Source organism: Bacillus rossius, chromosome 1 (assembly GCF_032445375.1).
Source record: "Bacillus rossius redtenbacheri isolate Brsri chromosome 1, Brsri_v3, whole genome shotgun sequence".
Classification (NCBI taxonomy): Eukaryota; Metazoa; Arthropoda; class Insecta; order Phasmatodea; family Bacillidae; genus Bacillus; species Bacillus rossius.
This window is the reverse complement of record NC_086330.1, coordinates 309,427,334-309,571,512: the sequence shown is the minus strand read 5'-3', so window position 1 is coordinate 309,571,512 and position 144,179 is coordinate 309,427,334. Positions and strand designations below refer to the sequence as shown.

The window sequence follows — 144,179 nt, the reverse complement described above, 5'->3', positions numbered from 1 at the left end:
CAAGAACTCCATGTGCTGACCAGAAAGCCAACACAAATTAAAAAATTATCATCATACCATAAAATACCTGATGTTGCCATGCAAAGCATTAATTGTAACACTAAGGGAAAAGAAATGCTCATTAAATGTTAGGACTCAAACCTGCAAACATTAATACCTACAAACTGTGCATAAAGGTTAAATTACAAGTGTATAGACACAAGAAACCTACATGGAATTGCAAATAGTCCAGTGTTGCGAATGACAAATGTCTAAAACTAATTTTGTCAAGAAGATATATGTTTTTACTTAGGCTAAAGATACATATTAATAAAACCCACTCTGAAACATGCATTAAATTATTACGAACCAAATATAAATATAGTTGGGAAAATATCTGAAAAAAAAATTTACTGGAACAAACATATTGTTTACAATCTAACCTTTGCATTATGCAAAAGTATTTATTATAAATTTCTGTATAAGAGCAGCTAAACAGAAATAAAAACAACACATTTAAATAGTATTTCTTAAAATAATAAGTTTGTTACATACCAATTTCAAGATTATAACGATCAAGACGATAGTACTGTTTCGGGAGAGGGGGGAGAATGTGTTTTAGGATAATATTAATTCATTTACATAAAAGCGAATGATAACCGGGATATATTGGACAAAAAAGTAATACGGATTAAACTTTAGGGATCATCAAGTAGTATCAGGGTGTCTACCAGTCCCAAAAGCAAAAATCAGTGACTTTTTGGGACCTTTCAAAAAATTTTTATGACCAAAAATATTAATATATATGTATTATGCATTAGACTCTTTTGAAACAGAGTACACAACATTTTTTCAAAGTTATGCACTATCATCTACTTAACCTAAATATTCTATATTCTCCTATTTACCGACACTAAAAACAGTTTATACACTTTTCTGGAGTTTTTTCAATTCATTCTCTGTTTCTAATAATTCTCCTTTTTTCTTCTCAAGCAATTTTTTCCTTTTTCATTTCGAGTAATTTGATTTCATGTGCAGCTCTTTTTCTTGCATTTAACACCTCATCCTGTTCGTTATGTTTCCTTCTTACCAGAAATAGATATTTAATTGATGTCAGTTATAAACAAATATGTAAATCATATATGAGTTTTAAAAATGTAAGTGTAAGTTTTTTAATAGATTACCCTTGTATGAAGAACAGTATCTTTTGATAAGTATAAACAAATCTTAGAACAATAGCTCATATACAATCCTTTATACTCACTAGACGAATGGAACAATTTAAATTTTAATGACCTTAAGTTTGTGTAAAGTTATATTATTGTTAAGATGTTTTTCTTTAAACTTAAAAATGTGTATATATTATTATTATTATTATTATTATTATTATTATGTATTTTGCACCCTGTGTCTAATGACAATAAATATCAATTATCAATTAGGTCTTCCTCCCGTCTTGCTGAGGCGTGCGTGCTATAGGTGTGCGTGCTATAGGTGTGCTGAATACGTCTAACACAGATTTTTGAACTATTTAAACTTCACATGCAAACACCCATTGCTAATAAAAAAAAACAATATAAAACCGTTGAAAACACAGTTTTTGTAAACACGCATCCAGAAAATACTTCTAAATCTTACAAAAACACTTGATACTCTTTATCGGTAATCTTTTACGCAGAAAACTTCAATTAACCAATACATTATATCGTATATCCTTTTACTGCAAGCATTAAAAAGTTACCGATTAACTGCATATAAAAAAAATTGTCAAAATTAATCTCAACTTCCTGACAACAAAGCCAGCAATGTACCCCACTACATCATCTACATATTCACTCAGTCTGGTAGAACTCGCTAGTGTATTGTAGCTGTGGTCATGTTCAACACTTTCCACAGCAACAGGAACACTACAGTTTATGTTGAGGAAGGGATCACTAATATTCCTTTTCCCACTGCTTGCATTCAAAATAGTGGTAAAATCAATAGCTTGGCAGTTGGAAGATGTGGTGGTGCCTATTTGTATGTGTACTAGCAGGCGCTTGAAACTGTTTCGCAGTGGTATTGTTGTTATGGCCCCCATGACCCCTTACTGCACTGAAAAATAACTCCAGATGGTCCTGGCTTACTTTGTATGTCAACAGAAATTTCATCAAGTTTTATTTTTACCACATAATCATACAAACGCAATAAACTTTCAATACATACAAGGAATCCAATGAAACCTGTCTTTCTGTTGCTCAAATGCATTGGTTTCCCACCTGATGATTCACATAATGTCAATATATAATTCTTTGCGACACCAAGAATTCCTTCACTTTGTCAATGTTTTGTTCAGATAGAGGTGCTTTGTAACACTTTGCTAGCAAGTTTCGACTGTTCAAAATATATAATAAATTATTGAAAACTTCTATAAATCTGAAGGTAGACTCAGATCCTTCAAATTCAACCAACTGTAAATCTTGGCTACAAAATTTTAAAGCATCAGCAACACTGGCTGAATGTTTGTGCAGCTAACTTCACTTTCATCTTTTCGCTAGACCAATTTATGTGGCGTTTTCCCAATTTTGTTGCCGCATGTAAACCTTGAGACCTTTGAAAGTTTTTCTAAGTCCTCAATAAACCTCCACAGAATAATTCCATTCTCATCCACTAAACTACCCTTGCTGGCCAAACAGTTCCTGACAAGTTTATAGGCTTACCTGTATGAGAATCTGTGATCCAAGTTTTCATATCAGGTACTGAAAACTTGGCTCCAAAATGTTCAGCCATAGATAAGTTTGATGCAGCACCATCAAATGTCATTGATGCTACAATTATGCCACAATCAAAAAGAATCTTCAAGCATTGTCTTGCCATTGTCATACCATTTTATTTTATATTTTTATTTTTTATTTCATATCCTTTGACCCCATTTCTGGGGTATGATAAATGTCCAGTACATATAGAAAATAATATATATATATATATATATATATATAAAGTTTCACAAAAACAAAACACAAAATATACAATATCACAAAAAACAAAAACATAAAATATACAATTTCACAAAAAAAAATACAATTACATTTTACTTATAAGTTATTAATTACAGCATATGAAACTACTGAAAGTATAATTAAAAGTGAAACAGAACATTAAACACATAATTAGTATGCAATAAAGATAGTAATAGCATAAATTACAAGTGGGTTTGAAATTACCCTATAAAATATTTACTATTATTTTTTATTTTTATAAAGTCTTCAATATCTTTGAAGGAATTTAAAAACAGTTCTTCTGCTATTTTTTTAAACTCTATTGCAAATTATTTTTTATTATTGATATTTTTAACATGCTGAGGTAGACTATTATACAAGCAGACCAGCAATCAAGAAATACCCTACTGGGATCTTCCAGCTACCATTTAGAGCAACAGCCATGAACACCAATGCTTCCCTTGCTTCAGGTAGGGAATCATCATCCAACCCTGTACCGAAGTCAGTATATCCAATGAAACTCTGACCATTAAATTCTATATGTTTACGTATGGCCATTTCATCTAACATCAAAGAACATAATGTAGGTTTACCACAAGTAACATTTTCTGCTGTCTTCAGTTTCAATGCTGTACAAGCCTCAGTACTGAAGCCTGGCTTTCCATCAACAGTTGAATACCACTTCTGCAGTGTAACAGGATGTGGCAAACACTTCATGAACATTTTCCTAACATAATTGTACGCCTTAGGAGAGTAGAAGGTAAATATGTAGTTGAGCGGTATTTGCGAAAAAAATGTAAAAAAATCCGAAAATATTTTTATTATATGCTCTTCAACTTCCTCTTTTCATTAAAAGCGGCGGAGATAAGAAATTCCAAATACTTTAGGAGATATCGAATTTTTAAATTTCATCACAATACCAGTGCATTCATGTGGCATTCAACATTGTTTCTTGTTTACGAGTATCTATTTTTTTATTGGATAATGATGTCACGTGATTTTTCGTGATAGGCCAGAATTCAATTGAACCAATATGTTATTACTTAGTTCATTTATTGTTTAAAACAGTGTTTAATTACCGCCTCCAACTTAGGGTGAGTTTTTAACGTTTCTAATTTTAAAGTCTTATTTGTTATTTGGATATTGTTGCGCAAGTAATAAGTAACAAAAAATTTTTACTTGAGTTGTTTCTGTTCATCCTTTGTCCCGGTTTGTTAGGTCAGGTCAGTTACATTATAAATACTTTAAAACTAAAAAAACCATTGAAATTAATTCATATTATTTTTTATGTACGCTTAATTTCAAAGTACTATTTATAATGTAACTGACCTGACCTAATCGACCATTTTCATTAATTAGGCATTCACAAACACATGGCAATAAAAAAACTGTGACGGTCGAATGATTACACAGGTCTTGTATAGCAAAATAAGAACGGCGATATCTCCTAAAGTATTTGGAATTTCTTATCTCCGCCGCTTTTAATGAAAAGAGGAAGTTGAAGAGCATACAATAAAAGTATTTTCAGATTTTTAACATTTTTTTTTCGCAAATACAGCTGAACTACATATTTACCGAGTAGAAATTCAGTGTCAGAGCAAACGTCTTCTGCTCTGGAGGATAGGCTTCTCTGGTTGGCCCCTTCTTCCATCGCTGGATGAGATCCGCAACAGCAGGTGGCAAATATTTCTGAAACCAATGATCTTAATTGTGTTATAGTGCAACAGATTTTACCTTTAGAAATTTAGTAAAAAGAAACTGTGTCACCACCCACCACCTCCGGCTAGCTCAAATTTGGTGATGAGTGGAACATACAGGTTAGAAGCAGGTCAAGAAGAAATTACTGCTCAATGTTTGATGGATTGCCTGTTTCTTTTATTCATGATAAAAATCGCACCATACTCCGTATAACAGAGCACACAAAAAAAATTTAAACTGTACCTCCAGAAAGGAGAAAAAACACGTAGATTCTTACTACGACTACATTATATTGCCCAGATCAGTTCCAGGCAGTGACGGCTGGACAAAACACTTTGTTGCCTCGCTGTGAGCTTTGCCTACGACTACGGTCAAAAATTTCTAATTTATTTAAATGTCCAAAGAGAAAAAAAAAGGAGGTTGTTAGGCGTCGCTCGCACCATAGCCGTTAAGTTTTACTTCAATATAACATTGCTAAATGATACGAGCCATCGCCCGACCACGACCTCTCGGCACGGTGCTCAGACAATGACTGATTTTCAATTTTCCTATCCTTCGTGCGGGCAGTGTCATGGGCTCGCTGACGTAATTTTCAGCCAATCACTGCGCATAGCAACAGAAGCTCCCACGAAATGCTTACTTCTGTTCCCACGACGCAGCAATTTTATATCTTTCTCACACTCCCGTGACCGTGACACACATGCCTAGCGTGTGAAACAAAGCCTCGGTCGTGGAAATAACGAAGGAAATTCACGTCAGCACGCCTTCCCACACAAAGAAGCCAGCAAAAAAATTACTTCAAAAATAAACTTATGCATTATAAAAACTAAAAACAATAAACCCAGAGAATTACGTTTACATAAATTTTTAAAAGGAAAAACTTTACATCATTTGAAAACCTAACCTGAAATTTGACAAAAAAAATTTATAACAAAAGATAATTACTAGATTGCATGAGGAAGGCTGTAATCTGGGTTGTTACAGCTGGTTTAAGTTATTGCTGTTTCAGCATCTGCAATTAATATACTAACTTGCATAATGTATAACAGCTTAAATGTCTACTAGGAATTTTCTGTCAAATCTGGTCTTTCAATAAAGGACGCAACTAGCAGACGCATTACAAATTGTCATTTCTCCTAACAAAAATGTATTGTTTGAAATTTTGCATAATGTACTTGATAATTTTCTTAACTCAGACCACTAAATTTATAAACGTGTGAATAATCATATACAGTTCTGACCATAAGTATAGTTTGGATCCCGGTCATTCAAACCCTTACATATCTCTTTAACCAAGTTTCAGAGAGAACTTATTGTGTTATAATTACTTAAAATTGAATTATTATATATTTTAGACAAAGGGAAAGCTGAGGGAATAAATCTAATAGTTAGTGACAATGTGTTCAGGTGTCCAGGTGCTAATAGGTATTACAAACAATGAATGTGTTAATGAGCTGAGCTATTTGAAGTGGCATTACATGTAGTGTATCTGCAGCAACATCACCCATCAGTTTCTTGTCCTGCAGATGCGAGATAACTGCCTGAAGGCTCACTATTTTTGCAGTGGCTCGTTTACACCGCTGACGAAGGAGTTTCAGTTTTTTTACGGTATTTTAATCTTATTTCCTTTGCAGCACCAAGGCACTTCTTACTTCTGCTGGGAAGTCAGGTTCTTCTCATTGAAGTCACCTAGATATGCCAATCTTAACTTTTTTCCAACTGTATGAATATCCCTGTAAAAAAAATTATGTTTGTAATTATTATTTTGCTAACCTATGAACATATTATGTAGGTACCAGGCTAGTAGAGATTATGTGCACATGCAATTTGAAAAAGAGTGTTTGATTATACGTGCTAAACAGCACAATCAAAAAATACAATAGATTTCATCAAGGGCGTCGCCAGCCGATGGCCGGCCGATGACCTGGAGGGGGGCAAGTTGTGGGAAAAGTATGTATTTTTTGCATTTTGCTACACTTTGTTGAATCTCTAGGGCTCTAGGGGGAGGGGGGGCAACTGCCCCCCTTCCCCCACCCCTGGCGACACCCTTGGATTTCATCATTACAAACATCTTTTTCCTTAAAGTAGAAAATGTTGTATTAGGATGCTCAGATCACTTGGCTCATATAATTGACTTGCCAGTGAAATGTATAGACTCGAAACAAAAAACATGAAAATATATAACTAGAAAATTTACTGAATTTCAAATCAATACCTTCATTGTCATGCAATAACTGGGGGAACTTGATTGAAGGTGAGGATGTAAATATAAAATGTAACACAGTTCTTGATATTTTCCTAAAGAACTTTGAAAATTCATTCCAAGTTAAAATACAAAGTACCTAGTTCAGGAGCAACCTAACCTAACCCAATCCCTACTTTTTGGCCAAAAGCTGTAATGATTGTATATTTAAGTTTACGGCTAATAGTTAAATGTCTTTAAACATAGTCTTAAACCTTAAAATTTAAATAAATTTAAAAATATATATAAAATTTAAAAAATATTTCTGAATCACATACTTGGTAGTGGATTGCTGCGAGGTGGTGGCGTTTTCATGCGGCTGAGACATAATTTGACTTCTCTCGGTAGGTGCTTTCCTCTTGGCACTTTTAGGCTGTAAATGTGCCGGAAATTCAAAAACAGTTGGAACAAGCTTCCTTGTCAAAACAATCTTGGGAGAAGTGTTTAGAACAAATTCTGAAATGCTTGGATGGCACAAAACTTTCCCGCCTCAGATAGAGTCCACTTCTTCCTCAATTCATCTCCAGGAAAACTAAACACACAAATATAACACACAATTCCGATAAAAACATGTAACCAATAGTTATACCATACATATACCCCACATTTAACGTAAATATAAATTAATTTTTAAGTCAAACTATCATGCAACCAAAACGTAAAAGTAGTATAATTATTTCAGAACAATTTTGACATAAAATCCCAAAATACACCATAAATTTGATAAATACACTTACCTGTGAAACGACACCGATGCTCCTTTGACAGATTTTTCATTAAAACCATAGGCAACACATTTCTGAACCAATTTCACAGGCAGCTGCACATAGCTTCAATGTATCCTAATAGCAAAACAACAGAAAACGGCCCACAATCAGCTGTTCGCGGCAGGAGGACATGTTGGCCTCAACTTTCAGAAGGCATGCTGGGTCTATGATATATATACGTCGTTGTTCAGAACAATATTGACGAGTTCCATAGCATGTAAGTTATTTTAGAACAATAATTTGAAATGAACTAAACCAATTTTCCCTGCCGAACTTAAGTACAAAAACACAGTCTGTTTTAAAAATTATTATAAAAATATTATGCTCAATCGTTTGTGTGCAGTTTAAAATAAAGAGAAAGCAGATTAACTATTTACAGGAAGAATAAACCCTTCAATACCCATGAACCCTACTCAGGTTTATGAATTTTTAAAACATTTTTTTATTCAACTACATCACTACCTACTTCCTAAAGGTTTAAAAATTCGGATAGTTTAATATCTATTATCATTGATAACAGATTTTTAATTTCATAAAAAAAAACTTCTTTTTAACTGATATTTTAGTGCATCAGTTCATGATTTGCAAATATACAACTAAAACAGCCTTAAATGTATATTTGCACATGACATATTTTCTGTGCGAAAACATCAATTAATTCTAACAAACATCCACAACAAAAAAAACCTATAACAGTGCATTACTATTAAATTGGTGAGTATTCTCATTTAATAATGAACAAAGGGTCATCCCAACATCTTTCTACGTATCTAAGCACCACAGACCTGATCCAGGAGATTGCAGATGATAGACAATCCCTCTATTGAGTTCTTTATACATTAGTAACTTTTCTACGAAAAAAAAAAAACATAATAAACCTATACGTATAGCTTACTTGCCACTATTTTGACAGCCCTGAAGGTATTAGGCAACTGTGGAAACAGTCAACTAATCATGACGCCAACCGCCGGTGCTCCCTCTGGTCCGCAAAGGTCGTTATGCCACAACAACACTGGCTCCGAAGTGCGACGAACACGCCCGAGCGTGATCTTCACAAAGTGTAAGAAAGTGCACCGCAACGAACGCCGCGACGACGACAGCGCCCGGCCGGGTGTGGCAATGCGCCTAATTAAACTCTTGATTATTTTGTTAATTAGAACAACCAAATTAATAACAATTTAAAAGAAGGGTTCATGTAAGGGTAATTATGTCTAATTGTCTTATAAGCATATGTTGTGTAATTTGTTTCTAAGTCCAAAACTGGTCGGGTCGGTTTTCCCGCGTTCCACGCGTTTAGGCGCGAGGCCGCCGGGCGGTCTCGCGCTCAGTCTGGATCGGGGGCTCACAGGGGTCGGACGCTTCGCGAACGTCGGGCCAGCACTTCTAGTTTCTCATCAACATTTCAGCAATAGTGTAAGTTTCTACAAACCTTTCAATTAGCTCGGTGCCGACCCCACTTAAGTCGCACGATACTTCGTGCGACACTTAACTTAATATTTAATTCCCTTTAGGGATTTTTAACGTAATACGTAAGGCCATGTCCAGTTTAAGGACCGCGTAATATTGGCACGCAGTTTTCGGCTCCAGTAGCCAATTAATTGTTATCGTCGAGAATCTTGTGAAAGACTGAATAACTTTCATATTGTAACTTTCATCATGTTTTAGTGTAATTGGTAACATGTGTTTTAAGTGACCATCTTGCCACGCATTGAGACTTTACGCGTACGTCGCTCACTGACGTGATTGCATAACTTTTCGAGTCTGTAATTTTGTCGCAAGCTAGACTGCAAACCACCCTAATCACGGGGACTCCGCTATTAGTTAACTTTCCTGTATAATTTGTCGCGTCCACAACTCCGTGACTGTATGCTAAATCTTACTCAGAGACACGTAGCCACAGCTTCAACCCGTCGATCCACTTTGCAATCTATCCTGGTCGCGCGTATTATTCGCCGGCGTTTACGTGTGTCACAGCGGTACGACAACGGACGCGGCCAGTAAAAGGACCATCCAGTGTATCGACGTTGAATAAAGTGCAGTGTTCTGATAATCTGTTTATTAATTATTTTCAAGGCGTCCTGGGTGGCCTAAACAGCCCAGGTAATTTCTGAACGTAATTTTCAAACTCCGAGACGCACTCCTGCCTGCAGCCACGAGGCCGAACCCCCGTTAAAACCCTGAGATCTTTTACAATACTAATAATTAATTAAAAAGCTAAAACCAGGCAGCGGGAGTGGCGTCATTTGGCGCGCAACTAATGTGGCTTTCGAAAAACGAACTTTTGAATGTTTTTCAAACTTTGTAAAGATCATCAAAATTAATTCAGCACAAGTGAGTTTAAGGCCAGCAAGTGGCATTCAGTTTTCGTGACATTTTATCATTCCGGGACTATTCAATAAGGAACATTTATATTTAAAGCATTTTAAATTTATTTTCATTTCCCCGACGCGACGGTCTCACGCCAGGGCGACAGCGGAAGCCGGCGCGCCAGGACACAGGAGACGACGCCGCGAGATAGCGACGGGAGGCTGCGCGGCGAGATAGTAACGGGAGACAAGGAGATCGGTTTCGCCGCGACGCGATAACGCCAACACCGCGGGATACGGCCGGGATCGGTTGCACGGCGTCTCACCGCGATCGGTTACGTCTCGGAACCGCGGGAACAGCGCGCCACGACCGCGGGACACCTGCGCGGCGCAGAGTGACGTCACAGAGACACAGCCGCGCACAGCCGCGCACGCATCACCGGGCTTCCGCGGGACAGGAGGCGTGCGAGCACGGGACACCGACTCGGGGGTGAGGGGAGCCGGTCCTCCCTACCTGCTCGCGCCCTGTCATCGGCGTCCTGATCCGTCGACCGGACAGTCAGCCGCGAACGCGTAACAGGTCACAAGCCAATATGAACGGCGACGACCCGTGGGAGATGTGCTTACGGGCGGGAAAGCACGCCGCGGAGACGGGCACCGCAAGACGTCCCGGGGACGAGAGGGACCAAGCCGCGAAACAGGAACCACAGAAACTGGAGTCGCGAGTAGGCGAGTGCGAGTCCGCGCAGTGCCGCGGACGGGACGACGAGCTAGCCACGTGTTACCAGTGCGGCACGCTGCGTCACCGGACATGTACAGTCGCGCGGGAGTTTCTGACGTTTCGGGACGGACTATTCATGTGCCAAGCGTGCGAGAGCAGGGCGATCGCGCCGGCGCCAGTAGCAGTCATGCCCGGCCCAGTCCGCGCAGGCGCCGGAATAAGACTCCCCGAATTCGCCGGGCAAGCACATGAAGACCCGGGGGCATTCGGCCGCACCTGCCGAGACCGTTTGGCCCGTTACAGCGTCCCGCTCGATGAATGGACAGAGCGGGTGAGTGAACAGCTGAGGGGAGCCGCATGGGACTGGTGGACCATGGTCGGAGCAGGAGAGATGCCCTGGGACGATTTCATGTCCCGACTGGAAAGTCGTTTCGACGACGCGCGGGCACGCGCGCAGTGTCGACGTTCCCTGTTTTGCACCCCACAAGGCGACGGAGAGGACGTGGAGGCGTTCATTCGGGCCAAGGTACGACTTCATCGCCGCCTAGCCATGAGCGGTTATCTAAGTGAGGCACTAGGGATAGTGGTCGAGCTGATGCGGCGGGAGCTGCGCCCTCACCTGAGGGGGGCCACTGGTCGGGACCTGGAGGACTTCGTACAGCTGGCCAGGGAGATCGAGCGGGACGTACAAGCATTGCCGCGGCAGGTGGCGCCGGAGGATCGACTGGCGGTAGTGCCCTACAGGGCTCCTGCGCCTTCAGACGCTACACCGACGGGCGAAAGACGGGACCGCACTCCTCCGACGGCCGCACGCCGTCCCGACCAGGCAGCCCAGCAGACCCGACGAACAGGCGAGCAACATACACGGCCACCTAAGTGCCGGTACTGCCAAGGGGTGGTGTATCACTGGCACGAAGTCTGCCCCACCCTCGCCGCGCTGCAGCAGGTTCAGCGCTCAGGAACGTCGCCGGCGGGAAATGCCAAGTAGGGGGCAGCGTACCAGCGGGCTACTGCCCCCAGCTCACGGCCTTGTCACCAGAGACCAGGCCCGCCCGCACCGACTCGCCAACCGCCACGTCAGGCGGTGGTGCCTCGCACTACGTGTCGCCGCCCCGCCCCGGGTCGCCGCCGCGCCACACCGACTCGTCGGCGCACCAGGCGACTCCGGCACCACCTGCGGGGCGCGACCACGCACCAACGCCACCTGTCATGTCAGGCGGTGGTGCCTCGCACCACGTGTCGCCGCCCCGCCCCGGGTCGCAGCCGCGCCACGCCGACTCGTCGGCGCACCAGGCGACTCCGGCACCACCTGCGGGGCGCGACCACGCACCACCGCCACCTGTCACGTCAGGCGGTGGTGCCTCGCACCACGTGTCGCCGCCCCGCCCCGGGTCGCCGCCGCGCCACGCCGACTCGTCGGCGCACCAGGCGACTCCGGCACCACCTGCGGGGCGCGACCACGCACCACCGCCACCTGTCACGTCAGGCGGTGGTGCCTCGCACCACGTGTCGCCGCCCCGCCCCGGGTCGCCGCCGCGCCACGCCGACTCGTCGGCGCACCCGGCGACTCAGGTAGCGCAGATGGCAACACCAAACCGACTGGGGCGTGCAGGGGGTAACGCGGAGGCGCTGATCCGTGTGCCGGTCCTGGTCAATGGGCGACCTGTCCACGCACTGGTGGACACCGCGGCGAGCCATTCCTACATCGCCGCCCACCTGGTACCTGAGGCAGAGCTGGAGCCGGGGGAGGAGGACGTCCTCCTGGCCACTCGCGGGACCCGCGCGCTCACGTCTGGGCGCGCCCAGGTAACGATCACCATCAGAGATATGACTAGTCAGACCACTGCCCTGGTGTTGCGGGAGTTGAGGGACGACTGTCATCCTGGGCCTCCCGTGGCTCGTCCAGGAGGACGCATCCATCGACGTAAGTGACGGTAAGGTACACGTGGGACGTACGAGCCGCAGGACGATGTACAGCGTCGGCGGGGACAGGCCCCTCGTGACCGCACCAGCCATTACCATAGGGGAGTTGCGTAATGAGGTACCGAAGGAACACGTAGGTCGGTTCAATGAGGTCCTAGCGCAGCAACCGCAGGTGTTCGCGGCCGCGGACATGCTTCGCCGCACCACGGTAACGCAGCACACGATCCCGACCCGTCCTAACTAACCTAAATTCGTAAAACCTTATAGTTTCGGACCTAAAGAACGTGAGGCCATACAGGTGCAGATAGCAGAGATGCTGCGAGACGGGGTGATTGAGCCAAGCGAGTCACCTTACAACTGTCTAGTAGTGATGGCGAAGAAAAAAGATGGCTCACTCAGATTTTGCGTTAACTTTAAGCCCATCAATTCCGTCACCATACCAGCACCTCCACCTCTCATCAACATAACCGACGATCTGGCGGGGCTGGGGAACGCCCGCGTCTTTACCTCATTAGACCTGAAGTCAGGGTATTGGCAAGTCCCAGTGTGCCCGGAGGACAGACCCAAGACAGCCTTCACTGGCCCCGATGGCCGCAGGTTCCAGTTCTGTGCCATGCCGTTCGGGCTGATGGACGCCCCCGCGACGTTCCAGACCATGATGGTCCGCGTCCTGGATGGGTTCGTGGGCAAGTTTGCCGCGGCCTACCTGGACGACGTGATCATCTGGTCACGTACGTGGGAGGAGCATGCACAGCATCTTGCCATGGTCCTCGAGCGGCTGGCCAGACATGGGCTGACCTGCGCGCCGCACAAATGCCACGTAGGCGCCACGGAACTTGAGTACCTAGGTCACATCGTGAGCGCGGACGGATGCCGACCCCTGCCAGCGCAACTTGACCTAATTGAGTCCAAGACCGCACCACATACCCGCAAACAATTGCAGCAACTCATAGGCCTACTCAATTGGCTGAGGGGCTTCATTCCCCACTTCGCCACTGTCACGGCGCCGATGACAGCTCTTCTCTCTCCCAAGAACAGGTTCAGGTGGACAGACGAGGCGGACCGCGCGCTGGCTGACGTGAAGCGTTTGTTCCGGGAGTGCCACACCCTCGCCCGCCTCCGCCCCGAGGAGCACGTGTTCCTGCAAACGGACGCTAGTCAGGAAGGGATGGGGGCGGTGCTGTACCAAGTAGGTCCGGAGGGGGAACGGCGCGTAGTGGAATACGCGAGCGCCAAGTTCAGCCCAGCGGCGCGCCGCTACCACGTCAACGAGCAAGAGTGCCTCGCGGTCGTGTGGGCAGTGGGGCGCTACCGACATCACCTGGAGGGTAGGCCATTTACCCTACGTACTGATAGTCAGTGTCTCAAATGGCTCGACTCGGCACAGGGCCGGAAGTCGAAGTTCACGCGGTGGGCCCTGACACTCCAGAACTTCGACTTCCACGTCGAGCACGTTCCAGGGCGCGAAAACCAATTGGCGGACGAACTTTCACGACATCCCGACCCTAACACGGAGTATCACGACGAGGGCAGCTGGGAGGAGCTGCTACCGCCCGTAGAACACCCCGCGCACACCCCAGGGACAGGCGAACCCGCAGTTCTGTACGCCACCAACTCCAACCCAGATCCAGACACGTCTTCCCCGGACACGCTCACGGTTCTACATCGTGTCGTGCTGGAGGCTCAGCACGACGACGAGTCAAAAAGGGGGTGGGTGGCCAGGTGCGGGGAGCAGGTGCAGCCGCACCACAGATGCGTGGACGGGACGCTGCTGACCCGGGTACCAGGGGACAGGGGGGCCTGGAGAACATACGTGCCTGTAGCGGCCCGTGCAGCTGTCATCAACTTCTACCACGATCATGACCTGGCCGGCCACCCGGGCGCGGAGCAGACACGAGAGGCGCTAAGTCGGGAGTTTCACTAGTCTGGTGTCACCGGGGATGTCCGCGACTACGTGCGGAGGTGCCAGCTGTGTCAGCAGCGCAAGTCGCGGCGAGCCGACGGAGTAGAGCAGCAGCAGCCCCGCAGACCAACGGAACCCTTTCACACACTAGCCTTAGACATCATGGGACCATACCCCCGCACGTCACGCGGGAAAAGGTTCTTGGTCATCATTACCGATCTTTTCACCCGCTGGGTGGAAGCCTTCCCGGTCTCCAACGTCAGGTCAGGCACCATCCTGTCCCTCCTTGAAACGGAAATTTACCCACGATTCGGCTTCCCGAAAGTACTTCTGACAGACAATGGGTGCCAGTTCACTGGGGGGCGCTGGCGAGCCGGATGCCGCCAGTGGGGAATTCTTCACCATACCACTCCTACGTACCACCCTCAGGCGAATCCCACCGAGCGGAGGAACCAGGAGATAAAGGTTCAGCTCCGCCTCCGCCTCGGGGAGGATCATTCAAAGTGGGACATACACCTACCAAAACTTCTGTATTGTCTGCGCCGACGTACCAATGTGGTCACGGGCCACTCTCCAGCCGAACTCCTCCTGGGGCAGAACCTGGCCCTACCTGGGGAGTGTCGGGTAGCTGCGGCGGCCACTGAAGATCTATGGGGGGAGGAGATCGCAGCCATGAGGGAGCAGGCACGCGTAAAACAAACACAGTTCCTGGCCCAAAAGACACCGCAGTCCACCCGCCCTCCGACTCAGCTTGAGCCCGGTCAGTGGGTGTACGTGCGGCAACACCATTTGTCTTCCGGAAAAAATAACTTCTGCGCGGGGCTGGCCCCCAAGTGGTCAGAACCCCGTCAAATTCTGTGGCGAACCGGGCCGTCAACATACACCGTGCGCACCCCCAGCGGACGACCGGCTAAAGTGCACCGAGACGACCTGCGTCTCGCAGCACTCCACCCGGCCCCAACAGGGGCGGGAACCCCGGATGATAGGCCACCAGGCACACCTCCGGGCCCGATTCCGGGCTCGCCCGAACCGGACGTAACTAACCCACACCGACACCACGACGGCCATACAACCTCCACTGCACCCAACCTCCTTCCTCTTGCAGGAAGTTCCGTACCAAGGATTCCAGCCGAGTCCATCAACATCATGGACTCCACGGTTCCCAACGGCCTCCCACCCAGCCTCCTTCCTCTTGCGACAGACAATACCAACCTAAACCCGATCTCTCTGGAGGGGGAGGAGACGACTCCCCTGGTCTGGCAGCCGGACGATGGGGACGCGCCCGAGGTGGAGGGCGAGGTCGACGAATCCTGGTGGCCACTGGACGTCAGCTTGAGCGAGTCCGCGTTTAATATGTCCATTGAGGAGCCTACGTCAGAGGGGGAGGGTGAGACTGTGCAGAGACGGTATCCGCAGAGGCGGCGGCGTTTGATGACCCGCACGTGCTGCTCACAACCACAACCGACAGTTGAAGGCGTGACAAGCTCCGAGAAAGAGCGTACGGCTGAGAACAATAGGGTCGGTGGTGAAGGGGAGGAGCAGGCACTTGTAGATGTTAGTGTTAGCGAAAATACCATACCTCGCCCCCCGGTGCATTCACAGGGCTACGTCACCGGAAATACACAGAAACAGGTAACGACAAGCGTCCCGGAGGTGACTAGCGCACAACAGGGAGGGCGACGGGAACAGACGACACCAATATTGATTCCTACCAGAGTATCTCGCCGTGTTCCACGGGTACCCACTCGCTTAGGAGACTACTTTCTGGGGCAGATCATGGTAGAGGAACCCCGAGGGATGATAGGACGGTCTCCCACCTCAGCGAGGGAGGACCCATGCGCAATTTTCGACCCACTAGTAGACTCGCAATCACTATTCTCACCCCTCAGACGGGCCACGCCAGATCATCCCATGATTCTGTTATAAACGGTTCCACTAGGTATGCCACACTCAGGTCCCCACCTTGCCTACCCCGCAGTGCATCGATCGGCGTACCCCTTCCATGCGTGTGAGGAGCAGTGTTGTTGAGCATAACGGCCTCGTTGAGGGGGGGCATTTGACGCCAATCGCCGGTGCTCCCTCTGGTCCGCAAAGGTCGTTATGCCACAACAACACTGGCTCCGAAGTGCGACGAACACGCCCGAGCGTGATCTTCACAAAGTGTAAGAAAGTGCACCGCAACGAACGCCGCGACGACGACAGCGCCCGGCCGGGTGTGGCAATGCGCCTAATTAAACTCTTGATTATATTGTTAATTAGAACAACCAAATTAATAACAATTTAAAAGAAGGGTTCATGTAAGGGTAATTATGTCTAATTGTCTTATAAGCATATGTTGTGTAATTTGTTTCTAAGTCCAAAACTGGTCGGGTCGGTTTTCCCGCGTTCCACGCGTTTAGGCGCGAGGCCGCCGGGCGGTCTCGCGCTCAGTCTGGATCGGGGGCTCACAGGGGTCGGATGCTTCGCGAATGTCGGGCCAGCACTTCTAGTTTCTCATCAACATTTCAGCAATAGTGTAAGTTTCTACAAACCTTTCAATTAGCTCGGCGCCGACCCCACTTAAGTCGCACGATACTTCGTGCGACACTTAACTTAATATTTAATTCCCTTTAGGGATTTTTAACGTAATACGTAAGGCCATGTCCAGTTTAAGGACCGCGTAATATTGGCATGCAGTTTTCGGCTCCAGTAGCCAATTAATTGTTATCATCGAGAATCTTGTGAAAGACTGAATAACTTTCATATTGTAACTTTCATCATGTTTTAGTGTAATTGGTAACATGTGTTTTAAGTGACCATCTTGCCACGCATTGAGACTTTACGCGTACGTCGCTCACTGACGTGATTGCATAACTTTTCGAGTCTGTAATTTTGTCGCAAGCTAGACTGCAAACCACCCTAATCACGGGGACTCCGCTATTAGTTAACTTTCCTGTATAATTTGTCGCGTCCACAACTCCGTGACTGTATGCTAAATCTTACTCAGAGACACGTAGCCACAGCTTCAACCCGTCGATCCACTTTGCAATCTATCCTGGTCGCGCGTATTATTCGCCGGCGTTTACGTGTGTCACAGCGGTACGACAACGGACGCGGCCAGTAAAAGGACCATCCAGTGTATCGACGTTGAATAAAGTGCAGTGTTCTGATAATCTGTTTATTAATTATTTTCAAGGCGTCCTGGGTGGCCTAAACAGCCCAGGTAATTTCTGAACGTAATTTTCAAACTCCGAGACGCACTCCTGCCTGCAGCCACGAGGCCGAACCCCCGTTAAAACCCTGAGATCTTTTACAATACTAATAATTAATTAAAAAGCTAAAACCAGGCAGCGGGAGTGGCGTCAATCACTAAATAACTGTTAGTACTTTGGTTGCAAATAGTAATAGGGTTATTTGAGCTACTATGTTATTTTGAATAAAAAGTAAAGTTTAGCTAGTGTACTGATTATCAATTTTTAAAGTGTTCATTTTTATGATAATCATGAGACAACATTTTCATGTACATTTTTCAAGTTGTTTGATAAATATACCAAACAAAATATTGCGAAGGAAAAACTGAACTAATAGATAAAATAACTCGTTTACAGAAACTATAGACAAATAAACTCACTAGAATTTAATTTTCATAACCCTACATGGTAAATATGTATAGATATATAAACATATTGCATGTACACAAATCAGCAAGAAATAATTACAAAATACTTATGTAGCAATGCAGCTTCAATGAAATGTTTCTCGCCTACGAAATTACTACTTTTTAATATAAAGTCCTTCCTCGGAATTGCTGCCTGCCACAACAATCGGCGTTGTTCATGTTTGGGTGCACTGAACACGACACTTGTCAAATGAACGGTCGCAATTTGTTTTACAACCTGGAGCAAAAACGCGATTTGGCATTGTACTGCACGATGAATTATTTGAACTTGGTTAAAAAAATTAGAAGGTTCACATTACTTCAAAAACTGCCTCCAATAACCTCTCCACCATCCCGCCCCAAACAGAAAAATCAACATTACTCAAAACTTGCACACTTCAATGTTCAGTTTGGTGCGCATACATAACTTTTTTAATATAAATAATAAACATCAAAAATATAAAACAACTACCTACCCTTCTTGACAAACGAGTATTTCTGATTTATATAAAACAATTCCTATTGTCAACACGCTCAAACCGGACCACTGTCTTGTGGCGCCAGCGGCCGTTTCATGAACTAAATCAGTCAATAAGGGGGTCAAGTTGAATGCATGGCAAGATAGACAAGTGTCCAGACCTGTAGTTCTAAGGCCGTGCTCGTAAGGCATTTGACGCAACACCCAACTGTGAAGAAAGAAAATGAGACGCAGCAAGAACTGTTACGGCCACTGCCTGTAAATACTGATGCTTCACCACCAGGGACATCAAAATAAAGACGTACTGAAGATACCTATCATTGGTCTTCTCATCATCCAAAGGCAAAACTCATGACAATAAATATTGCTCTGAATATGGCTGATTCTATGCTGCCGTACAGTGAGTAGAAAATAAACATTTCCAGAAACTCCTGCAGTCAGCACAGCCGTTTTACACAGTACAATCCAGAACCACATTCTCCAGGAATGAAATTCCAAACCTATATGCTTCTGTGAAAACGATAATCTCAAAGGAACTTTCTCAAGCCATTGCAAATGTTCAGTCGATGTTATTTTCTTGAAACTTGTGGACATCACGCAGTAAGGATGCTTTCTTGGCATTAACTTCTCTTTTCATCAACAAATTCGCTCTTATAAAGTACTGTCTCGGCTGTGTTAGTTTTTCAGAAAGCCACACAGCATCAGCAATAGGCGACACAATTACTGAAATTTTGAATGAATGGAACATCATAAATAACATCAGTATTCGTATTCCACTGTTTGTTATTGCTGACAATGCGAGAAACACCTAGCTGGGGTCTAGTCTTTGCAAAGCACCTCTGATACACTTGCAGTGTTTTGCTCATAACTTTCAGCTTGCTCTTAGTGATGCTAAAAAATCTTACGAAGGAATGGGTGGTATGATTTTAAAAAAAGGCTCGTTGCATTGTAGGTCATTACAAGCACAGCGCATCGGCAACTTCTGTATTTCAAAAATTCAAAAAGAAATGCGACTAGACAGTTTAGAATTAATTCAAGACTGTGTGACTAAATGGTAAAAGGAGTACCTCATGCTTGACAGGCTACTTAAAAACAAACTTCTTCTCATGAGACATATGGAAGGGATAGATGTTGACAATGAAGCCACAGAAGAACATTCTGGAGAAACGATACCTACAGCTGGAATGGTTATTCCAGTACTGCACGCACGGAGCTGACAACGAACCTCATTAACAGTCACCGCGGCCACTGGGCTTAATTAAAGTGCCCATGACAATGATCAAATCAGATTAGGAGAAATCCCACTAATACATTCCACAGGGAGACAATATGTTAATAAATTTAGAGTCGCCAACTTGATGCCACAATTCAAATAATTAAATACTCTAAAACAATTGTTAAGCCTTAAGCATCCAATTACCATGTGCTAACTTTTAATTAGGCACCTGGAACATTTTGTCGTACTAGGAACTTAAGGGAACGTAACGAATGGAATGTCGTAGTGGGCACCACCACTTGATATGGGCACGTGGACCCGGCGGAAACTCCCTTAAGAGCGTGACGTGACCCGTGTAGGGCTAGGACCGGTTCCCTTAGCAAACGATATCGCGCCAGTGGGCTCTTAAGGCATCCCACATGCATCGTGGTTCAAGAGCAGGAACACATGGTCACTCGACTAAATACTTACAGGCTCGTCGCTCTCCTTTTATTGCGGTAACGTTACAAACAAGTCTCCAGTTGCGCTATGTCTACATTACCATATTAAAACTGTTACCTAATAACGCCAACGGTGGGAAAGAACCGGTTTACAGGCTGACCAGGTCACCTCGTGGTGGATCGTGTTTAAACGTTCGAAATGAACTGAAATATTTATTGAAACGAGTCAGCCATCCGGAGTAGGCCTCGCAGATAGAAAAAAGGTTTTAGAAATTATAAAAAGTCCGGTGGATGCTAAGAGATTAGTTGAATGTAAAAAGCGAAGTAGCGAGGTGCTTACCAAGCGTACTACTTCGGATGACGAACGGAAGCGACTGAAGAGGCCAGGGCAGCATGGCGGCCGGAAAGCGCTGGATTTACCGTTAGTCTCTCCTGTTATTCATTATTACATATTTAACTAAAAAAAAACTTTTAAATGTTTATAATAAAATTATATCAAGGCTTCCTTTAATTATTATCTTAAGTATTAATTATTTTAATTAGGATTATGGTTCAAACTGGGTAGGATGAAGTTCCATTGCCTGCTGTGTGGGGTGCTGTGCTGTCCTCACCAACTAGCACTGCAAACATAATCATTGGGGAATATTATTTAAAGAAAATACATGTAGCAATTACGTAAACCTTAAGATTAAATAAGAAAACAAAAGGGGTCATGGCACAGACTCTACTCACGCCTCTTGTCGGCAGCCTCACGCGCTCACACACACACCTGCACATGGGGCAGGAGGTTTGAGACGGCATGAGGCACATCGGGCTTAGGGAGGGCGTAGCCCTGGTCGACGTCAATTGAACCCCCCCCCCCCCCTTGAAGGAGCACCATGTGATGATTCTATGAAGTCCAGCACGTCGCAGTTTTGGGCGGCGCCGCGACCCGCCGCTGTCGTAGGAAGTAGCATGGTGCAGGTGTGAGGGCCTCCGCCTCCCACGCACACTCTCCAACCCCGTCTCGATCGTGTCGAGCTCCACTGACTTTTCTATGGTGACGCGGAAGCTGGCCTCGGCCAGTGACAGGTGTAGACGCCACCTGGGTGTGTATTGTCGGGTGTCTCCGGGCGGGATGGGGTGTCATCCGGTTCCCACACAACTGGGTCCCATCTCGGTGACCGAGTGGTTGCTCCTTCCCTATGGTTTTTCCCTGGTTCATGGGGGTCCATCGGCTTGCGCCCCTTTCCAGTGAACAACCGCAGTTGCACGATGCCATGCCTGATCGCTGTCGGCTGTCGTGGCTCGGGGCATTCACGGAAGTCTCCTCCTGACTCACTCATCGGTGTCATGGTAAATCCCCGGAATCCCCCTTCGGCCCCAATCGCTGGGGTTGACGTGGTTGGGGCGCTTTCCTCCTCTAACCCTTTGTATGCAGAATTCTCCGATTTGATGTCTTCTTCATCTGGCCCCTCGTCTGCTACCCTTATGGCGTCTCGATGATATGTCGTCGCTCGTCCCGACAGGAGCCTCACTACAACAGTGGTGGTGCCATTGGTTTTAATAACTGGTATGGGTCCAACCCATTTAGGTGCCAAGCCAGCGCAGTAGTTGCGATTCCATGCTGAGAGCGGGCGAAGACGTCCGTAGACCAGCTGACCGGGGTTCAATGGGGGGACGGTCTTGTAACCGTGGTGATTTTCGCCTGGTATAAGGTTTGGTACCCCCGGGCGCCTTCGTGCATCTTCGCCATTTCCCGCGCCCTGCCCTCGGGGCTCTCCTCCGCGGCTTCCGGACTTCTGTCGTCAATTCGATACTGCCCGGGTAATGGAAGGTTATGCCCCTGTACCAGTTTAGCAGGTGTTTCGCCCGTGGCTGCATTGACCTGTCGGCACACACAGAACTTAATATCGGGTATGTGCGTGTTCCACTGGGAGTGATCCTCGGCTAACCGGATGTGGAGTTGGGGTTTAATTTCTTGATTCCGACGCTCGGTCGGATTGGCCCTTGGGTTGTACACCGGCGTCGTGTGCGCGATCACGATGTCCAGTGATTGTAACAACATTGCCCACTGTGTTAACTTGGAGCAGCGGCCCTGCATCGTCGCTAACCACTTAAGACACTGGCTATCAGTGCATAACAAGAAATGCTGTCCCTCTGTCGGTGCGGCCGGTAGCGCCGTAGCACCCATACTACTCCGAGGCATTCCCGCTCGTTCACACTGTAACGCCGCTCCATGTCGCCGAACTTTGCGCTGGCGTATTCTATGATCCACGGCTCGCCATCGTCGCCAATCTGTAGCAAGATGGCACCGATGCCCTCCTGACTCGCATCGGTTTGTACGATGATCTGTCTGTTCGGGTCTAGTCGGGCCAGCAGATGACACTGGCTGAACCTGTACTTAAGCTCGTCAAAAGGACTTGTGCGGAATCTGTCCACATAAAGGGGCATTTAGGTGACAACAGGTCTGAGAGAGGTGCGGCTACCAGTGAAAAACCCAGTACAAATGCTTTGAGCGAGTTGGCCAGCCCTAGGAAACACTGTAAATGTTTGCGCGAGCGAGGTGGCGTTTTTTTCGCAATCACTTCCAGCTGATTCTCTGTAGGTCGGTTACCCTTATCATTCACGACCAGCCCCAGGAAGTCGAGTTTGGTAGTGCCCAGGTGACATTTCGCGGTGTTGCATTTCAGATTATGTGTGGCGAGCCGTTCCATCACAAGTGCCAGATGGTGGGCGTGTTCCTCCCATGTTTGCGACCAGACGATGATGTCATCTAAATATGCAGCGGCGAATTTACCGGCATAATCATCGAGCACGCGCGTCATCAACGTTTGGAATGTGGCGGGGGCATCCTGTAAACCAAATGGCATGGCGCAAAATTGAAAACGCCTTCAGTCCGGGTTAGTAAAGGCTATTTTTGGATGGTCCACGAATCTGGTTGGCACTTGCCAGTAACCTGACTTTAAGTCCAGTGATGAAAAAATCTTGGCATCCCCCAACCCAGCTATAGTGTCGGCAATGTTCAGCAGAGGGGGCGGGGCAATGATGGTTACCTTATTCAATGGCTTGAAATTTACACAGAAACGTAAAGTACCGTCCTTTTTTTCTGTTAGAACTATCTGTGAATTATATGGACTCTCGCTGGGCTCTATTGTACCATCGCTCAACATCTCCTGTACCTGGGTAAGGATAGTCTGTCTCCCCACATGTCCGTAACTCCCCGGGGGAATGAATATTGGCTCGTGCGGTACAGTCGGTATGGCGTGTTCTGCCATAGTCGTGCGTCTGAGTGAGTCGGCTGTCGCGAACACATTGCTCTGGTGGTCGAGCACACTCTGTATTCTCGCCCAATTAAAGGGGGGTACACTATGCTGCAAATCGTCGGGACTGATCTTGTGATCCGGGGGCGGCAACGGACGCCCGATGTCGTGGACGGTCCACCGTCCCTGAACGCCGACGTTTAGTTGTCTAGCCCGTACCTCGATGTTGGCATCATGCTCGCACAGGCACGACAGCACCAGGATGACATCGTCCCGGAGGCCATCGACCACCAGGGCCGTCGTGGTAGAGTGCTGGTCTCTGATGCTGATGTGGAGCATCGCGATGCCTTGTGTCTGGCAGGCGTTGTCGATGTGGCCAGCTGGAGCCGACCTGGCCGAGGTTCGAACTGTGCGTTTCCTACATGCTTAGCCGCGATGCAATTGTGACTCGTAGCTGTGTCGATAAGGGCGTCGGTCGCATGGCCATTTACCAGGATTGGAATGCGGAGTAGTTTGCCGTTGTCTGTGCCCATGTGGTCCAGACTGGGCCCCTCCATGGGTGTCCCTCGGGTCTCGTCCTTCCATGTCTGTGCGAGGGGAGGGGCTTGTTTACTCTGCTGCCGCATGCTGCTTGTCCCGGATCTGCCCCGCCCAAGGTGCATTCCACACCGGGCAGTCGAAGTGCCAGTGATGTATGCCGATCGGGCAGGTCTAGCTTTGAGGTGGTGGTCCCTCACCGAGGGCGCATCCCCTCCAGGTGGCCGGCTGTAGATCGTGATACCAGCTATAGTCCCACCGTACAGTGTAAGGCACCACGGCCATGGTGTCCGCGGAGTGGGTTGTACGTTGTCTCTCTGTGAATTCCGGCCGTGCCATCCTCACCGCCTTTAGGTCTTGTTCAACAGCTCGTGCGCATTGGATGAAGTCCTCTGCCACCCTTTGCGTTGCGTGGCATAGGTTAGGGCGTAGTTCGGGGCGCGTCAGCTCCACCGCCGTCTCAATCACTTCGTCCAAGTTTGCCGTCGGAAACAGTCTTTTGAAGTGGCGGATTTTCTTGATTATGAAGGTCTCTGCCATCTCCGTCGGGCCCTGCTCCGCACAGTATAGCTCTGAGCGCACCTTCATCTCGGCCCGCGCGTCGGCGAAACGCGCCTCGAAGCGACAAGTGAACTCCTCCCATGGCACGTCGTACTATTCCACTATTGTCTACCAGGTCCTGGCGTCTCCCTTCAGCAGTTGTCCGGCGCGGTTTGCCCACTCTGCATCCAGTTAACCGTAGCGGCTTAGTCTGTCACGGCTACTCTTTATTAATTTCCTTGGGTCATGGCTGGTCCTCCCGGTGAACTCGGGTAGCTCCACATGTCCCACAGGGGTCGTTCGGGCATGTGACATCACGGCTACTGTCGTGGCTGTGGTGTCGGCGGACTACAGTCGCGTGCCTTTGGTCTGACGTCAATGCATCTGGTACAAATGTAGCCATGTCGCGCACGCTACAACCACAGTGATTCTTTGTAACAATTGGTTACGGCTCATATATCAGAGCCACAGAGTATAGTGACCGTTGGCCAGGGGAAAAGAAACTCAATAAACAAAAAACACCCATATAATTCTCCACTCGCCCTCGGCGATATCTCTTTTTATTTTAATTAACACACAAAAGCTCACACATTCTACAAGGACTCTCAGATGGGCTAACATGAGGTGATTAAATTATGTTGCATTGCAAAACATCATCAATGTTATCACAAGGAATGAGCATAATAAAACAATATGAATTACACAACTAATGAAGGCCTATAATATGAAATGACTAGGATACAAATATGCCAGTTACATGCGTATACAATATACTATATATATATATATATATATATATATATATATATATGTGTGTGTGTGTGTGTGTGTGTGTATATATATATACTGTGCTGTTACATGACTGTCCCACACACAGAAAGTGTTTTGTTTTTATTATAAATAACATTTTTTAATTATTATTATCATTTGTTGACATTTTATGTTTTGTTCTATTGTTGTGTATTTGGACGTATCTACGACTACAATACTCTATGGCGTAGCCAAAGTGATTTTGAAGCTCAATTAGCAAGACCCCTCTAGGGAGCTATTGACTTAACCGCAAATTGAACTTTTTATACATAATTTGCATAACAAAACTTTCATTGTTGATAAATCCAGTTTTAAATTTAAGACATTTTAGCATATTAATTTGTATTATTAAGTGTCTGTATTTTGTTTTTATGTGATAATTAAGTCAACAATCGGTGTGTCTCGGCCAATGACAGGCCATGTTACTTAAGAAAAGCATCATTACTGAATTAACGAAAAAGTCTTGGAATAACGACGGCGTTGGCTAGAGGTGGGTTGTTACAGCAAATTTCGGTATCTGTTCCAACCTGAAACTAATACAGTAATGTACCTAGTTACAAGTATCTGATACTTTTGTATCAGAGCAGTAGCGGTCCCAGGAAGCGACAAGGTATCAGCATTCTCGTTACAGGGTACACATCCTCCGTGCCGTCATCACCAGCGTAAAAAGGTATCGGTGTCTCTGATACATTATTTATCACGCCCGGTAATTCTCTACCTCTGTTACTCTTATGCCCGCCTGATACAGCCAGTATCAATCAGTTCAACATTCACTGCAGTTCGTCCTGGCCGTGTATTAATTACCATGTACATTGTTGCGGGCTGTCATGCTTTGTAGTTAGTATCTTTATAGTGAAATAAGGAATGGATAAGTGCAGGAAAAAGACTTCATTTGTGTGGAATTTTTTTACGGAAAATAATGAGTTTGCTAATTGTAATCTGTGTAAACAAAAACTGAGTTATAAATCATCATCGACTAATCTTGTCGCGGCCTCGTCTCTGGTGAAGATGTGGAGACGGGGTGGACGTCGCTCGGTCGTTCAGTTGTTGTGTTGTTTGCCCGGCGCCAGCTCTTGGGTAGAGCAGCCTCACACTCTGAGGCGGGAGTGGACCGTTCGGCCCAGTGCAGCTGACCGAGGACGTGCTGACAAGGAGTAGCTAGCAGGAAGATTGGGTGTAGAAGAGAGGATGCCCGCGGTCTCACGAAGAGTCGCTAGCGGAAAGGATGGAAGTTGGAGAGAGGGATGCCCGCGGTCTCACTAAGAGTCGCTAGCAGAGGATTGCCCGCGGTCTCACGAAGAGTCGCTAGCAGATGGGTGGGCAGAGAGAGGTAGAATGAGAGAGAGAGAAGGAAGCCCGCGGTCTCACTAAGAGTCGCTAGCAGAGGATTGCCCGCGGTCTCACAAGGAGTCGCTAGCAGATAGGTGCGAGAGAGAGAGAGAGAGAGAAGGAAAGCCCGCGGTCTCACGAAGAGTCGCTAGCTGAGGAAAGGAAGATGAGGAATTCTAGCCAATGATACCACTTTTGACTGAGGTAATATTTATTCTCCCAGATTGGCTGGGAGAGAGGAAAAGCTCACAATGATAATTATTCTCCCAGATTGGCTGGGAGAGAGGAAAAGCTCACAATGCTAACTATTCTCCCAGATTGGCTGGGAGATAAGAGTTGTCTAGGCTTGTTAGCCCGCACAATTTATACACGTTTCGTCTACAATAATTTGTGTTAAAGTTTTACATATTTCTATCTCTTTTGATCTTTTGCATTTAACAATATTATTTACACGTCTACAGAACATACTTACAATATACACTTAATAATCTACATAAATATTTACAATAATAACATATATAACATAACTATAATACATTGTCTCTTTATATTAACAACTGCCATCTGGTGACGAGTGGTGGCACTACCAGGGCCGTGGCTGGAGTGTTGCACCGCGAACAGGACTGTGACCCGGGTTTTTGTTTAATAAAGAGGAGGTACGACGTCAGACGCCCCCCCTGGAAAATCCTGGGTCTAGGCCGTCCGCGCGCCCTCCAGCAGGCACATGATGCCTTCTCTCCTCGTAGTTGCGAGCGTCAGGGCGGGCCTGCCGGTTCCGCACTGCCTGGGTCGCCATTCCTCAGTGTGTCCAGTTCGTGGCCGGTGACGTAATCTGCCAGGTACAGTGGGGGCCGGCGTCGTCGTCGGCGGTGTCTCTGGTTGTCCTCAGCTGGTTCCTCCACCTTGACCCGGAATTCGGCATCGGCGAGGGAGGCTCCATGCCCCCATCCGCCTCGGGTAGGGGAAGGTGGTTCTGTTGTCTCAATGTCATCTGATTCTGTCACCATGGGCTGCTCCTTCGTGGTGCCTATGCCCGCCTCTGGTGTCCCAGTGACTTCAAGGATCTGCATTCGTGCTGGGTGACTCTGGTGCTGTCGCCTCGGGGTCGTGGCAGGGGCCTCTGTAGGCCTCTCCATACTTGTCTTTGGGCTCGGTGTTCCCTGGAACAGATGCTGCATTCCTTGGGGTGTGACAGATTGGTGGTTGTCCGGCATTGTTCCTGCCACATCTGGCGTAGGATCCTCCACGGTATTGCCCCCTTCTGGGAGTGCTGTTTTCCGGATGTGGTCCCGGTGTACTTTTCGCCTTTGCCTACCCCGGCGCACCAAATACGTACTTTGACTTAGCTGCTTCAGGATGCGATGTGGTCCCGACCACCTGGGGCTCAGTCCAGCACAGTAGTTCCTAATTGCATTGGACAGGGGATGTATGCGGATATACACGTGGTCACCAGGCTGTAGCTCCGGTGGTTGTTGTGTGGTCTGCAGGGTTATCTGCTGAGTGTAGGCCCTCTGGTGTTCTCGCGCTGTTGTCAGATCAATCGCTTGCCGCCGACAGCGATCCTCGGGGTCTTCCTCTTCATCTATCACTTCGTGGGCCGTCCATTCGCCGGGCATGGTCCATATCTCATCCAGTCCTTCTGCTTGCTTTGCTCGTCGACGCTCAGCATCTGAGGAGGTGCGTTGGGCGTCGAGAACTCGTTGTTTGGGTTCGATCAGGTCCGCTGGAGGTGGGTCATCATCTCTCACAGTGAGCAGGTGACAGGTCATGTCTCTTGGCCTGTGGTCGTGTGACCTGTGGGAAGGTGGTATGCTTCCTAGTGTATATACTGCCAGGCGCTCACGTTTACCTAAATTTACCAGGCCTGATGCTGGAGAAATAAAGGCATCCTGCTCTACCAACCATGGCTGTCCGAGTACCAAATCTTCTCTGAGTCCTTCTACCACGACTGCTGAAGTTTGGGTCACCATCTCCCGTATACCCACAGTGATGATGGCATCTCCAATGGCTGTCCCAGTTCCAGTGTTCGTAGCAAGGCGCAGGGCACAGCGTCTGGGTGTGATATCTGCGGGTGGTACACAGTGCTGGGCGACGAATACATGGCTCGTCCCTGTGTCTATAAGTGCGGCAGTCTGTCTCCCGTTCAGGGTGATGGGGATCCGCATCAGTCGGTTTTCTATCGTGGTGAGCTGCCCCAGTTGTTCAATGTTGTTCTCTGTGGCTTGCGGCAGGGGATTGGCTGGCACGGGGGTTAAGTCTGTAGGTCCTACACCCCCTACTGCCCGTTTTCCCGCCGGTTGTTGTTGCTGTTGGTGTCTCTGGCAGTCCTGATGCCAGTGATACATGCCCTGTGGGCATCCAAGACGGCACTGTGGTGGTCGGCCTCCATCGCGCCGATTGCCTGCATTCCGCCATCCTGGAGATGTGTTTTGGTCTGTCCCACCAGGTGGGCCCTCGATCGCCTGTGTTGCTGTCTGCCATGGACGTTCCTGCAGTATGGCCCTGCTTGTCCCTGCAGGTGCTTCAACCTGATGTCTGGGTCCTCGTTCGGGGATAGTTGTCCTGGTCTGACGTACCAGGAGGTGTCGTAGGTTGCCTTCTGTAGCAGTTGCCTGTCGTACATAGTCCTCTACTGTCCCATTGCAGTATGGCCTGAGGAATGGTTGCAATTCTTGTCGCATTAATGCAGTAACTTCTGGCAAAGCTTGCTCGGGGTCTTTTCCTGGGGCTATGCGCCGGTACAGCTTCAGCTTGTTTGCGACGAACTGCTCTACTGACTCTGAGTCCTTTTGGGACTCGCCGTAGAAGCGAGCCTTACAGCTCATGACTGCCATGCGGTCGTCAAAGCGCCGTGTTAAGCGGGTAGCGAACTCCTGCCACTTCATGTCGTAGCGTCCCCACAGGTTCCACCACTCACGAGCTTGCCCACGTAATTGCTCACTCGTGCGTTGTGTCCATTCTTCAATCTGCACCCCGCATTGTGTAAACCGACCCTGACACCACTGCACAAACTCGCATGGGTCCTCATGCGCTAGCCCACTGAACTCTGGTAGCACTATGCGTCCTGTTGCGGTAGCTGTCCGCCCCATATGCACGGTTGGTTGCACTGCTGGGCTTGCAAGTACCTCCCAGTCTATGAGGTTTGCCCCTGCCTTCTGTGTTGGTGCCTGTGTGGGCCTTGGTGTTGCTATTGTATCCCAAACCAATGTACCCATTGCTAAATCTGCTCTCACTGGTTTGCACTCAGATGTGTTGTGCCACTGTTCCTCTCCTGTCATTAGGTCCAAGTCCCTTGGTGGTTGACCTGTTTCGCCTGTGGTTGTCAGTCTGTGTGGTAGCATTGTGTCACGAATTTCTACGAGTTCTGTCCTGCACACATTCTTCTACACTTGTTTAGTGAAGATACACACTTCGGGTCGCCGAATCCTGCTGACTGTTAATGAACTCTGGTAGTCTCGATGATGGAGTGCCACACGTTCGGGCGCCAAATGTCGCGGCCTCGTCTCTGGTGAAGATGTGGAGACGGGGTGGACGTCGCTCGGTCGTTCAGTTGTTGTGTTGTTTGCCCGGCGCCAGCTCTTGGGTAGAGCAGCCTCACACTCTGAGGCGGGAGTGGACCGTTCGGCCCAGTGCAGCTGACCGAGGACGTGCTGACAAGGAGTAGCTAGCAGGAAGATTGGGTGTAGAAGAGAGGATGCCCGCGGTCTCACGAAGAGTCGCTAGCGGAAAGGATGGAAGTTGGAGAGAGGGATGCCCGCGGTCTCACTAAGAGTCGCTAGCAGAGGATTGCCCGCGGTCTCACGAAGAGTCGCTAGCAGATGGGTGGGCAGAGGGAGGTAGAATGAGAGAGAGAGAAGGAAGCCCGCGGTCTCACTAAGAGTCGCTAGCAGAGGATTGCCCGCGGTCTCACAAGGAGTCGCTAGCGGATAGGTGCGAAAGAATGAGAGAGAGAAGGAAAGCCCGCGGTCTCACGAAGAGTTGCTAGCTGAGGAAAGGAAGATGAGGAATTCAAGCCAATGATACCACTTTTGACTGAGGTAATATTTATTCTCCCAGATTGGCTGGGAGAGAGGAAAAGCTCACAATGATTACTATTCTCGTTCAAAATCAAACAAAAGGCAAACCTTCCAGACAGGGAACTCCTAGAAGTTATTTTCCCTTTTACACAACCACCCTTGAGCGAGCGAGTGACGCTCGCCATTGAGCAAAATTATTCTTTTGACCAATTTCATGAGGACGTTCTAAATTATTTTATTCCAGCCCGTTTGATGACCAACATCAGACTGGAGTGGTACAATAGGCTACAGCAAAGGAATGAGGCCCTACCTAACTTCATAGCAGACATCAAACTAGCTGCGCAAATTCTTCGGTTGCGGGTATCTGAGAGTGAGATAGTCTCAAACATCCTTGATGGAATTAATCCGCAGGAACGATCGAGGGCAGTTTTCCAGTCTCGACCGCAAAACTTTGCCGAGCTAGACCGCCTGTGTATCTCGAACACGAACGTTGAATATGCTGACCACCAGCGAAATCGAGAATCAAATTCCTACACCCACAACAACGCACGGGCGGAAACAGAAAACAAACAACAATTTCCCAATAAACATTTTTCACAACAAAAGCACAAATCAGAACACATCGCTAGGCCCCAGTACAAAGATGAGAGCATACCGGTTTGTAGGTACTGCAAAAAGTCTGGGCACTACATTGAGCAGTGTCGTGCAAGAAACTATCGGCCAAATTCTAACTATTCTCAGAATCCAAAAAACATGTAAACCGCTGGCCAGAAAGAATTTTTTCTGAGCCAGCCACCCAAACAACCATTAGGAATTTTTCCCTTCACCAAGGCCCTAATAAAAATTACGAACAAAAACTTCAACAAAACACCGCTTCCCCACACAGAGGAAAAAACAAAAGAAGAAAACAGAAACAAAGGCGAGCTAAGAAAAACAAAGCTCGCCAAGACAAGCAAACGGAAAACTGTAACACGTTTAGGCCTATGTGCAGACGATGTAATTGTCCGCGAACCACGGACAAAAGAACATGTCATAATATTCTAGCTAATATACCCACAGTTTTGCCCTACGCCAACACAATAATTGGAAAACAAGAAGTTCCAGGCCTAATAGATACTGGATCCGTGCGATCATTCGTGTCAGGCCAGCTATTCAGGAAATTACAACAAGACCGTTTGACTCAAAAGGTAGAGCCAATAAAAATAAAGTGTTTTACAGCTGCTGAACAGCCTTTGAAGGTAAATCGTGTTGTTTTTGTTAAAGTAAAAATCGATTTGTTTTCTTGGTCTTTCCCATTCTTAGTAGCAGATGATTTGGCCACAGATTTAATTTTTGGTTCCGATTTTATTGCAAAAACAGGCACGATAATTGATTTGAAAGCACGAAGAGTTCACTTTAAATTTAACAACCAAGTTTTTGTTTCTTTTGTGTCACCTGACGCAAAATGTCAGAGCAAAGTAAATGCCATTCACACAGAGGCTAAAGGTGATAATAACATTTCACTAACCCATCTTAACTTTGAACAGAAACAAGAAATAGAGAAGTTATGCAGTAACTTTCCCGACGTTTTGAGTGAAAAATTAGGGCACACCCATCTCACCCAATATGAAATTAAGCTTTTGGACAAAACCCCAGTTAGGTGTCCCCCTTACCAATTATTAGGACCTAAAATGCAGATAATGTGGGATCACATACAAAATTTATTGGACAAAGATGTTATCGAACCTTCCACTTCCAGTTTCGCCTCCCCGGCATTTTTAGTACCCAAGGACCAAGGCCAAGGTCACCGCATGGTGGTCGATTTCCGCCGCGTAAATCGGCAAATTGAAGTAGAGATGACGCCATTACCAGACCTAAATTCGGCATGTCACTGGTTTAGTAAAGCCAAATTTTTCAGTGTGTTTGACCTAAATTCGGCCTATCATCAAATACCACTAACACCAGAGTCAAAACACGTCACAAGTTTCTGCGTTCCGTGGAATCTGTATCAATACAAGGTAGTACCCTTTGGCCTAGCCACAGGCGCCCAAGTGTTAACACGCCTTCTAGACCAAATTTTCGGCGACCTGAAATTCAAATTTGTTTTTAATTATCTTGATGATGTCGTTGTTTATTCAGAATCTTTTGAAGAGCATATGGCTCATTTGCAAGAAGTCCTTAAGCGACTACGTAAATCCGGCCTCACTGTTAATACAAAGAAGGTGAAATTTGCAGTGCAGGAAATTTCTTTCCTCGGACACCTGATTTCAAGTCGAGGAGTAACCATTGACCCTAATCGCACACAAGCGATAAAGGATTTCCAACCCCCTAAAGATGCTAAGGGCATTTCCAGGTTTATTGGCATGGCAAATTTTTACGCCAAATTCATACCTAATTTTGCTGAGCATGCAGCACCACTGAATGCTCTACGTAAGAAAAATTCCGTTTTCAATTGGGGTCCAGAACAAGACAAAGCTTTTGATTTTCTAAAACATGCAATAGCTAGCCCTCCAGTACTTAGAATGGCTGATTTCAGTAAACCTTTTATTTTGCAAACCGATGCATCCAGTGTGGCCATTGGGGCCGTGTTGTCACAAGAATTCGATGGCTGCAGGCAACCTATAGCTTTCGCCTCCCGCACCCTAACACCAGGAGAGGAAAGCCTCCTCGGTATACGAACTTGAGTGCCTTGCCGTAGTTTTCGGCATAGATAAGTTCCGGCCCTATTTGGAACACAAAGAATTCCTACTAGAAACCGACAACCAGGCCCTTGCTTGGCTTCTAGCCCATCCGAAGTAACTAGGTAAATTAGGTCGGTGGATTGTAAAAATTGCTTCTCTTAAATTCAGCATCCAACATATTCGTGGTTCACAGAACATCGTGGCAGATACTCTTTCTCGAATGTTCGAGAATCCTTCCAACTCCGAGATTCAGGAAAACAATCCTATGGCCTGCCACGCATTGTTAACAGATTTTCCTCTAGCATTTTCCGACATACAATCAAATCAAAATTCTGACCCACAATTGTCCGACATAATTAACCAAATAAAATCAGGCTCACCTCCAAAATATTACAAACTTTCAAAAGGCATACTTTACCGAAGGACACAACAAGCAAAAAATTTCAGAATAGCCCTACCTCAGAATCTTAGGGACATGGTTTTTCAATATTACCACTCGTCACCTTTGGGCGCACATTTAGGAATTTTCAAAACAATGGAAAACATTCGCAGGAATTTTATCTGGGACGGAATGCACAAGGATATAACGCAAAGGGTGAAATTGTGCAAATTATGTGCATTGAGTAAACCTGCGCAGCAGACCCAGTTCGGCTATTTAAGTTCTGACGTGGCCGAAAGGCCCATGCAAAAGCTTTTCATAGATTTTGTGGGACCCTTCCCAAGGTCAAAAGACGGAAATTCGATGCTTCTAGTATGCGTAGATGCATTCTCAAAATTTGTGTGGCTAATCCCTGTTAGAAGAGCCACGGCCGAAATCACCATTCGAGCCCTCCAAAATTATATTTTCAAAATATCCGGGTTACCTTCCATTATTGTTTCCGATAATGCCACAAACTTTAAATCGACTCAGTTCAAAAACATGTGTTTTTCACACGGGATTCAGCATGTGACCACGACTCCCTACTACCCCCAGCCTTCACATGCGGAGCGTTTCAACCGAAACCTCCGGTCTGCCTTAATAGCATTCCATGCGAACTCGCAGGATAGGTGGGATTCCAATCTCGTGTGGTTGCAAATGGCTTTAAATTCCGCCAGACATGAAAGTCACAAAACAACACCGTTTAAACTCATGTTTACATACCAGCCCAACACCCCACTCTCTAATCGATGGACGTTAAAAGAGTTACTGCCAGACGACCCCAGGAACATTAAGGAAGTCTGGAGTAGAGCTCGTAAAAACCTGAACTTGGCCCACGAGGCAAGCAGGCAAAAATATAACAAACAACGCTATCCCAATCCCTACAGAGTAGGAGATTTAGTGTTGTGCAGAGCACACACACTCAGCAAGGCGATCGACAAGAGGTCAGCCAAGCTTTCATATCGTTGGAATGGCCCCTGGCAGATCCAGCGATACCTCACGCCAGTCACGGTCGCGTTAGCCGACCCCAGCTCCGGCGAATATCGCGCGCGCGCACACATTTCTCAGTTGAAGAAAGTACACCCCAACCTAAAATGAGGGCACTCTTCACTGTGTTTCTTTATACAAGGAACAGCGTTCCTACTACGGCATGCCATACTCAACCAACGTGTTGATATATAAAAAAAAAAACCTAGGTCATAATCATAAGTAAAATAAAAAATCCATGGTACTAGTTTATAGAAATTTAAGTTAAGAAGTGTTACACTAAGTTGTCTAGTTTAAAGGGGCGCCCCTAATTCAATAAGTTATCTGTAAGTTTTAGCCTTTATTTAAACACGTAAGAATTGTTAGCCATTGTAAGTAGTTTACAACAGTAGATCCTGGTACAGGGTAAGTTTCTGGAACCCAGGTTTTTGGTGGCTCAAGTGGGCCACCCTGACTCCGTCTTTCAGGGGGGAAGTATGTGCCGTTAATTAGTAATTTCGACACGATATATTTTAAATTTTTATTATGATTTTAAATTTTTTTTGTGTGGAAATTTTATTTGCTCTACTATAGTGTGATTTTACTTTGTTAGTCTGGTGTACTCCTCTGAGTTAAACTTTGTCTCAGTGCTCTGAAGCCCCTGTCCCATCGGCGTATCGGATATTTTGCTGGCCTAATCCCTAACTGGCAGACAGCTTACCATTTCCCCCGCCTTCAGTCACGCCTCAAGCCTGTAATATCATTTCTCTTTGTTACCCAAACTGCATATACAAGCCTGTAGCTTGCAGGCGACCAGTTCTCAGAGACGAGCTGAGATTGGCCTTTTTCATCACGTATTAGTGTTAAGTTCGCTCCTCTGCAGGCACGACGGGACGTAGATTCCCAGCAGCGTTGCATTTTACCCTCACCCCCCCCCCCCTTCTCAGTTCCAAGTAAGACCAATGACCGGTCGTAACCCCCTGGGCAACAGTGACCGTCCTCAAGGTCTCCTCGCAAAAAACGAGTGCACCAAAACTGATCGCAAGCGCTACCTAGCGACCAAGTCGCGAACTTCTCCGCTAGCCTACCCTCTAGGGCGCCAGAGAGCAGCACCTGCTTTCCCTTGAGTTATATGGATGCCGTGGGCGAGTCGATTGTTTTCAACTCAGACCCCTCCGACAGAGTTCTCTACTGTCGCCCAATGATGCCAACGTCAAAACTCCTGCCAGAGTTTTTTTTCCGCCCGCATTCGGGCAAGTTCGGAATCTTTCGGCGGCCCAGACCCCCTCCACCTGTAAGAGCCGGCGCCCCCTTTTAATTACGAGACGCGGTTTGCCGCGACACAGATCAGCGCGCGTCACGTTTGCAGACAGATCTCCGGCGAGCTCAGAAGACTCTGGAAGACTTCATCCGACCGCTAGCGACTATGTAATCGTCCTAGATAAGGGATGCTATCCCTCAACTAAATTCAAGTAGATTAGTCTGTCTGCATAGTGTTAGTAATTTTTTTTTGTTTTGAAATTTTCCCTTTTAATTTTTTTTAACTATGAAGAAATCATCCGCGCCCAGCCGCGCAAATCGCGAGCTACGGACCATGGCTGACTCCGCGATGGCAGCTTGAAGGCAACTCCCCTGTTTTGTCAGGGGTTCGACCTCCCAGCGATGCACATATTCAGCTAGATTCGAGATCCAGCAACTACTGGTGGACGAATTGTCCATCAGTATGTTTTTCGGCAGTCCGAGATCCACCCATTAGAAGAAGCAGCTTCCTTCCATTCTACAGTTCGGCATTTTTAACTCCACACCTGGAAGACTCGGGTGATATGGTTTCTATTTCTATTCCCCCCCTTTTTAAAGACAAACCAGCGATAAGTGACTATCCACTTAATCCACTGATATAGTAAACTAATCAGCGACAAATTTAATGTAGTAGAACCTTGCAAGTTGTAATAATGTATCAATACAATGTACTTTGTTTTAAATAATCGCGGGCCGGCCCCTTTTCGTTTTTTTTGTTTTTTTTTTAAATCTTTGAAACTTGTTAAAACCTTTTGTATGTAAAGTAATGGAAACAAGATAATTCATCAGGGCAAATAAAACAGGGAAACTATAGATCAAGTTAATCGTGTAGTTTTTATTTATTGATTTTAACGATCCACCAACTTCCTCCTTGCTTGTTACAGGAAGTTCCTAAATTTTGTTTGTTCCCCACCTCGTGCCGCCTCTGGTAAATCAATTTATTTAACTTATTTTTTTATCCAGCAAGTTTCCAAGGCTCTTTTTAATTAATTCAAAATAATTCAATTTTGAGGCACGAGGGGTGTTACAGTTCACATTTCATATTAAGGTCTGTCACGAAACATGTTTCAACATGCCTTAACAATGTTTACCTACGTACCTGTATACTTCCCCCCGAGCACCGCCGGGGCTTTTGATTTTAATGTTGGTGCAGTCACTCCTGTAACACCAGGAAAGTGTTAAAATCGTAGCTTGTTCAATCGAAATTCATCGCCAGTGGGAAACCGTATCAGATGTCGTGTATGTTGCGCTAAACCCACAGAGATACGTCTGATAATTCGGGAAACTGTGGACTCGCTAACGCCTGTTAACTCGCCTGCCACCATCTGTAAATAGTATTTCACATTGCACCGATATGTGCCTATGCAAACCACAAATTAAACATCACATACTGAAGTGCACAATAGGCTAACCTAGGCAAAGAGTGAGAGATGGTATTATTGTAAACAAAAGGTATTGGTTAGTAACTATGATTTCTGACTGCTTACCTGGAAAGTGCCTGTTGCGTAAAATCGCAAGGCAATTAGCAGCTGCAGGAAAGGCGGTAGCGGTAATCCTCGACGACTCCGTGGTTCTTCAAACACTAGCAAAGGCAGAATGTGATGCCGAACAAGATCCTTGGTAAAACGATATCGTCGTTTGAACAGCACGTCACTAAACCACTCCAGTGGATTTTTAAAATCCCTCAAATACCGACGTGGGTCCCTGGCAACGTTTCTTTCTTCATTTTCTAGAAATACTTCATCAATTAAATCAAGAAATTCCACAACAATTGGTTCTAATAACGCAGCCATCTTGAATTTTTTTCCATATTTCACTCCGAGGGCCCTCGGAGTGCCCTCGGAGTGTGGTTGCGCGTACACTCCAATATTCCTTCGTTTTTACTCGGTTTCATTCGGATATTACTTCGTTTTTACTCCGTTCTCGACTGTGCAATGAAAATTCCTCCACTCAAACTCCACTCGCACTCGGAGAATTCTCGGAACGACTCTGCAAGCCGCCCTAAGTATCTCAGAATGGAAAATGGTTGATACATATAATTCTCAAACCTCTTTATCTGGCAACAGTGGAGTTGTGTGGTGAAAGGACACCGACAAGTTCAATCGTTATTACAATTATTTATTTAATAACAAACAAACTGGACAAGTACTGTGCTGAAAATGAACATGGAACTGGGAAAACATTTGGGCACAATTTGCTACTGTCACTTAATCAAAGTTTCCTGCTTACAAAACAAACCAAAGCAACCATATTTGTCAGCCATGATGCTGGATCCCCGCTTCAAGCACATTCTAGACAAGCATGAGAAGGATGCAGCTATCCATTTCCTTACACAGCAGAGCCAGGCACAATCCTACAAGACTGAGCATAACCATGCCAGTAAGCAAACCATTAATAAATAACCAATTTCCAGTAATAAAAAATTCAATTTTTTTAGACTATGTTTTCCATCTGTTTTTGTTTCAGCTTCACAAAGGCCTGCTCCACAGAATCCTGGCTCTCTATGGGAGGAGTTTGGCTTTCTGGCTTCTCAAACACAATCTGCTACTTCAACAAATCTCTTCTCTTCGGTCAGAACTTGGACATGTACCCATGTGAACCTGTTATAGATAGGGTCCCCTGAAAGTGGTAAATAAAATTTTAAGATTTCGTCAATAAAAATTAGCAAGAGCAGTGTTAAAATTCACTTAAAAACACAATAGCAGTGCTAAAATACACTTAAAAACACAAAAGTGGTACTAAAAAATTGAAAAAAAAAGTATGTGTGTTACTGTAAATATATCTGAAATTATTAAGTTAAATAATTTTACTTGAATCTACTCATTACTGAATACCCTAAACAAATAGATTACATATGACAAACTTTTGTTTTAGACACTGATTATTAGTTCGTTCCCATAAACTAATCTGGAAAACTATTAATCCCTTTAACAAAATCTATAAAACACTGTTGACCAACTAATCATCATCGTCACACCATTTGAAAATGAATGTTTGTTTACATTTTTTCTACTTTTTGGCGCGATTTATAATGCATGTGCTGCCCCGTACGGCTGGGTGACAAAGTAAAGATAGTTCCCAAGGTCCCCGGCCTGGTTCGCCCGATAATCTGCTTGATACTATGACGCTGTTCCAACTATATGCCAGCGCCCCTGGCTGACGTGGTTGGGCCACTCACGTTAGGCTGTTCCAAACACCGTTCGCCACCGTTCGCCCAATCATCTGCTTGCTTTTGTATTTATCCAGTGTTGCTGTTCCAAGCTGACGTCACTGCCCCGAGCGGTGTGCGTAGGCTTTAAAACTTCGCCTGTTTGTCTTATCTATCCAAACATAATGCTGGAAAGGAAAATAAACGCCGTAGTTTTGCGTATTTTTACGGTATATTTTTGGGTTTAACATAACGTGAGCGTGTATAAGCTGACGCCAACCGCCGGTGCTCCCTCTGGTCCGCAAAGGTCGTTATGCCACAACAACACGGGCTCCGAAGTGCGTCGAACACACCCGAGCGTGATCTTCACAAAGTGTAAGAAAGTGCACCGCAACGAACGCCGCGACGACGACAGCGCCCGACCGGGTGTGGCAATGCGCCTAATTAAACACTTGATTATTTTGTTAAATAGAACAACCAAATTAATAACAATTTAAAAGAAGGGTTCATGTAAGGGAAATTATGTCTAATTGTCTTATAAGCATATGTTGTGTAATTTGTTTCTAAGTCCAAAACTGGTCGGGTCGGTTTTCCCGCGTTCCACGCGTTTAGGCGCGAGGCCGCCGGGCGGTCTCGCGCTCAGTCTTCAACAGGGGCTCTCAGGGGTCGGACGCTCCGCGAACGTCGGGCCAGCACTTCTAGTTTCTCTTCTACATTTCAGCAATAGTGTAAGTTTCTACAAACCTTTCAATCAGCTCGGCGCCGACCCCACTTCAGTCGCACGATACTTCGTGCGACACTTAACTTAATAATTTATTCCCTATAGGGATTTTTAACTTAATACGTAAGGCCATGTCCAGTTTAAGGACAGCGTAATATTGGCACGCAGTTTTCGGCTCCAGTAGCCAATTAATTGTTATCGTCGAGAATCTTGTGAAATACTGACTAACTTTTGTATTGTAACTGTCTTTAAATTTTAATGCAATTTGTAACGTGTGTTTTAAGTACTATCTTGCCATTCATTGAGGTTTTACGTATACGTCGCACACTGACGTGATCACGTAACTTTTCGAGACTTTAGTTTTTGTCGCAGGTTAGACTGCAAACCACCCTAATCACAGGGTCTCCGCTATTCGTTTATTTTTCTATATAATTTGTTGCAACCACAATTCCGTGACTGTATACTGAATCTTACTCAGAGACACGTAGCCACAGCTTCAACCCGTTGATTTCACTTTGCAATCTATCCTGGTCGCGCGTATTATTCGCCGGCGTTTACGTGTGTCACAGCGGTACGACAACGGACGCGGCCAGTAACAGGACCATCCAGTGTATCAACGTTGAATAAAGTGCAGTGTTTTGGTAATCTGTTTATTAATCATTTTCAAGGCGTCCTGGGTGGCCTGAACAGCCCAGGTGAATACGGTTCCACGGCGCACCCCTGCCTATAGCCACGAGGCCGAACCCCCATTAAAACCCCTGAGATCTTTTCAAGCATTCATATTTAATTTTAAAACATAAACAGGCAGCGGGGATAGCGTCAAAGCTTTTGTTTGCTTTAGTGCATTTATGACTAATGTCCAGTTAAGGCCATGTTGCGATGTTTGTTTACCAGTGACGAGATAAGTCTTTTACCCAGTATTTAAATTTTGCGCATTAATACTAAATTTCGTGTAAAAACGCTGTGTTATGGCAATTTCGCGTAAAAACGGTACTTTACGGTGATTTCGCGTTTATCGTCGTTTAATCGCGATCGCGAAAAGAACAGGCCCCTAGTTATAGACATAACGGAGGATGCTTGTTTGTAGTGGAAAAATAATATAACCCGATTTCCAACACTCAAAAACACTGTCTTGAGTTATCTTGGCATACCAGCAACAGAGGTTGCCAGTGAACAAGTTTTTTCTAGTGCTGGCAATATTGTCAGTACCAAAAGAGAAAAATTAACAAGTGAACATTGACGCCGTCCCCGCTACCTCTGATTATTTAAACGTAATTGTTGTCCGGTTCGTGATCTCAGGGAAGGTTCGGCCTTGTGGCTAGAGGTAGGGGTCAACGCAGTAGGGCCCCCCGAGCTGTTGAGGCCACTCGGGACGCCTGAATAATAACACAAAACTTCTTCAGATAGTTCGTGAATTTAATACAGCACAGCCCAATACATGGTGCTGCCCGTTCTGGCCGTAACGGTTTGCCCGACGCGACTAGTCACACGCGCAGCTCACTTCCTCAGTGGCGGCTCACGATTCTTATGCGCGTGAGGGGCAGACTCGTTTACGTGATGCGAAAGTTACAAAAGACACTCTGACATGGCACACGATATTTTGAAGCACAATACACTACACTAATACCTAGCTCTGGATTAAGTTTGGTGGCGCACTGCCGTACGACGGTGATACATAAGCCCTGACATGACGAATTACACTTAGGCGAACAACTATTCCACTAATACATTACACTTGATAAACTGGGCTAGCAGCACGTAGGCCCGTGTCTCCGGCGACTCTACGTGGTGTCTAGGTGTGTCCCAGGGACTGAATCGTTATTAAGTCTGATAGCACGTGTCGCCTGCTGGCTGCCCCGTGCGGGCCAAAACTAAATAGCCGGTAGGCTAGGTTGGGCGTGAAGCGCCGACGTGAAACCACATAATCTCCCCACAGTACTTACGTATGACGTGGAACACTCATCTTGAGCACTGATTGAATTAAGTTAAGTACCTCATGGTAAATTTAGGCCGACCGCGGAACTGTACAAAAGGTTGAAAAGAAATTACATTATGGAAAACTACATGTCGGTGAATGCAAAGTTTGAAGGTTCCGCGTTGCGCGCAGGCTGCCGGCCTGGTTGAGCTCTCGAAGGACACTAGCGGTGTCGCCGCGCGCGACCCCCCTCCCCCGCCAGCCCTCCCGCGGAAACGTGTGAATTTCGCGGGAAACTGAACCGGCCAGGTTCGGGACAAATCGCACAGTGAAACATGATTTAGCAAAGACTTAATTATTAATTACTGAAAAATAATGTTTAATAAAAACCTGTGGAAAACATAATCAAAATAATTTGTTGTAGTGCGGCGGAAGGATATGCCACACCCGGCCGGATCCTTGCGCCGGTGTAGCACTCGTTGTATGGCGTTCGCCTCGTCGCACGAACTGCACTTTGCTGCGCGCACGGGCGCGTTCGGTGCACACGCTTTTGCGAGACGTTGATGAGGCATAGCGGTCTATGCGACAGAGGAGCATTGGCGGTCGGCGTCAACATGTTGACGAGTTGGTGTTTCTTCATGAAAATTTAAAGTAGAGTAGAACACAAGATGTTTGTATTTATTACATTTTATGTTATTTATTATTAGTATTTGTGTGTCTTTTCTTTTTTGTGGTTTGGACTATAAATGTGGATGTTTTATAAAAAAAAAGACTTAAAAATACGCACATTTTAAAAGTAAATATAATTTTCTGTACATCAAGCTAAGAGACAATTTACTGCTGTTGCTCCCGATCCCGATAATCTAATGTATTTCCCGACCGAATCCCGTCCGGAAGTAAAAATGCTATTCCCGTCCACCTCTAGTTATAACCTTTATCTGATCGGCTGCATCGCCGCGGTGTACTGTTTATAAACACGTAGCCAGCGCTAGTTGGCAATACAGTTTTTGTTTTTCTATTTAAAGTTGAAGAAAGGTTTTTGTTGCATGAATTATTAATTTAAATTGTTTGGCGTGCTCTTTTAAACTTCACTTTTTAAATAAATGTTCTTTCCATGAATGTTTTTTTTTTCAAGAATACTTTACCTCACAAAAAAAAAATTCCGTTTAATCATCGCACCCCTACTTTTCAAACTTAAGTTTAGAATAAAATGTGCGACGATTATGTGAGAAAACACGGTATCTATAAAAATTTTAGTTTCATCTTAAATTAGAAGCTTTTATCTTAAGGAATTGCTTGGTTATCACTTGGTGACAGTATGTTACGTCAATGTAATGGACTCTACAGTTTATGCTGCATACTATATTAATTTCAATTTTATGGTGTTATAGAGATTGCATGTACAGTTAGAGAAGAATAATCATATTATATGTTTTTTCGATCCAGTATGCTTGGAATATTAATAAAATAACTCTAAGTACAAATATCAAAATCTCACTACATAAAATAGTGGTATCACTGAACATACAGACAATGATTGGGATGGCTTAAATAATTTATGTGATATATTAATTATAGATTGAGTCTAATTTTGTTTGGACTTAAATAGGTTACAACTGATTTATTAAGTTCATTGCTAATGCCACTTCATTTTATCAATACTAATATTATAAATGCGAAAGTAACTCTGTCTGTCTGTCTGTCTGTCTGTCTGTCTGTCTGTTACGTTTTCCCGGCTGAACGGATCGTAATGAAATTTGGCAAGGAGATAGATTATATCCTGGGGATGGACATAGGCTATCTTTTGTCTAACAAAATAATCTTTAAACGGGTTAAAAAAATATATCTTAATTTTATGTAATGTGTCTCATAGATATACAAACTGTTAGTGTCATTCCTCCATGCCTGCCGAGCAATAGCTTTCAAGCCATTACGTTACGTTCTTCTATTGTAAGGAACTAAGTAGAGAGTAAGAAAAAAATAAAGATCTTGACAGTGTGTAGTGTCGCCATATTTGTTTCAATTTTCAATACCGTTTTTGTATATTACAATTTAAATTGCAGAAAAAAATCATGTTTCATAAACACATAAATAGTGAGTGTGTGTCATTTCTCTATGTCCACGAGGTCTCGCAGCGTCAATTTTCTCCTTGGGGCGAACCCATCCGCTTAATTAAATAAACAGCTTTTATCGTTGAATGATTTCATGATTTCATGAAAATCTGCTCTCATAAAAAAGTAAGTTTTATAGACATTTAATAGGTGTCTCTCTTTCTCTCTCTGAAGATCAATCTATGAATCGTTACAGTTTTATTTCCTTTATTTTTTTAGTTTGATTTGATACAATATGATTTCACTAAAAATCAATTTCTACCCCTTCCTATTTTCATTTCCACATTACGAAGTTTCACTTCTTCTGCGCGGAGGGACTCCACGCAATATTTTTGCATGCAATTAAAAACTATTTTTTAATGATGCCAAATAAGTATAACTTCTGATGCGCGTACCTAAGTACACGCACCCATTTTTTAAATTTAATTTCTTCTATATATTTTTTTTTCCTCCCTACCTGGGGCACTCATAATTCTTTTAAATTTCACGTGTATGTTTTCAATGTCATTTCAGTTGTACATTTTTTTTTGTCAAATTGGTCATTATTTATACTTTGTTTCATTTTGGAAACATACGTATTTTTAGGTATTAAGACAAATAAAAAAAATTAGTTACACTAGCATTCTTAGGTTTTTATTGTGTAGATAGTTTCAAGCTTCATATTATGTAGGTATATAAATTCTTAAACTTATAAATTTCGTCAAAATTTATTCATAGGTTGGTAGTACCTACTAATTTTTTCTATTTGTCAATATTGTTATTTTTTTACAGTACCTACTTATAACTTATTTGCAAGGAGTTTGGTTTAGTGTTTATAATTTATCTGCTGAGCGTCATGAGTCTTAGGGCTACTGAGACCGAAGACCAGAAATATTTATCAATTATGTAATATACATATTGTTGAAAAATTTGAATTTTACTATTTCAAGTAGGTTGATTTTTGACGTGACAACGTCTAATAAATCGATGAACGCCGACTGCACGCACGAAAAAGTGACCCACTACGGATGTGTTCTGTTTGCTCATTGTACGCATGCGTGGCATCTCTCTTCATGCTCATTGTACGCATGCGTGACATCTCTCTTCCACTCGATTGGAACAACCATCGATTTGACGTGTTCTCCAACAAATTTGTGGTAAGGGGATTGGGGGAATGCAAAACCCCAAAATTTCGAAAAATTTCTTAAATTTAAGAATACTTTTTTACTATTTGGAGTGTTTCCGAGCCATTCGGGGTCCTCAAACTACCCTCCCCCCACAAGGAGTCAAAGACCCAATAATGAAAACATTTCCCAAAATTTCCAAAAACCTATTCTTTTTCGATTTGGAGTGTTTACGAGCCATTCGGGGTCCTCAACATCACCCCCCCCCCCCCCTCAGGGGTCAAAACCCCAAAATGTAAAAAATTTCAAATATCATTATTTCGATTTTTATTGTTTCCCAGCCATTCAGGGTCGTCAAAATCACCCCTCCCCCTCTGGGGACAAAGCCCCAAAATTTCGAAAATTTCAGGAATTTCAAATATCATTTCTTTTGAGATGGTGTGTTCCAAACCATTCGAGGTCCTGAACATCCACTTTCCGCAAAAGTGAAAGCCCCAAAATTTCGAAATATAAGAATATATATAATTGGATTTTGGTATGTATGACATTGATAAACTGTTACACCGTTTGATCGATCGCCATGAAAGTTGGCACATCGAAGTGTTTTTATCATGAAGAAGGTTTTTATGCTATCCCTTTTTTTGTAACTCGCCGCTAGATGGCGCTGTAGCGCATCAACTTCTAAAACCTTTCAACCGATCGCCATGGGTAAACAGAAAATCATAGGTCACAGATACACATACAGTAATTATGTGTCATTTCTTAATGTCCAACACACTGGACATATCGCTATCCATTTTGCTGTAACTCGCAGACAATATATCACTCGGTGTTCAGCCCGGGCAAAGCCGGGTACTGCAGCTAGTTTTATCTATAAAGGTGTGGGTCACATAAGAAGCAATATACTAACATTTTCCCGAAAATTATGGAGTACCGACATAAATCAGGTGCTCAAAAGAGGAAAGATAAGCATTGAAAAAGAAGAAGAGACTAACACAGGTAGAAATTTATTTATTTAACATTGGGTAATGGTAATGTTTCATCTAAGAAAAATATTACAGATAAAATAGCAGACAGTAAGGAGGCAAATATTTCGTGAGAAATTCCTCATTGTTTTTAATGTTTAAACTAATAATTGTGTACTAATGTTCAAACTCCAACATTAAGTGATGAGTTGGCTACGACAGTCATATACTTGCCAGATAAGTTATCGCCACCACTGAATCAAAAATACATCATTGAAGTGGATAGCTGTCATAGTAGTCTTAATTAGTTTTAAGGGGTGGAAACAGGCAAGTTAAAAATTTGATTTTTTCACATCCCTGACAATGACCAACAAAGAAATAGAACTAATAGTTTTAATAGAACCCCAGATGCATAGTTGTTATATTTCAAATGGTTCAGTACTGAATCATCTGTGTAGTTTTAAACAGAGTTAATGTTTCATTTTTGCCATATTTCTCAGAAAAAGTATAATAGGATGAAAATAAGTTATCATGATAGAAACATTTAGAAAAATATATAAATATTGGTAAATATTATGTAGTTTTGACATATTCATACAGCATTATAATCTCTTAAAGTTTAGCAGTCTTTCAATTTGTTTAAATAGTGAGGAGTTTACAGTAGTTGGGAAGGGGCCCGACTGAAGTATTTGCCCCCTGGCCCTTAGTTTCTCTTTATGGCCCTATTCCTAGTATACATGTTTCAACATGATTACAACTACCCAAATAACAAGTGACAATACAGTTACATTCATTAAAACACTTGCTAAATTTAAATTCTCAAAGCATAACACATTTATTTATCTGGTGATTTTTAACCTATTTTAAATAAGTCTTCGTTAGGTACAATTGAATTACAACACATTTGTACAAGGGCAAAAAAATAATTTTGCATCATGACAATACAATAAGTTACAGGCACTTCCTACAATTCTCTAACCCTTCAATTACTTATTAAATCTAAGACAAAGCTTTTCACTCTATGTAAAGTCTAAAAAAAAAACCTGGAAGGATTTAGATGATATGTTTCAGTTGACCACATAAGATAAGTAAACTATCCACACGAATAGTTAATAAACATTTCACTTTTTAAAAAATGGTAGCCAAGCTAGATATACATATTTACAAGACAAGTCTACAATACATATATTTATCTAATGCAAAAATGCTCCTCTAAAAATATAATTACAATTGAGGAGTGACATGCTACTGGCACTCTGATATGTATGAGAGTAAAGTACATGTAAAACAGATCAGCACCACGTTTCTGAAAGACAAGTTTTTAAAACAAATGAACAAACGAACAAACACTGTACCACCATGCATATACCTCTACAATACCCTCTTTTATCGCATAATCGTAGCACGCGCATAATCATCGCACCAATATTTTAGGGCGTCAAAATTAAGATAAAAAAAACCTCTCGCATAAACGTCTAATGATGTTTTTGATTCCAAGCGCTTTGTGTAGGTATCTTTTACGTATAAAACAATGTATTTAAAAGAAGAAACCTACAATTTATTCGGAAATTACCTCTTATTTAATTAATGGAAATACGAAGTTGTCTGATGTGTAAATTTTCTTTTAAAGACGTTTTTAAACGTTATAACCTTTATCTGTTCATCTGCGTCGCGCAGTGTACCACTTATAAAAATGTAGTCAGCGCTAGTTGGCATCATTAATGTTTGGTTATGTTGCTTACCGTATAGAGCGTACACATGTAGTCGAATATCGATATCTCGCCAATTGCATGCACCACGCGCATTTAACTACATTTGATGGCCCGCACTCTTTCGTGGTGTGTACTATGACGATAGTACTCACATTCACATTTTGTTTTTCTATTTAAAGTTGAAGAAAGGTTTTTGTTGCATGACTTATTAATTTTAATTGTTTGGCGTGCTCTTGTATAAGCCACTTTTAAATAATCATATTTTTCATGAATGAGTTTTGTTTTTATGAATACTAAACAAAAATTTTTTTTTCCGCATAAACTTGTACCCCTACTTTTCAAACTTGATTTTAATATAAAATTGCGACGATTATGTTATAAAACATGGTACATTTACACCATGTAGAGGGCACACAGGATCACTTTGAAATTTTCAGTAACAGAATAATGAAAATATATTTTTACAAGTATAAACCATGAAAGCAAACCAAAACTATATAAACCACTTTGTAAATAAATATACTACTACTCAGATATAAATTGATGTTCCTCTCATCCCCGTGATGTTAATTGATCACCCAACTATTACTATTCAAAAATAGAGCACTATCAAATTTCTATCAAAATTCTATTGCTACACTAACTTAATAAATAATAATATTCATTCTTGCAAATGAAGCACCTACATCAATGGTGAGTCATACAGCTGCCAGTAATGCCAATTTTTTTGTGTATGTGATTTAAATGCCCAAGTTGACCATGGTATCATTGGTACAAAGAGAAAGATTGAGGGGAATATTTGACATATGACAAATTTTTCAATTTTTGACAATCACTTAATAAATTTACAGAAATGTTATACAACAGAAGTAATAAACAGTATTGGATGGAGCTAACTGCCACAATCTGTAATCATAAAAAGAGGTAAGAAACACCATGTGGAGCCAAACACTTAAGTAAAAAAAGACTAGCCAGTTACATCATGGTGTTGGTGCGACGGACCCACTATGGCAACAGCACAACAGACCACTGGGAATCATGAACTCCAGTCTCCATAGTACAGTCAGAGCCTTCAACAAGTGATGCAATTCAAAGCCTAAAATGTTAACGAAGATAGTCCACGTTGCAGATGGCGGTGTCTGAAGCTGTGGCAGCGGCATACCAGGCACTGATAGTAAATCACGTGGATGTAGTTGCTTACATAGCCGTACAAACTTTGATATTTCCAAAGTCAATGTGAATATTTGAGGGATTTGGGTAGAAAAATAGTCTTAAAAAATATTCTAAGCTTGGAAAGCAAATAAAGTTACATAGTTGTTTTAACTTTGTCTAGGAATGAAAGCCACTGGGAATGTATGATAACCTATAAACAGTAACTCAAATTCATACGAACTCTATCAGGATAATAACATACACCTCAAAATACAGTCAGTATTAACACAAAAACACCTCAAATATAAGAAGACTTTATATACAAGATGATGACAAATCTAATATAATGTACATAAGATGTACTTCTATGGTAAGTCAATTAAAATTGTAAAATACAACCAAAATAGGTTTTAGAAAGTAAGACAACCTCAAATATAAGACAACCTCAAATATAAAATAAACTGAAATACAAGCCACAAAAAAAAAGTACCGCAAACATACAAAATTACTTTAATTAGAACTAAATACTTATAAAAATAATTTAGTCATTTTATTTATTTGATGTCTTGTGCAGTTCAAAAAGGTCAGATATTATTTTTATTTAAATTGAATAGTACAAGTTGTTAATTTTTATGGTAAATACTTGCTTTGCACATCCTCAGAAAACTGACTGCATCAACACCAATATTGCAGTATTTAGGTAATTACAAGAAATTGGAAATAACTAAAGTATGCTACTTCCAGGAACAAAACAAGAAAAAAAGTTAAAATCAGTATCACAACACTAAAAAATGTAAAAAGAAAATTGGAGGAAATTATTTTTCAACAACCGTTAGACAACACCACATCTACACGATGATGAAGATGCTACACGCAGGCACTAATAATTTACATGTTTATATCTACTAATATATTAATGTGTATATAAATTGTTTCAGCTACAAATACATATAAATAACCATCATTACAGCTGGCAGTATTCATCTTGATGTCAACAAGTATGTCCTATGTAAAACAAATGTCAAGCTTGCTTGCCAGACGACTGAGAGGCACTACCATCTGCTGGGTCGAGCACTGCCCACGTCATCTCGCAGCTGTCTTCGCTGCAAGACTCCGTTTGGTTGGTCAATTGGGGCGAGTCGCCTAGGGTGGTGTGCATCGTAGTGTGCGACTGTGTGGAGGCCATGTCATCTGCTGAGTCAAGCACTGTCCGTGTCATCGTCTCGCAGCTGTCTTTGCTGCAAGACTCTGTCTGGTGTGTCATTTGGGGCGAGTCGCCTAGGGTGGTGTGCATCGTATTGTGCGACTGTGTGGAGGCAATGTCATCTGCTGAGTCAAGCACTGTCCGTGTCATCGTCTCGCAGCTGTCTTTGCTGCAAGACTCTGTCTGGTGTGTCATTTGGGACGAGCCGCCCAGCGTGGTGTGCAGCGCATTTGGAGACTGCATGGAGGCAATGGCATCTGTTGGGTAGAGCACTGCCTGCGTCATCATCTCACAGCTGTCTTTGCTGCAAGACTCCGTTTGGTCGGTCACTTGGGGCGAGTCGCCCAGCGTGGTGTGCAGCGCATTGTGAGATTTCGATGCCCTCAATGAAACAAGAGATATCTGTAACATTGAGTATCACTAATAATTATTAGAATACTATGCTACATCAGTTAACTAGAAATTAATTAACACTACTAGTTAAGTATACATAAAAAATTTCTTCCCCAAATGCCAGTAAAATCTTTTAAGTAAAACAGTTTAGGACAGTATTAAAATAGTACAGCGACTCTTATATGCATTAAATGAACTGCAAAAGGCCAGCAGTTTCACCTGAAAGTTGACATCTTATAATAAAAGCACTGATACTGTGACCAGTTCCTATATTAACTGAAATTTTACCATACACTTATATTTGGTTGTTCTTTTTCAGTGTTGTTTATGATTAAAAAAATATACTGAACAATGGTAAGTGAAGACACTACTAAATGTAGGGCCAAACAGTCAGCTTCATGATGTGCAGTCAGATGAAAAATGTACCAGTCAAATACTAGATGTGCTAGTCAGCTACAAGATGTACTAGTTACATGTCAGACTAATCAATCATCTGTAAGATGTGTCAGTTACCTGCAAGATATACCAACCAGTTTCAAGTTGTACCAGCTACTTCAAGAGTGTTGTTCAGAGAAATAAGTATATGTCAATTTTAAGAAGTACCAGTTAGAATCTGTATGTACCAGACAAATGTGATAATAAGCAGTTAGCATGAAGATATACCAGTCAGCTATCAGATGTAAGATGTATCATTTAGCTTCGAGATGTACCAGTCAGCTGTGAGAAGCACCTTTAGATTCAAGATGTACTAGTCATCTGCAAGATGTGCTAGTCAGCTTTGATGTGTACCAGCCTACATAAAAATATACCCGTCAGCTGTGAGGCATGAAAGTCCGATTTTGAGATATATCAGTCAGCGGTGAAATGTACCAGTCCGATATATCATTCAGCTTTATGATGTACCAGTCTGATATATCAGTCAGCTGTGATAAGTTTCAGTCAGCTTTATGATGTACCAGTCAATTATAAAAAGTCATAATGAGCCTCGAAATCTAAAAGACAGATGAGAAATGTTCTGAGTAACAATGATAAGAACCAGTCTGCTGCGAGATGTACCAGTAGGATAAGATATATACCAGTCAGCTGTGATAAATGTCAGTAAGCTTCAAGAAGTATCAGTCATCTGTAATAAGTAACAGTGAGTCTCAAAATTGAGATGTACTGGTCAGCTACCTGAATTACCATTCAATTTTGAATAAAAACTGTCATATGAGTTATGTGCTGTAATAAATAAGAAATGCAGTGTTAGTTTAAACATAATGTTCTCTAATCCCTGCATTTTTGCAATAGTTACAAAGACAAGCGCTGGCAGCCAGTAGCAGTGGTAATTCAAGCCTTGGTATATTTCAGCAGTGACGAAGACCATCGCCTGCCAATGTTAGCAGTGACAAACATGAGCACCAGCAGCTTTAAGCAGTGGAGAATACGGTCACCCGCAGCTTTTAGTAGAAACGAAGAAAGAGAGAGGCAGCTTGTAGCAGTGACAAAGACAAGCACTTGCAGCTTTAGGCAGTGACAAAGATGAGCATCAGCTTGTTTTATCTGTGACGAAGGCAAGCACCACCAGCTTTTAGCAGTGACGAAGTCAAGATTTAGCAGTGATGAAGACCAGCACCAGTAACTTTTAGCAGTGACGAAGATGAAAGCCCGCAGCTTTTAGCAATGACGAAGAATTACGCTGCAGCATTTAGGAGAGTAAAGGAGGAGGGCCATCAGCTTTTAGCAGTGACGAAAGTGAGCGTCTACAGCATGTACGAGTGACAAAGTCGAGCACCAGCAGCTACAGCATTGACGTAGACGAGCGCATGCAGCTTGTAGTAGTGACAAAGATGAGCAGTAGCAGCTTTCAGCAGTGACGGAAACAACTGTCACAAGTTTGTAGTTGTAACCAAACGAGCACTAGCAGCTTTTAGTAGGGATGAAGAATACCAGCAGCTTGTAGCAGTAACGAAGACCAGCCTTGGCAGCTTTTAGCAGTGAAAAGAGATAAGTGCCTGCAGTTGTAAGCAGAGACATAGACTAGCACCGGCAGCTTTTAGCAGTGAGGTAGACGACCGCTTGCAGCTTGTGGCAGTGATTTAGCCAATCATCAGCAGTTCATAGCAGTGATGAAGATGAGCACCAGCAACTTAGCAGTGACGTAGAAAAGTGCCTGCAGCTTTTAGCAGTGACGAGGACAAGCACCAGCAGGTATCAATGACTAAGTTGAGATCTTTCGGTTTTAACATTGTAAGTTTAAAGCAGTGAAGACGATGAGCCAGCAGCTTGTAGTAGCTGCAAAACAATGCAATAGTTTGTGACATAGCATACTCCTGTCATATAATAATAATAATAATAATAATAATAATAATAATAATAATAATAATAATTTAACAAATTTACATAATGTTTTTTGTGCATAATTACAGTAAGTCCTCGGTTTACGTCGGGGTTACGTTCCTGAAAACCGCGACGTAAATAGAAACGACGCAAAATGAGCCATGTTTCATGCCACCGGCCGACCACGGCCCAAGGTCGGCCGGAAGCGCTGGCATACAGACGTGACAACGGGCAATTTTATCAGCAAATGACAACCGACAGCATGGGAAACAAGTCCAACTAGTACTTCTCAGCTTTATAGAATGGTTATTTAACCAGCTGCTTTATTACCTTTATTGATTGAAATATAAAAACAGATATATAGTCGTTTGGAAGACATCTTATGAAGAAAAAATCATAAATTGCAGTGAGCTGATACTGTAGGCCTACTACAAACGCATTTAATCACGATAAAGTAACAACGGCACGTTTAAAACTCCGGCCAACTCAATGATATCATAGCGACTGAAGTGTAGAGCTGTAGCAAACCGTATGTATTCGTTACTGAGTAACGGGTGCGGCATCTAGTAACGAGTAACGAAACGTTACACACGAATGCATTTTGTTACTCGCATTTTTCGTATGTTTTATGCATGCGCGCGCTTATTCGTTACAAAGAACGATGTTTGTTTATTAAGAAAAGTATAATTTGGAAATTCGTCGTCCAAGTTTTTTACTGTTTATTAAAGGTATTGTGTGTGTAGACAAAGTTTGAGATTGGAACAGAAACAACGTAAGAAAGTATTTTTTACAAATTATAAATATGTATGTTTTTGTTTTTTATTATCGCGTATTTTCACGTTTTTTGTTCTTATCTTAAAAGAGATATTATAATAAAGCTGCTCTAATGAGATTTTATTGTTTCTTGGTTAACAAAAGCTGTTAATTATCAAATACTTTTAATTGTTTATATTCTATTTATTATTATTTACGCGACGTCATACTGTACGCGTACGAAATACGACTCAACTTAAATTGAAACATGAGTACTCAAACATTAGCGACGTTAATCCGAAACGACGTAAATCGGTACGACGTAAATAGAGGACTTACTGTAATTTATATTAATGTTTCTTTCATTATGCATTGGCTTTTCAAGTATTTTGATTGTGCTAAAATAGATATTATTAGTTAGGGTTAGGTTTTACATAAAGCTGAATGTAATATAATTGATTATTATTCTTTCACTCTAATTTCTTTAGTCAGTTAAAATTAATATGACTATTAATTACGTTTCTAGTACTATAAAGCACACTATGGGCAATAAGACTCACATTCTAGAACATTTAGAAGATTGGAAAAGAAAGGAAGACAGGTGTGACACTCTGTCGCCAGAAAGTTAGTTTTCATGACTCAAGTTAGTGCGTTGGAAAAACCCAGCATGTGGGCGCATGACTGTGCAGCAATCGACTGGAACTTTCTCTGGGGAGAGCCATGCGGTAGTGTAATGTGCCCTTTCAGATTTTGATGGAATAAAATTTAAGCACAATTTTCCTATATGGTCAGGTACTGAATACTGTGATGTGATTGGTCAGTTGGCCAACAGGGTTGGCCTCACTTTGTTTCTAACTTTGTAAAGGAAGGTAACTGCATGGTGCAAGGCAGTTGGTGTTTGATGGTCGCCGCGTGCAGTTGCATAGACTACAACTCTACAACTCATGAACTAATATGTATAAGTTCAAGTTGTGTTTATTTAAAGAAAGTAATAAACAAAATAAGTTTGAAGACGTAACGTAAAAACAATCTTCAAGTCACTACATACAACAGTTAGTTTTAAGTGTCTAGTTATTTTTCTGGGCTGTTTTTTTCAGGCCAACCTGGAATGTAAAAGGTTGCTTGTAGCAGCGATGAAGCCAAGCACTGGCAGCAGGTAGCATTTTCAATGCAGAGCAACTTTTGCTTCTGGCCTTTATGAATTCAAGAGCTGGCCGTGACATCCTGCTAATACTAACTTACTGAAGCCAAAATATTTAAAATATAATATTTACAAATGACAATATTGTATTTTTTATGTTAGACCTCTCTGAAACTTTTTATACATAAATGATTATCGTACTCAATTAATAATTTTTAGTTAATTATTCTTTTTTATTTCCAAACAAACATGATTGGCCAACTTTTATAGCACTGCATGATATGTGTTCAGGGCACTAAATGCATGAGCAACCCATGCTTATTACATGCTAGGCTGTGGAAGTCAATGGAAAATCAACACATCTACATCAACATTATTGCGATAAACAAACTTCCTTACTTCAGATACTTTGTCCTTTGCTTTATTCTGTATATTGTGCTGTAGATAAAACAACAACTACAATGGAAGCTTACCTTAGCTTTCACGCTGGCTGGTAAGTCAGAGTTAGACTTCTTCAGCTTGGATTCCAAATCTTGCAAATCATCTCTAGTGCGAACTCCTACTACCTTTAAAACTGAGTCAATTTTCTCGGGATACTCACTGTGACCTGTCAACAATAGAATTGCGAAGTTTACACAAAACTATTTCAATTCGTTGAAAACAAATGTTTAATATTTAATATCATGTATTATAATGAAGTTTTTTAAGCAGGAACAATGAATCTGGTAAGAAGTATAAAGTATCAAAATTGGCACTTTAGGTATCGATTTGTTACAAAACTAAAATTAAAGGTCTTTCTCTTACTATTTGCTATCATCTTTTTCATTGTATAACTATTGCAGCTTACGTATGTGAGAATATAATGTCAGTGCATTGTATTCTGACATAATATATAAGATATGTTTGTTAATTAGTTATTCAGGAAATTTTATTTTTGGCATCGTAATGCAGCCTGTGCATATTTACACTGGGAAGCCTAAGTTCCACATAGAGTTGAGGACCTAGCCGAACACGCCTGAAGACTTCACCTTCGGCCAACTTCGGGACTTTGTTTTATATTCATAACAGCACGGCCATGTTGGTGGATATCAAAAACACTTAATAATAATTATAATTGTGAGGCTGTGTTTAATTCATAGAAAGAAAGTGTATATTTAGTAATCATCTTAAGATTATTATTCATTGTTATATCACAAGTATTTGTTATGTTCAGGATCTTTCAACGTACTAAATTAAAACAGCAAGCATCATGTACCTTAGGATCAAGTGAAAAACTTGGATACGCGCTACTGAACTTTAACTAGCTTTCAGATTTGCGTTTAAATTAAGTGATATTTATCATCATTTAGTTCATTTTTTCTCTCTACAGGTTTTAAAGTTTAGCCTAGGATCACGTAATTTTTTCGTATCGCGTGTCCAAATTTATCCCTTGGTTTTGTGGTACAAGATGCTTGCTGTTTTAATTTGTTACGTCGAAAGAGTATGGACATAACAAATACTAGAACATCACAAGACAAACAAATTATCTCAGGTGTTGTGAAATAATTTATATTGTAACTGTTTTACATTCATATATAATAGTAATATCACAATTTAGTTATGCCCATGTTCTTTCAATGTACCAAATCAAAACATCAAGCAACATGTACCACAGGAACAATGTATACAAGATCATGCCATCTGGATCAAGGGATGAATTTGAATATGTTATACAGAACTTTTATCAATTTCACTTTCGAGACCAGTACGTATCACAATATCATTCATTATCACATTGATGACAACATTAACATGGCACGTTTATGTCTTTACAATATCTGCATTAAGTTATTATGTGACTAGCATGATTATATGCTTGTTTTGCACAAAATATGTTTGTGTATTAAACCAACTTTCTGGCAATGTATTTTATGCTATGGCCATGCTTACTCTAGATTTAGAACATACTACAGTATATATTTTACCTGTGGTATCATATTCTATACCTACTTAAGTACAAGCCCTACCTGTACTAGTATAGAACACCATACTGAAGATATATTACATGTCATTGTTATTTCTCAAGATATATATCTGGTGTAAAAGAAGCATATGAATCTCCTCTGTCCAAAAGTTTTTTTTGCCCAGTGTTACTTGCTAACCTGTAGGAATTTAAAAAGTCTGTTTTAAGGGTAAATTCAGGGCTATGTCTAATGTCAAAAAAAGGTTTTAGTCTAATTTTTTTTAGTTTGTGGAAAAGCCACAACGTACGATTATTACCCACCTCTCTCCTAACAGCAAATAAAATGCACAAAGTAAATGTATTGTTTTGCGGCTTTTAAATGAATAAAGAAAAAATTCCAAAATACATTTTTTCACATCCTGATATGCATCAAAATATTTCCCAAGAGGATGTTGAGGTACTTTAAAGTAGTTTATCGTTTTTAAAACTTCACAAGATTTTATTAAGTTTGTTTTAATCAACAAAAGTAAGAAGAGTAAAAATTATACCTTTTTTTTTACTTCCTGATATGTTTTTGAGTCATTACCTAAGAGAGCAATACTTGCAGCAAGAAACTAACACATCACTCCATATGTGACAAAATCTGATTATGAGGCCCTTGTTTTTATTGAAGCAAGCTTTTTGCAAGCACATCAGGGACTCGCACATGGCGGCACTTGCGATATCGCAATCATGAATGTTAAAACTATAAAACTATTGGTAGACTGCTTGATGTAACACAGTGCTGTCTTACAAAATGATTAAAAAGCATTTCAGGAAGCAAAAGGTATTTTGTAATTTTAATTTTCTTGTTTGCAAAAATTCTGATAAACTGGAAAATTACAATGAACAAAAAACACTACTACTTAATTACTATAACATTTTTAAAAAATCAAAAAAATAAACCACCTACTTTTCTGGCTGCTTGTCTTAAGTTTACACCAAAAATATTTACTGTTCTGCCATTAATCTCATTTAGTGTTTCAGCATGCAGTATCGCAAAATGCAGTCACTACTACAATCACCACACGTTTATATTCTACACATCTACCTGAGAAACATTAAGAGCTAAGTGCTGTTAACTATTGTTACCACTTGTATTTATAAGCAGGAGTAGTTTTTTTTAAATTAATGTGTGTAGGTGCTAATTTTCCATAGCATTAAAACACCAAACACTCTTTGTGATGTATACAATATTTCCAATTTTTTTATGTAACTGAATGTTTGACAAATATTAAAAACAAAAAAAAAATAGTGAAAGCTGTGAATACATGAAGAACAGTATACATTTAAATAAGATACCAAAACTATTGAACTTATCAAATTATACATATACTTACCAAATGAAATGTGTTGACCATCTGGTGTGTATCATGTTGCCATGAATATTATTTTTCTGCTATATAGTTTATGTTAAATACTATGTATTACTTTATTGCTCTACGGTTTCTGTTATGCCATTTATATGACTTATTCTCTACATTCTCAGTACTTGTAATTGTTTCTGTTTGTTGCAGGCATGTAAGGAAATTAGAAAATGAGCTGAAACATTAAACTCCTTGGACACCCCATAAAAAGGAAGAATTATTTTCTGTTTAATGCTGGCATGTGAAGACATTAGAAAATTTTCTTGTATATTAAATTCTTTGGACATTCAATGAAAATGAATTATTTTGTGAATTTTTGTTATAATTGTGCTTTTTTTATTTCACTTAGAATTTTATTTCATCGCCATTTAATTGATAGTAACTACGAAAGTGAAATAAAATTTTTTATGGAGAAATAAAGAGTATATTTTACAACCTTATATTTCATGACTGTCTATATCTTCAAAACTTACCAAACTTGGGCGATTCATATGGAAAACTAATGCTGTCATTTGAATGGAAAGAAAAGTGTAAAGATTTTAGCTGAACGTTCATAATAAATAATTTTACCTTTAAACATGTCAGTTATCTTTAAAAAACATTGTAGTTATTAGTACAAGAAAGAAAGTGCAAGATTTTATACCTTTAAAATATTAGTGTTTAAATATTCAATGTGTCTTCGTTTTTTTCATTCCACAGCACATAAATGAATATCTTTATAAAGTGTACACATAAATTTAAATGTAACATGTAACCTTTTATGTGGTATCGCTTTCAAGATACATTCACACAGTGTGTAGGTACATATTAAGTAAACCAACGAACAATTCGGAAAGCTCTAATGGATAGGGTTTTTTGTACAGGAATGTTATGGATAAAATAATACAATGGAAAGAGATTACTGTTGACCCAAAAAAAAAAGTTTAATATTTATGTTTATTTTCATAAAAAAAATATTCTTTAGTGACAATGTAGGCTGCAAATGTCTCATACATTTCTGAATTTCTATACTGAGCATTACCAACACAGAGCTTACAGAGTAATATTTCCTCTTTACATTATACCATCAGGTGACACTCCAAAGTCTAAAACCATGCTATTGTTTTAAACAACCTCATTATGTACCTTTATGGACAATTACTTTTATGATGAGAAACAGAATGTAGTAATTTGTGCATAAAAGTAATTGTTTATTATTTTGGCCAAAAGAATTTGTGTAAGCCTGGTTAATTAAATTCAGTATGCCAGTATATTACATGCAGTGGTTAGTTTAAGTGTAGTACATTCTGATAAATACTAATGAAAGTGTTAGGTGTAATATTCCTTGTATCCAGTAAGAGTTTTGTTTGTGACAGGGTATGAGACATACACTCCAACATAATACATACAATTCACTTAATAGTCATGCAGTATATCTGCACAGTATGAACCTCACACATATAATGAAACCAGTTTTTAGTGAACGACCAAAATATTAACACTCAGCATTTTCACACACGTCTTGAAATATTGTGATAAATGTTTTACAGACTTTCTCACCTCTAAGTCTTTTTTCTCTCGTTACCCACGCATCCCTGGGTCATCTTTGCGGAGCCGGGCTTATCCCAACCGCCTTAGATTTAACCCTGCCACGTGACCACGCCGCAGGGTCGACAATTACGGAAATGGCTGATTGCAGAGGTAAGCGTTTTAATTTAATGTAACCGTGCATATGTCTGCTGGCCCCAACAAAGACATTAAAGCACTTGTAGATTCACGGCTCGCAGAGCCTGTTCAAGTTGTAATTCAAAAACTTACTGGTATGGCCGACTCCATGCAAATCCCCAATTAGACTGCTGTTAGATATAACGTAAGCACGTAACGCAGCAATCAGAAACTTTTGTCAGGGTAAAGTATAAGGTATAACGCATAGTGTAACACCGCAATGCCTAGCATGCCAATAAATGCGAGAACAAATTGACAGTGATTTCCAGTGCCCCCTTACCTAAGTTAGGCATCAGCCACCCATGCTGTCTGAGGAGTGTGATACGACTTCTCTAGTTAGTAATTCAACCACCTCCTTGATCCTAGTGACCCACCCAACAGCTGTAAAGTTAGCCTGGCACCCTCCCGGAAAGAAAAGAAAATTTTTAAGCTGTAAATATATAAAGCTGATTTTGAATTTTCCATGAAAAACAATTGAAACATGCTATAGATACAAAAATAAATATCATTATCCTGAAACATGTTGAATTCAGTTAAGTTCTGTTACATAGTTGAACAGTGACGAGATTCTGCAAGAAAGGAGTAGTCTCTGTCCTTAAGCATGGGCGGTGGGCCTTCACTAATCAAAATTCCCGCGCGTCTTGTTTAAGAAAAACAAAGTCCCGAAGTTGGCCGAAGGTGAAGTCTTCGGGCGTGTTCGGGTAGGTCCTCAACTCTATGTGTAACTTAGGCTTCCCATTTACACTACTGAAATCATTGAATATAAAAGGTTAAAGGTTACAACAGTAATGTCAGAGGCCAAAGGTCACGAATCCTGAATTCTATACCAAAAGCCACTGTGCTCGGCTCAGCTTAATCACACTACTGATGTATAGTAAATAATTTTAAAAATAAATTTTGGAAATTTTTCAGAATTTTTTACTGAATTGTTGTCAGTGAGGTCGAACATAGGGTTCTGAATATGGTGACAGAAGTAATTATTTTTTAATATTTAATATTTTTTGTAACTTTCCCCTATTTGATTTAATTGCAATCACCAAGGTTTAAACTGAGAATTCAAAATACAATAATTTTATATTTTAATTTTATAGTTTTTATAATTTTTAAATACAAGAATTGCAACCAGTATGACAATGATAGCTAGTATTATATATATTAAAAAACTTTAAGGAAAAACCAGGCCACTTTAAGGAAAATTAAGTCACTTTTAGGAAAAGTAAGCTACTTCAAAGAATTATGAATTTTTTGATTTTTTGGATGGGATATTTTTCCTTAAACCAGGAATTTTTCCTGTTAATAGGAAATGCAGTTATAAAGGATTGCAAGGAAATTTTGTGGTGTTTACAAAGAATTTTGAAGGTAACCATCATCCAAGATAGTAGATCCAAGATGGTGGTCAGCTTCTGGCTTCCCCACCTGCTCCAGAATTGACTATTTCTATCTGTTAAGAACACTAAATCTACACCCTAATCCAAGGATGGAGACTTGACCCTTTTCCTGAGAGCACAGACAACTACCTGACACCACATCACTGAGGTCGACATTCACCAGGCGCCGGTTCGTGGACTGCACCGGCTGTAAGCCTGCAACCTCAGACGTGACCGATAGTGTTCGGTACAGGAATCTTAACAGCCAGTCACTTCTGCAACAATTCACCACAGAACCTCATCTGTGTCAGTGTGTTCACTTGTTTGGTTCTTGTGCATAAGTCACGCAATGTGTCCATCACATTCACAAAACAAGTCAAGTACCATACATATTTTACAAAAATTATTGCTACTGTGAATACACTTTAAAATAGCCTAGATAATCAGAATGAATTTGAATAAAATAAACTGGAATAAACCCACAATGATTAAAGTACAGTGCATAATGTTTTCTTAATTGGTTACCAGTTTAAAGTTGCTGCTCTTTATACAGATTTTGGTGCAAATAACTATAAGATGTGAACCATGAAGGGATTGCCTTGGGCTGTTTGTATGAACACAAGTTTAGGCAAGTCACCTTCTTGCAGCAAGCAAGTAAATAAGCCAATTTTTCTGAGATAATAATTATGAAGAGCAAGCTACTTTCCATACAGATATTGTATACTAATGGATGTCAAAAATTAGATTCATGACTATTGAGTAACTTTATAACCATCTCTATATTTTCTTGTTGCTATGCAAAAATCACTTGCGAAATAAATAAATCAAGAAGTTGATGCCTTAACTTATAAATACTTTTCCCTAAATTAATACTTTTCACAAATTAGTGCATGTTTTAAGGACCACCCACTGTGATAACATAAAAAAATAATAATTACAGAAGACTAAACAAGTTGTTTGCCACAAATTTTCCCCTTTTGTTTGCATTATTAAAATAGAGTTTAAAAAAACTGTGTTTCATTGTGTACTTCCAACACACATTTGTCCCTGTGTGCCATTGTCTATGAACATTATTGTGTAGCAAAAAGGTAGCGTATGTTCATTCACTTAGTATATTTTTGAGATAATGTAATTACTGTTACGTAATTTGAATGATTCATGCAATGAGGAAGATTGATTAAAACCATTTATATGGACATACACCATACGAATAATATTAATCAATTACATTATGTTTTTTTTCCATTAGTGAGCATTTGAGGTAATGTAATTAATTACATCACTAGTAGTAAGTAGTATATTTGTCCACGCCATGGAGTCTGAGTGTGGTTGCCTGTGCCGATGACATCATGTCTGCCATCTTGAATGACCTTGATCTTAACCTTTAAAATTACTGCAATTTGCCAACAATTGCCTAAATTTTGCCAAAATGACTTAAAATTTTCAGTATTTTTTAAGAAAAAAATTCTGCACTAAATTATAAAAATTAAAAAAATCTCTTTTCAAGGAAAGAATTCACATTTAGAAAGAAATTTTCTTGTGTTATTCCCATAAAAATGTCATAATTAAAAAAATTCTTAAAAGAGGCTTAAGAATCCTAAATACAAGCTGTTCTAAGCTGCTGAGTCATTTGACCTTAACCCCGCGGTCATCTTGGTTGTCATCACAGTCACCATATTGCAATGCGCCATTTTGGATTCTGCCATTTTTAATTATGTCACGTCCGCCATCATAAATTATGATGTTAAACCCTCCATTTTGTTTTCTAGAACCTTCAGTGATTTTGATGTATGATGTCATGGCCTTCATATTGAAATGTTGTAATTATTAAGCTAGAAAATTGGAAAAAATTTTAAAGTTTATAAAAATTTTTAAAAACAATTTTAATAAAATTTTAGTAAAAATGCATTTACGCCATGGAACTTGGAGTCCTCACTTGAAACCCGGTGAGGGAAAAATAATATACGACTATGGACCCTTCCTCCACGGAGACTATTAGCAGACTAACCTCCCACTACTAAATTCAAGGAATATATTATGTCAACCAGTATGATGTCATGGTGGCCACCTTGGATTTACCACTTTGATTTTGTCTGTAAAATTTGATGTCTTCATATTAGTTTATGATTTACCCACTAGAGTGCAGTAGTATTTATTACCAGACCATCATGGCAACTGCCATCTTGTCGGCCATCTTGAAATCTATAATTACTAACCTAGAAATTTGGAAAAAATTCTAAAAATCATAAAAAATCCCGAAAGCCTTTACAAAACCCTAACTAAGCGGATTTTGGACATGGCTTTCAACTGCCAGGACAAGATATCAAGGGGTAACGGGGAGGGGCTGAATGTAAATATTCAGCATGGATCGTGTATTTTAGGTGCATTTAAAGGTGAACACTCAAGAAACCTGAGATTCAAATAACTAAATGATATCAGGATACATTTAATTAATGCACTTCTCAATAACAAATACTTATAGACGTGCAAACAGTCCTAGAGTAAAACAACTCTATTTAAGCTTCAATAAGAATTACAAAACTTGCACACATGTGTATGCAACAGAATAGGGGCGCAGAAATCCCTAATAACAAGTACAAATTACACTTTCCTACACATTACGGATTAACAAAGATGCTTAACTTAATTAATACCGTATGTTTGCATACACGAACAAAGGAGTACATTTAAATACAGCAACACTGAAATAATAAAACATTTAAACTAACTGTGAAAGGGTAACATATCCCGTTAAGCTAAAGTAGTAATCCCCATAAATATACATTGAAGAGCAAGCAGTACGACAGGAAATCAAGCCCTATCACGCTCAATTAAATGGGACTAGGCCCATAACTATGCTGACAAATAAACGGTAAACGTGAATATTGATACCATACTTAATAGATAACGTAGGAACGGTTACAGAAAAATAATAAGATGGATGGAAGGCCTGCCATCAACAGTGCAGACCCCGATGACAACATTGATGACAGCTCCAGAGATCCCGATGGAAACTACAACTATGGCAATGCAGATCCTGTTGGCAACGGCGTCAACAGTTGCATCTACTGTTCCAGCAGAGTAGACCTTTGAGAATTCAATGGTTGGGGTTTCTCCAGTGTTGCCAGTAACCTCGGAAATTTTAATGCATGCAGTGTCTTCAGCAGCAGGGCAATGGTTGTCAACAGTGCCAGTGACGATATACAATGCAGCAACTAACAGTTTTCCATCACCCAACTATGCCCACTGGGACAGAATCAAAAACCTTAAAATTCATGAGTATGTAATATACAATTGTAATAATAACACTGAACATGTTAGATATCAGTGCAATAGGTGTCGTAGCCAGTTTATAAACTATGGAAACTTGAAAAGGCACATGTTTTTTTTAGCAAAGGACTGATTGCAAATTCATCAGAATTAAACTATATATTCTGCAGCAAGACATTTGCACACATAAGACATGCAAGCCATCAGAAAAATATATCACTGCCTTATAACAAAACTGAGAACACTAAGCTGTGTGAAAAATGTGGAACTATCTGAAAACACATGCCAAGGTATGTAAAGGACTTGGTTCACACTCTAAGAAGACTGTAGAAATTGAGAAATGCAAAAAATTTGCTCTTTTGTACTTGTAGAAATTACATAATAAATTTTTGTTTTTGAAAATGTGTTGATTTATTTCTTGAACCTGTCACTTTAATGGATATGACGAAATCCAAGACGGCACCTGGAAATGACATAATCCATGATGGCGACCAGCAATGACATAATAAAATGTCTGCCAGAAATGAAGTAATACAAAATGGCAGTGTTGAAATCAGAGGTCAAAGGTCACAAATCTGAATCCGATGCCACAAGTCACCACATTCGGAGCCCCTATTTATAACTACTGACTTAGACAGAGGTAATCAGTTAGCTGCTGTTAGGGTAATATTTTGTTAATTGATTTCATTCATCTAGCCCCTGAACGAAGCTGATACTTTGCGCACTTGTCTTATTAATCTGTTAATCTTCATGGACTAAAATTTATCAGACATTGGTGTGAATAATGCACAAGGAGCTAACATATTATGGTAAACATTTTTATGCAAAAAGGCAGTGCGAGTGAGTGGCGAGTGATTCGCACAAAAGCGCCTAGTAGTAACTGGCGTGGAATAGGATTTGACTTACACACAAAACAATTCAAGATGAAGTCTGGTTCATTTAATTTTTGCACATTTCATTAATGCAATTTTTTTTCTGTTTACTATTTACAAGTAGCAAAAGAAAGAAACTGTGTATGGACACGTAGTGCCACAAATCATGATGGGTAGGCAATTAGTTTATATTATTTTTTTCTTTTTTACTTAGCATATTTCATGGAAGAACAAATATTTTAGGAAAATATATTAACTATTTTTTTTTAAATTTTATATTTAGTTTATTTTTGTATGTGTCTAGCTGAATTAGTTATGGAATCTTTTATTTAAAAAAATCTTGATGTTTATGGTACAGGAGTTTATGGAATAGTCTTTCTAAAATTCTTTTATTTACTGAACCCTTTCAGCTCAAGGCTGTTAATGTAGTCTTGAACTCAGCCAAATTTACTTGGCCTGCGCATTTGATTTGGGCCGATGCAATCCACTCTGCGAGTCTTGCTTGTAATGTGTTTGTTTGCTATTAAGATCTCTCTGCTTTATTTTTTGGACTGGTAAAATTTGGTTCGGCCCCAAGGAGGTTATATGATAAAATTGGGACATGCTTTAAATCCTAACTAAACTCTAAAATAATGTGATAAACTCTAAGTGTTAATGCTATATGTCCAACTTTTTTAAGCTTAAATGATTTGCCATCAATGATGCTATATTGTAATTTAGTTTTAAAAATTGAGCAGTTCTAAATCCCAAAGGTACCAATCATGATATCAATTTAAATAAATAAAGATGCCTTACAATTTCCCCAACTCCTTGCTGCAAGAATGTAAGCCATGAATAAAGAGTTGCAAAAAATTCAAAGATGACCAACTAGCAAGTGCAGATATAGAAGGAGCACTGTCCTAGGAAATTAATTTCCACAAGCTGTTAAGAAACCCAACAAGCAAGTCTAGTATCCTGTACACTGACAAGAAATTTTCCTACCTACAAGCTGTTCCTAAACTTGGTGTTGGAAAACATGAATTGGTTACAAGCATACAGTAATATAAAAAATACGATGACCAAACCTGCAGTAACCATTGACAATGTTGCCAGCCACGACCCTAGTTAGTTTCTCCCAGAGAGCAGGCTTTCCATTTACAGGAGCGCCCAGCAGCACTGCATCCTGGACTATACCTTCGCAACCATCCACCTCAGACATTTCCTGTGAACACAGAACACAAGTTGTTACACTGCATCAGCGAATACTATTTTATTTAGAGTTTTCTCAACTCTCCCGTGCTCACCAACCACAGAATCATGAAAATATTTTAGCAGCAAAAGCGGAGCGGACCCCCCCCCCCCCCCCCCCCCCCCCCCCAGATTTCTGAATACCCGAACATATATCTCTAAGTTATTTATCTTTTTGCTGCCTTTCTTTTACTTTTACAAACTTCTCCGAGAAACCAGCTAAAAAATTACACTCATTCATTTTCCATCACTTCCTTCCTCTTCCTTTTCACCCTCTTCACCTTCCTCCTTACCATCAGTCTCATAAAATTCTTGGGGGTTATACATACGAGATAATGCATCTGTATCTGAATTATCACTCTCTTTGATGTGTTTTATTTTAAACTTGAAGTGTGTCAGACACATTATCCACCTGCCTATTCTACCCAATCAGCAAAGGAAAAAAAAAACAAAAAAAACAGGTGAGCGCTTGATTGTATGTACGTAAATTAATTAAGAATGTTCCAAAAAGTTTTCAAAATGCTATACTGCAAAAATACAGGCAAGCTCTTCTTTCTCATACACACTGCATTTTTGTTCATGTTTATTGAGAGTCCGGTTGACGTACATAACTGATTGCAGACCATTAACGTCTTCTTGCAAAAGTACCTTTTCTAAGGCTAAACTCAAGGCATCCACTTGAACAACAAAACGTTTCTCAAAATCGGGAAGAGCTAGCACCGGAGGTTGAAAGATCGCTCCCTTTAGTTCCTTAAATACACTCCCTTGCTTTGGACTTCATACAAAGTCTATTTATTCCCTTTTACTTTAGGCACATAGATTGTGGGGATAAACCATCTACAAAAAAAAAAAACATGTCTAAAAATCTTATAATCCCTTTAACATTTTTGGGAGCGGAAAAAAATAACAATCAGGATTTATTTTCATTTCCCCATTTCCCACTATAAATCCTAGGAACTTGATTTTTTCTTGGGCCCAAAAAACTTTATCTGGGTTGATGGTAAAACTAGCTTCTTTTAGCTTCTACAAGGTGACCCGAACATGTTACAAATATTTTTTAAAGGTGTTGGAAAATATACAAATATCATCTAAAAAACCAAGCACAAACTTGTATTGTACATATTATAAAATTTTTTTCCAAAATGCAGGAGGCACTGGTCGCCAAAATTGACCCCAAAGGGCAAACACTTCCATTCAAAATGGCCCCAAAGGGTGACAAATTCCATATATTTCAGACTACTTTCTTCCAGAACGCATTGGTGGAACGCCACATTATGGTCCAGCACAGTAAAATATCTGGCCTGACTTAAATATATTAAAATGATTTCAATTTTTGGCATTTGGAATGGATCAAGCCAATCTTAACATTCAAGACCCTATAGTCCAGAACCAAAAATTCCCCAGGTTTTTTTTTTTTTTTTACTAAGAAGGCAGGTGACACATAAACAGAATTAAACTCAGTAATAATCTCTTGCTTTTTCAAATCAATAATGATTTGCCTAAATGCCTTCATTTTGGGATGAGGGCACTTGCACGGAGTACACTTAATGGGATAGTTATCGGTGATAAAGTGAATTTCCCCACCCTTGTAGTTATGACCTATAATTCATAAATCATTCTTTGGATGGCATTGGCCTCCTTACAACTTAGTCTTTCTCTCGCTCCTTCTATTTTCCCACAAATTACCCTTGGCTTCCCCCTTTTTTTATATTTAAACCAATTCAATGCTAAGGTTGAAATCCCAAACTAAATTTTCTTTCTCCGCAATAAATCAGAGCCTTAGTTTCGCTTAAAAAAACCACTCCCAGAATCATCTTATATATTAAATTAAGATTAAATTAGGAATTGTATAAAAATCCCTATCTCACAAAAAACTTTCAATTTATATATCAGTTTAACGATATTACCGACTTCATAAATTTTCCTGTCTGCCAACTGAAATTTTATTTAGCTCGGCGTAACCCCCCCTCCCCTCCTTTTTTTGGCATTTGTCCTTTTTCCAACACTCACTTAAAAATTCCTAACAGATGAAGCTCTTACTAGCCCCAGTATCCACTAAGGCTTTAATCTCAGTTTGTTCCACCTGTACCTCAACATAGATTGTTCGTGTTCTGCATTACAGCCAAACTATGCTTATCACCAAATCAATATTTTTTTTTTCTTTCTATTTCTCCTTACACCAACGACTAACATGTCCAGAGAAACCACAAAAGCAACGTATATTTTGTTTATTTCTATAATTAGTACACTTTTTCCACACATGCCTCAGTTCATTTCCAACAAAACAAATTTTAATTTTCTTATCAATTCCTAAATGCTCTACTACATGCGTAACAGCCCCAATTTATTTCTTCCTCCTAAAACAAAATTCAAGAATGTGACCTTTCTTACCACAAAACCTGCATTCACACACTATCTTACTCCTATCTCTACAATCTGATGCCAAATATACCTCTTTTCTGCAGCTATAACTTTCAATGTTGTTGTTGTTATTCTTTCTTTGTTCGTTGGACATCATTTCACAACGGCCTCAAGTTATCCACCTCCACCGCACATCTGCTCAAATCTTTTATCGTTAAGGACCTTCTAACAAAGGTACACTCTCGTCTTATTTTCGGGCATAAATTTTCCAATATTATCGTAATAACTTCCTTTCCTGAAAATTTAAACCCAAAAATTGGTGCATTATGCAAAATATCCTCCACAATTTTTCCATACTTTCACCCTTTCCCTTAAATCCAAACACATGGTCACAAATCAATTTTAACAACCATCAACACAGGCAAAAATTTTCCCACAAAATCTCTCGCACCTTTTCCCAGTTCATAATTTCTTTCAAACCTTTGCTATGATAATACAGACATTCCAGTAGATTTGCCCATTAAACATCTCAAAAGACTATAATTGTTCACCAAAAAATCACCTTCCCCGAATTTTTCCATTTCCCAAAAAATAAATATAATATCCTCTTGTTGGGTAAAATGCAAAACCGGAATTTTCTCTAAATTTTCTAAAGTATTTTGTTTTTAACTTGAATCACTAAATCCCCTTCGCATGTGTAACCAGAGCCATCATCAAGCCCCTGAGGAAATTCATCTATACTAATATTATAAAGCTGAAGGGTTTGTTTGTTTGTTTGTTTGTTTGTTTGAAAGCGCTAATCTCAGGAACCACTGGTCCGATTTGAAAAATTCTTTCAGTGTTGGATAGTACATTTATCGAGGAAGGCTATAGGATATATTATATTATCAATAACATTAGGGATCCTTACTTAAAGTCCAATTTAGAATCAAATGCGTTGGAGGGGGTTAGATACAACATGCAGTACACGTATGAAGTGTGTGTTGACAATGCCGCAGGCGCTAGAAGTTTATTAAGCGAAATACCACTCACTGACTCACTCATCACGAGATCTCTAAAACTATACACCCGATTGACTTGAAATTTAGCATAGTTACTCATTTTGTGATGTAGACGCTCACTAAGAACGGATTCTGCGGAAATCCGATCCCAAGGGGAGTTTCGGGGGCGTAATATATCAAAATTTCCAGTTTTTGGTAGGAAATCACCATGGCAACGGCTGTTGCTTTGTTGATGCTTCATTCGTCTCTATGGCAACGACTATTTTATTGTTAGTGCAGTCCTCATCACCGTTGAAATTTTGCGGGTACTTTAAATATCAAAAATTGCCCTTTTTTTCAAGTATATATATTTTACAGACTTGAAACTTCACAGTAATGTTCCTTATGTTGCGCAGGATGACATTTTCCGAAAATTAGATCCCATGGGTGGTTAAAACCAGGCAACAGTGGATACTTTGTCTGCATGAGAACAGGATTTTGCATTGTTCATGCCTTCTGCGTCTCCATTGCAACGGGCATCGCGCGGCAGTGGAGTACCCACAAGGAGGGGCATGTATAATGAGCGGTGCAAAAGTGATCTGCCTGTAGACTGCCGTAGCGAAGTACGGGTTCATCAGTTGTACGTTGCATGCACGAGTCGGGAAACCATCGGTGCTATTCATTTTCTCTCCGGTACATTATACAGCATTGTAATAAATTTTCACTGAATTTTTTTTTTATTTACCATTACTGTACATGGGAGATGTGGCTTAATTTTTTTTCATTAGTATAGCCGTGCGAAGCCGGGTCGGGCAGCTAGTCATTTATATATTCTATTAACTTCAACTGTAACAAATTCATGTCATCATTCTGATCTACTCTTACACCGGCCGCTTACAAATATACCCTAACTTGCTCTTCACTGAAGTTATACACCCAACTTATCACCATGTTCACAAAACCAAATATTAACAAAATCAACGTCAAAAGGCTCCTTCGGGTAGTGTGGCGAACTTTGTTATAGATTTCCCCCATTTCCAGAATCAAACCAAACAACTCGCAGTGTGCATTAATCACACGCCGAAAACTAATACACGTAGTACATCAGCTGTGCTTACAACAAGAGCTCTCTACACCACTTCAAAGGCTTGCCATCCTGCTGTTATCAGTAATCGCACAGACTCTGGGTTATCTGTAAGTAAATTACTACAGTTGAGAAGAGTAAAATAATTTTGCTGCCAGCCTCTGCTGATGTTTTTCGACAGCAACACTTGGATGGGCGATATAGTTAAAAAAAAATTAATTTTGAATGCTCTCCAATATGCATACATAGATTATGTGAACATCCAGGCTGAAGACAACTAGTGATAAAGGCTTTTTCTAGTGGTCATTGTACAGCAGCACTATTTTCATTGGTATACTACACTGTAAAAGCATTAACAATCCTTACAATGATGCAATATTAGATTACGCTACCCATGCTGAAGCCTTTGCACTTTTTCCTTGAACTTTATCACAATGTTTTACTGCATACTAAACAATAAAAGCATTAATAATTATTTCTCTTAGGCAATAGTAGATTACATGGCACTCATGCTGAAGTTTACAAGTGAAAGAGGCCTTTGCTATCAGTTCTGGAACAGCAGCACATTGTTTACGGGCATACTTTATGGTAAAAGCATTATTAATAAATACACAGAGGCAACAGTATATTATATGAACACCCACACAAATGCCGAAGAGGGTGATAGCCTATAGGACATGTGCCAATGTTTCTTAGACAGTAGAAATTTTGTTGATGATTATTATAATATAAGTACGGTCAAAATTGAATGGTTTTATTTTTTCTCCTTTTTTCTTTGCGTAAAATGAAGGATTTTTTATATAAATTTTGTACACATGTCCCTAACATTGTTTATTGTCATGTAAAATTACTGAAATATTGGCTTATAAAATCATGTTATTTATCAAAATAAGAAAATAGGTCATTTAAATTACATAAATATCATCATTTGTTGTTGGTAATAAAATATTTGTATTTTGCAGGGTTTAATTTCTTTGAGTTGCTTAAAAAGTATAAAATTTAATTTTTACACTTGTTATGGTATTATTTTTACGATAATATATATTAATATGAACAAAATAATCAGTATGCTAAAGCCCAAAATCTTTATAAATATATTTGTGACATTTCTCTGTAGGCTTTAAGTCGAATTCGTATGGTATCACACATTGATTGTTGGGTGACTTAAGTTCTTTAACCAGTTTTTTTAAATTATTTTTTTGAAGTAATCTGAAAATAATTATGCACTAGAAACTTAACAATCGTAGGTAAATAGTACGCTGCTTTTAAAATTTCTTAAATAAAAAGTAAAATTAAAACTAATTAACTAAATTTTATGATTTAATAGATAAAACTATGTCATTCTGATGAATTTAATTCCATTTAAAGTATTTCATTGGAATTTGGTGTTATTCCACATCTACCACCAGTCATCATACAAACTTGCCTTGCAGGCCACTCACCCTTAGACAATAGTAGATGACACGTGCGCCCAGGCTGAAGCCGACGAGGGTGACAGGCCTCTGCCCCTGTTCCTTGGACAGCAGCACTTGTGCCAGCTGCTTGCCCACCTCAGCCGAGCGACGGCAGCACACTCCCCACGGGTTGTCTATTACCGACGCCAGCGTTATCAAGGAACTGGGCCACGCTATGGCTGTTATGATACCTGCCACCAAGTCATTCACCTTTATATTGTTCAAAAATCATGGCATATCAACATCAACGACACATCACAGATCCTATTCAACCAGATGTCAGAATGCATCTTATTAAAAGCTAATCATAAGAAACATTCGGTTAGTTAAATTTTCACCACATGATTATTTTATTAATAAATGATTTCAATGAAAATATATTTTAGACCATACAATAAAAGATAAATATAATATGATTTCAAGTAATAAAAATGTTGAAAACTCAAGTTACGAGAGGTTGTCATGTTATGTCCATGGGCGTGCACAAGGGGGGGGGGGGGGGGTAGAAGGGAGGAAAGATTGGGGGAGGGGGCTAATAGTCCCCCTCCCATCCTGGGAATCTTAAAAGAATCTATCATTCCCACCAACAAACAGAAATAATTTGAAATCTATCAATGGGAAAAGTTTTACTATCCCCCCCCCCCCTCCCCCCACCAGAAATGAAATTCTGCATATGCCTTCAGCATGTGGTGACTGACTCCATTGTGATGTGAGCTCTGCATTACACATCGTAGAACTTAGCAGTTTATTTAAATATCAGTTTGTGAGAACAAGAAACATTTTGTATTGTATTGACATTGCTTAACTAGACTGTACATTATGCAAGTTTATTTGGGCCATGAAAAAAATTAATTTAGTCACAAGACAAATGGATTGCAGTAAAAAATAATTTTGCTGTTGATGTGGAACTCTTCTTTTTTACTTTTATAATAAATGCTGTGTATGCAATTTTGAGGACTGATAGCTGTGGAAGAAGTTTAGCTTCAAACTATCGAGACTAGTACACAGCATTTCTCGAGTGTCACAAGAGTAATTATAGCTAAACCGATGTGAGCGAGTGTTGGCCTCAGGGAAAAAAAAAAAACATTATTTGGCAAACAATTACCTATTTACTCTAAAAATAGGTATTTTTGACCTATAGGGAAAAGGCCAACTTTTGCAAATAATTTGTATAGTTAAATAATGTTTAAATATTTTAGTTTTCTGGAATAATTGATATCATTATTTTTAGCGGTGAAAAAACATTAAATATTGACAACTTAAATGTTAATGATGAAAAGCAGGGACAGCATTTTTTTTTATTAAAAATACCTCCAATTCATATTTTGAGTATCAATTTAATGAATATTTTTGTACACTTTAAACTGGTTTAGCTTGTCTTATATTATTTTGCTAGCTTATTCTAGCCTTAAATATTTTTGAAAATTGTTTTTCATGCAAAGATTTTTAACTAGACTACTCGGGAGAGTATTAGAATTTAATATTTGCTGTTTTGCCAACTTTCAAACTTTTATCTATTTTGATAAAGCCCTGGGGGTCACACTCTTACCCATCATGGGCTTCGCCTCCACTCTACCACTCGGGGACTTTCTTCAATTGGGGGTTTACCCCCACATGGAGTTATATATGATATAATTATATATATATATTAAAATGTAAAAATTTATAATTCTAACTGCTCCATTTTCATGGAAAATCTTAAAGAATGTTTTAATAATATGCACTAATAACAAGTTTTTAACTCTATTGAAGGTAAAACTAATGGAAATACGACAAAACATCATAATATCAAATAGAAGATCTTGAAAAATCCAATACAATGGTGCAATCTGAATCTTTACGAGTCTTACCATTCAGCCACAACAGATCTCCAAATAAAGGTCTGCACTGACTTTAAAGTTGTGTTGCAATTTTGAATTTTTTCTAAGTTTAAAATTTAAAAAACTCATTTGTTTTATTTTTTCTCTCAGTTTACAGGCTGAGAGCTATAGGCTGACCAAATTAAAGTTTCTTACTTATCTGAAGTAGGTTAGACTTTGTATGGATGAGTGATGGCGGCCAGTTGCACCATTCTCCTCTTCGATTCACGATCCAATGAGCTTATTGTTAGCCCAAGAATGATCTAAGAATCATTCCTATAAACGTTGTGCAAACACATACTGCGACTACATGAGTTTCATCCACGTGAACTAAATTTCACACATTTCCAATCTGCGACAACAGGCAACAGCAGTGTCGAAGAAATGTAAGGTGCATTAATATTGATGGGCTGGATGACACTGCGAACAAATGGTTGATGTGACTGCCATAAGATAGAACACATATAGCCGCTGCTTCATTTTTTAAATTTTAATAACAACTGAAATAACATACTGGTATTTCAAAATAACTACAAAACGAAGCAGTGGAAAATATGAATAGGTTTTGACTAAAAAAGGCTCCATTTAATATGGAAAGTAATCATAACAAAATAAATTCAAAAACATTAAACTCAAAAAAATAATTTCAAACATTTAAAATATGGATATTTCTCGTAAGAGGCTGTAACACTAGAATAAGACATTTTTGATTCTTGTATTATACATGAACAGAAATTTCATAAATAATACTTTAATATTTACATTTGATTCAATCAATCCGTATAAACACCGTAAAAATGCTGGCCATGTCTCGGATCACATCGAAGTTCCCAACGATCTTCGCTCAGCTCTCACAACACAATAATGCGACAGAAAATGTGGTAAATGATGATCAAACCAGCATATAACTCATACTCTATCTAGATCATGCCTGAACGCTAATGGTGCAACTGGCCATTAGTGAGTCAGTGTCAGTGAGTCACCGGTAGGGTTGTCTAAATTTTAGAACTATTAACAGAGAATTTTGTACAATAAAAATAAGCACAGCTGTATTATTTGTGTTGGTAGTTGTGTTATGTTTTTTTTTTGTGTTGGCACTCCATTAATCTTATCTGATTAGAGTATCTGTTTTTTTTATGTTTGTCATTTTGGTGTGTTGCTTGTCGAGACAGATCAGATGCAGGAGACCCACAGTATACATGGTCATTTAGCATATTTGATGCTGCCTGGTTGACAACCAGCAGAGGAGATGAAAGTAAGTAAAGTTAGTGAAATAGTCCGGATAAGTCTTCTACAGAAAGTAAATTTTTATTTATTTAAAAAAAATGCATATATGTTTTGGGTATTTTGCATCACAAATATTTCTTTGAGCCAAGTATTAGGAGTGAAATACAGTAAAACCTTTTTGTTGCGACTCCATTTATTGCGACCACCTCTCTATTACAACCGGATTTCGAGGAACCGTAAAAAAATTGCCGAAAATCCTAAGAAAATCGGACAGAAAATAAGTTTCTTGTGGTGAGTAGCATGTTACTGCTTTTCTCTTGCCGAGTGCTGTACTGCTGTAGGCAGCGCATATCTAAAAATAGATACCACTTCCTGTCGACCGCTGTCAGCGCTTGACAACCCCCATTCCACGTCCCTTTGCCGGCAGGGTGCAGATAAAGGTTTTAGTGGCAACGTGTTTACGTTTAGTTTTTTGCGAGTGTCTAGTGTGGTACGCAGTTAAGGCAAAGCTACCTGCTGGATTTCTCTTGATTTTGATTACTATCGGTTGACAATGTTTGCTTAGTTTTTGAAGTCAGATAAGGTATATTTTCTGCTTGAATTTGTGAACTATTGTTGATGACTTATGCAGGTTTTTTTTCTTTTGATTTTGTGTATTATGACTTAATAAATAAAATACCATTAAATATTAATTACTATTAATTCAACGCAGGAAAAACCCTCCAGCCGCAGCGTGTGAACATGGTAGTCGGCCACTCGCTCGCCCTTGCTCACCCTCTCCCCGTACCGTGCGCTGCTTGTATGTTTAACAATCACGTTATCTGCTTCATTTTAACGAGAGTAAAAATACATTAAAACTGTCAGCAAATTGATAAAAGCTTTATGTGTCTGCAAAACAGGGCACAACACTGGCCCGCCAGTTTTTTCATTCAAAACGTAGCTAAAGAACTTTCATGGATCAGGCTGAAAACATCCGGCAAAATGTGCAGGTTATAAGGAATCTTGTTATAAATTGAGATGTTATGTATTTTGAGTAGATATACACAGCGACCGACTGGATGCACGCCCGCCTCAACTTGTTTTAACTGCCGCAGCGATGTTTATTTTGACAGCTCAAGGAATTATCTTTTCCCGTGGGTTGACAGAAAAAGGTCGCTTCACCCAGCATAAAAAAAGGCTACGCCACTTATTCCCCACGCAGGAAACACACTGGCTGCCGTCTGTCTTCCCCACATTTATCTTTCTTAAACATTCCACGTCTCGCCTCTTGTGCAAGCAATAACGAAGCGACCACATATTGGGCTGTTTTATGCTTTGTTTGGTGACAGCAGCTTGATTTTATTCAGTATATTCCTTTTCATAGGACCCTTGCTATTAAAATACATTTATATTTAAGTTTGAAAGCTTGTAAATTCCTTGCCAGAGATGACTGAACTCGAACTTGGTGTGAAAAGTGACATATTTTGACCCCTCCCTCACTGCTTTAGTACACCATTCATAATAGCCCAATTTTACGGGAGAAGGGAGGGTGAAATGAGCATTTTCTCACTGAAGGTTTTTCAAAGGAAGCGAAGTTGGGGTGTTACAAGGGAGGACACTAGATGGTTTGTGTGTCTGGGAGGGATGAGCTAGCCTTGAAGAATGTTAACGAGTGGGGAGGGAGGGGTGAGCTTATGCGTCATGAAGCCGCTGCCGCCAGCCAGCCGGGCGAGCTTCGTGTGCGCCCACTCGCGTTAGAGAACCTACAGCTGCCATATTTTTAAAGGAAATGTCCCATTATTTTTTTGTTATTCTTACATGAACATTATTGGAAGTATTAAAGCCGGCACAAAAATACGCTGTTTGTTAAAATTAACAGATTTTAATGATCTTTCATTTCGTTTTTTTAATTTTTTTCTCTGATTTTCACATTTTGGTCAAAATATCCAATTTTTTGACGGTTCCTGAGAATGTATTCGTAAAATCACTGCTTCGTTAAATCCGGGGTTCGTGACATTGAGGTTATAGTGTATTTAGCTACGGCAAGCAGAAAACATACATGTAAACTAACCAGTAAAAATAAACTGTCTTGACTTGTCATGAAGGTTGAAGTGGGTTTAAAGCAAAGCCGTCTAGCATTGTGAGTGACAGCATCCTGCCATTGTACGGGTGGTTTCTTAGCGAGTAGCGGTTTGGGAAGGGAGGGGGGGTGGAGGGGGGGGGGGGTTGAAATAAAATGTAAATTTCGGAAAACATCTATTACGACCCCCCTTCTATTACGACCCTATTCCTGGGAACCGTGAGGGGTCGTTTCAGAAAGGTTTGACTGTATACCTTCAATAAAAATATTTTTTTATTTCATATCAAGCCACAAAACACAACAGATTATTCTACTTTATATAATTATTTACAAAAGTCCCATACACGTTTATAGCCATAATCAAAGATTGCTATCTATGTTCAATGTCCTCACACACCAAAAGGTTGAAATGAACTTGTCTTTGAACTTCCTAAACATAGCATTGACTTACACTCTTTTTCACCTCCTCTTCCTTCCTTTTTTTTTTATTTTCAGCTTTCCACTTGTGAGAGACTGCGCGCTGTCGCAGGGCAAAAAATATCTCAGAGCCAGTGACTTTCTTCATTCGCAGTTTAAATTTGGTAAAAGAAAAGTCTTAATAGGGTTCTGTGGTGTAAAGGTCCAACAAACCATGCCTTAAGTGAGTATATTGATTTGTGGTAGTTTGCCAAGTAGTACTGTTAAAGTGAGACATACCAATTGCACTATAGAAAAGACAGTATTAAGTTAGTTACCTGAGATTATGGTGTACTTTAATGCCTCTTGAGAGGCTAGTGATGCTACGACACTCAGTGTGGCCTCCATAGCCTTGACTGATTTTAGCTGGCAAGTGGACTCATAGCGCAGGTAGTACTGATAAAGTGAGACAATGCACTAGAGAACAGATAGTATTAAGTTAGTTACCTGAGAGCATGGTGTACTTTAGTGCCTCTTGTGCAGCAAGAGATGCTGCAAAGCTCAGCGCGGCCTCCATGGCTTTGCCTAGTTCTAGCAGGTAAGTGGACTCATATCGTAGGTAGTACTGCTCTTGAGAGTTATACAGTGTGCGCCACGGACGCGTGAAGTCATCCTCCACTGTGTCTGACAGCCAGCCAGAAATTGCCACAGTGATGTGCAGTTGTTGAGTGGAATGGTTCAACTCGCTCGGTGGATTCAGACGACCGAAAGCAAACTCTTCTATCTCACCCACTCGTTTTTTCATTTTAAAACCTTAAAAAAAAATAAGTTTTATCACTAATTTACATAGTAAACATTAAATTTAAATTCTTTCAAAACATTGGTTTGATTTTCCTACAATGGTTTTACATTTTGTGAAATATAATTTTTTATTAAATTACTGTGCCGCCAACTAGTATTTGGGCACAATTTTAAATTTAAATTTTTTTTTAAATTAAATTATGTTACCAGTCATTCTTTTGCTGCAAGAACTTAAACTTGTTCCACCTCCTGTACACTCCCATTCAACCTTTGTCAGACCTGTCTCCCCAAGTTTTCCCAGCCCTAGATCCGATTTTTGCAGTCTTTGCCAGTCAGTCTGGGTATCCGTTTATTCCCGCCTTGGCGCACAAACGTCGCCTTTAATTCGCCTCCGATCCATGACGAGAACTGCTAGGCCCTGCAAGCTCTCAGGACAGGCCAATTCCAAAACCTCCCCTGACACGAGCACTTCTTGACATGATCGCGAATCATCTTCGCCAACTTTCAGTCACGCCTCTGGGCTCAGAAGAACCACTTTCCCACTGTCATCAGCAGTCCCCACACCCCCCACCTCTCCAAGTTTTCCTGGGAACACTGGCCCAGAGCGATGACCGGCCCCTAATCCCGGCCAGGGTCGGCCTTTCCCCAAGGCCACAACACTAGTCCCAAAAGTACATGCTTATGCCACCTAGCGGTAGTTTTGCGAATCACTTCCCCTGGGGGTTTGAAAGCCCGCTGAACGCCTGCCCTCTGGCGTCTCCCGCAGCAACCAGTACCCAGTAGTTCCTTCCCAGGCCACCAGAGCGCCCTCGATAATCTTCGGAACCAAAGCATCCTCCCCTTTCTTTAACATCGCCTTTTAATTACGAGTCTCTGCAGCCCCAAACTTACTGCGCGCCGCGATTCGGGACTGACTGCTTCGCATCTACATCAGGACGCCTGCCTCTCTTTTAAGATGTGATTAACTAGACAAGGGATGATTCCCACAACGGTAGTGTTCAGGCGTTAGTCAGTTCGTATAGATCTAGCTCGTAGAAGTAGTCATGTGGTAGTCTTTAAAAACATTTTTTTTAAATCATGAATCGTCCATGGCGGGTCCGTGTGCTCAACGCCTGGGCAGATCCTGGAAGACATCAAGCTGTTTGGTGAGTTTCTAGTACCATCACTCCCCGACCACCATCGTGACTAGAAGGCATTTTCTGCCTATTTTGCCAACTGTCTGTGAATCAGTCCTGAACATATGTTTTTTCGGATCTGTTCACAGACAGGGACCAAGTACCAGACCATTTACAAGTACAGGACCAGATCAGTCTCCACGGGCCGGATGACTAAGGCCCTCTGACGTCCCGTCAGCTGTTCCACTTCGTCCAGAATTCTTCAAATCGCCAGCCCTTCAGTTTTTAAAACCTTTTTGGACTAGCATCCAACCATGACGTTTCTCAGATCAGACAACCAGAAGTTTCCTACGACTCTTTAACGTGTTTATTTTCACGAACTTTATTAAAATTGTGTTAATTATCTCAGTGACGGCTGAGCGTTCAGTGACGGCTGAGCGTTCATAGCCGACGGACGTGCGCGCGCGCTCCCCGGCTTTAATGTGCTATTATTTCTTCACTATCGTTAAGTTCGACTCATAATTGATTCATCGCTGCTTAATCTTTCCGACTTTCATGGGTTTTCATTACCCGATAATAATGATTCGATCATTGAATTAGTTCCAGACACGGTTACTAAAATGTTCAGATCGCCTACTAAAAAAGTGATTTCTAATTCGCCGGGAATATCTGAAAAAGCAAGTGAAAGTTCATCGAAGCAAAAATCTTCTAGTGAAGCTTGGACGGTAAAACTTCTGGATCCCACCATGGAAGACTTAATCTCGGCCGTGAAATCCCTCAGTATGAAATTTGACGAGTTAAAAAGCGAGAATATGGTGTTAAAAACCCTTCTTATCGACTCTCGTAGTGAAACTGCAGAGATAAAAAATGATCTGCAACAGATTAAACAGATCTTATCTTCTAAGACTGATTCTGTTAATTCATACAGTCAAGTAGTTAAAAAAGTCTCCTCAAACAAGAAACCTGCTTGTGTCGAGTCATCCGGTGTATCTGGCAACAGTGCGCGCACCAGTGACCCACTTACAACTCAGCGTGTCTCCAACGACGTCATCAGGAAAAACGGTAAACAGCTCGTCGACGAAGACGGCTTCACCGTAGTACAACATTCACGCAAGTCCACGAATAATGAAAACTCCGATAGAAAATTATCTAACACGGATCGTAAGAAAAATCCCTTGCAAATTGGCATCAGGAATGTTTCCACATTAAAAACAATTGCTAAACCTATTTACAAAAAAACAAAAGCTCTCTTTGTCACGCGTTTTGAGCCGTCTGTCACGGAACAAGAAGTCGTAGATTATATTTCCAACGAACTAAATCTCAAGCAAGTCAAAGTGGCCAAGCTCCGGACAAAGCATAATTCTTACGCCTCCTTCCATGTATCTGTTCTGGAAGAAGATTTTAGTAGAATTAATAATATTGTTTTTTGGCCCAGTGGCTGTTTAATCAGTCCTTTCTTTGGAAAACTGCATCAAGACCAAATTGTTAGTACTAATTCATCTCCTGAAGCTCTCGGTAATTCTACCCAATTACCTCCAAGTTCCTGCAGTACATCGTCACCTTTTATGCCAGCAACTTCTATGCCAGGGCCTGGAGGAGTGCTTCCTACTCACTTCCCAGTGAATGCCCAATCTTAATGAATGGGAAATTGCATATCAGAATGTTAGAGGACTTAGAACAAAATCAGTTGAATTCTTTGATAATCTTATTAATACTCAGTATGACATAATCTGTCTAACAGAAACTTGGTTCAACGAAAGATGTATCAATGCTCATTATTTCACCGATAATTATTCTATTTTTAGAACTGATAGGGATCCGCTACTCTCATCAATGGAACGTGGTGGCGGAGTGTTGATCGCAGTGAACAAACATAAATTCCCTTCTGTTCAGCTAATTCAATTATATGACTATCGTGGAGTAGAAGCCGTATGGATTAATATTAAAATTGCCTTTAATAAGTACTTAACATTGGGTAATATTTATCTTCCTCCAACTACATCACCTAATCTATTCACATTGTATTTTGAAGCTCTTGAACAAAAACTCGTTAATTCTCATGATAATGTGATTATCTTAGGTGACTTCAATGTACCTGGGATAGATTGGAAAGGAAATCACTATTTCAATATTGCCCGTGCACATGTCAGATCCAAGGCTCAGTGCCTGCTTGATTTCATATCTAATTTGGATTTATTTCAGCACAACCTAATACAATCTTCCAATAATCTTCTAGATCTTTGTATTTCTAATCTATCCCATTGTGTGGTTGAAAAAGCTGTTGAATCTCTGGTCAAAGAGGATATCTATCATCCTACCCTACTTATTAAACTACTTATTGAGGCGACCTCACACAATTTTACTCCAGATTCTATTTTCAGAAACTACAAAGCTGGTGATTACTTAAGCCTTTATAACTCTCTAAAAACCCACAATTGGGATGAATATTATAACACCACTGATGTAGATGCTCTTGTAGATCAACTTACATCTTGTATCTGTGATAAAATCAATACTCACATTCCATTATCCACACGTAAGGCCTCTAAACATCCTTATTGGTTCTCTGGTGAATTAATTCATGCCTTAAAATCTAAAAAACACTTTCATAAACTCTATAAAAGAAACAATAATACTCAGTATTACCTTCTTTTCTCTAAATATAGAGCAATAGTTAAAAATCTTATTAAGCGTGATAAAACTAATTGGAATCGTAGTATCAATAATAAGGTTAAGAATAACCCTAAAAAATTCTGGAGATATGTCAATGTTATGAAAAATGGTTATAGTGAATCCCATTCTCTTAATGTCAATGGTGATATCTGTAATGATCCTGGTATTCTTTCTAATGTCTTTGCTAAGTACTTTGCTAGTGTATATGTACCATCCACCAACCACCCTCGTATCATTGATCCCGATATTATTCACGATTCAATTCCTGTATCATTCTTATCAGAAAGCCAGGTCTTATGGGGAATTAAATCATTAAAACCAACTATGTCTACTGGTCCTGACGGTATACCAAATTTCATTATTAAAGGCTGCTCTTTTATTCTAATGCCTCTATTGTTGCATCTATTTAATACAAGTCTAAAATCACAAGTATTTCCCACTAAATGGAAAATAGCTAAGGTTATTCCCATACATAAAAAGGGTAGTAAACTCAGTGTATTTAATTATAGGCCTATATCATTATTAAATGGCTTTACTAAAATCTTTGAAAAAATAATATTTAAACATATTAACTTTCCAATAAACAACAGATTAGCTCCTAATCAGCATGGCTTTAGAAATAGTATGACAACTTCTACTAATCTTCTCTCATTTATTAATCCTATATACAATAAAGTTACAACAAGGGGGCAGGTTGATGCATGTTATTTTGATCTGGCTAAAGCCTTTGATACTGTCAATCACTCCATTTTACTAGCTAAACTTTCTAACTTCGGTCTCTGTAATAATTATATAACCTGGTTTACTAGTTACCTTAAAGATAGATGTTTCTTTGTTTCACTTAATAAAAAAACTTCTACTTTATATCATGCTACTTCTGGTGTGCCTCAAGGGGGTACTTTATCTCCCTTATTATTCAATATTTATATCAATGATATTTTTAAAGTTCTTCATCATACTACTGGTTTTCTGTTTGCTGATGATCTTAAAATATCCAGAGAAATTTCCTCCTTAAATGACTGTCTGCTTCTTCAATCTGATATTACTGAAATTGATAATTGGTGCAAAATGAATTTAGTTTCACTTAACAAAGATAAAACAAAAATTATTTCTTTCACAAGGAAAATTCATCCAGTTAAATATGATTATTTTCTTGACAACTCAAAAATTTCCAAATCTCTTAGTATAAAAGATCTTGGTGTTATTCTTGATTCCAAACTATTCTTTCATCAACATGTTAATTCTTTAGTATCCTTTTCCCGTAGAACCTTATATTTAATAAATTATATAACTTACTATGCATCTAATATTGAATCCATTCTTACTCTTTATTTGTCCTTAGTTAGAAGTAAACTCGAATATTGCTCAGTTATCTGGAACAGTATTAACACCACCGACAGTGACAAAATTGAATCCATACAAAATAAATTTTTCAAAATAATTAGTTCTAGACACCATCAATTACCCAAATTAGAATCTCTTTCAAATCGTCGCATCCATCTGGATGCCCTGTTTGTGTTTAAGTGCTATAGTTCAAAAATTAATTGCTTATACTTACTTGATAACTCTGGTATTCGAGTCCCGCAGTTCAAAAGCCGCCTTCGATCCCTATTATGTTCCTTACACAATAATAATGATTTAATTTACAGACTTATCTCAAATTTCAATAAATATGAAAATTTTATTAAAAACTTCAAATTTTAATTTTTATGATTACCCTAATATTCTGAGTAATTTTATAATCCTGTTTATTCTTCCAATTTTAGTTCAATTAGTTAAAATTATCTCAGTTGCTGTTTTGTTTTGTTTTGTTTGTTATTGTGTCGTCCTTTATTTTCCTGTGTAGGTTGTATTTATTCGCTTGTATGTGTCGTCTTTTATTATCCTGTTTATGTTGTATTTATTCGCTTGTATGTGTCGTGTTTGTATTACTTGTTCTGTGCACACCTCTAAAGCTTCGGCTGTTGGTGTGCATGTCACAAATTTTAATAAATAAATAATAAATAATAAATAATTGTCTAATAAGGGCCGGCCCATTCTTTTAATAATGTGATCTTAAATCCATGTTGTATATGTTTTTTGTTAATTAACTTATATTATATACTTATATTATACGATGGAAAATAATCCAAAGTAAAATAAAAAACAGAGGAACTAATGTCTGGATAAAATCATTATTTTGCCTTCTGAAACCAAAAGATCCACTAGTTACCCCCAGTCATCAGGAGAGACTGACGAGGTGTAACATTACATAGTAGTATTGAGATTGAACAGAGAGTAATGATATGTTATGAAGTTCATAACTCATATAATTATCATTTAGTATTTACTTGAAAAAATTCAGCTTCATCATTATACAGTCCATCCTGTTTATATTAAATTTGAAAAGGAGTACATCTCTTCAAAGCTTTTGATCTGATGTTTTATAATGCACAAATTCCTAACCCTTGTGGGCCGGCATATACTCCTTGTGAGAGGCTGTATCCGACGGAACAAGACACGACCCCATATGGCTAGGGAAACGGATACGCCCTTTCATTGCGGCTCAGAGGTGTCGGAGAAGGCTATGTTGAGAGGCTGAGACTACCCCTCCCATCATCAATACCACCTACATCTTAGCCCATTCAGCGATCTAGAGGCATTGAAGGGCTACGCCGAGAGACTGAGGAACCCATCCCAGCATCAGCACCACCCAGCAACACTATCCAGCAAACCAGCAGCGTTCTCACTGGCATGCCCCCCAGCAAACTACCATCTGGCACCTATCTGAGCCTCTCACATTCTTCAAACCCCCACCAGTATACCGATCAATGCTTACAGATACCATGCGATCCAACCGAGGCCCTATCCTAGCCTCTACTAGCTTTTAAACAGGAGTATATATAGGAAAAGTTTTTTCTCCAGTTTTTTAATTTTGTAGAGTTTAAACAAGACTATTCACAGTCTTGCTTAAAATCACACGCCGCCATCAAGTTTTATGTTTACACAATCTTAACTAATATAACTGGCTTCCAAATAAACAATTGACACAAGTATAAATGATAGTAAATGTGCACAAACTTATGGTGGGCGAGAGACAACAAAGAACTTGTTCTAGTACAAGTACACAGATTATTAAGGCATGTGTAAAAGTTAAATAAATAATAATAAAAAAAGGAATGAAGATGGTGCTATGTTCAGATTAAAACAGCAATAACTTGATTTAATAATATCCTCAAAGTTTAACATTCATATAAATTTTAGTTACAAAAACAACACTGCCCTCAGGCTTAAATGTAGAGAACATATGCATAAGGTGTATGACCTTCATCAGTCCATATAATCACGAGGCAAAGTATATGAAACTCAAGAAGAGAGAAAGGTATACACATCATTAAGCAGATAAAAGGATTAAATACGTACCACAAAGCGACACACAAATTAATTATTAAGTTACATTAACATACAATTCATAATGTGAAGTTTTGTTACAAATCTTATCAAAGTCATATATTTCCGCTGAGAGTCGTGCCCATCAGAATAAGTATCAAATTCCAGGCAAGAGAGAGGACACAATACAAATCTAACTGCCAGGTAGTTACGTGTTATGCACCTTGATTTATGTTTACAGCAAGTAAATTTTAAAATATATATGAAAATAGAAAATTGAACTCATGATTCAAAATACTAAAACAACAACTAGAGTAAATATGTACAGTACAATGCAGATACCGTAAAATACATACATATAATCCCGGATGGATTATAATTACGCCAAAAGCAAACATACTGCAGCACATAAGAATAGGTAATAATTATGTATATACTTATACACACACGACTATATGAGCTATGGGCTGCGGGTTAAAATCATTCTTAATCAAAAGCTACAGAAAAATTAGAAAGTCTGGGTACAACATGACATGTGTTGCTGTAGACATGTGTTACTATGGACAATGTGTCTATAGCCAGTGAAATTTAGTGAGGAGAATCCCTTGGCATCGTCTATTGTAACATACAAGACCGCAGGGGAGGCAATAGTCTCAGTGGGTTCTCTTGGTGTGTGGTCCAGGCGTTTGGGAGGCAGTAAGCCCTCCAAGCACTCGCTCTCCTGAAACACACTGTTCAGGTCGGGGTGCCTGGAGAACTCGTTGGCAAGCTGGCTTTCTCTGCCTAGATGTGTTTCACCACGAAACAGAAAGCCCGCAGCTGGAGGACCCAGCTGTTGAACTTCGACCTCCTGCCTTGTACTATTCCCAGCCACTCCAAACACTGACTGCTCATGCACCCCTCGAAGTGGTGGTGATAAGGATTCATCGCCCAAACCACACCTCGAACACTTACTCATTCACATGGTAGAGCCTCTGTACAGAACTGAATTTGGCACTGCTGTACTCTGTGACCCTGCATTCGCCGCCATCATCATACTGATACAACACAGTCCCCATGACCTCCTGGCTGGAATCTGACTGTACTCATCCCAGGGACAAGAGTAAACAATCACATCGCCTGAGCACCCGGCTGTGAACTGTTGAATATAATCATCCAGAACCAGCACCATGATGGCCTGGACATCCTTCAGCACAAGCTACAAGGTCCTAAACTGGAAATGCCTCCCTTCAGTGATGTTAGCACAGAACATTCGGCAAAGAACAGAATGGCTCTGACTGGAACCATAATAAACTAGAACTGAGCTATAAAAAATATATATCATTCAAAATTGTAAATTATGATAGTAAAGGAAATTAAATCAGAGAAAAACACAAAATTAAGTTTAAAAACGGTCATAATCGAGCAAACATTATATGACTAAATTTAAAACAAATATTACTGTGGCAAAATTAAATGTAAAAATTAGTGACGGAACTAGAAACGGTGCATAGTGATACCACCAACAATTTGGATGTGTTTTGTAGGTTCGTGAAAATCAATGTCATTCAACATTACAACACCATGATACACCTATCCAACATTGGCATGGCAGAGCCATGCATGCAAACAGCCATAAATAAATTATGAAGAATGGAGTTAACCAGGTTAGTGCTGAGAGTACAGATATACTCACAAACTCCATGTTCAACAGATGATTAAGAACCGTGTTCAATAATTTACATCTTTAAAAGAGAGTTTGCAAAGCTCAACAAGTTAAAAAAATTAATCAGGGTCAACTGGTGTTGCAACAGAAGATAAAATAGAAGTCTTGAAGACAGGTTGTTGTTTCGTCTTGCGAAGGTAAACTGTGCTATAAAAAAAAACTTTCTAGTAACTAACCTCTCATAGGTAAAATACCTATAGTTTAAAAAATAAAGAGGAGTGTAACAAGAGCTCTTACTTGATGAATAAACATAACAAAAACACTACTTACCAGTGAGGCCAGCACCAGCCACTCCGAACAGAGAGCCAATAATAGCGATGCCTGCGGTGGAGCCAATCGCTGCAGCACTTGCACCCCCCAGAATAGTGCCCATGCCTGCACCAATAAGAGGTGCTGCCAGCCCCCCCGTAAGTCCCAGGATCGCTCCTCCGCCAAGTGTGGCAAGCCCGATACAAGCATATCGCTTCAGCTTGTTGGAACGCAGCTTTTGTAGTTTCACCTGCTTCTCCTTCCTGCAAGCACACCATCATACAAGTAGCAAGGTGCAGCCGTCCAAGATCCTCCTCCATCAGTTGAAACACTGCTCCTCTGCCAAGCTTAGCAACCCCCATACAGCCATATTGCTTCAAATTGTTGGTGCACAGCTGTTGTAGTTCCATCTGCTCCTCCTTTTTGCACACACACCATAGTAGTATATAAATTGACGCGCGACGTGCCACACACGTCTGTAATCTCGAAGCCGTCAGCCCCTCTCTTCTTAAACACGTGTGCGAGCCGCCGCCGCCGTCGGCCGCGACAGCAGACACCGCCCAGCCACAGCCATCGCCGGTTGCCAGGGCGACCACTGCCGTGTCCTTGGTGGCGCCTGCTCACCCGCCCGACCGCCCGCCCGCCCGCATTGTCGCTACATTGGCATTAAATAAGGCATAAATCACATATGTATTCTCAGAATATGCTATAAAATAAAATAAATCACATTTAGAATCTAGACTAGTAATATGAATCTTTTTTTTTTAATAACTTTACCGAGAAATCTGTTACTTAGTAATACAACAATAATGCCGACTTTCATCACAAGTTACGGTCGTACATGTAGTAATAACAATGAAATAATGAATGACAAAAATTAATACATTATACAATTATTATTTTAATCGCGATTCAATTTTAAATATTCTGATACACGTTCTATTTATGAATTTTTTTAGGACCAAGTTTGTTGTAGACTACCAACGTTAAAATATGTATTATCTGAGAATTCCATGATGGCCAACCAATGAATTTGTTAGCCAATCATTTTGAGCAACACAAAAAATAACTAATATTAATATAAAGAATTTTAATGGGTAAACTAGAGAAAACACCCCGTCACTTTTAACTTCGGGCATAGTAATCACTATGATTTAGTGAGGCTTAATTTTAAAAGACGCACAACAATATTTCTTATGGCCTAAAACCATTGAAGCCAAGATAGCACCTTTCAGTTTCCATTAAATATTTCAGGAAAGCGTTTATCTTCATTTGGAACTTTTAACAAATGTCAAGTTGGTAATTACAAAATATTGTTCCGTTGGATGTTGAATTTTGTTTTCCGATTTCCGTGGATACATGAATTCCAGAAATCATGGTGTTTTTGTAGGAAAGGTGTGAGATTGTTATTTAAATGCAAGAAATTTAATTTACGAGATTTAGAGAAGGTCAAAATGTCGAGTGAAGTGTGGAAACACTTTTCAGTTTATGCTAATCCTAAATATGCCACCTGTAATCACTGGAAACAAAACATTTGTCGTGGTGGCACGAGCCGAACATCAAGTGCAATGAAGAAACATTTGAAGCTACACCCAGTTCATGTTAGGGCCACATCACGTTCAGTTAGTAAGCCTAACGAAAATATTTGTGAGAATGTAGATGAACCAAATTTAGTTACAACTGAAACTGGTTCGTCTAATGCAGAAGATAAACCAAAATGTAGCAAAACCATGTTACATCACACTCAACCAACACTTAAGGGTTTCATTGAAAAAAAAGAGAAATTTAAGCCACCAGGCGATTCAAGAAGTGCTGGTATTACTAGGTTAATTGGAGAGATGATTTGTTTTGATAATCAGCCTTTTACAGTGGTCAAAGATAAAGGTTTCAGAGCTCTAGTAGCTCACCTCGAACCTAGATATATCATACCATCAAGAAAATATTTTGCTAACAATGTTATTCCTAGCATGTATGCTGAAACTGTCACAAATGTGAAAAAAACTCTTAAGTGAAGCAGAGTTTGTCTCTGTCACAATGGATTTGTGGACTTCGACAGCCAACAATGACTACTTAGGTGTAACTGTGCACTTCATTGACAAAGACTTTTGTGCACAGCATAAATGTATCATTTCCAGAAATATCTCATTCAGCACAGAATATTTGCAGCTTTCTAACAAGAACACTGGTTGAGTGGGAAGTCAGTGATAAAGTGTTTATAGTTGTTCGTGATAATGCACGAAATGTAGCTGCATTGAACTTATCCAGTTTCCATCACTTCCCATGCTTGGCGCACACTTTGCAGTTGGTTATCAAGGACGGTCTTCTCAGCAGCCGAGTGGTTGCTGCCACAACAGCTGCTTGTCGACGGATGGTGGGCCATTTCAAACATTCATCTCATGCAACAAAAGTTTTGAAAGAAGCCCAGAAAACTTTTGGAACACCTGTTCATTGGCTTGTGCAAGATGAACCTACTCAATGGAATTCAATCCTGCACATTTTTGAGAGACTGTGTGAGCTACGAAGAGCTTTGGCTCTTGCAGCAACTAATATAGGATTGCATATTGAAATAACTGTGGCTCAGTGGGAACTTATTGAAAATGTAATACCTATCCTGGAAATGTTTGACCAAGCCACTTTGCAAGCAAATAAGGCTTCTGTTAATACATCAGAGATCATTCCAACTGTCAATAGTCTACTATAACAGCTCAAGAAACCAGCACCTATACTTTTAGGTCTGCAGGGTGTGAAGAATGATCTCTTTGCATCACTGTCCGAGAGATATAGGTCACTGGAGGAATAAGAAGTGTATGCATTAAGTACACTACTTGATCCTCGATTTTAAGGGAATGTTTTCACAAGCAAGGAAAGACTTGATAGAGCAGTGGAACTTCTCACTAAAGCAGCAGAATGCCTTGACCTTCATACACATTGTGGAATTGTGCATGAGCAAGATGGGGTAAGTACAAGTTCTCTTTATAGTATGCTAATGTACAGGGTTTGTCTGGAAAGTAATAGGACTGATTTTCTTCCGCCGTGACTGTACTTCGGAGCGTGCGCGCACCGACTGGATTAGGTAAAGGGGGTTCCTAGCTAACGAACGAGCGGCTGCTCAGTTGTCTCCTAGCAGCTGGAAAGTCAGGACAGGCTTTTTCGCGCGACGTGTTTCCGTGAGTGGTGCAAGCCGAAAATGCAGCGTTCGTTAGAGCAGAGGTACTCGATTAAATTCTGTGCGAAACTCGGTAAATCTGCGACAGAGACGTTTGATATGATCAAGCAGGCTTACCCAGATGATGCTTTAGCAAGAAGTGGTGTGTTTCGGTGGCACAAGGCCTTTTCGGAGGGCCGGGAAGAGGTCGCCGATGAAGACCGTGCTGGAAGACCTTCGACTTCGACAAACCCCGACAATGTGACTCGTGCGCACAAAGTTTTGAACTCAGACCATCGACTGAGTATTCGTTTAATTGCCCAGATGTTAAATTTACCAAAATCTGTGGTTCATGACATTGTGACGGAGCATTTGAACATGCACAAGGTGTGCGCGAAGATGGTCCCAAAAGTGCTCACTGATGACCAGAAATTGCGGCTCACACCGCCTTTCTTGTGAACAGCTACCTGACCAAGGCCGGCATCCCAACGCTTCCGCAGCCGGCCTACAGCCCAGATGTGCCCCCCCCCCCCCCCCCTCCACCCAGTACTTCTTTTTGTTTCCTCGCTTGAAAAGGCCGATGAAAGGCGAGCATTTTGAGACGACAGAGGGGATCCAAGCAGCTTACACCGCGGCTCTCAAGGCTATTCCGGAGAATGCCTTCCATGACGCCTTCAATGCTTGGAAATCGCGGTGGCAGCGCTGCATCGACGCAGAAGGAGCCTATTTTGAAAGTTTTTAAAGAATTGTAATGATTGGCTCAATAATTTTTTTTAAATCGACTCAGTCCTATTACTTTCCGAACAAACCCTGTATGTTCTTGCCCCTTTGTGTCAGCTTTTAATTTATTTCTTTTTTCCAAACAGGTATCAAATCTTGCTGGTTCATCAAGTGGGATATGGTCACAGTACTTACAGATAATGCCTGAATGCCTTAAATCCACCAAGTCAGATTCTACAGCAATTGATGAACTGACCAGATTCTTACGTGATCCTACAGTTAACCCAGAAATAAACATCCTTGAATACTGGATAACTCAAGTCTGCGTGTTCACCCAGGCTACATAAACTGTCCAAAAAATATTTGTGTTCAACACCTGCGACAGTGTTCTCTGAAAGTTTGTTCAGCACTGCAGGAAACATGATGTGACCAAAAACAGAATCGTCTTGATCCAGACCGTGTCAAAATGCTTGTTTTTTTAAATAAAAATTTAAAGGGTTAAATAATTCTGCATATTGTTTAATTTTTTCTCTTAACTTATAAATTATTTTATAATTAACCCTTGAGTTCTGGATTCGGATTCGAGGGGTGGATTCGAGGTACTGTTTGGGATTCAAATTCAAGATTCGGATTTGGGAAAAATTGGATTAGACCCACCACTAAACAAAACACTAAGGAATGAATTGTACTCACGCTGTCATTTCCCGCTGATACTCAGTCAGGTAATCCACAGCAGATTCTTCATAGATCTCTACCAATTCAACTGGCACTTTCAGGAGGATAGCCACATGGTGAATCAGAACTCTCATTCGAGCGTCGTATTTACCTGCACAGTGTGTGGAACATGAGTGCTGATTCAGTGAGATAACAACAATTACTTTATTAAAAACAGCGACAGCATTAATTGATAGGTTGTTTAGAAATATAACAACAAACATTAGAACATTACTGAAAACAGAAACAAGATGTGAAACACAATGTCCCAATGTCATATCAAGAGGAGCTAATGCACTGACAAGAATAATATCCGCTACAAATAAGACTAAATTCTAAGTACCTAACTACACCTTTGACTATAATAGTTGATTTTAAACTGAAAATAAGAAGTTATAATAAAGGTGTAAAAGGGTGAACACAAACGTGTACTTGAAGAAATTAATATTTTATTTTAAAATTTACTTATGAACTCTATTGCAGGATTTAATAACAGGGTGCCAGAGGTATTCAACATGTGACAATAAAATAATACTCTCAATAATTATTTTTATTGAATTAAACATAGCATGAAAAACCTCGAGTCATGGAATCAACAAAACCAACAAATATTAAATAACTAAATGAGTCCAGCCTATGGGATTTCGTAGACAACCTGACTCTTAAACAAAATAAATAAAAAGTATTTAAGTTCCTGAAAGTGTTCACAAAGTAAAAGTTTTGGGGTTTGCTCCGGCTTGCTCGAGCATGAAATTCCTAGCTTCTGGACCTCTGAACCTGTGTGTGAATAAATTGTGGTTCTTAATTAAATTGCCGATATTTGCCGAAAATCAATGGTCACGTAATTTCATAATAATTTAAAGTTTGTCCTAATACTGTTCAATTAAGTTGACGGTAAAAATTATGTTAGCGTCCCAATAAAAAGACGATGCAGGCCATACCTTAACTCTGGACGATTAAGATCGTTCAGAAAATACGTCGTAACTCACGTAAATTGAATGCAAGCCCTCTGCATTCAATGTCAGGGCGTCGCTGACTATTGCCCTGTATGCAGACGTAATTTTCACAGTAATAACGCAGAAAATAGCCTTCCAACGTATAAATATTCCCCGAGGGAATAAACTTCACCACGCACTAAATGGCGTCATTTTCCACTCTTTTTTCTTCTCTCTTGCCTAAAATGAATTGTTACTTGAAATGGGCCAATCACGGCCGCGACACGTTAGTGTCCTTTTTCCCTAGGCCAATAAAATGTCACTATTACACAAACATAGGCTCGTAGAAGCTGTTCCAAAAGCCGCGCGATTATTTATATCAGCAGTTGTCATGACGACGCAGCAGGAGCTGCGTGCGCCGCCATGCGAGAAACAAAACAAAACACTGCCAAAAGTCCGGGAAGCGGTATTAACCTCGAACGTAAAACAATAACAAACAGTTTCAGTTAGTCTGATAATACCGTAGTATTACAAGGGTCATCTACAATAAACCTACAGAAATTAAAAAAATTTACTTCTAAAGAGACATCCTTATATATATATACACACACAATATATATATATATATATATATATATATATATATATATATTAATATATATATATATATATATATATATATATATATATATTATTTTTGTGTGTGTGTGTGTTCTGGTTTTGAGTTATTCTTTGCATATAACAATAACATAGATACATGTCATCTAGACCCCTCCGGGAAGTACTTTCCCTCCCCACCCTTCATGCGCTCCTCGTTCCTCTTTCCTTCCACTGCCCCAATCCTTTCTTTCTCCTTCTGTTCCTCAACAGGGCAATTGTAAATCAGTAGAGCCCCCTGAAAGTGGTAAATAAAATTTTCAGATTTCATCATTAACAATTAGCAAAAGCTGTGTTAAAATTCACTTAAAAACACAAAAGCGGTGCTAAAATTCACTTAAAAACACAGAAGTGGTGATAAAAACTTGAAAAAAAAGTGTGTGTGTTACTGTAAATATATATGAAATTATTTAAGTTAAATAATTTTACTTGAATCTACTCATTACTGAATACCCTAAAAAAATAGGTTACATATATTTATATGACAAACTTTTGATTTAAACACTGATTAATAGTTCATCCCCATAAACTAATCTGGAAAACTATTAATCCCTTTAACAAAATCTATAAAACACTGTTGACCAACATATCATCATCGTCACACCATTTGAAAATGAATATTTTTTTGCATTTTTCCGCTTTTTGGCGCGATTTATAATGCTTGTGCTGCCCCGTATGGCTGGGTGATGAAGTAAAGATAGTTCCCAAGGTCCCCGGCCTGGTTCGCCCGATAATCTGCTTGATACCATGACGCTGTTCCAACTATATGCCAGCGCCCCCAGCTGACGTGGTTGGGCCACTCACGTAAGGCTGTTCCAAACACCGTTCGCCCAATTATCTGCTTGCTTTTGTATTTATCCGGTGTCGCTGTTCCAAGCTGACGTCACTGCCCGGAGCGGTGTGCGTAGGCTTTAAAACTTCTCCTGTTTTTCTTATCTATCCAAACATTATGCCGGAAAGGAAAATAAAAGCAGTAGTTTTGCGTATTTTTACAGTATATTTTTGGGTTTAACATTATAACGTGAGCGTGTGTAAGCTTTTGTTTGCTTTAGTGCATTTATGACTAATGTTCAGTGGCGGCCATGTTGCGGTGTTTGTTTACCAGTGACGAGACAAGTCTTTTACCCAGTATTTAAATTTCGCGTAAAAACACTGCGATTTCGCGTAAAAATTGTATTTTGGGGTGATTTCGATTTATCGTCGTTTAATCGCGATCACGAAAAGAACAGGCCCCTAGGGATCAGTGATATGATGTGGTGATATGAGTTGTAGCTGTAAGTATAGGATCGTAAACTTGCCCAATTTCCTCTACTGAGCAAAACGGGGTAAGAGAGCATGAACGAGGGTATGGGAGGAAGAGAAAGGGTGGGTAACTGGTGCCTGTTTGGGAGCACTGGCTTAATCAGTGATTCTGAGATTCAACACTAGATGTAAACTATTTTTTATTTTTTTTTTTCAAAATCTCCATTTTTGATTTATAAGGATTTGGTTTTTTGTTTAGTGTTTTGAAATATTTAAGTGGTTTGAACACAATATCCCTATATGTATTCAAAAACTTTCAAAAAAATTCAATATCTTTTGTAAGTACTAAAGAAAAACACTATAAATGAAATGATTGCTTGGTTGACTTAAAATGTTGACAAAATGTTGCATTTAAATACTCAAGTATTTTTTATGGCAAAATTTAAAAAAAAAATCGGAAATTTTCAGGGAAGTCCATCATTTTCAAAGTAAGAAGCATGAATTTTGACATTATGGTGTTTGGTCTAAACATTTTGGGGGGGAAAAGAAAGAAGAAAAAAAATTAATAGAATTTTTATACATTAATTCACATTCTGCTAATATGTAGTTAAGAACCTAATTGTCTCTGGAAGGTATAGAGAGAAAATAGATTAGACTCTTCATGGATGTTTATATTATCCTTGGAATGTGCACATGAAAAAAAAGAAAAATTACTTTTACTGCAGTCTTTTGACTTCGCTTGCCATAGTACGTGTTTTACAAGTTGGCTCACAAGAAGTCATTGGAAGCATTAGATGATACATTGAAAGACTTGAGAAATAGTCAGGTTCAATTTGGTGGAGCATTGGTTTTACTATACGGTGACTTCAGGCACATGCTTCCAGTTATACTTCGCTCAACACCGGTTGAGGAATTTAATGCATATTGAAATATTCAACATTTTGGAGCACAGTCAAAAAAATGCATTTAAAAACAAATATGAGAGTTCAGCTTCAAACCGATCCAACAGCGGACATATTTTCAAGACAATTACTCGAGGTCGGTAAAAGCACTGTTTCTCAAATCCAGAAACAGGAAAAATCACTTACCCATTTAATTTTTGCAATATCACGAATTCAAAGGAAGAATTAGTAGACACTGTTTTCCAAAGCTTTGAAATAAATTATCGAAATCACGCATGGTTAAGCGGAAGAGCCCTACTAGCGGCTAAAAATGTCGACATATACAATATGAACAACATCATTCTAAACAGAATCACAGGTGAAACAGTGACCTACAAAATCCACCAAAGTGAAGAAGTGAATTTTCCAAAGGAATTTATAAATTCACTCAATCTTACCGGATTACCATCACAAATTCTGAATTTGAAAATTGTACTCCCAATTATATTACTCCGAAACATCAATAAGCCAAAGTTATGCAATGGCAAATGATTATTAGTAGTAAAAAAATTATGAACAATCTAATTTAAGGAACAATTCTGATTGGCCCTCATAAAGGTAAAGACGTACTACTTCCACGAATACCACTCACTGCGACCGAAATAGCGTTTGAGATCAAACGGCTTCAATTTCAAATACGCCTTGCGTTCGCTATGCCTATCAATTAAGCGCAAAGGCAATCTTGCAAGTGTGCAGTTTGAATTTAGAAAAGAATGCTTCTCTCAGGGCAATTATATGTCGCATGCTCAAGAGTCAGTAAACCATCTGATGTTTATGTTTATGCAAAAAATGGACAAACAAAAAATGTAGTCCATCCACTAACTTTAGAATAAAAAATGATTTTGAGAAGAGAAAAAAAAATATTTCTTCTTCTTTTCCTTTTACTCCATAGCTTAGCAACAGCAATGCAAAGCAGATATTAAATTGTATGATGTATTTCTTCGGTAAATCCATGTTCGCTAGAATACATTGATGTTCTTTCCTAATCATTTCATTTCAAACTGAGCCACAGATAAGCTAATATGATATAATACTATTCATCCTCAGATTAAGGTTTATTGTTGTAATTACACTTAAAAAGAGAAATAAACCTTACCAGTTGCAAATCCTTGAAGCAATTTAAACAAAAAGAAAACAAAACAAGTTTAATACATTAACCCTTTAAATTGTCCAAACACAATTGCACAAGATAACATTTAGACATAATGCAAGGGCTCAGCACACAGATAGGCAAATGGCAGGAATAAACCAACAAACAATTGAACTTATGTTGATGTATATTCACTGTATACAATAAATTGTGGGAGATGTTACTTCACTTCAATTACAACTACTTAACACTATAAAATAAAATAAAATCAATTTGGCTACGTGTTGGGAACACTTTGTTTCATTTGTGTTCAAAGTTTTGAAAAAGTACATAAAATATTGGCAGAGGATTGGGCAAACTCTGGGAGAAACTTCCCGAGCTCCTTGCAGAGAAACTCTGCAAACCAGTCAGAAGTGTTCACAAACGAGCTGTTTGGTCATCTGAAATACTCAACACATATAAAACTCATTAAATTAACTAGTGTAATAAGGTTGGCGATCAGGTCATGGTTTCATAAAGTAATGCTTACAAGAACACACATTCTTTGTCTATAATATGTGCTAGCAATTTTCATTTACTACCAAGATTATCTTATAAACCCATTAAATTCAACAGTTACTTTAAAATCTATTAAAAAACTGAATGTGCTATAAGGATCCCAGGAAATCTGAATCTGCCACTTAACATGACGTTACATTCTTGTCAAAATTTTTCATATTTGCCATGTTAATAAGGTCACGTGTCCACTATTTTGGTTTATAGTGCTTGTAGTATGTGCCTGATACCTACCCAGGTTTAAAGCCAAATAAAATCAGACCACAATAGCAACAACAACTTGAACAAATTGAGAATACATACTCCTCTGCCAAGCTTGGGCACTTGACTCATAGTTCATGGTAACATCTAGGACATGCATGTCTGCTTGCTCTGTGCTAAGCCTCAACAACAGATGTTGGTTGATGCATGATACAAAACTGAATTTGAAACAACTAGACTCATCACTGAAACGCTTATCTGAACAATTGAAAATGCAATAAATAAAAGTGTTTTAGTATGCAGTTTATAATAACTTGTAAATTATGACCATTCTGCTCTAACTGCCTTCTATTACCAATTATAGTGTAAAACACACAAATGCTGCCAAGATTTCTCTGTTTTATGTAAATCTATTTCAAACAAATGTTATAAATTATTTTTTAATTTAAAAATACATCTTTCATTATGCATTACACAATATTATTGATAAAATCAATAAAATTTTATATTTAACATGTCAAAAAACATACAGCATTTTACGAAAATAAAACCAGTAACACCTTAATCTTAGAATACTTTAACGAGTAAATAATCTTAAAAAAAAAAAAAAATGCACTGATTATATGTTCAATGGAAAATTAAAACTTTTAAAATATAAATGTTTAATCAGTAAAATAAGACAATTTCTTGTAAAGAATAAAACACGGTCTTATCAGATGTTAAAAATTTGTTATTTTAAAATGACGTGTAATTTTCATTTACAGAAAATGAGTAACTTTTTGTGTAGCAAATATGGGAACATGGTTCTTGCACAACAAAGCATGGTAAAGAACAGTTCAAGGCGTGTGCGTTTGGCCAATGAATAGTGTCCCGTGTGAGTCTCAGGGCTGGTGGCCCATAGTGCCTCGAGAGGCAAGAGGGATCATATAACCGGGCCTTGTGAGGCTCCGAAAAGGGGCCTCATAAGACTCGCTGGAGTTACAATTCCCTCAGTTCTACTGAAGTTCCTCCATAACACATCGTAGTAGCACAAAAATCGTCTATTTCACAGAATTCTTAAGAAAGATTGTACTTTGTTGACAAAACTCAAATGGAAATCCCTTGACAACCATTATGTACAAAGGTTCTTCAACCTTTTAAGTGTATAATTCATAAATTTAATAAACTTTATTATATTAATTATCTTTTTATCAATATTTGCATCTTCTTTTACAATTGAAAAGTTCTAATTTGCTGAAGCAATATCAAAACAGAACTGGCCTAGACGACTGTATCATTCACAAAACATTCCAAACTGTCTCACAGGGTAGCATGAACTATCAGCTTTTTCTCGGTCACCAATCACAAAAAAAAAATATTTAACAAAAGATATTCTGCTTAATTTAAATTAGAAATTATAATTTTGGGTGCTATATTATAAATAAATGCATTAAAAAAAACTTACTTAAATCTTCTGTAAAGAATCTTAGACCTTATTTTTAGTAATAAAACACATCCACTAAAATAAAATATAATTTAAGAACATATATATATATAATTCATTACTTAACTTTGTTTGTCAAAAAAATTGTTAAATCACAGATATACTTTTATGCAAGAAGTTAAAAATAGTTCATTTGAATAATATCATAGAGATAAAAATAAAATTTTCAAAGAGTAATTTAAAAAAATAATAAAACCATATTTATATCATGCAGCGGTTCCCATTTTTTTTTTCCGCCAGGCAACACTATGATTGACTTTTCTTTTAGCGGAACCCCAACTCCTTCAAGAAAGTTATTTGACAATAATTTTGCCTGCTTTATATGACATTTCTTCAGACTCGCGGAACCCGTGGTCCTGCCACGGAACCCCAGGGTTCCAAGGAACACCTTTTCGGAACCACTGGTCTAATGAATAAAGGAAGAAAATTCCTCACAGTATCATTCAGCTTTTGCAATTAAGGGGGCGGTTCACGTTGAACACAGAATTCGTAGTATACTTCATTGGTGATATAAATCTTTTGTGTTATGGTAATGCGATTGTAACTAGATATTCACATAAAAGAAAGGTATTACTTTAATATTTAATTTATGGCAAACACTGGAACAGTCCAAAAAGTTAATAAAAAAATTTTTAAATATGGATCTTTATGAAACAAAAACACGTCTTGTTTCTTGCATATTATGCGTAATAATGATGCAATGTTTAGAAAATATTTTTTTTACAAATATTTTATTCTTATAATATTTCATTATGTATAAAAAGTGAGTATTTTACTAAACGAGACCTTTTTTAAATCAGTTTTTAATTTTTCCAAGTGCATCGCACCATGTTGAAGAAAGCCGTACATAGTAGTTAATAAATTTATATCCCTATAAATACATGATCTACTTGTTAAGCTAAGTTTCTTCTTCAATTATATAGCTCGATAATTGTTGTACGAACAGCAACTTAGACAACATGCACGAAATATTCCTTGCATGCACGAGAAAGCGGTTTGACTAGTTGATAAACTGCCAACAGAGTGCAGCTACTGCGCTGTCAGTAACCATTTCCTGCCTTCTCGTCCTCCCGCCGCGAAGCAGCACTGACAGTGCGCGGACAGCGTTGCCATAGATATTCACGTGAATTCATGTTCCGGTGTTTCTTGTGAAAAGTAAATAATGGGTAAAAGAAAAATACCCTATCGTGTTAAAAAAAAAGAGTAAAAAAAGCTTTAGCAGTTCGTTTGACCTGGCAAAAAAGAAAGGAAAATGACCTGACAAAAGAAAGATGAATCCAAGCAAGTTACTGACTTGATGTAAGTTTTTGGACATACGCCATTGCTAAGCACTTTTTCTGTAGAAGAAAACTAATAAATAAATAAATAAATAAATAAAAATACCCAAAAAAACAAAAAACACAAATTAAGCAAAAAAATTGCTGTTGTCAACAGGATATAAACACCACAAAATATTCCGTAATAGGAATATGGTCAACAAAGAAAAACAAGAATAATGTTCTAAGAGAACGAAAAAAAAAAAAAAACAAATGATGACACAAAAATATTGAACCCAAAAAAAAAATCAGCACAACGGTTTAAACGAGACAAAAACACGACAAAACGAAAATACGAAACAAACACAATAGTTTTTCCAAAACAGAATAGAACGATAAAAAAACCCACAAATGATGACAGCACAAAAATATTGAACCCAAAAACATTCAGCACAACAGTTGAAACGAGACAAAAACACGACAAAACGAAAAGACGAAACAAACACAATAGTTTTTCCAAAACAGAAACAAGCGACGTTTCGGGAACTGCTATCTGCTCCCGTCGTGGCGTATGTCCAAAAACTTACATCAAGTCATGCACTCCCGTTGCACAAATCTTTCAAAGATAATAAGAAAGCTACTGAAGTAAACCAATTCCAGGATGCCCTACAGTAAGTAAATTTAATTTAATTTTATTAATTTTAAATATGTAATCCTTAAATATCACAATGTTCTGCCGGGATATGTTCTTGTTGCTTTACTAGACATTCGCGAACTGCGTATTTATTTTTATCTTGCTGCAGTATAAACTCTATAAACCTCATTGTTTCTTAGCTGTTTTTGAGAAAAATTTTTATATTTGGGCTCGGTTGTATACCTTTAAACTATAGAGATAATTAGAGTATAAATATTCGCGAGGTCAGTAACAGACGGTGATGTCACTTCAGTAGTGCTACATTATCTTTGTTCTAATCCAGTGAACATGTGATTGAACCCACATTTTTTAGTTATATTATTATTTACTTAACGAGTCTTGAGTATGCATATAATCCATTGACAGCAACGCAGACGCACAATTATATAACAGTATGCAATTCGTCTTGAAGTAAATCAGTGACACATAATTTTTTTCTAGTGTCGTAAACCTCAGTAACAAGAGGAACACAAGCGCACGTAGCGTCGTTTATATCAAAACAATACCGTCAGAAGGCCTACCCCGAAGCATCAGTGATTGACAAATAAATAAATAAACTTAACGTTTTCACTAAAAATACGAAAAATATATCTAATGTCTTTCTTTATGTAACTACAATATAACTAATATTGACTTTACCTGAGAAGGCCTGGAAAAAATCGGAGTTAATAATAAAACCAGCAAGAGAATGTAGAAACAATCGTATTCTTCAAATGTGTTAACAAGTAACCAATGAATAGTTAACAATATTGTTTGATTAAGATAATACACATCAGTGATTAGTATACATTAAATGCCATTGGTCCTGGAACCTGTGAATTTTTCATGCATCTCATCGTCTTGACAATTTGTGTTTAGTAGGTATATTAAAGATAAAAAATAAGTTTCAGGAAAATGCTTTATGCTTAGACTTTTTTTATCAAAGACAAAAAATCTTGACTGACCGAGTTAAAAATATTAGGCATTATCCTCTTTGTGAGTGGATATTATCTAAGTACCTATAGTCTACCAATTTCTACAACATTCAAAGTACGGCCAAATAAAAAATATTGAATGATATTAGTCAGAAAGTGTGTCTACTGGTGCACCACAAGATTTTGAAACATTTTTGAGAAAATTAATTTTCAAACAGAAAAATGTTGAGCTACAAATGTATAAAAAGGCTGCACCAAGAGGCTCAAGTTAGATTTTAGGCCGGCGAGGGGATCTTTAAAATATTCTCCCTGGGATCAGGACTAAGTTTTTGTAATCTTCCATTCACCATAATACCATGGAAGGCAATGGCAAACCACTGTAGCATCATCGGAAAAACCTACGCCCCGGACACGCAGTCAAATTTCATGTTTGTGGGCAGAGTTTTATTGGGATCTCCTCTAATTTTTGTATTTTTTACATTGATACACTAGGTAATATACGAATTTCTTAAATAAGAATTATTATTTGTTTGTTTTCTTGGAGAGTAGTTTTAAATTTAATACACGTCTGGCCTCGAAATGAAGCCCAGTAGGATGTCCCTTCAGAGTGGATGCCTATCCTGCCAATGTTTCTTTTGAAGAAGAGTGCCTTGCGGTCAAGCTGTATAGCACATAGTTTTGATTACTAAATATTTAATGAAAGCTTAAATTAAACATATAATAGAGTCCTTTATGTATTAAACCATTATAATAACAAATAAAAAATTAAATGGCCTACATATTACAAATGTAAATGAAAAGTTAAGAAGAAAACCAGGAAATAATAATTGGAAATGAATAATAATTGGAGTGAAAATGGCTAGAAGTTTTGCATGACTTTTGTTGCAGTTTTCAAGAAAAAAATTAATATGTTTATAGTTGTATATTAATGACAATTCTTTCAGACGAAAATACATAATTTTTAAATTGTTCATAAGGTCTCGTCGACAGCGTGGAACTCGCACACAAATCTCGCACCAAAAGATAGCTTCCAACAGGAAGATAATTTTAGTTTGGTATTAAAGTTCCGGTACAACAATAAACTGGAAATTAAGATTTTACTTATTTGTATATTGGTTGTTAATTTTAACGTCGTCGAACTAGATAAGCAAATCAGACAGGCAAACCATGTTCTAAACGTCTATGTACTAACTATTACTTTTAAGACCATTCTTAGTGTGCAATTTTTACGGTGTTTTCAAAAACAGCTACAAAATATTATTTTTGGAATGTTTATGATATTTAACTACCTACCTAGCCTCGAAACATAAATCAATTGTTTTAAAAAATTGGTTGTCTGTAAAGTCGGTTTACGGACGATAGTTTAACGTGACAACGTCATAACAAAACATTAACGAAATGATTGCATACTTTTATGAATAAAATTGAATCATTTTTATTGAATTATCACTATTTTGTATGGATACAAAGGAGTGAAATGAAATCTACAATTTAATCGATAAATTAACTTTTATTTGCACTCATTAATTGAAATATGTTTATTACTTTAATGAAGAGATTATTTTAACTATAAATTTTATACATGTTTGCTATTTAACCTCTTCCAATCTGTGTTATTCTGTTAAAAGGATAGGACGATGATAGGAAAAGTAGGAAATGAATGGGAGTGTTTCAAGTTTAATGTGCCTGGAAAAAGTCAAATCGATGGTTGTTCCAATCGAGTGGAAGAGAGATAGATGCGGCGCAACCGTACAATGAGCGTAACGGGACACAGCGTAAAGGAACAATGAGCATAACGGGACACAGCGTAACGTAACAATGTGCGTAACGGGACACTTTTTCGTGCGTGCAGCCGGTGTTCATCGATTTATTAGACGTTGTCACGTCAGAAAAAATCCTATTCAATTTAATAAGGTAAATAATGTTGGCAGCCTTATTGCCCATATGGCATGCACAATTAAATAATTTCAGTTCATTACATCTGCACAGTATATTCTCTTCTTTGTTATTACAACTTATGGTACACAATTATACTATGATTGAAGTGAATTAAATGTATTATCATTATGGCAAGTAGCATATCTTATCTGAAATGTTGTATGATTTTAAACATTTGTGATTTATTTGTTTATTTCTGTTATTCTATGAGTTTTCATAATTAACTTGGCAGTGAAAGATACAGTTTTTCAGTTTTTTAATCATGCACATTTTGAATGTTTTTTTTTTTTTGTAAATTGTAAATATTTTTTATGGTTGGTACATGTTTCACAGATTACATATTTAATATGTTTTTGATATTTTTAAATTCTACTTTGTTTGGTGCATTATTACTAATTTTCTAGGCTTATGGCAATAACATTTACATTTAGAAGAAAAATAAACAAAATACCAGAAAGTATAAAGTTTTGTAGTTTAAATATAAAATCTAGAAATAAATAAAAAAGAGCAACATATCTATCAGATCCAGGGAATTTTAAATATAACAAAAAATATTTATGTTATTTAATTGTCATGACTGATACTAAACAATATTTGTTTGTTGAAAAAGTTAAGCGAAATGAAGATTTTTGGAAAACTGAAATGCTGCCCAAACTCACGCGATTCTATAAAGAGTGTTTACTTCCCGAAATTGTTGAATCACGAGTAATTAGAGGAAAACAAGCGAGAGAGCCAGAGTAGGTATATTTCAAAGGCAAAAGAGGAAATGGATGCAAAAAAGTCCAGAAATCTTCTCTACGAATCTTTCAAAACATATGAAGTTAATATGAATACAGTTTTATTCTGTTCATCGTGAAAACTTAATATTTTTAAATATCTTGATGCTTAGAAATGTATGCTTAGTAAATTTGCCGTTTTTTCGTTTGTAATTTACAACAAAATATTATCTAGTACGTTACAAATACGATAGAGAATAATAGAAACTCATATATGATATTCGTTAAACAGAATGCAACATATAATGATGTAACTGTAGTTATGATAACTTGGAAATTAATGTTACAAATAAATGAAACTAGGTATCTTTGTAATCAAAGTCGTTTGATTACTAATGCAATGTAAATATAATAAACTGTTATTTTAAACCCTTTGATACAGATTTTTTTTTAATTAAGGTAATATAAAAATTCAAGCTTATCGCGGAATCAAACCGCGAATTGTTCCGTACTTTATCTATAAAGTGTGCGGGGATTTTTAATAGTAAAACCCCTAATTAGACAATTTACTGTTGCAATAATTGATCTAAATTAATCAGGTAAGATTTTATTTTACACTTGTGCTAATCATTATTTATAAATTTGTTCTGTCATTATGATTCCTATTTATTTTACTCTTTAAATATCAAGTATAAATTACGTCTCATAACTTCAGGCCTTCCCAAATTGAGTTAACCGTAAGAAAATTTTAAATTATGATATGTTGATAGAGCATGTTTTTAACGTCTCAATTCTAGATACATATATGTTTGAAATGTCAGTGAAAATGATAATTAAAAATATATTTGAAATTTGTATTATGATTTTATCTTGAACCAAATGTTAACATCGAATAATATGTACAGCACATAAATGTGTTCATGTCTAGAGTGCGCGCGAAGGTATTTCCCGACGGGCCGTCAAACTTCGCTCGCCTGCGCGGCGGATTGTCAGTCTGGATCAGCCGCGGTCGTCATGACTCATGGCCCTGGTCTGGTGGAGTGGAACTGGCAACACTGCGACTCTCAGCCCTGTCCTGCGTATGCACGGGTGAAACCCACACATTCCTCGGGGAGGGGGGCGGCCAACAGTCTTCGCGTGTCTAGAGCCGGCCAGGAGAGAGGAGAAATACAACCTCCCCGTTTGAAGAGCCTGACTCGAATGACCGTTGCTCCCAGCTACTCAGGTACTTATACTGACCGAGCGGAGTATTCGGGTAGTTGATTTCGAAGGTTTTATTCAGATTTTACCAAAATTATCACGATTTAGAAGAGTAGCGATTTTTAGTCTCTGAACCGCCCCCTTAAAGGAATTGTATACAGCTATACACCTGAGTTAAAGCTAGTGTTTTACCTTTAAACTTTTATGTTTGCAAAGCTCTACAGGAATACGCCAGTATATTGTAAGACTAGTCATAACCGAATAAACTGCATTATAATTGATCAGGTTTATGTCTCAAATTGTGAATGGCGTTTGTTAATAAATATATTTAATAGTAGCACTCAGTACTTTGCCATATCTCTGTTACGTTTATCCTCCTTGTGTCTCGTTTCTGTTATCAATGATAAGGGGAGGGGGTTACACATGGAATTGTAAAGTTCATGGTTTGAAATAGTAGGGTCTCATAAGGTGCAATAGTGGTGCCTCATAGAGACTTGATAGGCTTGAGGAAAGTGCCTTACACGACCTCGTGAGGTTCGCATTTCCTGAAATGGCCTCATGAGGCTCGAGAAGTCTCACAGGGCCTTGCTAGGCTCGAAGGAAGTGCCTCCAAAGCCCTCTCCAGAATCAAGAAATGTCTCATAGGGCTTTGTTATGCCTTAAGGAAGTACCTCAAAGACCCACTCTAGGAGCTCGTGGAAGTGACTCACAGGGCCTTGCTAGGCTCACAGGGTTTTGGTATGCCTCAGGAAAGTTTCTCACACGGCCATAGGGCCTCGCTAGCACGAGGATAGTGCCTCACAAGGCTTTGTGAGGTAGGCGTCGCATGCAAGGCAGGCCAACGCTCCTACACACTTGACGCAGATACCAAGTAAAGGGGAATGTGGCAGACGGTCGTGCTCTGGTGAGGTAATGAACTTGCCTCCGCACTGTTACGGAAACTACATATAACCAGTTGAAGCTTTATTCATATATATATATAATTTTATATATATAAGAAATTATATACAAGAATATATATTAATATCACCTAAAAAAAAGGAATAGATGACAATCAATAACATATAATTTTCATTTTAAGTATTTCAAAAAGTGTCGCCTGCCCTTTAAACAGCAGTGCTGGCCTTAAGTTGTCGGTCAATATCTAATCTACAGTGAGATTGGTTACATACATTAATACTTGAAAAAAAAAAGGAAAATGATTACTAAGTATTGATCAAATAAACATAATAAACAGAATTCAGTAAAACTATATTTGTCATATATATTCTAATAATTGTAGGCAATTTAAAAAATTATATAACATTAATTATGAATGAAATGAATTCTAACAAACAATATCTATCCAGCATTAGAATATAATTCCTCAAAATTGCATCATAAGTCTCCTCCTAATAACTTTGAGCGAAAACAATGATACAAATACGGGTTGTCCACATCAGTTTGGGAATAATAAGTCACAAGAACGTCTTACCATCATTCACAGCAAACAATACAAGGTCTTCCAGAACCAACACAGCTTTGCCATCCAAGGCTGGTTCAGAAAACAACAGGTCCACATAAGCATCTGTAGTCTGGCTGGTTGGGCCCTCGAATAAATCCAGCAATACTGGCTCCACCTGGGAATAAGACCTTGTGCAAGCAGAGAGTAAACAGAGTTTCTTTCTGCATACGTCACTAATCAACAACAGACATGACTAACAATTAAATAATAAGTATTGTCATGGATTAGTTACGATTTTACAGCATACAGATATTTACTTCTACAAAACATGACAAAGTATTGGGGAAAAAAAAGATAGGTTTCTCACATTTTGAATGAATAGGGGTTGCCAGAAGAAAATAAGTCACATAAAAATATTTTTGTGTTTCACACAGAAACTCTTTCTTCAAACACATAACATATATAATAAATTTAAAGTGAGAAAATAAAATACATAGTATACTGAGCTCACTACTGATAGTCAAATAATGTTTAATAAACTTAAAGTGGTAACATATCCATATGCTGCCTGCAACCATGACATGATATTTTATTCAAAACAACAGCTAGTTTGTAAACGAACATAACACAATTGTTAGTATATCAGGAAAAATTCAAAACCATTATAATGATGCCAAAAAAAAAAAGAACTCGTTAGAACTCAAATTTCTGGTATTATCATGGGAGTAAAGGTATGTAAGATAAAATGCTACAGTAAATGTTTATTATTTCTATTCATTCATGCAATCAATCCAAGACACTGATAATTTTCTACATAATGTTGATTTGTTTGTAAACAAAGGGGACATCATTTGTAAACATGATAATTGATGTTTAAATTCCAGCACATACTAAATTTGGCTAAGGAATAACAGTAGGGGATAATCCTAAGTTCTGGACCAACAAAGGATATACAAATTAGGGTACATGATCACTGCCACCCCCTCCACCCTTCACCCCAGAAAAAAAATACTTTTTTTATTGTTCTCCCCTTTTGCATTTTAGTTCTGGGGCCACTTATCATTAATCTTTATTTTTTTTATTAATTCAATTTTCTGTTATGATTGTTATGATATATTGTTGTATCTCACAGGTTAACTCCCCTCCACCCACTCCCCTCTGAACAAACTCTTTCACAAATCACTTTTTTTTAATTCCCTCTCTCCCCTTCTGAATGTAGTTGAGAAGTTGGGAGGTGGATGTTACTAATGTGTGTTGTTATTGGCTATCTTTAGATGATGTCATCTTGAATTACATCACAGTTAGTTGAGAGGTTCGCCAAAAGGTAGCACCAGATTTGCTGGGTGTTATTATAATTTTTTTTAAATATGTGTGTGGTGGCTGGGGCTTGATCAATGATCACTCCTGCGATATTGGGAAGCAAGCACTTTATACATTTGGCCACAAACTCAATTTAAGTAAATAAGGTACATAAACATGGGAATGGAAGGGGAAGAAAAAGAGTGGGGGGAAGTTAAATTATAATATATAAAATTAATGATATGAATATTTAAATTAATTGGGAGGAAAAGGTGAATGAAGGGGAGAGGAAAGACAAGGGAGGAAGTTGGAAAAGTCGGGGTAAGGAAAGGTAAGGGGAGGTGAAATTATTTATAAAATTATGCTGATGGTATTCAAATTACTTAGGTAAAGTCGAATGCATCATGTCTACCAGGATTGCTAGTATTTTTATGGTGGGCAGAAATTATGACCAAAGGATGCCAGCATCGCATGCATTACTTGCATCATTCACCACTAGGGTGTAGTACATGTAATTTCAGAAATAGTGGTTAGAGCACACCACATGTAATGTTGAATGTATCACCTAGGAGCACTAATGGCATCCATTTTTAACTATCAAAAATGTTACCTGAGCATTCCACACTCGCACACTAAATTGTTTTTTTTCATGCATATGATGCGCGTTCAACAACTTGTACGAACACACGCCATATATCTTACTACGTGGAAAGCCCATGGGTAGGCGTAATGCTGTTCGACTCCCAGTCAGTTGTCTTGCGTGCCAATTGTCGTGCTTCTTGGCATGAGGCACGTAACTCCGGCCTTGACAAGACACTTAATGTGCTTGAATTCACGACAATGTCTGCACCAGCCATCATCCAGTACTTGACTGTCTCACTCCATGATCGTACACTTCAGATAGTCTGGCAGATTGTCTTTACAGAGTGAAGTCGTCCACACGTGGTTCTAAACAAATGCACATGTCTGCCCACAATGCATCCGGTACTTTGCCCACGTGTCTGGGTCGAGCATACTTTGCAAAATATATCTCATTCAGGTTGTACAGAACGTTTGCCTTACCCGTGTTTGCATTCCGTCCATCCGCGTGCCATCCGACATGGTGGTGTGTAATGGTAAGGCCGGTGTACAGCCTTGCTTCTCCTCGCTACGCGACTCATCAGGTGGTTCAACGCACACGCACCCTGCAAAGCTACTTGTAAGCAACCGTGCACACTCAGAATGTATGAAATGTCCCTGCTGTGGCCGAATTCTTTCAAACGTGCCCACCCTGAGGCAGCCACGTGGTCCGCCGGTCCCGTTACAGGCGCTGCTCGCTTACTCCCGATGCACTACGATGCACAACCGCACAACTCCCACGCTTTCAAAGTTCCCGGTAATTATGGCAGCTTTTTGTCATGCCCCATGCTCTGGCAGCCACTTGATGTGGTCGGGGGATTCGAAGTTGGGTGTCTAAGCGAACTAATGGGTGCCACCTCATCTAGGGAGCAATTATAAAGTACAACTGCAAAAATGCAGAATGGCATGACTAATTTATGTGAAGTCCAGATGGAGATTAAGGGTGGCATTCAAGACGTTCAGGTAAGGCACTGAATAAGCACTACCTTGTTGGGATAAAAATGTAACTTAAATCGTAACCCGTATTCCAGAATGTGTCTAAAGCTAGGTAACAAAAAAACAACAGTTTCAATCAACTGCGCCTTGCATGAGGCTAGAAACTGATTTCAATGCATTTAAGTGAACATTTGGCAAGCACTGAGACATTTGTTAAGCCAAAAATCCTACAGATAGCACCACTATCACACGAAATAAATGGTCTAAATTTAATTGTCTCGAGTACTTTTAAAAGTTGTGATTATTTGTTGTTATGACCATTAAAGTGTACAAAATGTATTCCAGGCTAGTTTCGCTATCGTAAAGTTTAAATTGGCACACCAACACACGATGATTATAAAAATTACTATATATGAGTTAATGGCGCCAGATGCGATTAGGCCATTTGAACGAAATCAACGAAACAAAAAAGTGAGGTCTGAGCATATGCATAATTTGGGCAACAGAACAGCAACAGATAGGACACCAAAATTGGTTGCCTAAAAATAAGGGACTGGCTATGTCCTATTGTGCACTATATTCAACACCTAAATCCTTATTTTTGAGTCTTGAAATACTGGCCTACGTTCATGGTGGTTTTCGAACTCCGGCTAGCAGATTACTAAATATTTTATTAAACAGTTGAGCTCTCCAGGTAAGCTTCAAAAAAGGTGAAAGTGATTAGAAAATATTAAGCAACAGAATGAATAGTTCAGTTAAAATTAAGACAACATTCTCAGAGTGTGGGACGAGTCTGGGACGATTTGTATTGTTTTCCAATTAATTAAACAATTGGTTATTTGTTTGTTGAGTATGCTTTCTTAGTCGTAGCCACCCTACGATTGATCGGCCGCATCATCTCCTCACAGAGGTTACTGAAGAGTAAGTACAGTGTTGTATATTTGTGTGTATGAGTGCATCTACTTTTGTGAACTGCTAGCTTACTAAGACACTTTTGTATGTTTAATAATGCCAAAGACTTAATAAATAAATAATTTTGTAAAAAATAAAAACCTTACAAAACAATTCTTAAAAAGGAAGAAAAACGTACCTGGTTTTGAAGTTTGAGATGATCAAGTAGTTTGCGGATGCAAACATGGCCGAAGCCCCGGTCCCACTGGTTGTCGAACAAGTGGCGCAAGGACAAGGCACAGATGGCAGCATAGGCATAGCGACCGGCGGCTGATAACAGTTGGCAGATATTGCATGGCTTATATTCTGCAAAGATACCAATACACTGAAAATACTACCTTAAAATACTCTAGCACCCAGAGCACAGTACAAAAGCTAACACGACACGACACACCTAAGCAACTCTAACTCAACACACTGAGCATAGATAAATCACTCTCTAGTGGCCAGTACACAATAAACACGCCAACACGACATACTGAACATTATAATTTTTTTCATTTACTGCGTTATTCAGGTTTGTTGACTGCCTGCATTTAATCTGTCTCGTCGTTGTTAGCCCACTGTGTTCGTCTGTATTGTTACATTATTTTTTCCATGACTAAGTTACTTCAACGGAATTCTTGTGCTGTATTGATATTTATATGTTGAACATTTTTGTTCGTGTTGTCCATACTACTTGTTTAGTTTTATCGTTGGTTCCATCTGTTCCGACATCATCTGATTCAGTCTTATTTTCTGTGAATTTTTTATCTTCATATTTTTTATTTTTTTTTTATTATTTTCAGAATACAGTACACTCCCGATTATCCGCGAAATTAAGTGGCAGGGCCACCGCGTATAGTGAAAATTGCGGATAATCCACAAAATAGCTCAAAATGGGAAACAAAAAAGGAAACTATTTCAACTTAAAAAAAAAATCAAAAAATATGCACAGCAAAAGTTACAATTAAGAGTAAAAAAATTAATGATGCTAAAATTTTAGTATTTTACTGAATAATTAAAATACAATATATTTCAGTAATGTAAACATAAAAGTGCTCGGTACTTACTTCGTAACAAGGATACAGTAATGTGTGTACTCAGAGACTTCATTGGAAACTAAAAAAAGCAACCACATGACTAGAAACAAAGTGCGACAGAGACAAAAATAGCAACGCATGCCAGCCTACTGAGTGAGTTCCGAGAAGGCCTGTGGTATTTTACTGTATACTGCACACAATACACTCGTCAGTAGAGTTCAAATTTGCTCACTTGTAATAAAATACAGATTTACATATGTGCTGTATTTCTTCGTAGCATGCGCGGATAATAGGGAGTTTACTGTATTTCCATGACAAACAGTGCAAATCTGCAATGGCGTATGTACAAAAAATTGCATTAAATTAAAATTCTCCATTGCATGAATAATTTAAAAAAACTTAATAAATTCATTCCCTGAACATAAGTAATTCATTTTCTGGTTTTCAGCATGCAGTACAGGAGTTAAAACAATACTCTAAGAATAAATCATTTATTTGTTACTGTCCATTACCCAGTGTACAAAAGATAACAAGAGTCACTGAACTTAAAACATTAATTTTTTAGTGCCCAGTATAAAGTACACATGATAAAAAAAAAACATTCTGGACATTAGCAATTTTATTCTAAAGAGTCCAGTAAACAGTACACCATCTAACAAGACACTGAACATAAGTTTTTCATCCCCTAGTTGCTAGTAAATAGTATAAAGCTGACATGACATATGTACTTAACTCATTATGTATAGCTCTAAAAGATGCTAAAACATCAATTTCTGATCACACATCATTCATTAACAAACAACTGGCTAAACTAGTAAAAAAAAAAAATTATAAATAACTGCATAAATAAAATAAATAATAAGAAAAAATTACTCATTTAAGGCAAATACAATTTGGATGCTCACATTGTAAATTCCTTGTGATACAGAAGGGTATGCTTTTAACTTCTAACAATGTAAATAAAAGTATGCTTAGTATTTCATTTTTAAATACAGGGAAAATCTTAAATAAGTCATGAATAAGTCATAAATATTGTTGATTTCCAGCCAGTGTATTAATAAAAATGATTTGAATATGTAACGATTTGGAAAAAGAAAAAAATGTACATATTCCTTGAGTTTCTTGAGAAACATGATTAGTACCTCCAGAATTTGCTAGATAACAGCGCTGGTTATTAAGTGGTTAGATGTTCGTAAGAAAATTTTGATGTTTTAGGTTGGTACCATTACTGTAAATGAAACATTGTTTTGACAGTGAGTTTTGTCCTTGGATAACTTTTGAATGATGCAGTATGAAAAATTAGTTTATCTGTGCTGGTAAGTATATATTTTATTACCTTGAGTGCTCTAGTTACTGTATGCATCCAAAAAATGACAAATATTAATGCTGTTAAATATTTTGTTCAGAAATGAACTAAAGTAGTCACATTTTTGTTTAATTTGGGGTGACTTTGTCCTGTGCCTGTTTTTAGGTTACGTGCTGGTATTTTTGTCCAGATAACATTTAAAATGAGCTGATACATGATAAAAATGTTTTAAATGTGTTAGGTTATGTAATTTCAATTTTCATTTTATTGTACATGAAAATTTGTAAAACTAATAAATCTGGATTTATTTGTTACAGATTTTGAGTTGAGATGGCACGAAAATACAAGGCTCGCTTGGGCCACAGAAGCTATGGAAATTATTCAACAGAAACACTGGAAAAGTGCCTGGATGATGTCAAGTCTGGTAGACTAAGCAAAAGAAAAGCTTCAGATAAATACAACATTCCTATTTCTACAGTTAAAAATAAACTTAAAAATAGGCATCCTAAAAAACCAGGTGGCCAGAATATTTTTTCTCAAGCAGAAGATGAGTTATTTGTTGAGCATGTAATTAAGATGTCCGAATTTGGTTTCCCAGTTTCAGAAACTGACTTCCGAATGATAGTGAGGGATTTCAACCGTAAAGCGGTTAACATTGCAAAATTTAAAGACAATACCCCAGGGTATGATTGGGTTAAGAGATTTCTGGAGCAACAACCTGCTCTGACAGTGCGATTTAGCCAAAATGTGAAAAAAGTTAGGGCTGGCATCACGCAAGAAACAATTGAATCATACATTGAACATCTTCATAGAGAGCTGAAAGATGTTCCTATTTCTAACATATGGAACTACGACGAAACTAATGTTTCCAATGATCCAGGAAACAAACGGGCAATTTGCAAAAGGGGTGTGAAGTATTTAGAACGTATTTGTAACCACAGCAAAACATCCACATCTGTTATGTTCTGTGGGAATGCAGAAGGTAAACTTTTGCCCCCTTACATAGTTTTCAAGGCAGACCACATATGGTCTACATGGGTAGATCATGGACCAGAAGGGGCCAGGTACAATCGAACTAAGAGTGGTTGGTTTGACACAGTTGTGTTCGAAGACTGGTTTAAGACACATTTCCTACCCCACACAAGACACCTGGCCTGGAAGGTCCAATAGTGTTGATAGGTGATAATTTATCCTCTCACATCAACAAAGTCTTGAGCTTATGTGAGCAAAGAAATATCAAATTTGTATGCTTGCCTCCCAATTCCACCCACCTGACTCAACCTTTGGACATGGAATTTTTTTCTCCATTGAAACGTGCTTGGCATTTGACGTTATCCAAGTGGCGTGACACTGCAGATAGATCAAAATATCCTTCCATTCCAAAAGAGAAATTCCAGTTTTGCTAAAGCAACTGCTCCTTGAAATCAAGCCAAATGAAACACAAAATTTGATTTCCGGGTTCAGAAAATGTGGAATTGTGGCTGTGAATAAACAGATTTTGCGGGACAGACTTCCTAATGAAATGACTGAAATCAACCCTCAACTCATTGGCAAGGCATTCATTGACTCCTTAACAGCCAAACTAAAAGAGCTGATTGGCGGAGACCAACCACGTCAGAAAAGAAGAAAAGTCAATGTTCCCCCAGGAAAGAGCATTACAGTTCAGGATGTATCACCAAAAACATCAACAAATGAGAGACAAGGTACTACACGTACAAAGAAACAACCAAAGGCTCAAGACAAAGAAGATACATCTTCAGAAGATTCAAATCCAGACATGATTTTGGAATCTGATGTGTGCTGTGAAGATTATACAGACTCAAGTGAAGATGACATGAATGTCCATTCCAGCAATGTGAGTGGTCAAGAAACTGGTGTAGTTGACTATAAAGTAGATGACTTTGTTATTTTTTTTATAGAATGATGCAAAATATCCAGGAAAAATTGCAGATATAAATGATTCTGGACCCATAGTGACGTGTATGGCTAAAGGGAAGAAACTATGGCATTGGCCGGAAAAAGAAGACAAAATGCAATATTCCTGGGATTGTATCATACAGAAAATAGACACTCCCAAGCCTGTCTCTACCAAAAGAAATAGCTATTTCAACATCCGAGAGTTGGATATTTATTTTCAAATAATGTGAAAGAGCTAATCATATGTACCATAGCATTTGTAATCTACATTTTAAACATTAGTGTGAGTCATGCATGTACATTTTGCATTGTTAAATAATTTTTTATATGTACTGGTTTTTTCTAACATCAGTCTTCATACAGCATATAATTTTCCATGCATTTGAGAAATATTTAAAAAGTGTCACTTTGTCCTGTCTTGCATAGTTAAGCTGAAATCAAGCAGATTTGAAGAGTGGGACAAAGTCCCCCCAGGTCCGGGCGACTTTGTCCCACTTTTTGAAAAAAAAAATTTTTTAGCTATTTTTTAACTCAAAATTTAAAACATTATCAATGAACATGTTTGCAAGAGCCTGAACTTTCAGTAAAATATTATTTAAGTATAAAAATAAATAAAATTATAATATATTTTTCAACATATAATAAAAAACATGTAAAAAGTAGGTCAAAGCCACCCCACTTGACGGTAACATGATGTTCATCTCTCCCTAAGTTACAATATAAAAAAATACTAAAATTTTCAACTTTCCTTTACAATTATATTTAGTTTGTTACATTTAATTTGGAATCATTTTTGTGAATTTGAATAACTTTTGCTATTTTCCATTTATTAGAGTAAATTTCAGTTTTAAAACTGGTGTAAAAAAATATGATGCAGAAGAGGTACTAAAAGGTAGAAACAACCTTTTAGAATAAAATTGGGGATACCATCTGGCCCTGTGGATTTTGAAGTTAATAGGGCCCTTGATACTCCAATTTCTGAGATATTATAGACAGGTATAGAATACAAGGACATGTCTGAGGTAGTCTTTGGACTGTTTGTGTGCATGTTAAAATGTTATAGATAAAAAATAAATTATGACTTGATATCATGTAAACACTAGAGACATACTGCGTAAATACATTTAATAGCACAATAGGATCATTGGAAATATCATCATGCAATTTGGGTGAATATTGTTCATAATAACCATTTTTCATTAATTTTATAAATTGCCACAATTTTTTTTAGGTTATTCTTAATATTGTTGTTCATAGTTCACGTCCAATGAGTTTTATCATGTTTCATACAGGATTTCACTAATCTGCGAAAATGAAAGAACTGTGAAAGGGTTTCTTTGATTTTAGAGCTTCAATTAATTCACTAGAAACTCATAGAGGATATTTATAGATCTTTTTTGAAGTTAATGGTAACAAAATATTGATTTTATCAGATATAAAGTTTGTTTTTGATTAACAAGATCATTAACATCAAGCGAATTGTAAAAATATGACCAGTCATAATTTTTAATGGGAGTTATAATGACCCAGAAAATTACTGTCTTATTAATTTCTGAACAAAGAAGCAGCATTGGTATTACTAGCAAGTGTATAGTAAGATGTTTATATTTCAAGCCGGATAATAAATATCTTCTTTGATGAGTACCTACATTTAAAGCTTGGGTTACTGAACAATAAGATAAATTATATAGACAAAAGTCTGAAAGATTTTTATATGGCTCTGTAAAAAAATTCATTGGTTTAAACCAAGACTACATATAAAGATGAGTAGATGATTGGCTTTGGTTTTGACAAGCTTAAGCATAATGTTTGCTGTCTGATTATTAAACCAGTCAATACTGGGAACATTAAATTTTTGTAGTGTGCCGGAAATTTGGTATTTCGACACTTTTTTTCTTCTAATTTTATATAATTTTAAATTATTTTTGGGAATTTTATTTTTCTTTATAATTTGGTTACTTTGGGTGATTTACTCTTTGTTAGGCTGGTGTACTCCCCTAAGTTAAACTTTGTGCCAGTAGACAGAAGCACCTTTCCCAGAGACCTATAGGATCTTTTGCAGATCTAAGACTTTGTTGGCAGCCCGTTTGAAATTTCCCTCGCTTACAGGCACGTCCCAGGCCTGTAACATTACTTCACTTCATGACTAAAACTGCATACAGCAGCTCTGGACGAGCTGTTACCATTTCTCAGAGGCGAGCTGACCATAGCCTTTACCGTCACGAATACGTATTAGGTTCTCTCCTCGAAAAGCACGTCATGGACGCGCATTCCCAGCGTCGTTGTGTTTTATGCCCCCACTTACTCCACTCCCCCCCTTTAGTTCTGAGAATTCACCTCCGGAGCATTACCCTGCCGTTAACCTCGCCAAGTGTTGGCCGGCGTCAAGGACGACTTGCATAAAAAATGTGAGTGCAAAGATGGACCACCCCACGACATCTAGCGGCAAATTCGCTAACCTCCCTGCCAACTTCCCCTGTAGGCCGCCAGAGAGCTGCACCTGACTGCCCCTTTATTCCCTCGTTAGAGCAGACGCCTTGAGCGAGTCGATTCTTTTTTATTTCAGACACCCCTCAACAGGTAGCGCTAAGGTCGGCCAGTACTAACAACTTCGAGACATCAGTCAGAGTTTTTTTATGACGCCCACTCGGGGAACTTCGGAACCTTTCGGTCCGGACTCCCAGTCCCCCCCCTCCACTTTTGATAGAACATTTACTTTTAATTACGAGACACGGTTCATTGCGAGACACTTCGCGTCGTGATTGCAGACGGACCATTTGTAATTATCGGCGAGTCGACGAGACACTACAAGACTTCCATCCGGCCGCAACCGACTATGTAGTCGCTTAAATAAGAGATGCTATCCCTGTAATCTTCTTTATGTAGTTTAGTCCGTCTGCACAGTAAGAAACATAATAGTTATTTTTTCTTTTAAATTATTTTTTTTGAAATGGTAAAAACTTCCGCGCCCAGCCGCGTATTCGTGGGATCCAGTTCCTGGCTGGCGACGCATCGGTAAATAGAAGCTGACTTCGCTGTCTGGTGAGTGACGATCCGCGACTTTTCCTTTGCGGGCATTTTCTGCCCCGTATACTGTCTGTGTACAAGTTCTGATCAGTTTTGATTTGGACTGTTCGCAGACAGGGTCCGAGAGCCAGTCGCCGAATTGGCATTTTCATCTCCCTTCCTCAGCAGCACACAAGCGCCCTGGAATTATGTTCCCGCATGATCTCCGGGAAACGAAGCCCCAACCTCCGGCGCTACTGTATCTTTCAACCTTTATTTGAACTTTCCTAAATTACGCCGTCAGACAAATTTCATCATATAAACATAATTTCTGGACTTTAAGTACATACCTATACTGGGATAGTTTAAATATATTTGTATTTTTTTATTGGTTTAGGTATTTTTAGTTAATGAAACTTTTTATAATTGAATTTAGGGTCGACCCATATTTTTTTTTCTCTGAATATACCTGAGATCTGTTTAAGTACTTAATTGATATTGTTTTTTTATATATTATTTTCATACCTGTTATAATTGTTTCCTTTAATAAATTTTACGTAATTATATTCAGACGGAATCACACCTTGTTTCTGTTCATTTCTAATAACATTGTGAAACCTTAAAGATCCCCAGCACAGTAGGCAATGTTTTTATTTTCAGCCAAATAGCTTTGATGCCAGGAAAGATATAGAGAGATTGAACTGATAAAAATTTGTGTTTGTTTACAGCTGACAAGACACCACCACCTTTTTCTTCTTTGTAATTTGAGTATTTCTATCATTTCTGAAAACAAGAAACTGGTCTGTGAAATAGTGATAATTTATGCTTTTTTAATTGAGCCATATTTCAGTCAGGCAAATAACGTCATAATGAGAGTAGACAAGATTTTCAAAAAATTCATTAGATTTTGTTCTAAATCCTCTCACGCAGAGGCGCAACAACAAAATTTCCAAAGGAGGGGCAACATACCTTTTTATAAAGAATCATCGATTCCCCCCCCCCTCCCTAATTGAAGCGGTGGGTCCGGGGGTCCTCCACCGGGAACATTTGTATTTTAAGGTGGAAAATGGTGCTATTTAAGCAGTTTTATTATCTAAAAATTGATTACACAGCACTTTCTTTGCTCCCGTTTGCCCCCACTTCAAGGTTTCAGAGGGGGATGGGGGCAAAATACCCTTGCCCCCCCCCCCCTGTTGTTGCACCCCTGCTCTCACGTTTTGATAAGAGGTTACATATTCCTTATAAATCTGCTTCACTGCCTGAATTATGATGCTCCTCCAGGCACCAAGGTAGATGAAGTGGTGGATGCAACAGCTGTGGTAAAAATATTGGGCTCCTCTGTTGTAAGAAAATTGGTAATTATTTGGATCAGGGTGCATCTTTCCATAAATGGGGCTTATCAAACAACCACTTGGCCAAAATACAATATTGTTGATTCTATTGAAACAATCTTCCAGTACAGATACATGAAACGAGTCATATGAGTTAAATTTTATTTTGAGTTTGGTCACTTTAACTTGAGATAAGTTAGATTTGTTGGATATACATTCAATAATTTCCTTCTCTTGAACAGTTAGATAACACCTGGTTACAAATAGTGCTTTAGTTTTTCTAAAGGTAGGTTTAGAGATCATTTTGAGAATGGATATACTTCTGATACCCCCTTTCATTTGGGTTTTCTTTCGTTCATTTTCATGTTTAATGTCAGAGTTAGCAGTAGATGTGGACTTGCGTCCACATTGCACAAAGGTAAAGCCATTGCTGTCCTGATGTTAATTGTTTTCATTAGTGCTCTTAACACTACGTGAATCACGCTGACTGGGAAAAGGTCAAGAGGCTGGCCCTGGTAACCGGAGTCGCCCTGAGAATCCGCATGGTCTGCTAACGTGTTGATGGAAGAGTTCTTGAGTGCTTGACTATACGTTTCCTGAACACTTTTGGTATGCAGACTTTCCTTGATGTGGACCAGTTCTTGCTTAAATTCAGCTGTTTCCCCTCTGGAGTTCACGAAAAGAGTTTTGAGTACACCAATTCCTCACTTAGCTCGACTAACGCGTTCCTAAAAACGTTTGTGTTATTCTAAATCAAATATTCTGAAGCATTAAACTCCATTAACAGGATGTGTTCCAAAATGTGTAGGGAAATATTCTTTACGTAATATAAATGTGTGGAATAACACTAAACGATTAATGTGTCACACCTTTTATCTTTATAGGTCTACCATTAAATCCTTTGTATAGATAAAAAATAAATAACAGGATATAGGTGGTTATGTATCTACTTATCGTTAGACGGCTCGTTGGCTTGCCCGCCCAGGCATGACCAATTCACGTCACGTGCCTTTATACAAACTTTCTAAACCATCCTTACATTTTAATTTTTCAAAAATTAAAATGCTTATTTGCGTATCACCGCCTAGTTCACACCAATCCTTTCACACCCATGATTTTTTTTCATCGCACCATTCATTTAACAACCATTTCAATGTAAATCATCTGTTTATTTCTGTTCCGGTAACTAATTTCAAATATAATCCCGCTAGTACAACCAACAGCATCAGACGTATATAAACATTTGATCGAGTCCTTGTTTCTAACGATTGTGCGCATAGTTGACTTGATTAAAACTAAAGTGTGACCAACATAAATGTGGCCTTTATGACATTCTGCACGCCGTAACACTTCTAGTTTTGTCTCCAATACTTGAACACGATGCATTACCCTCTCACTTGGAAGCCATGTTCCACTATGATCCAACTGCAGGTGCTTGCGCACGTACAGTTACCGGCAGACGAATGGGCAGATATTGCTTGTATGTTGTGCGAGTTCCCTGCCACTGATTAGACTGAGTTCATCATGGTCCGGTCTGTAGCCGGGCGACAATGTTACGGCCCGGCGGCATACGCGCAGACGTAAAAACACGTAGTCATTTACACTCAACAGCCGCAACTTGCTATAGCTGATGTTTGTACAACAGTCAATAGCGTAGTCAGTCCTGTGCGCTCATCTCTTCCCCACTCATACTGCTAAATGTATGCCACGGTACATCTGTTGTTTACTGAGTAAAACCATACCTCATGGCATCATGACTGAGTTTTTTTTTTACCTGTAGCGATTTTGTGCTAACTGAAATTTACAGCTGCTGTTTGTAAAATACATCTTCAGAGGGTACTTATTGACTACTTATTGGACAATACTAGTATCACCCCAAAATCTACTTCAATAATAGACCTCTGCACCATCGTAGACTCCAAATTATTTTTTCATCAACATGTAGACTCTCTAATCTCCAGTTCCAAAAATATGTTAGCCTTTATCAAATACATCACTTTTCATGCTACTTCTGCCGACTCCATTCTTTCACTATACTTAGCTCTAATTAAATAAAAACTTGAGTATTGTTCAATACTCTTTAATACTATAATTGACTCTGATAGTGACAAAATTGAAAACATTCAAGAAAAGACAATTTGATTTCTAATAAATAATTTCCTGTGCAGATTTTAGCGTCTCTCGCAAATCGTAGTATCTACTTAGACTCACATTTTGTTAAAAATTGTTTTAATTCACAAATTAGTTGCAACTATATACTACATAACATAGGCCTAAGAGTTCCTCAATTCCATAGTCTATTATCCACCTCATGTACCTTGAATAGAAACAATGATATCATATTCAGACTAACAACTAATCATAAGCGGGATCAATTGGAAAACTATAATTAACTATAATTAATAATTATTTAAATAATATAACATGTTTCTCATTCATATCCTGTTAACTTATGTTTATTTTAGTAATAGTCTCAAACATTTTATTTTAATACATAACTCAATACTCCTGTTGTATGTAACATGTTATTAATATTTTAACTTATTTTTTTATTTTTTTTATTTTAATGATGCTGTATGTGTACCGTTGTTATCTCTGTTGTATTGAGTTCTCTGTACCCTGTATTGAGTTGTCATGTATTTTTTGAGTTTATAGTGCACTATCCTTGCAATCTCCCTAAAGAGTATTGATGAGCATCTTACAATATGAACATAAATAAATAAATATTAGGTTCTTAATGTGTAAAGTTGTAAAATAATTTGATGTTTACTAAGCTTGTGTTTAACCCCTCCCTATCAGCCAACATTTTGCTTATCCTGCGATGTGCCAACCCGTTTATGTAGGGTGAGTGAGACTCGACTATATCACCAAAATATTCTAACTTTTTGTTGAAACTGCCACCTTAGCACAGTGCTTGCATAACTGCTCTCTGTACTTCTATCTTCTTTTTTTTAATGTACAGAAGTACAAAGTTCGAAATCTAACAGTGAATGTAAGTGAAACCAAAAAAATATTATTATCCAAAATAATAAATTTGACAAATGAGAATCCTTTGAGCAGATTAGTTTATTACAGCCAGTAGGTTAATTTTAATCGGTACATGTTCTACAAACATAGTTGACAAGTCATGCCTGACATAAAATGATGCTTGACATCAAATTGCAACTGCCTATATAGAATTAAAGAATGTAAACCGTATACAGTTTTAACATGTAAAAAAGATCAAAAAAAGAAAAAATTTTAAATTTAAAAAAAAATGTGTGATCATGACCCCAAGATGTTTATCAAAGAAAGGAAAAGCATTGGAAATCAAAACATCCTGGAGGCAGATTGTTATGTTAGAGAGCTTTGTACTCGAGGTGTAGCGAACCTGCCACTGAAATAATTCTGGTCCGAGTTCGTTCTGACACCAGTGCACTTGGTGCCAAGAGTTTGGAGTTCCTCAATGAAATCAACTACATAATGTGTCAGTTTAGCTCCTACCAAACTCGTATATTAAATAATGTTGTGAAACACAAGCAATTAATGTGGTAATGATGTTGAACAGTTCCATAAGAAATGTTTGAATTGGCAAGTGCTACGGAATTAAGAGTTCCCTTTAGAACTAAGTATAAGTTGACATTTTAAATAATTGTTTTATTTAATTCACCATTACAATATAAAAAAAAAATTTCCGTACCATTAAGATGCTAGGATGTTATTGAGTATGTGCAACATTTGCTGTTTAAGATACGGCAGAAATAATGAAAAAGATTTTAGACTCTTTGTAATTTACAAGACTATAAGTTCTAGTAAAACACAAATATTGCAGACTCACCTCTAGATTTGAGCTTTAAATTTTCTTCAGATACACTTGAGACAGCTGTTTGAGTTGGATCTTGAGGTAAATCCATTGTTTTCAGATACACATCATAATTCCTGTAACACATTTAATGAACTTCAATCAGATAATTTTATGACAACAGAACAGTACAAGGAATTCAGTTATATATTGTCTAATTTAAACTGTGTGCTTTCTCACCAAAAATTACCAAAAAAAATTTTTTACATGTAGAAATTGCTGACCAGCTGCACTCTGCAAAATCACCTTGCAGATTCAGAAAATAGATAATAAATATTAGTTTACCTTTTTTATTTAATTTATCATTGTATCACCATACTTTTGTATCAAATGTCTTTTCAAATAACTTGATGTAAACTTGCACACACAAAGTTCTAAAGAAAGATTCACAACCTACAAGTAACATACATTAACACATACTCATAAAAGTAAAAACAATGGTACATATTCCATTCTGCTATTCACACCCTCCGTGTGCTCAACTCTCAACATTAACACATGTACATCTCCCATTCACTTTTATTAATTCAGTTGACCTTTTCTTAAGATACTTCCATATTTTTAGTTTTTTTTTTAAATTACATTTCTGTAGGTTCACCATTATTATTAAAAATACCAAAAAAAATTTTCATTTCTGTTTTTGAGATACAAAGTTATAGGTGTGAACAATAGTGTGCTTTACATACAACTTCATTGGCTGGGATAACATGCAAGAAGTAGGCGACTTATTAAAAAAAAAACCTGCTCAGTTTGACCACCTAGAAATTCAGAGAGCCTGCGGTTAAGGCTGCCCGTGACAACAAGGGCAACGCGCCCATCTAGCTCAACATTTGTATATATCCCTGCCTGATCGTTAGACCCTTCTTCCACTGCGAGTCCAAGGGCAACAAATGTGAGACACAATATGCGCGAAGATTGTGTTGCCGATAACCGGTTCCTCTCTCAAACTGCTTTCCGAAGGTGTAGCGCAGACATTCTGGGCTAGTTGAACAGAATAATAATACATTTTTTTCATGTGCAATGTCGCAGAAAAAAATTTGGCTATTCTCAAAAGAAAATACAAGTCTACGTGTAAGACCATGTATCAAAAGATCGTCAAGAAAGAAAATATTTCGTGCTTGGTGGAAGAAAAGGAAGCAACAGTTAGTTCAGTAAGTAAAAATCTTACAGGATTTAATTTAAAAACACACATTTTGTATTAATTATTATATCTAATTTAAGCAATGGTATGAAGAGAGTGAATGAGTGAGAGAATAAGTTCTTTTGGTATACACGATTCAAGGCCCTAATAGAATGCAGCATGCATCAGACAGCTCGGACTGCCAACAAATTATGCTAAAACAACCCATGGCTAACTTAGGTTCTTACTTCTTGTTTACAATAAGAGTGGCTTATGAGTGTATAGTGTTTTATTTAATAAATAATAAGGGGATGAAATGATTTCATAATAAATGCTGTGTCGTCCGTTTACATGATGTAAAGGTTAACTAAAGCAATAAAAAAGTATCCAATTAGAAATATATATATTCTTAAAGTGTAAAAACAGTTGAAAGTGAAGTTCATTGTAAGACCTTGATAGTAAGTGTTACAGTTCTTCCCGAAATAATTTTTTTAGGAGAAACATTTTGCTTGTTATTTTTAAAGGATTTTTGCAATGGACGGCAAGTGTATACGCACTGTCTTGAGTTTCTTCAATGCATTTCGGTAGGAAGTACTTGAATAATTTGCATCAGTATTTTAAAAGCTACCGTTCATGTCCTTAAACATGGACAGTAATATGAATTTTAATTCAATAACGTAACCATGTCCACAACATGTCTGTATCATGAGCCAGTGTGTTGAAATCATGGAAGAGAATACAGCCATATAGTGTGTATGTATATATATATTTTAACAATACAAATACCCAACCATTATACGCTTCATTCACAAAGTTTCACAAAAAATTTTGTATTAAATATAACATGAAAGTTATATTTTACTTTCAGGAGCAAAACTAATGACTTGGCTGCAGCTACACTCTCGCCCATGCCAGGCCAAAATAATACAGGCTCGTGTTGTAATGAAAGCTGTATTGTGGGTGATATATCAAGAAAAATTTATTTCAGTTAACCACAATATTGAACACTACAAGAAATATTTAGGGGCAGCCATTAAGTGTTTTATTGACATCCACGCTGCCAATGGGGTGTGTGCAATATTATGAAAGTGTCTTTACTAAACTTTTGAAGCCAATATGCAATTATTTATAAAAATAATTACATCACAAAAATATTTTGGCAGGGTCAACTATATTTCAAACATATTATCAGTGTAAAAATATAACGGAGTTAATAAGGGAAATTGTTTTACAATTACATGCACAATTTTTTTTTGTTCTAGGAATGTACACAAAAAAAATTTGTCGACAGCAACAATGAGCAAGACAAAGAAGGAAACATCAACGGTTGCACAATACAGTAAGTCCTCGGTTTACGTCGGGGTTACGTTCCTGAAAACCGCGACGTAAATAGAAACAACGCAAAATGAGCCATGTTTCATGCCACCGGCCGGCCACGGCCCAAGGTCGGCCGGAAGGGGTAGGAGAAAATGCTGTGTCGTTGCGGGAAGTAGATAACACTTCTACGTGCGAGATACGTGGGTGGCCGAGCGGGCGGGCTGGTAGTATTGCATCACCGCGCGGAGAGCAGTGGAGAGCAGGAAGCGTCCCTCATGATGTATGATAAGATAAGGCGGTGAACGTGTAGCTTACGCTACATAGCATAAATTAACTACCGAAGGAAACAAAGAATTATAAACTAATTATATACGGTGTTTTGGTTAAAATAAAGATTTACGGTCATTGTAAACGACGTTATTGTGAATCGGCGACAACTTAAATTGAAACATGAGTACTCAAACATTAGCGACGTTAATCCGAAAAGACGTAAATCGGTACGACGTAAATAGAGGACTTACTGTATCAAGATACAAATGAAAGCGAAAAAATACTTTATACTGCAGATAAGCACTATGGTTTGGTACGGGCAAAGGAATATCAACCAGAGATTACGATTACAGCATCAGAGCTTGAGGAAAAGAAAAGAAGTTTCGTTGCTAGTCTCGTGCGGACCGAAGAAGAGCGAAATAGGCTACAGAGAACGACTTTGTTGCAATACAGATATCACTTGTGGAATACTTGTGGAATGCTTCCCATTTCGGCAGGGTTTGTAAAATGAGGGCTACAACATCTTGTAGAAACTTAGTTCATTCCATATTTTATGGAAACTTCAGCACGAAAGGTACACAGTATGGTATTGCCAACGAACCTGTAGCCAAGTGTAAAATGGCCAAAGATCATGGAATGGTGGCAACAGAGTGTGGCTTATTCATAGATTCTGAATATCCTTTTCTTGGTGCAACTCCAGGCACATTTAAAATATGCCATTATATAGTGTTTAAATTTTGATAATGTAATTTCGGTTTTACAATTAACTCATACAGAAGTCATGTAAAGAGATTTGTGTTAGAGATTTAGGTGTCTTACTTGATAATAAATTGTACTTTCATAACCATATTGAATCTCTTAGATCGCAATGTAATAGATTGTTAGCGTTGATTAAATATATTACTTTCAATGCCACTAATTTAGATTCTATTGTTAGTTTATATTTAGCTTTAGTAAGATCCAAGATTGAGTATGCCTCCGTGGTCTGGAACAATATCACAAAAACAGATAGTGACAAACTAGATAAATTACAAAATAAATTAATCAATATCATTAATCAAAAGACCAACATTACCAACAATTCTAATAGTCTATCCTCTCTCAGATCTTTAGCTCTAAGAAGAGAGCTATTAGATGCCCTTTTTATCTATAACTGTTATACAAATAAAACTAAATGCAATTATATTCTAGATAATACTGGGATTAAAGTACCCACCTATAACAGTCGACAGACACCTTTATTATGCTCCTTAGGCAAATCAAATGATATATTATACAGAATTATAACAAATTTTAATAAACATGGTTGCTATGTCTCTCTATCAAAAAATAATTTAAATATAAAACAATTTTTCTTATCTTAATTTAATTTGAATATTTTTAAGGTTAATGATGCTACCATATTTAATTTTTTTTTATAATCAGGTACTGGATTATCATTACTGTTGTTATAGAATTATGAAACTTGTTCTTGTTTATCTGTTAGTTGCTTGCTGTATTGTCTTGTGTATGTGTTATTATAGAATTGTCCTCAATGTTATTCATTTTGTTTCATGTATTTGTTTTGTCTATGTATTTTTTTTATGTTTATCGTGCCTATCACCCATGGCCTTATGCTGTTGGTAGGCATGTAACAAATTGATAAAATAAAAATAAAAATAAAATAAAATTCTGATGCAGATGGTTTGGTGCGTGACGATGCTATTATGGAAATTAAGTGCCCTCTTTCAGCAGATAAGTACCAAAGTCCGAAAGAAGCTATCGATAATGAACAGGTTATCATATTCAGCTATATATGTGTTCCTTTTAGCTCTTTAGTATTGCTAAATACAATGACCACTTATTGAAAATGAACTTTTAGATTAATTTTGTACAATATTTGTGGCATAAAACATATCATGTACTGATTTCAGAATACTCACTGCGCAATAATTAACGGAAAACCGCTACCGAGACGTGATTTAAACTATGTTTATTGAGTGCAAGGGCAGATGCACATAACGGGAAGAAAATATTGTTACTTTGTGCTTTACACTTCCCACTGGATGACATAAAAATTATCGAAAATGACGCTTTCTGGTGCGAAAAAATGGAAGCATATTTGTGCAGGTATTTTTCTTATTGTTATAAATACAATTATTGAGTAGAGCAGTAAAATGTGTAGTTCATACAGCGGTGCTAAATTAAGTCTACATTTATATGCCTCTACGGTTCTTCTTTTTTGTAACACATCTTTAACAGTAAGGTTTTTATACCACTGATATCCATTTACAACATATACATTGCATTACTGGTAGTTTTTTCGTAAGCTATTTTGGTACACACACATATGTGTGCGCATGGTAGGTGCCACAGGTGCCTTGGCACCACCATTAGGGTTATCGTTATTTTGTTTTTTACAAGCAGAAATAATACATACTTACAAAAATCCGTATTATTTCCAAAAAAATTATGTTTTCCAATGGTGTCGAATTACAGATATGTGCTCATAACACTATCAGTATATCAATTATCAATCGAACCAACTATACACACGGAAACAAGCCAGTTGCAATTACTTGTGTTGTACACGCGGGCCGCGGCTACGAAACTTCTGAAATGTAAATACTTATCCTAGTTCTCCTCGAAATACATAGAATGCGCGCTCGGTGTCCACTGTTCACTCCATTCGGCAGGCGCACGGAATAATAGCCGCCGTCCGCCAGGGTTTATTTAAAAAAAGAGAGAGAGTTTAGTTAGTTAAAAGGATAGGCTTACTCGATGACTTATACGCAGTCGCCGACAAAACATTTTTGTTGTATTCCAAAAGTTAAAAATTTGCCCACTCTTATTTGTGTATTTTTATTATTTTAATATTTTACATGTTTAAGGTATGGTACAAAAACTCCCTTGATTTGTTGATTTTAAAACTTAACATTTGAGAATGTTTTTTCTAGCATTTATTTGGCGTCTTCAGAAAACATGTAAGTACGGTTTTTCAAAGCCACCAGCATGAATTCCGTGCAAACAATTTATGCAATTTACTTTATGGCTCAACAAAGCTTAAAACTGTAATAGTTTAGTAGTTTTCCTGGTGATTATAACGTTCAAAGCCATAATTTGTCATAAAAAATGTTAAAATTTTTACATCTGTGTATTTAATGTTTTTGTTTGGAAACACCTTAAATAGCACCATTTTGCGCTTTCAAATCCTAATTTTTCTGGGGGCGACCCCCGGACCCCCCGCTTTAAGCTCGGGGTCCGTGAATGACAGGGCTGTTGTGTAATCTGGCATCACCAATACTGAAGTTCTGCGCACGCCTATGTACACACACACACACACATTAACGACTCATATATGTCTTCTTATCAACAGCTTAACATATACAGAGAACTTGCAGTTTTAAATAAAAATATAATTAAAGTTTATGTTACACACATACAACATACCTAAGCGAATTTATAATTATGTTTGTTTCAGATTCGACAAGGAATGTCTGCTGCAGGAAATAGTAAACCCTCAGTTTTCAAATATATTTGCCAAGATGAAGCCCAAAGGGCCAAAGAAGAGAGACTTGTGAGGAGCTGTAAATGAATATAAAGTGAATCACAGCTTAATACTTGTATTTTGCACCATTTTAATGTAATTAATATAATTTCAAAAATAAATTTATTTTCAAAGCACACAAAACGTTTAAAAAAATTTCTTGTGCATCCCAATATTTAAAATCGAGCATAAAAATTTAAAAAATCAAAGTGAAAACAGTATTCCAGATTCATACAAATTCGCTGATATTGGGAATGTTGAGGTTGTGTTCCAAGCGACTATTTTGCTTACGAAAATTAACTCTCAAGTGATATGTAAAATTTGATGTTTTCAATTGCGAAAGTAACAGTTTAAAGGGACGGAAGTGTGTTTTTATTTCTGGAATTTGGTTTCTCTTGAGTTTAATGATTTTTTCCTTAAAGGCTTCCTAAATAATGTATTGAAGGAGGTATTTAGAGAACAACAAGCCGTTTAGATTACTTTTGTTGTATAACTTATTCGTGATGCTCAATAACAGCAGGAGCCGCGGAGATCTACTGGTAAAGACCCTAGCCTCCCACCACAGCGATCCGGGTTCGAACCCCGGTGGGTTCCATCCCCAGACCTTTGCATGTGGGAATCGTGCTAAATGATATCGCTAGTCCGCGGGTTTTCTCGCCCTGCATAAAAACACGCTTCGATAAAAGTATCCTCAAAACGCAATGTTTTAAATATAATCTTGCAATTAAAAAATTAAGAAAAGGAAACAAACTATTTGTGATACTGTCAACATACCAAAAGGCCATTACCGATAATCCATCTCGGTTTCAGGAAACATGAGTCGGCACTTTCTTATCGCTCGCATGTCTGCTCCGCATTCACTCAAGGTGTTGGGATAGAAGCAAGATATCTCCACAAATAGATGTCCTGTTTTCATGAGAGAAAATATTTAAATTATTTAATTTTGATTACTAGTTTTACAGGCTGATTATTATTCAAGTAATGTTCAAGTTGCAAATTACTATAGAACATGGTAAGGTGTGAGTCTAAGACATAGCTTTTTGTGGTATTTATGCTGCATTCGTTCACTGCAATCAAGAAAATAATGTTTAAAATGGCTTTTTTCCATATTTTTTTATTCAGAAAATTTAAATATTTTTAAAAATATAAAAAGTCTCAGACAATTATACGACATTATATTACTTACTTCCAAAATGTTTATAGCTTTAACTTCATTCATTCTCCCAAAAAAGATCAACAACGGTACACATGTTTCCCACTATTTAGCCCACCGTACCCAGCAGCCTTAACTTCTAAAACAAATGTAAATCTGAATATTTGTGGCTAAAAGTAGCAGAGTACTATTTACAAAACAATAAGCCAGTTAATTAATAAACAAATAAATTTTATTGGTTCTTTGACCCAACTCAAAAGTAGACACAGCCTGGCATACAACTTTTACAAAGCACAGTTTTACAAAATACCAAAAGTTACTACTGAAGTTAAAATTGTGAGGTGCCTTAATACCACCTGTTTTATACAAATTGGCATAAAGAAGCCTGAAACCTAAGCTTAAAACCAATACAAACGGCTGAGCACTAACTAAATAAAGCATTCCCTACAAATAGATGAAGATCTTCTTTTTAAAATACACACAATATGTACATAGGTGTACAGGTTACAGGTATAAAATTCCGCAGAAAAACAAAAATATTCTGTCATGCTAAGTTTTAGCTTATACTATTACAAAAAACATTAGCTTATAAAAGTCCAAATGTGACTTGCTCAAAAAACATACAGAAAATTTAATCTAAAACTCTCCCCAGTCTTTGTTCCTTTTCCATGTATTTTTTACTTGTTATTTCACGCCTCTGACACCTGGAAGCATAATGTTACGTTATATTTCCAACGTCGGTGCATTAGTCCTAAACCAGTTAGTTACCGAGACAATTAGGGTTCCTTAGCTTCAACGCAACACACAACAAGAGTCTGGGTGCACACCCACCAAGCCCCACTTTGTCCATGATAAACTAATGTACAGTAGAACTGAAGGAATATAGGATTTTTTTTTTTTTGGGCACCACAATTATCGCAAAAGAGATAAAGTATTTTCACTCCAGTAGTAAGAGTGCTGTTCAAGAAATCATGAAGACAGAATACTTCTTCATTAAGTGCCTTCTTTTCAGATATATTTCGTCCAATCGGTAAATATACCTTCTTCCTGTTTTTGCGGAATTTATACAGAATGGATAAAGAAATAGCTGCCTTTCGTAAAATACATCTTGAGAGGGTACCGTTGGTAGAAGAAAATTTTGTTGAAAATCAAAAGTTTTGGCAAACTGTGTTTTTTTACTTCAGATCACTGTCAAAGTAGTCTGCTTTAGCCTTATGTAATTCACTCTAACTTATAAAGTGCCTTTTCCCCTCTTCACATGATGCCACTTTCCATAATTTTTTTATTTCATCACATATCTGGCAGGTGTCTGTTCTAGGACGTCCAAAAGGCATGTTCAAATTTTCCGAGAAAATCTTCCTGCTGAAGCACTCTTCAGCATTCTTGCTGGTTGAAGGATAGGTTCCAATGTGTCATTTGAATGGTTATAATCCTTATCCAAAAACAAGCAGTACATCTTGCTGATACTCAATTCTGAAGAGATATAGTATTATTTTCATTATCATTTCAGCTGTAATGTGATGAACAGCATGGAAAGCTCATTATGTGCTTCATTATACTTTCAATACAATCTTCTGACAACTAATTAGCCCTATTACCATGGCGACCGTTTTCATTTACTCCATCCCTGTTTTTATATATGTACACATGTGACAGCGAAATTCCTCCAACAGATTTTTCATGGCGTCGCTGCACATTCCTTATGGAAAAAAGGCTACTAAGATAAAAATCTTGCTTTTCTTTATCAGCCTGTTCATTGAAGAGATGAATTAAGATGGACCACTCAGTATCACCACTGCGTGGAACCATGTAGTCGCATGAATAAGCCACCAAGTGTTGCCAATAAGTGTCACCACTAGGTGGCCAGTGTGACTGAATAAGCTGCAGAGAAATGCCACAGAGAAAAGCAGTTTGATCATGAACTCCGATGAGGGAGCTCTTCTTGTTCTTCTCATACATCATTGGCTTTGTTGTAGGCAAAAGCGATCATTATGGAAGCACGCAATTACATCAGAACGATTGCCTAGCAGACCGTTCCACCCACATGCAAATACAATATGGTGGAATCTTCCTTGACAAGAGGTTCATCAACTTCTGTTATTAAATACTGATAAATTGGCTAAAAAGTAGGTCTAAGAGATTTTTAGGCGATAGATATTTCAGTTTGTTAACTGCTATTAAGACGCCACAACATTCTTTAGATGTGAGCAATACATTTCTATCATTTCTATAAATGCTATATTGATCGGTGAAAAAGTGTGAATTAATACTAAATTCATTAAACCAAGTTTCTATAAGGTAGCTAATATGTTGATGAAAATTAATAAGATTTTCAAAGAATTTGATAGATTTTGTTCTTAGGCCTATGACGTTCTGATATAATACTTCACACTACTTAAGATTGGAAGACACCGAAGAAATTTATTATGCTCCTCCAGGCACCTGAGATGAGTTTGAAGCAGTCACACTTGATGGGACAGGTTTTAGACTACCCCTACCTTTATCACCAAGATTTTCAGAATTAAATTCATTATCCACACTTTGGTCAAGATGTAGTTTCTCATAAAAGGGGCTAATTAAACATCCACTAGGCCAAAACAGTGTTGTTTTTGATTCTATTAAAATCCTCTTCAAGAACCAAGATATGGAAGGAAGCACATGTATCAAATTTTGTTCTACGTTTGGCTACTTTCACATGGGATAGGTTTAGTTCAGTGGCAATATAATTGGCAATCTCATGTTCCTGGATAGTCGGATCTAAACGTGTATCAAACAGTGCTTTTGTTTTTTTGGAACTGGTTTATTAATTTTTTTGAGAGTAGCGATGTTCCTTATGTCCACTTACATTGGCGTTTTTCTGCAATCATGTTCCCGCTTAGCCTCAGAGTTCACATTGCTTTTGAATTAAAAACATGCCATGTTGCATCACTGTAAATCCCTCTTCATAAACAATTTGGATGGTGATGTTGACACTCTTGGTGCTGTACTTTTCCCACTGCATCGGATGTAGGTCACTAGATGGACCACCGGTACTCGACACTCTGGGAGTTACAACACGTTCGTTCTTCTTGCCACCCGATTTTGTAAGAGCTTGACCATAGGTTTTATCATTCTCATATTTAAACGTAATAAACTTTGCTTGATAATGTGTTCTTGTTTAATTTTGCCCATTTCGGAACACGAGTCCATAAAAAAGGTTTAAAGTACAGCATTTTTACCTCTTGAATCATCAACCTTTTCACAAAATGATTTCAGAACATTGACGAGTTCATCCATGTTTGATATTTAAAACTTAGATATTTTGAACGATGGTTGTTCTTGGATTCCAAGAGTTTTAAATGCCTTTTTTTGGTAGGTGATCCGAACATGTTCTAGTCAACTTCTTTATCTAATTCACACAAAGAAGCATCTCAAAAGGGTGAACGAAACCCTGGAAAATCAAGTTGATTGATCAGTGAATATTTAATGATGATGAATCACAGAACTAATAATAAAAATTAACTGTGTATACATCAAGACCATGGAGCGGGCACAAAACATGTCCGGCGGCTTTGAACTCCCGGCCGTTACTGGGAACTCCCGGCCATGACTGGGAACACCCGACCGCGACTGGACTCCCAGCCGCGACTGAGAACTCCCGGCAACAACTAGGACTCTCGGCCACGACTGGAACTCTCGACCGCGGCTGAAACTATAAAGTGTGCTACTGAAGTTGCTCGTGTGAGTGGCGACCTATAGTGAACTTTGGAACTGTTTGTGCCTCAGAATGGACTAGTGTGAACTGGTTGCTATGCTATGTGATAATTCCTAAGCAACCAATAAAAACATTTTAGAGTAATTTTAATGTAGCTGTACAAACCACCAACCGTACACGAATATTAAAGAATTTTTAATGTAGCCAACCTAACCTAATTGACCATTCTCACGATTCTCCAAAATATACACACACAGACCCACATGGTAAAGCAAAAAATGGCAACGCCTGCATTAATGCACAGGTATTGTAATGTAGGCAATAAATGTTGATTTCTCAGAAACCAGTAGGAATTTACCAACATTGTTTTCAAGGTCAAACAAAGAGTCTGTAGTACTTTAAAACACCATTTTCAAAATATTAATATTTTAATTACAGAAAAGCTATGTGCTACATAAGAATATTACCCAAACCTGCTCGTTGCTACCATGAGAGAAACCACATACCACATTCTATTATTGATACTCCTACTACCCAACTTCCATTAAGCCTAAGCTACATTTCAGATAGCACAAACACAGCCTGAAAATAGCAGATCATACAAGCTCATCACTGAATTTTAAATTATATTCGCACACAACACAGCAGTTAAAAAAATTCCATTTTTTTCCTCCTTTATTTTTGAGAAATTTTCATTTTCAAATGCTTGCATTTTGTCATCTATTATAAATTCAACGATTTGATTTTGCCATTTATTTTTGAAAGACTAGGAATGTTTAATTACAAATATTTGCCTCGCAAATAAATACCGTGTTTAAATTAGTTTCACTTGTTATCTTTGAAATGCACAAATCAAAACAATTGCTAGCTACTCTATGCTGGTGGGTGTACTATTATATATGCTAATGTAGCAGCTGCTATCTGTTTATGTACATTCAACTTCCGTGCATGTGTGATGTGCGTGTGCTTTTGCAAATATAGCCTGACCTTACCACCACTTTATTTTACCACAATACAATAAATATCAGTAATACCTGGTATCATGTCATACAATTGACACACCTAACCAATTGTTCACAAGATTTCACAGTATTTTTAATGTAGCTAACCTTGCCTAACTATTAAGTTTCTGCAGTATTTTTAATATAGCTTACATAACCTAAATAACTACTCTCACAATTTTATGATATATTTAATGTACCAAACCTAAACTTGCCTTACTTGTTAATTATGTGAACTACCAGTAAACTACTTGAAGTATCACAATATCCTCATAAAGAATGATTCAAAAACAAGTCAGAGCTACCCTTCCATAACCAACAGTTCACACGAATTATAGTATTTTTGGTATAGGTAGGCTATTCTGAATAGCCAAATTTATTTAAAAAAAATCCAAAATTTTATTTTTCCATTTTGTAACATGTTTTGAATCATTTCTTGAGATACTTCAAGTTTACCATTTTAACAAGAACCTAAGTTTTAAGCTACCTACAATATAAATGGTTCATTACAATCCTGGACAAGCGCCTCAGCAGAACAATTAGAAATAAAAAAAAGGAACAGAATAAATCCATTTAGGGTGTTCTGTTATTTTTTAAAGTGGCGCTCCTGCAGTAGACAATTATACTCAAAAACATCATTTTTAGAATTTCCCCCTCCCCCTAGAAGTGGATGCGCCTCTTTCCAAGGTAATGCATGTACTAGAATACAGCGCTTTTGACGTTGACCCAAGTGTCTCCCCGTCTCCTTCAGGCCGTTATGCCTCGTCAGCGCCCTCTCTTGCATTATTGGTGCAACGACAGTGTGGTGCTGAGCGACGTGTTTTTTCTTTCAGGGATTTGACATTTATTTTATTGTATATATATTTTGTTTTTAAATTTATTGTAAGTATTTTGTTTTAATTAATTGTAAATATTTTTTTTCATTTTAAGTTTTATGTAATTTTCTGAATTGTATTTGTTCACAGGGCGTCAAGGCCGTGGTTTCCACCTGTGGCCAATCCGCGTGTTTCACGGGCTCGTGGCAGAGGGGAGAGACGCGGGCGCTCGGGCACGCCAGGCGGAGTGGGAGAGGCAGTCGTCATCCCGGCATGAGAGGCAGCGGACATGCGAGAGACGTCGCTCCGGGATGGTAAGAGAGGACTCGACCGGGTGCGGTGTCTTCAGTAGCCTTGAGCTGTGCCGTGCGGGAGCTAACCACAGTTTTTCGGTCGCATAGTTTTCCAGTCGCGTCTTCTCGCGCATGTTTCAACACAAGTTTTGCGAGTCGTGCATTTTTTTTTGGAAACTGGACGTTCGCCGTTGCAAGCATAGTTTTCTTACGTGTCTCCCCAGTCAATGTGTTGTACAGTTAGACAGTTATCGTGTAGAACGCGAGTCATTGTGTATTTAAGTCATTGCTGCTTGGTTTTTATAGAGACAAGGTCAGTGGAGGATTTGCCGAATTCGGGACGAACGGATCTTGTGACGTCACCCCATTATCTTTCCACCAGACTAAGTCAGCCGTGCTTTAGCGCCACTATAGTAAGAAAGGATCTGTATCGGCACGGGCGGGACGTCCCGTATTTCAGGATAGCAAAAGTGCGCGGAACCGGGCTACGCCTTATTGGGATTGTCACAGGCGGATCCACGGCAGCCCCATGTAAAGTGTCTGCCTTAATGAGCATAAAGGACCTGAGAACTTTATTTGGCCTTATTAATTCTGGAGACTAGATCCCTCGGCCACGCGGCCCGAACCCCCCTCTACCGAACCCCTGAGTAGCCGGCAATACCGAAGCAACTTCGGGAACTAGTCACCAGCATACAACACTATTTATTTACGTATTTCATAGTCTTTTAAGTATTTGTATCATTGTAGAGCCAAATCAATTGCCCTAAACTAAAGAAACTATAAAGCTACACTTTTTTTATCGCAATCTCACCTCACTTCTTATTAAACCAGGTACTCCACACTACATCAAAACATAATTTAAAATATGTATTTGTTTTGATGTGAATAGTCCATAGATACTAGAAGCTAGAACACGTTCATTCTATGTTTTTAATTGAAAGCACCAACGACAAAGAATTCAAGAATAGAGAATAATTAAAACCGCACTGAGATACTACTTAATAAGTAAATGTATAAATTTAAAATGGTCTGTAGGGATATGGTTGGGATAAGGGTCGAACGATAAAATTTTCTACGAAAACTCAGATAGATGAAAGTAAGGATTACTGGAAATTATATGGATACCTTGTGATGGTGGAGAAAGTAGGAAAAAGTGCGGTAAATAGCAAAAGGAGCACCTAATAACGTACACCAGGAATTTCTACTAAAAAAGTGGTCGTAACTCTGTTAACTCCCGTAACAAACTTTTTCTATCTGCAAATTGCGGGCATTCTAACGAAAAATTATTAATGTCGGATGATTGCGCACCACAGCCACATATTGGATTTTGTAAAATGTATGTTTTAGCAAGATATACAGGAGAAGAATTATGATTAAAACAGATAAAAAAAGGCTACAATAAGTGTTCCGACCAAAAAAGTTGGCCTTCCAGAGGTGTAGAGGCTCTAATGTAGGGTGCAATAAAGTTTATAAAGAAGGATGTGCCGCCCGGTAACTGATACAATCCATTTCCCATTTTTGTATAATAAAACATTTGAGCCATATGCATAGACACATGATAGAAATATCGTTAGTTAATTAGCCATCCCACTTTAATACCTTAGCTAGTTTGGAAAACTTTTCCATTTCCAGGAATAACAATGTGACCTGGGATCAAAATTAATTAAAATATCCGCGCCAAGTTAAACAGATATAGACAAAAATTTTGAATCAACCAAATCAAAGGTTCCGATTGAGAAGAAAAGTATGAGAGGGATGGAATAAAACTGTGAATGTCTGTAAGTTTGAATGTACTCCCCAGCTCCTGTTGAATGCTGTATCGAACATCTTGGTAAATTTCTAAAGAATCTGCCTGGAATATGTTGCTGTAAGAAGGTAATTTATAGAGTCCCAATGTTTTGTAGAAGTGAGAAAAAAGGCCGAACCCACTTAATCTACATCTATCGAGTCATCCGTGAAAATTTGGTGGAAAACGAACAATTAATGGAAAGGTCCGAGGAGTTCGATTTTCGATATATTTGGGTTGCCATCGTCAGGGTTCTCGTGCTCCAGGCTGGGCGCGTATCCTAGCGGGAAACTGGCTCTTATTGAAATTGTGTTTCGGGAAGGTGCCAGGTTAGCTCAGCGTATAACCAAATTTGGGTTTAGTGGTTGCGTTGCCCCTGCGTGGCCCGCTAGGACCGTCGGCGAAGTTCGTGGTTGGAGGGGTCCCTAGCTGGTCTCACATCACAGGCCCTGTGCAGCATAATACACTGATTCCTAGCTGGGGTAGGAAAGCTCAATACAATAACAAACACGAACTCGAGATTTATACTGTCGCTGACACGTCGCGCACGGAGGGTGCAGAGTAGCCGTTTAATCAGGTCAACGATTACAATCGCAAATTACACTGCCATTCAACTTGCACGGCGTATAAGGAATTACCCTACAAAATTACACTTGATTCAAATATGAGTGCTCTGATGCACTGTCACTAGTTAAGCCCTCTTGCCAGCCGAGGTTAAGGGGAAATTTGATTGGAGGCAGCCAATCCCAAAATTGCTAATTTGGCAGCACCCGTATTCACCTGTGTGAACCGCAGCCCATAGTTAAATTAGATACAAAGTTTACACGTAGTTGTCATCGGGGTCTGTGCACTCGACATTGAATAAAAGTTCATTGGTAGTGGGATTCGGCCTGTGCCATAAGGTGAACATCCCCGCATAATGTCTCGTGCGGGGATTTTAAAGTTAAGAGACTAGGGGCCGTATTCCAAGACACAAAAATTAAGGTTTAGGTGTTGAATATGCAATACCTGTATCATAACCATATTCCAAGTGCACGATAAGACACGGCCAGTCCCTTATTTTGAAGGGCACTGAGTTTTGGTGTCCTATCTGTTGCCGATTAGATCCATAACTGTATACATATTTTTTCCTTTTTAATGAACTTTAACGGAACTTTTACGATTACAATTTCCCCCCTAATATCTTAAAAAAACAGCAAACATAAATACGGCCAAAAATTCATAGTTTATTCTTGCACATTCAAAATTAAATATTTTATTTCACATTATAATTCCATAGTTTTAAAAAATAAGCTAAAATAATGATGATTCCATGAAGTACAACTGTTTATAGCTTCGCACAAGTCCTCGTTTATTAAAACGGCTGCCGATCCGATACCTTACAAGGGTTCAGTTATGACATGTTTTGGAATATGACCCGAGAGTTAGGGTACAGCAGTTGCCCAACAAGGCAGTGCATATTCGCTACCTTACTCAAATGTCTTGGAATACCGCCCTAGGTTAGGCCCTACACCGTAAAAAGGACCGGGAATGCACGGGGAGTTAACGTAAACGAAGAAAATAGGTTTAGGTTGTATGGCTATAATTACTAGTACTGTTCAGTGTGGACAAAAGATGATGGCTCCCTGTGGAATGCACGTCTGACCCGGTCCGCGAATCACTCGGAACTGGTGTTTGGCCTTGGCACGAGAAAAGTTCTCAGCGTTTCTCTCGCGCCAAAGTTGCTAAAGTTCCGTTATTCGGAATTTATTTTAATAATAAGAAGCTGAGAGCATCTCTAAATTTATACATTAATAATTCCTAATTAAACTGATTGGCAGATGATTTTTAATAATCATGGTTAATAATTTACGCAAATTAAGTTTAAATGTTAAGTGTCACACCAGAGACTGTTCATCGCTTGCTGAATGCTCCAGTGGCTAGTTATACATAAAGAACGGGGAGGTAATATTTACGTTAACACAACACTATAATTAATTAAGGCTGAAGGCCGCAAAGGGGGCACTCACAAACTTATTATGGTAAGTTCACACGTGAGTGACTCGGGCACTCCTGCGTCGCACTTTCCTTGGGCGGGGGTTTTAATTAACAGTGGAGTTACTATTAAATTATGTTTGATTGTTAATGAACTGGAGTCGAGGCGTTTAATTAATTAGACACGGCCCTTGGTTCTACCTTGGCATCGGAGGCTCACCTGACTCGGGTGGGCCATGACTAGGGGTGCGTTCCGTTAGCGGGGTCGGATACTGGAAGGTGCAGGTTGGGCTTGGGATGGCCTTCGGCTGGACGACGTCAAATGACCCTCCCCATCTAAAAGCCTGACCTTGCACCACTAATGGCCCCACAACGTGGGGGCACCCCTAGCTTCAGCAGCAGCTCCATCCCGGCGGTGTTCACGGTGGCCGCAGCTGGTATGCTCTGTGCTCTTGCCCCTGGTCGTCCAACGTCGAACATCCGGGTGGTGGTCCGTTGGTGTGGTCCTTTGGCGCCTTCCCCGGTCGTAGTCAGCCATTTATCCTGGTGATCGGCGGGTCCTTCGGTGTCGGCCACCGAGGTTGTCTCCCGGGTTGGGAGGTCCGCTGTGAGGTTCGGGTATGGCGGGTCTCTAGCTCTCCGGTGCTTGGTATGCCATGGATAGTTGCGGCCTCCACTCCCATTCCGGTATTCCGGGCGGGTTTGGATTAGAGGTCTCCTCGTCCTCGTCGTCCAGTTCCGTCACCACAGGGGTTTTGTCGGGTGTTGTTGGTTTCTGTGGTTGTGCCAGGACTGTGGGAAAGCTCGGTGATCGAGAGTGCCCACAGTCTGTCTCCATGCAATTACGGTTGTGTTGCGATTCATCGGTGTCCGGGTCGGCGGGCCACTCGATGATGGGGTCCTGGGATTCATCCCGCGGTTCCATCTCCTGGTCCCTTGTGCAGTCGGGTGCCGGGATACTCGGCGTTCTCTCGTGAGGGATATTTAAGACGTATCCCTCAAGATGTCGAGGTAGCTGCCGGTGTCGGAGCGGCTGGGTCCTAAGGGCCTCTCCGGACTCGTCCTCAAGGGGTGGTGTCCTGGTGGGCTCGTGGTTTCCTGTCCTTGCTGTTGTGTTCGATGTGTTCGTGAACATGAGCCTGTCCATGTTCGGTCTGCGTCGTGCCGGGGTTGTCTCAGGAGCAGTGCCTTCTGCCGGGGTCCCATTTGGGTCAGGCGTCGGTGTGGTCTCCTCTTCGGGTATCCTCTCCCCTGGCAGGGGGGCGAGGCGCAAGACGTCTCGGTGCACCTTCTTGTCCCACCAGGTAAGTGGTTCCCCCTAGCCGTTGGCATACGGAGTAGGGGCCGCTCCACCTTGGCGCTAGTCCGGCGCAATAGTTGCGGGGTGTGTTCGAGAGTGGGTGTACCCGGGCAAACAGGTCGCCGACCCGCATGGCAGGTGGGGAATGGTCGGTCGTAGGTGTGCTCTCTTGTGTGTAGCTTCTCTGATGCAGTTGTGCCCTGTCGTGCTCAGTATTGCGGTGTTGGTAGCGGCTTTCCGCATCTTCCATCAGGTGAGGGACACGGTGTGTAGTCCACTTGCCTGGCAGGGGCAGTTTGTGCCCTTGCACCATTTCTGCCGGCGTGAGGCCCGTGGCAGCGTTAGTGTTCCGTTGTACACAAAACAGCACATCGGGTACGTGCAAGTCCCATTGCACGTGGTCCATCCCCAGACGAATGTGTCTTGTGGGATTAGGGGCCCATCACGTCTAGCCCTATTGTCTAAAAGGCGGTGGTGGGTTCCCTAGGCCGCTGCCGCTCCTCCCCATCTCGTCTGTGTGCCTTCCAAATCTGGCATACACCGCATTCTCGTACGTATTACCGGATGTCGTTCGTTATGCCAAGCCAATAGTAGTGGCGGCCCACTTCTTGGCACGACTGATCTGCCCCGGGGTGTCCGGCTAGATCGTGATCTTGAAAGAATCTCAGCGTCACTTCTTGAGACTCTGTTGGGACGTAGGTCCCCCAATCGTCGCGTTTGCTCTGGGTCCGTGTCATCACTATCCCGTCCTGGATGCACCACGTTTCGCGATCGACTGCGGTGATTTGTCGGCGGCATTGGTCGACGTCCGGTGACATCTCCTGCGCTTGACACACGCATCGGTACAAGTCGGCGGCGGTGTTGGGCTGTCCCTCGTCGTTGTCTGCATCGGCCATAATGCGGGCGCATGTTGAGTCGGCTTGTCCTTGCTTTTTTGGCGTGTCGTGGGCTAGCATATTGTCCCAATCATCCTCGTACAGTAGTCCAAAAGGCTTGTCAGGCTCTCGTCACAGCAAATCAGGCAGTTGATTCTCGGTGCCGGGAATGTGTTCCACCTCGAAATCGAATGATTGTAGGAACAGCGCCCACCGGATCAGCTTTCGTTTTCTACCGTGCATTGTATGTAGCCATGTGAGGCACCTGTTGTCCGTCCTCAAAGTGACTTTCCTCCATTCGAGGTGGAGATGGTACTTTTTCATCTCCCAGACCACTGCTAGGCACTCCTGCTTGTTACTGTAGTATCAGCGTTCGGCCGACAAGAGCTTCGCACTAGTGTAATTTACGACTCCACAGTCGCCGTTCGGGCCTATGTGAAAAAGAACTGCGCCCACCCCAAGGGCACTTGCGTCGTTCTGTAAGTAGAGGCAGTGCTCAGGATCTACCCGCGCGAGCGTGTGACACCGGGTGAAGGCGGTCTTGACTTCCTCGAATGCACATTGGGCGGATCTGCCCCACTTGTGCCGAGATTGGGGCGACAGGAGGTCTGTCAGTGGTGTTATTGTTTGTGAGAAATCTGGGACATAACACTGGAGCCAATTTATCAAGCCGATAAAGCGCTGGAGCTGTTTCCGAGTCCGTGGGGCTTCGGCTTCCACAATCTTTCGTAGATGCCCCTTGTTGGGGTCGGTTGCCCACGACGGTCACTACATGGCCTAAGAACTATACTTCCTGTGTACCTAGGTGGCACTTGTAGTACGCAACTGTCAAGTGGTGGGTGGCTAGGCGTTCTAGGACCAGCGTCAGGTGGCGGACGTGTTCTTTCCAGGTCTCTGAGAAGATGATGACGTCGTCGAGATAGACTAGTGTGAATCGATCGACATAGCCTTCTAGTACTCGCGTCATCATCCCTTGAAAGGGAGCTGGGGCACACTTCAAGCCGAATGGCATTGCTCGGAATTGAAACTTCCGACCATCGTGGATGGTGAACGCGGTTTTCTCTCGGTCCTCCGCCCGTATTAGCACCTGCCAGTAGCCTGAATTCAGATCTAGGGTACTG

At 39.4% G+C, this 144,179-nt stretch overlaps 1 protein-coding gene and 2 long non-coding RNA genes across 4 annotated transcripts; all 3 read right to left on the bottom strand.

The window, feature by feature from the left end:
- Positions 1 to 941: 941 nt before the first annotated feature.
- Positions 942 to 7,788, bottom strand: LOC134527903 (uncharacterized). The gene is made up of 4 exons (XR_010074310.1): positions 7,635 to 7,788; positions 7,176 to 7,429; positions 6,134 to 6,388; positions 942 to 4,646 (listed from the first exon to the last, which is right to left on the bottom strand). It is a non-coding gene; the product is annotated as an uncharacterized LOC134527903 (long non-coding RNA).
- Positions 7,789 to 46,094: 38,306 nt separating this feature from the next.
- On the bottom strand, positions 46,095 to 138,015 carry LOC134527892 (transmembrane and coiled-coil domain-containing protein 4-like). 2 transcript variants are annotated; one of them, XM_063360893.1, is made up of 12 exons: positions 137,935 to 138,015; positions 123,911 to 124,011; positions 111,651 to 111,817; positions 107,738 to 107,882; positions 92,421 to 92,553; positions 87,884 to 88,125; positions 78,458 to 78,763; positions 72,398 to 72,600; positions 66,368 to 66,504; positions 61,312 to 61,436; positions 55,216 to 55,349; positions 46,095 to 50,538 (listed from the first exon to the last, which is right to left on the bottom strand). In XM_063360893.1, the coding sequence occupies exons 2-12, from the start codon at positions 123,984 to 123,986 to the stop codon at positions 49,954 to 49,956; spliced, it is 2,253 nt and encodes a 750-aa protein (XP_063216963.1). In that variant the 5' UTR covers positions 123,987 to 124,011; positions 137,935 to 138,015; the 3' UTR covers positions 46,095 to 49,953. The 2 variants fall into 2 exon arrangements, with proteins under 2 accessions (XP_063216963.1, XP_063216964.1); XM_063360894.1 differs by lacking the exons at positions 123,911 to 124,011; positions 137,935 to 138,015 and having other exon boundaries at positions 107,738 to 107,895; positions 111,651 to 111,720.
- On the bottom strand, positions 108,776 to 111,644 carry LOC134527893 (uncharacterized). Its single transcript, XR_010074309.1, has 2 exons — positions 110,069 to 111,644; positions 108,776 to 109,954 (listed from the first exon to the last, which is right to left on the bottom strand). It is a non-coding gene; the product is annotated as an uncharacterized LOC134527893 (long non-coding RNA).
- Positions 138,016 to 144,179: the final 6,164 nt, after the last annotated feature.

Coding starts and splice junctions, on each gene's coding strand:
- LOC134527892 (XM_063360893.1), bottom strand. CDS start 123,986: ATGGATTTACCTCAAGATCCAACTCAAACAGCTGTCTCAAGTGTATCT. Junction 107,883..111,650: donor ATCTCAAACTTCAAAACCAG/GTACGTTTTTCT, acceptor TCTTATTCCCAG/GTGGAGCCAGTATTGCTGGA. Junction 78,764..87,883: donor GGCTGGTGCTGGCCTCACTG/GTAAGTAGTGTT, acceptor TTTTTTTTTAAG/GTTTTAAAATGAAAAAACGA.